At 36.7% G+C, this 144,179-nt stretch overlaps 1 long non-coding RNA gene and 1 pseudogene across 1 annotated transcript; one reads left to right on the forward strand and one right to left on the reverse strand.

Annotated features, from left to right (window-relative positions):
• Positions 1-47,514: 47,514 nt before the first annotated feature.
• LOC103103467 (heat shock cognate 71 kDa protein-like) lies at positions 47,515-48,173 on the reverse strand (annotated as a pseudogene).
• A 556-nt stretch (positions 48,174-48,729) lies between these two features.
• LOC103103818 (uncharacterized) lies at positions 48,730-103,608 on the forward strand. Its single transcript, XR_008913033.1, has 3 exons — positions 48,730-48,963; positions 96,849-102,501; positions 103,392-103,608. It is a non-coding gene; the product is annotated as an uncharacterized LOC103103818 (long non-coding RNA).
• Positions 103,609-144,179: the final 40,571 nt, after the last annotated feature.

Below are 144,179 nucleotides of genomic sequence, written 5' to 3' on the forward strand. Positions count from 1 at the left end.
ATGCAGCCAAAGCGGTAATCAGAGGCAAATTCATATCCCTGAAAGCTCATATTAACAAACAAGGGAGAGCAGAGATCAATCAATTGGAAATGCAATTGAAAAAACTCGAAAGCGATCAAATTAAAAACCCCCAGCAGAAAACCAAATTAGAAATCCTAAAAATTAAGGGAGAAATTAATAAAATCGAAAGTGATAGAACTATTGATTTAATAAATAAGACAAGAAGCTGGTACTTTGAAAAAACAAACAAAATAGACAAAGTACTGGTCAATCTAATTAAAAAAAGGAAGGAAGAAAAGCAAATTCACAGCATTAAAGATGAAAAGGGGGACAGCACCTCCAATGAGGAGGAAATTAAGGCAATCATTAGAAATTACTTTGCCCAATTATATGGCAATAAATACACCAATTTAGGAGAAATGGATGAATATATACAAAAATACAAACTGCCTAGACTAACAGAAGAGGAAATAGAATTCTTAAATAATCCCATATCAGAAATTGAAATCCATCAAGCCATCAAAGAACTTCCTAAGAAAAAATCCCCAGGGCCTGATGGATTCACCTGTGAATTCTATCAAACATTCAGAGAACAGTTAACCCCAATACTATACAAACTATTTGACATAATAAGCAAAGAGGGAGTTCTACCAAACTCCTTTTACGACACAAACATGGTACTGATTCCAAAACCAGGCAGGTCAAAAACAGAGAAAGAAAACTATAGACCAATCTCCCTAATGAATATAGATGCAAAAATTTTAAATAGGATACTAGCAAAAAGACTCCAGCAAGTGATCAGAAGGATCATTCACCATGATCAAGTAGGATTCATACCAGGGATGCAGGGCTGGTTCAACATTAGGAAAACCATCCACATAATTGACCACATCAACAAGCAAACTAGCAAGAACCACATGATTATCTCAATAGATGCAGAAAAAGCCTTTGATAAAATACAACACCCATTCCTATTAAAAACACTAGAAAGCATAGGAATAGAAGGGTCATTCCTAAAAATAATAAACAGTATATATCTAAAACCAACAGCTAATATCATCTGCAATGGGGATAAACTAGATGCATTCCCAATAAGATCAGGAGTGAAACAAGGATGCCCATTATCACCTCTACTATTTGACATTGTACTAGAAACACTAGCAGTAGCAATTAGAGAAGATAAAGAAATTGAAGGCATCAGAATAGGCAAGGAGGAGACCAAGTTATCACTCTTTGCGGATGACATGATGGTCTACTTAAAGAATCCTAGAGATTCAACCAAAAAGCTAATTGAAATAATCAACAACTTTAGCAAAGTTGCAGGATACAAAATAAACCCACATAAATCATCAGCTTTTCTATATATCTCCAACACAGCTCAGCAGCAAGAACTAGAAAGAGAAATCCCATTCAAAATCACCTTAGACAAAATAAAATACCTAGGAATCTATCTCCCAAGACAAACACAGGAACTATATGAACACAACTACAAAACACTCGCCACACAACTAAAACTAGACTTGAACAATTGGAAAAACATTAACTGCTCATAGATAGGACGAGCCAATATAATAAAAATGACCATCCTACCCAAACTTATTTATCTATTTAGTGCCATACCCATTGAACTACCAAAATACTTCTTCACTGATTTAGAAAAAACCATAACAAAGTTCATTTGGAAGAACAAAAGATCAAGGATATCCAGGGAAATAATGAAAAAAAACACATATGATGGGGGCCTTGCAGTCCCAGACCTCAAACTATATTACAAAGCAGCAGTCATCAAAACAATTTGGTACTGGCTAAGAAACAGAAAGGAAGATCAGTGGAATAGACTGGGGGAAAACGACCTCAGCAAGACAGTATACGATAAACCCAAAGATCCCAGCTTTTGGGACAAAAATCCACTATTCGATAAAAACTGCTGGGAAAATTGGAAGACAGTGTGGGAGAGACTAGGAATAGATCAACACCTCACACCCTACACCAAGATAAATTCAAAATGGGTGAGTGACTTAAACATAAAGAAGGAAACCATAAGTAAATTGGGTAAACACAGAATAGTATACATGTCAGACCTTTGGGAGGGGAAAGGCTTTAAAACCAAGCAAGATATAGAAAGAATCACAAAATGTAAAATAAATAATTTTGACTACATCAAACTAAAAAGCTTTTGTACAAACAAAACCAATATAACTAAAATCAGAAGGAAAACAACAAATTGGGAAAAAATCTTCATAGAAACCTCTGACAAAGGTTTAATTACTCATATTTATAATGAGCTAAATCAATTGTACAAAAAATCAAGCCATTCTCCAATTGATAAATGGGCAAGGGAAATGGATAGGCAGTTCTCAGATAAAGAAATCAAAACTATTAACAAGCACATGAAGAAGTGTTCTACATCTCTCATAATCAGAGAGATGCAAATCAAAACAACTCTGAGGTATCACCTCACACCTAGCAGATTGGCTTACATAACAGCAAAGGAAAGTAATGAATGCTGGAGGGGATGTGGCAAAGTAGGGACATTAATTCATTGCTGGTGGAGCTGTGAACTGATCCAACCATTCTGGAGGGCAATTTGGAACTATGCCCAAAGGGCGACAAAAGAATATCTACCCTTTGACCCAGCCATAGCACTGCTGGGTCTGTACCCCAAAGAGATAAGGGACACAAAGACTTGTACAAAAATATTCATAGCTGCGCTCTTTGTGGTGGCCCAAAACTGGAAAACGAGGGGATGCCCATCAATTGGGGAATGGCTGAACAAACTGTGGTATATGTTGGTGATGGAATACTATTGTGCTCAAAGGAATAATAAAGTGGAGAAGTTCCATGGAGACTGGAACAACCTCCAGGAAGTGATGCAGAGCGAGAGGAGCAGAACCAGGAGAACATTGTACACAGAGACTAATACACTGTGGTATAATCGAACGTAATGGACTTCTACATTAGGGGCGGTGTAATGTCCCTGAACAACTTTCAGGGATCCAGGAGAAAAAGAAACACCATTCATAAGCAAAGGATAAACTATGGGAGTGGAAACACCGAGAAAAAGCAACTGCCTGAATACAGAGGTTGAGGGGACATGACAGAGGATAGACTTTAAATGAACACTCTAATGCAAATACTAACAACAAAGCAATGGGTTCAAATCAAGAAAACATCTAATGCCCAGTGGACTTACGCGTCGGCTATGGGGGGTGGGGGGAGGAAAAGAAAATGATCTATGTCTTTAACGAATAATGCTTGGAAATGATCAAATAAAATATATTAAAAAAAAAAATTCTTACATTTCTACTTTGACCCAGACTAATAAAACAATTGCATTTATGAGAAAGTTGGGACTCTGTGTAATGAATTGGAAATAAATACTTATTTGCTTTCAAAAAATAAAAGATGTTTTTGATTCATTACTTGACCAGCCTACAGGTATAATTATACTTTTATTTTAAAGAACTCAGTATTTCTTAATATGTGAACAAGAAAACAACTTCCAGTGTATATTTGATCTCATTCCATCTGCCCAAGAACCATTAATTACTGTGAAGATAGAATTAACTCTCTCCTTGTCTATTTTTAGCTAATCAAGAACTTAAAAGTACCTCTACTTACCATTAAGTATGAGAGTTTATCACAAGGCAGCAAGACACTATAAAACAAAACCAAAAGAATGAAAAAATTGAGGAAAATATGAAGCATCTCATTCACAAAACAGAGGATTTAGAAAATCGTTCAAGGAGAGACAATTTAAGAATTATTGGCCTACCAGAAGACCATGACAAAAGAAAAAGCCTGGACATTATATTACAGTAAATTATTAAAGAAAACTGCCCCAAAATCCTTGAACAAGAGGGAAAAGTGGAGATTGATAGAATCCACAGATCACCTCCTGTATTAATCCCCAATTGACAACACCCAGGAATGTTATAGCCAAATTCAAGAACTATCAGACCAAAGAAAAGATATTACAAGCTGCCAAGAAGAAGTCATTCAGATACCAAGGAACCACAGTGAGGATAACTCAGGATCTGGCTGCATCAACACTGAAAAAAAGAAAGGCATGGAATAAGATATTCCGGAAAGCAAGGGAACTAGGTCTACAACCAAGAATCAACTACCCAGCCTAACTGACTATATTCTTACAGGGGAAAGTATGGTCATTCAACAAAATAGAAGAATTTCAAGAATTTGTAAAGAAAAGACCAGACCTGAACAGAAAATTTGATGTCCAAGCACAGAACTCAAGAGAATCATCAAAAGGTAATTAAAAAAGACGGGAAAAAAGAAAAACAAAAAAAATTTTTTTAAGAGACTCAATAAGTTAAAATGATATGTATCCCTATAAGAAAAGAGGTCATTGGTAACTCTTAAAAAACTGTTGTTATTAGCTGGGCAGCAAAAAGAAGTATACTTAGAGGGAACAGCAACAAACCATATAGGATGAAAGGACAAGACATATATAGGTATATATAGATATATGCATGCAAAAATACATATGCATGAGTATGCATATATATATGTATATATATATATATAAAACTAGAGCTTAAAAATAGATTAATATTAAAAGAAATGGGAAAAGAAACAAATGGGAGTAAATTTATATGTCATAAAGAAGCTCATGGTGGGAGGGGGGAGAACATCAATACACTGGAAGGGTAAAGAGGTCAGAGACAGGAAATACTCAACTTTTACATGCTTTGAAAGTGACTCAAAGAGGGAAAAACAATCCAATCCATTGGGGGCAGAGAATAGATTTGCACCCTATAGGGGAGTAGAAGGGTAACAAACAAATGGTCTGGTGGGGAGGGAAGCAGTACAAGAGAGGGAGGGAGTGGGGGGTTAATTTTAGAAAGACTACAGGGAAAATAAGGGGGGGATAAATAAGGAGGGGGGTAGAAAGGGAAGTAAAATAAGGGTGGGAACAAGGGGGACTGTTCAAAAGCAAACATTGGTGTAGAAGGAACTAGTGAAAGAAGAAAAGGCAGGTAAAGGAGCAGAAATCAAAATGTTGGGAAATACACAGCTAGTAATCATAACTCTGAATGTGAATGGAATGAACTCACCCATAAAACGCAAGCGAATAGCAGAGTGGATTAGAGTCCAAAACCCTACCATATGCTGTCTACAAGAAACACATATGAGAAAGGTAGATACAGATAGGGTGAAAGTAAGAGGGTGGAGCCAAATCTATTGGGGCATCAACTGACAAAAAGAAGGAAAAAATGCAAAGGAAGGAGGACTTGCAGTCCCAGATCTCAAACTATACTATAAAGCAGAGGTTATCAAAATAATTTGGTACTGGCTAAGAGACAGAAAGGAGGATCAGTGGAATAGACTTGGCATAAATGATCTCAGCAAGACAGTTTATGACAAACCCAAAGACCCCGGCTTTTGGGACAAAAATTCATTATTTGATAAAAACTGCTGGGAAAATTGGAAGACAGTGTGGGAGAGATTAGGTTTGGATCAACACCTCACACCCTACACCAAGATAAATTCAGAATGGGTGAATGACTTGAACATAAAGAAGGAAACTATAAGTAAATTAGGTGAACACAGAATAGTATACCTGTTAGACCTCTGGGAAGGGAAAGATTTTCAAACCAAGCAAGACTTAGAAAGAGTCATAAAATATAAAATAAATAATTTTGACTACATCAAATTAAAAAGTATTTGTATAAACAAAACCAATGTAACTAAAATCTGAAGGGCAGCAACAAATTGGGAAACAATCTTCATAAAAACCTCTGACAAAGGTTTAATTACTCAAATTTACAAAGAGCTAAATCAATTGTACAAAAAATCAAGCCATTCTCCAATTGATAAATGGGCAAGGGATATGAACAGGCAGTTCTCAGTCAAAGAAATCAAAACTATTAACAAGCACATGAAAACGTGTTCTACATCTCTTATAATCAGAGAGATGCAAATCAAAACAACTCTGAGGTATCACCTCACACTTAGCAGATTGGCTAACATAATAGCTATGGAAAGTAATGAATGCTGGAGGGGATGTGGCAAAGTAGGGACACTAATTCATTGCTGGTGGAGTTGTGAATTAATCCAACCATTCTGGAGGGCAATTTGGAACTATGCCCAAAGGGCGATAAAAGACTGTCTGCCCTACTGGGCTTGTACCCCAAAGAGATAATAAGGAAAAAGACTTGTACAAGAATATTCATAGCTGCACTCTTTGTGGTGGGCAAAAATTGGAAAATGAGGGGATGCCCTTCAATTGGGGAATGGCTGAACAAATTGTGGTATATGTTGGTGATGGAATACTATTGTGCTAAAAGGAATAATAAAGTGGAGGAATTCCATGGAGACTGGAACAACCTCCAGGAAGTGATGCAGAGCAAAAGGAGCAGAACCAGGAAAACATTGTACACAGAGACTGATACATTGTGGTACAATCGAAGGTAATAGACTTCTCCATTAGTGGCAATGCAGTGTCCCTGAACAATCTGCAGGGATCTAAAAAACACTATCCATAAGCAGAAGATAAACTGTGGAAGTAAAAATACCAATGAAAAGCAACTGCTTGACTACAGGGGTGGAGGGGATATGACTGAGGAGAGAAGCTAAATGAACACTCTAATGCAAATACCAACAACATGGAAATGGGTTTAAATCAAGAACATATGTGATACCCAGTGGAATTGTGCGTGGGCTATGGGAGAGGTGGTGGGAGGGAGGGGAGGGAAGAAAAGAAAATGATCTTTGTTTCCAATGAATAATGTTTGGAAATGACCAAATAAAAAAAAAAGTATGAGAGTTCACAAGCAACTCACTAGAGTAAGTGACAACTCCAAAGGTCACTTCCTCCCGCCATCCCCTGTCTTGGGCAGTGCTAGGCATTGGTTTCTGTGAAGAAGGAAGAGTGATAGGAAGTGACAAGAGGTGATGTGGGAAAAGGGGGTATAAAAAGAGACCAACATGATCTAGCATTCTTTCCTTTCCTGGCTTCCAGAAGATTGGTTCCAGAGATTGATTCCCCTCCTGGTATTTGGTAAGATGGTTCTGGAGATCCCTGCCTTGGTTTGGAGGAGACCTTTTTCCTGGATTCTGCGTTGACTTGTAGGGTTAGTGGAACTCTGACTGAAAATACCACCAGAACTTCAGGCTGAGGATTTCAGGGAAATCCATGTGGGGACAAGAGATGTAGGGAAACCCCTGCTGAGCCTCACTTCACAGGAGAAGGGATGGTAGGATTGTTAAAATCTGCCTTTTTAGCTACATTTTTCCACTTTGACTCTTTCCACATCTTTGTAAATAAAGCTTCTAAAAGTCATTTTGACAAGCTAAAATATTTTAAATTTGGCAACCACAATATTACTTTATAACTATCATATTTAACATAAAACCAAAATTTAAATTCTCACATAACCTTGCCATTTAAACAAGCACATTACAACAAGAATCTACCTTTAAAAATCTTCTTATATATTAGTTATGGGTAAATAAATAGTTTTCTTCTTTAGCAAAATGATGCATATTTTGTAACCATTTAGGAAACTGAACTCAACAAACAAGTTCACTGACCACATTAATATAATTATTATTATGGTTACTATTTTTATGTTATTATTATTAATGATAGCTAATATTTATATTCTGCTTGCTATGTGCCAGGCACTATGCTAAATGCTTTACAATTATCTCATTTGATCCTCACTAACCATAGGAGGTAGTTGCTATTATTATATACTCCCATTTTATATATAAGAAAACTGAGACAAACCCAGATTAGGTGACTTGCCCAGGGCCACACAGCTGGAAAGTATTTGAAATTGAATTTGAACTTGGGTTTTCCTGACTCCAGGTGCAGTGCCCTTGTACCACCTGGTTGTCCCAACACTAAAAAGGATTAAAAAAAAACCTAACAATGGATACCTGAATATCTTTATTTTTATTTTAGATGTTTTAAAATTACAATTTCTTAATTCTCTTTAAATCTAATAAAACTTTTTATTTGAATATTGAATTTGAATGAATTTTAATTTTGGGGATATTGCTTTCATAGATTACTTTATGGAAAGCAAGAAGGACAATTGTTTTAATTTTTAAAAATTGTAAGTGCTGCTACGAAAAACATGGAAACCATTGGAATAGTTCTGATTCTAACTACCATCTATTATAACAATCACAGAATCATGAAGTCTAAGCCTTGTGAGGGACCTCAGAGGTCAACTAGCCCAGCCTGATCAAGAAACCTTTCTACAGCAAGTCTGACAAGCGATGGTCTTTCCTTGGCTTGATCATGATGAATAGAGGGAAACTCACTGTTTCTGGATGTGGCCAATTCAACTTTAGGTTAGCTTTAGATTTTTGTTGTTTTTCAGTTATCTTACATTAATTCTAAAACTGCATTTCCAAAATGCTACCCTCTTGTTTCTGGTTCTGTTCTATGACAACCAGGAAAAGTCTAATCCTTCTTAATGGTAAGTAACAAAGTACAATTGCAAAACACTTTATATGCATTATCTCATAAAATTTTTTACAACCCTCTGAAGAACTATAGGGATCAATATTTTTATTTTGCAGTTGTGGAAACTGAGGTTCATAGAAGTTAAGTAACTTGCCTCTGGTCACATAGGTAGCAACTGTGAAAGGCAGCATTCTAACCCAAATCTATACTGACAAGAGGTCAAACACTCTTTCCAGCTTACCCTTTACTGTCTCATTTTCTTCTACAGTTTGAGAAGGTAATATAATGGATAGAGTCTTGGATTTGAAGTCAGACAGACTGGAAGTCAATTATGATTCAGGTATTTGCTAGCTCTGAGATCCTGAGTAAGTTATTTAACCTTTTTGAACCTTAGTTTCCTCATCTGTAAAATGAAAGGGTTAAACTCCATGTACTCTAAGACCCCTTCTAGCTATCTGTGATCCTGTGATTATTTTTTGATCCTTCTCTTTTCCCTAATATAGCATGTCTTCTCTGTATTGTCCTTGCCATTTGAGGCTGGTTTAACCTCATTTGGGTGGCATTACTGATGAAATGGTCCTTTTTGGACTATATCATCCTTTTAGGATACATCAGCTTATCCCCTATGACTTTATTTTGCCCACAAAGATAGTAGGAATCCAAGAATTGGAAGGGACCTCAGAGGTCATTTAGTACATCTCATACTGACCAATTACCCTTTCTATGACATCACCAACTAGTCATTCAATCCCTATTTGAAAACCTTTTATGAGGGGGTGTTTGCTTATCTTCATGCCATGTCCTTTTGTGTAGCTTTAATATTTAGGATTTTTTTTATGGAGAGGCAAAATCTGTTTGCAACTTCCAGTCATATCAACTCACTGTAACCAAGTAGATGACATCAACTTCTCTTTCATAAGACAGCCCTTCAGACAGTTGAAGGCAGCTATGATATATTTAGTAATTTGTCTCTTTTCCAGAAACATCTTCAGTTTTTCAACCAATCATGTGGTATGCTTTCTAACTCCCTCACAATCATGGTCATCCTCCTCCTTTGGATGGTTCACCAGCTTGTACGTGTTTCTTTCTAAAATGTGATGCTTGGAATGGAATATAATCCACCCCCCCCCCCTTCTCATCTGTGTAGTAGTTTAATGGGCTGGGCACAGCTTTACAAGAGACTGCTTTTTAAGATGGAATTGGCTGGAAACAACCTACAAACACAATGGTGAATCTGTATAATTAGAAGCTCAACATTTATTCTCTTCTCAACTAGTATAAAACTGAACTGAATTCTCCTCCATCTCCCAAGTTGTTTCCTTCTCTCTGATGGTCTCTTGAAGTGTTGCTGGATCTCATTATATTACTTGTCAATTTTCCCTAAAAGTTGCTTGTCTTTTTGTCGTAGAGGAAGTGATTATATATATATATATATGTATATATATATATATATAATTGCATATAATTCTTGACTACAATGTCTATTGATAGGCTGTTTGAGTAAATTATTAGTATACAGGAGAGGAAAACAAAAAGACATGAGGCATGGTGCTACTTTTGAAAATGGCCCCTAGCAAGCCAATCTTTAATATTATTATGTTCATAGTCACTGCACCTCATGCTTCTGTTATAATTAAATCCAAAAGGATTTAATTTAAAGGCTGCTCTTTAGTTCTATCATTGATGCTTCAACAATCCTAAAATTACATGCAGTTTATCTCTCTTGACTTGAAGTATATAACACCATTTTAGTAAATATGATACAAGAAAGCAATTTCCAAGTCATTTCTTAATAACTAAATGCATTTAATAATTTGAAAGTTTGAGATTATTTTGGATTTGTTTTCAAAATCTGTTATTTTAATTTTATTTTTTTAAACCTGTTTCCACTCTGAAAGTATACCACAGCCCTACCAGTCAGACCAGAGTGGGCTGACTACATGCAGACAGTTTTATTTCGGCAGTCGCTGCATCAAACATTCAGCAGCAAGGGAGTGTTCAAAGTTATCAATGTAACTCTGAAAGACATTTATATAATCCTGACGTGCAGGACTTAGGCTATCAAGACCCTTCTTCATCTTTGCCAGCAAAATAATTGCTACCACATTTAACTCTATGAACAGAATGCCATTTCACTGGTCCTGTGGTTAGCTGAAGAGAAACACTAAGACACATAAACCATGGTTTCTATGAGACATCTATGTGTGTCATTGAAATATGAGAGCTTGCCTTTACAATGGTATTCATTTAAAGAAGAGACTCTTTGGAATTGCTCTTGAATGTATTTTGGCAGTGCTATAACTTTTTTTTTTGGTTGGGGTGGGTAGTATTAGTTAGGAATCTGGCATTATTCAGTGGAAGCAGTTTGGGCTTTTGGTAGGTAGAGGTCTTATTGTCTAACCACATTTGAAACACTCTCCATTTAATGTTCCAATTGGGTGGATGGATTTCCAAGGGTAACATCTCCAACTTGTTGCAACTGATGACAATCTCCATATTCAGATCAAAGCTTAAGTGCTGGATCTGTTATCACCTGAAAGCATTATCATAGGGAATATTAAACTGTCAACAGCACATCTAAAGGAATTATTTCCCAAAGATCCTGTAAATTATAGAGGGATAGACGTCTAATCACCCATGAAAGATTTAGCATTTTTGAGTCTCATTCCCTATTCTAATAGCTTCAATCTGATCTAGATGGCCATCTTCCATTTAAAGTCACAATTAAAGCATTGATTCATCCCTTTACTTAAAATACAGTTGTATGTATTTTCTTCATTAGATGCCAATATAGCAGCCATTTCCACATTCAATTGGTTATTCATTTTGAGTTTCCAAAAGAGCCATAAAGTTCAGGAAATAAACAGACACCAGAGAGAGTTTTTCTGCTCCAACATACACATGTGTACTAACACCCACATCTGTGTGATCACATTTTTCTACTGGAAATTTGGAAAGCACACTAATAATAACCTAGCACTTACATAACACTGTCCATCTGCACATCTCTGTCTCCAGTGAGCATGAATGAATTCTTGTAATGTATACATAAAGGCAGACTATACAATTTATTCTCATTTCGATTGGTATGAGTAAGAAACTTGAAATGTGAATAAGATACTTGCTGGGATTGAGGCAGAAGGTTAGAGAGACTGAGGTTAGATTTTCAGATCCTTAATCTGTGGATCAGGATATTGGCTAGAATTACTTTTTTGGAGATAAGTAAGAGACAGAAGGACTAAAATTCAAGGAAAGGGGTAATTATGGTTGAATCAGGAATGTTGTGGCTGGGTAGGAGTGAGCAATTATCTTAAATAAGTCTATCTCAAAAAGAAATTCCTCTTTGGCTATCCAGAAAGGGAAAGAGAGAGGATCATCTTTAAATCTATGATATCTCTGAATGAATACTGGGAAACAAAATGCTTACAGTTCATGATAGAATTTGTTTTGTTTGAAGATGCATATTTATTATAAGGATTTTCTTTTTTTCTCTTTTTTTCCCCAAATGTTGTGGACCTACATGAAATTATAAAGAATGAAGTAAGCAGAACCAAGAGAACATTATATACAGCAATACAAATATTGTTTGAAGAATTATTGTATATGTCCATCTTAGAGAAAGCACTGATAAGTAGAAATAAGGAGACATGGTTTCATATATGCACATATCTTTTTTCTTAAATGATCTCTTCTCTAATTGGAGGAAAGGCGGGAAGGAGGGAGTAACTTGGGTATTTTAATGTAACAAATTAATTACTTAAAAATTAATAGTGTGAAAGACTTGATTGGGAGGGAAGGCTATAGATTTCACTTAATTAAAAAAAATAATGAAAGTCTCCTTTTGCAGCAGACCAAAACAAAAATTCTCACCTTTTTACTGCATCAATGATTGTGAAGAGAGGAAATCTGTCTCTCATTGTTTTATTAATATTACATATAACATCCACTTTTGCCAATACCACAACATTAATGTTATTGGAAAGAACAAGACTGTGGTTGGATTTGATCCATTGGGAAGATGTATAACACACGTATTTTGTTTTAATTTTGATATGATTTTTCACGTAAAAACATATATACATGCACAAAACATCACTATATCACCTAAAGCCAATTTGATGACCCAATTTTCAGAAAAATCAGTTTTTCTTGTTTGGTACCTGTGTCAAATACTATTCCAAGATTTTTTAAAAAATGAAGTCATGGTTGGACCAAGAGACAATTTATTAAAGAACTCCAAATGAGCAACTAAGGTTCAAATAGAGCTTTAAAGTAATCTTTTTACCATTTTGGCTTCTCAGAAAAATCAGCCCAATTACTAAAGAAGACATAAATTAGAGGAAAGAAAATCTGTTATAAGTCATGTGATTTACAAGATGGTTGCCTTGTTTTTGTTTTTGTTTTTTTTGGTTGGAGTTTTTCACTTAACAACTCAAAAAGTAATATATCAAATCTATACTTGTTAAAACTGAATCTTACGCATGAGTCAGAAACATTGTACATTGTAAAAGTTTCATGAAATAACATTAGATTTTAAATACTTAAAACTTCTGGCCAATGTGGGGATTTTCTCTATTAGACTGTATGCTTGCTTTGAAGGTGTTTATCACTCTTTTAAAAAAAATGTTCATTTGGGGATGCAGAGGGAGGGAGCAATAATAAATTGATTAAGATATAAATATATCAAATACTTAAAACTCTCATTTATTCTCCCTATCCCTTACTCTATTTCATTCAGTCAGCACAAGTAGTTTTGTGGGCTTATATTTTAGGATAAGGTTGACCCTTTTTGATACTCCCATAGTGACTCAGAACCCTCATACCTTATAGAGACCTAAAACATCAATGCTGTCCAGGCATGTGAAAGAAATTCTGGGGAGGATAGTGGTAGAAGGGGAAGATATAGAAGTGCAGAGTCAGTTAAAAAAAAAAACAAAGAAATTTCACCACCAAAGGACAGAAGACTTGAAAACTAGCTGAGATCAACCATCTCCTCATGGAGTTTACTCTGGGCAGAGAATCACCTGTGGGCCTTCACATGAGGAAACTGAGGTTGTGCCACAACAGTGGAAGAAGGACAAAAATCTAAGGGTGAGAAGGAAGCCAAAGACAAGGTAGTGAAACAAGAAAAAGATTGAAGGGCAAATGCAAAAGAAGCTGCTCTATACAAATGTAGAGCTGAAACAAGAAAACCAAGAGTGAAGTCCATAAACAATGACATATTTTAAAAGAATTTTAAAGGCTAAAACCCATTGAATAAGATTATATTGAAAAACACACCCAAAACTTCCAATGAAAAAGAAAATTCTGCAGATTGCTCAGGGAATTTGAATTCCTAAATCATTCAAAAGAGAAATATGATGATTAAGAGAATGGAATTTAGTTAAGTTAGAGCCCTCAGAGCAGAATTAACAAGCATAAGTTTAGAGTAGAAAACTTAGAGTACAAAAAGGAGACTATCTCCAAAATATTAAAGATTCTGGAGAGACAATGATGATACATTTAGAACTAAAAAATAAGGAAGACAAAGAAAATTTAGCCGATGAGATGAGAAGACAATTAAAAAAAACCACTTTAATTCTATAAAAGTCAAAAAGTGATTGACATTGAAGACACAATGAGCAGATTAAAAAAAAAACAAAAACAAAAACAAACAAACCCAAGCTTAAGAATCATAAGTTTGTCAGACAAAAAAAAAAAAACATTGATAAATTAAAAACACCACACTAGGAAATAATATAAGAAAACTGCCCAGAACTTTTAAATGCAGACACCAAAGTACTGATTGAATCTACAGATTGTTACCAGAGAAAAACCCCACTCTTGAAATTATAAGGCATGTAGTGGTTACATTTCAAAATTTCAATGCCAGACAACAAAATTTTTAAGAATCCTGGAGAAAGGCGATCAGCTTTGAAGGCATGCCAATTTGAATAATGGAGGATTTCTTTTCAATCATGAAAAACCAGAGAAAGGAATAGATATTCCATAAAGTGAAGGAACTTAATATTCAATCCAAAATAACATACTCTAAAAAAAATCCAATTATCATTGGAAACAATGAACCTTCATCCAAGGAAAGACATTTGAGGCAATCATGAAAAAAACAAAACAAAACACCAGAATGAACAGACACTTCAAATAAGATAAACTACAGTAAAAGTAATTAAAATTATAAAAAAAAACCCCAACAACTAAGTATTGAAGTCAGTTGGTTGTTGTTTCTAGGCTATCTTTGAAGGAAAAAAATAAATTGGATTGAGAGTTAAAAGAAAAAATCACTAATGAACAAAAATCATCTAAGGTGCTAATGATTTAAGGGAATCATAATGAAATAAGAGAAGGAAAGGAAAAATTACTAAATAATTCATGAACCAAAATCACACACTTTCCAGGAAATGAGACTTTATTTCTTGTTGGCTGATAGCATAATTTAAGCAGGGAGAGAGGAGGCAATCATCAGAGAGGACATGTAGATGTATTATTATGCAGCTGGTAGTTGGCAGAGAAGGGATAGTGGATTATTCAGTCTTTTAGCAAATGTTAGGTCTTGTGAGAGAATGGAATAAGATTAAAGGAGGGAAGGGTGTGAAATGGAGGGGATGAAAGGTAATTTTTACCCTATGAGAGGAAATGGAAAGTTGCTACTGAGCATTTTCATAGTGAGGGGAAGAGGTCATTTATCTTGTGAGAGATAGGAGTCTTATAATAGGCTTTGTCTAGAGAAATAGGCATTATACTTTTCCAAATAGGAGCTGTGTTTCCTTGAACTGAATTCTACATAAGGAGAGGAATGTATGGATCCCAAAGGCAGTCAGCACCTAAGATAGTAAGTAAAAACTGATCCAGAGTTAGATTATACTCCCTTTAAAATCAGTGAATGATTGTGGCAATGGCAAGGGGCAAGACTGCCTCATGACCCAGGATACAGTGATCTCCTCCAACCATCATTGCTTCCTTCATAAAGTGATATTTCTGCCTTTTCAAATAAACTCCCTCTAATATCTTTTGTTTTTCAACCAGTCAACAAGAATATATTAAGGACTTACTTTGCTGGCAATATAAACAAAAATAGAAATAAAGATGTCTCTGTCCTCAAGTAGCTTACATTTTAATAGGGGAAGATGACACATAAATGAAAATTCAAAGGGAGTGGTGAACAAAGACACCTGGTATGGGGGTATGGTGGGATATATGTCAGAGATAATCCTCAGAAAATCCTGGAGCAGAATGAGGCTTGGTTTAACTGGGTACTCTTCCCAACTCTTAGGCAAAGGTTTTGGGAGGAACCATCCAATCAAAGCAAGAGGACACAAGAACAGAGGATAAGTCTAGGATTTGGATTCCAGAGCTATAGGCAGACTTCAGGATGAAGAGCTGAGGCATGATAGAGGAGGTCCAGAGTGAAGCCTAGAGAGGAATGGATTTTTAAATCACCTACATTTCCTAATGTATCCCTTCCCTAGCTAATGCCCACAAAGCAATCTCTAAGAATGAAGAATACAAAAAAGGCGGAGGGGGAACAATTTATTCAAACTTATCACCCTATTGAAAAAATCTGCCATTATATACATTGTTCAATACCCATAGTGCCCTACCTCTAAAAAGACATGGTGGTAGATGATTTCTTCTATTTCTGGGGCCAGCTTGGTCATTACAATTTTGCATAATTCATTTTATTGTTTTGTTGTTATTTTTTGTTATGAGTTCCATTTAGAGTTTTGGATTTGTTGAGTTGATTGTTTTCTGGTTCTGCTTTTTAGATTCTATTTTATTTCTACATTTTTTCAGGTTTCTCTGTATTCATCACTTTCATAATTTCTTATAATTCAATAATGTTCTATTACATTTGTGTACTACAATTTGCTTATAGTCATTCCTTGTCAGATATCTTCTTTGTTTCCAGATATTTTCTACTACAAAAAGTGTGATGAATATTGGTGCCTATGGGTCCTTCCTTTGTTCCTTCGTTCCTTTGTTCCTTCGTTCGTTCGTTCGTTCATTTGTTCGTTCATTTGTTCGTTCGTTCGTTTGTTCATTTGTTCGTTCGTTCGTTCGTTCGTTCGTTCCTTCCTTCCTTCCTTCCTTCCTTCCTTCCTTCTTTCAAGTCATTTAACTTCCCTGAGTCTCAGTTTCCTTATCTGTAAAATGAAAGAGTTAGACTAGGTGGCTTCTGAGATCACTTCCAACTCTAGATCTATCATGACCCAATTAATGTATTAAGCAATCCCATAAAATGGAAGTGGACAATCTGAGAACAATCTCTAACCATTTGGTTTATCGAAAAAATGCCTTAAAAATAAAGAAATACACAGAAAATGAGGAGCTTGAACAAAATTTGTTTTTGTCACATGACTAATAAAAAGTAGTATGCTGGCTGGCCCACCCCACAGCAGTAGTGGATACAATTGAAATGTCATATTTGAAAAAAATTCATAATGCTAAGTAAAAATAGAAACAAAAGACAAATAATTATATTCAGCATATAGGCACCAAATGGCTTAGTGTCTAAATTCATAAAGGAAGAGTTTACTGAATTTTTTAGAAAATCATAAATACTAATATGATAATTACAGACTAAAATGGAAACATTATAACATCTTGAACAATTAGTAGTTCAAAAACCAAATCATTGTAAAAATGAACAATTATGTGAAACAAAATTAGTTTCACCAATTCATGGATCCTCTAATACTATATCAACATGCCTGTCTTTCCACAGACCTGCCGACATTGATAAGTTGCCTTTTGTTGTGTGAAGAATTAGGTAGGCAATGAGGTATTCCAAACACAGTACCTAATATGTGAATTTAGTGCAGGGGCTGGCAAACTATGACCCAAAGATCAAATCTAGGCACTTTAAAAAATATTTAAGAAAAAGCCTTATCAGGGAGGATACAAAAAAAGAGGAGGCAGGCCAGATTGGACTCTTTGGCCACCATTTGCCTGATCTAGGAAAAAAGAAGGGTTCTAGTTAGGGTGGGGGGACCTGTAGCTATCACAGGAAATGTAAGTTTGCAACCTTGGCATTATACTTGACTCTTTACTCTCCTTCACCACAGATATACAATTACTTGCCAGATCTTATTGTTTCTATTTCTACAAGGTCTCTCTCTCATCTTCTTTCCTTCCATCTTTGTTTGGGTCATCATCACTTTTCACCTGAACTATTAAAATAGTCTCTTAATTGGTTTCCCTGTCTCATGTCTCCTCTGTATCTAATCCATTCTCCATACAATTATCAAAGTGATTTTCCTAAAGTGCAGTTCTGCTCTTAGCACTTAATAAACTCTGTGGTTCCTTATTGCCTTTTGAATAGAATCTAAATTCATCTCTTTAGTTTTTAAAGCTCTTCAAGAATAGTCTTTTTCAATCTTCTACATTACCATCCTTGTTGCTCTTCACGTACAACACTCTACCTCTTATCTTTCTGCTTTTGTACTGGCTGTATTCTGTGCCTGGAACAAAATCCCATTCATCCTGAAGACCTTTTAGAATTCCTTGTTTCCTTCAAAACTATGCTGAAGTGATAGCTTCTTTCTGGAGTTTTTTTTTTCCCAAATATCTCCACCTATGAGTGTCCTCACAATCCAAAACTTACCTTGAATATATTTTGAATATCTATATATTGTTTATCCTCTTAGAACATAAACTCACTAAGGACAAGGACTACTTCATTTTTGTCTTTGTATCATAGTAAATTATATTTAAGTCATGTGGACACCATTTTGCATTTTGGTTGATAGGGAAATGTGGAAGAAAGAATAAGAAAGAATGCTGTCCTGGGAGTCTGTGAGGCCAGACCCTGACTTATTTTTGCCTCATTTATAAAACAGAGGCTTTGAATAAGATGCTATCTGAGATTCTTTCCAGCTTGCCTATTTAGGGATTTGGTGACCTTCATGAAGGTGGCACAGATAGAGTGCTGGACCTGAAGTCAACATGACCTCAGTTCAAATCTGACTTCAGAAACTAGGTGTGTGACCCTGGAAAAGTCACTTAACTATTTGCCTCAGTTTCCTCATCTGTAAAATGAGCTGGAGAAGGAAGTATGCAATCAATCCAGTATATATTTTTTGCCAAGAAAACCTCAAATGGGATCACAAAGAGTCAGAAATGACTGAACAACAATCACCATAATTAACTGCACATTTACTGTAAACATTAAAATGATATATTAATAGTAAAATATTATATTTTATGAGGTTTATTAAATGATCATTAGAAATCAAGGAAGAAAGAGGATACAAAATAAAAACCATGTGCCCATGGCTGGTTAGCCATTTTGAAAATCCCCACTCACCACCATCACTGCTGATTGCTTTTTCATGCCCCAAAAAAGAGGACATCAGAGGAGTTACTGCCAGTTAAATACCAATAAGGTGATCTCACCAACATGGAGACACAAGAAAGATTATAGAGAATTTTGGGAAAGACCAAGGACTTCTGGGGAATGAAGTCAAAGGTTCAAAATCTCTATTTATACATTATCTAATGTAGTTCCAAAGAGTAATTTCTTACCTTGTAGAATCTAGTCTTTGTCAACCAATTTATTTTTTTCTTTTAGAAAGCAAAATTTACATGAAGAAAAAGTTAATGAAATATTTGGATAGACTTAGAAGAGTACCTGGAAATTCATCTCAGCATCTTTTCTTAGTTGTTTCTTTATGCCTCCTTTTGTAAAAAAAAAAAAAAAACACTCCTCACTCCTTTAGTAACTATTTATAAAAATTATGCTATTTAACATAAAGCTGGTCAAGATTGCCACTGAAGATCTGGATATAAATGAATAATTTGCTATCCTCAGAAATGAAATTTATTGATTGGTGCATTTCAGAAGAATTATTGTGACAAGTGGTTCTCTTATTGAAAGACTCCTAATTGCATGGCAAAGGGATTAAACACTTAATTCTTTCTGTGAGTGAAAATTTAAAGTTCCCTGTGAAGTTTTTGCAGTGGTTTGCATTAGAATCTGTATTTGTGAATGTTTAAAGACATCAGTGTGAAATGAAACAACTTTGTCTGAAAAAAGTCAAAAGGGAAAGAAAAGAGGATCTTCAGAAAATCCCATTAGAAGAAAGGACATGGTGGAATTCGAAGTTTCTCTAAAGTGATAACTGAGCCTTGCTGATCTTTGAAAGGCATTTCATTATAAAACTAAACTTTAGAAGTTTCAGTTAAAAACCCATAGAATGAAATTCTTTCCCTAAAATATTTAGGTCCTAGATGAAGATGAACAAAACCTTATGTTAATTATGTCTCCCAAAAGAAACCATTCATTCATTCACTCAACAGATACTTACTGAGAAAGGAGGATTAGCACCAATGGGTAGAAGTTACAGAAAGGAAGATTCCAGGAACAAAAACTTTCTAACAATTTGAGCTGTTTAAAAGTGGAATGGGTTGCATTGGGGTTAATTGGTTCCCACCCACTGGAGGTGTTTAAGGGAAGCCACTGATCATTGAACGGAGATATTTTATGGGGGTTTCCTGTCTAGAAAAAAAATTGTATTAGTTGGCCTCTGGATCTCTTTTCAACTTTTGAGACTCTGTGATTAGATGAGAGATATTTAATCTATTTCTTTAATGAGGTAGCTAGATGGTGTAGTGGATAGAATGCTGGACTTGGAATCAAGAATATCTGAGTTCAAATTCAGTTTTGCACTCTTATTACCTGTGTGACTCTGGACAATCACTTTACCTCTGTCAACCTCAGTTTCCTCTTCTGGAAAAAAGGGATAATAATAGCACTTCTCACCCAGAGTTGTTATGAGGATCAGATGTGGTGTTTGTAAAAGTTTTGTAAAGTTTGTCTTGTAAATTTTAAAGCACTGTGGAAAGTTATTTTATTATTTATTTATATGTGTATAAATAAATATACATATATTTATTATGATGTTTATATACTGGTTATCATTTTGATGAGTGGGAATGTAGGTAGTAGAGAGCTGGAGCTTAATCTATTGTTTCTGAAACCCCAATTCCATTTCAAAATCTGCTGCTACATTCCCTTATTGATTGTAATTTTGAATGGATAGAGGGACATGGGAGAGCTTTCATGTAGAGGGAGGGACATGAGCAAAGAAATAGCAGTAGCAAAAAAAGCAAATCATATTTAGGGAGGGCAAAAAATCTTTTATCACACGGAGGTTCATGTAGGGAAGTTGTGAGGTTAAGATTAAAAAATCTAGGTGAGGAGCAATTAGGTGACTCAGATAACTCAGTTTCCAAGGTGAACTCTGCTGGCACCCTACTCATGGCTTTGTCTCCATTGCTGCTACTAAACTCTGTGTTTCACAACTCCTTTGGCATCATCCTTCTTTTCGCTCCACTTGCCTCTGCTAACTCCATTGCATCCTCATAGATCCTAACTTTCAGTTTGCTGTTTGATTCATTTTTACTATCATCATCTGAAGCTATTGTTTGCTAAAGTGGCTAAATCAACCCATTTTCAGTTCTTTTATTAGAAAGACTCTACCATAGCCATCATAGATTTTTTTCCCCTTCTTGACTCATTCTTCCTTGCCACCTCCATTGCCATCCAGCTGGGATGAATAAATTCCTTTTGATTTTTATTTTGCTGCCAGCAGCTAAACCTGGGCTTTCCATGTTGTCCTACAGCTTCAATAAGCCTCAAGGAAAACTTTCAACAAAAGAGAGAGGAGAGGCGGAGATGGAGGTCTTTGCCCTGTATTACTGATGTTGGTTCAAAAGACTTACTTCTTTAAATTTGGCATTTTTCCTCTGCCTTGTTCCCCCAGTTCTGGTGGTCGTTTCACCACCTCCTGCTTGGTCAAAACATTCTGCTGTCCTTTGTCATCATCCTCCTCTGCTAAAAGTCTACTGATGCATTAGCATCTTTGTACCCTTGGCAGTAGAATTAACAAAATATTTTAAGAGCTTCAAAATCACTACTTATAGTAAAAAAAATTACTTGTTCAGGGCCTGGATTCTGTAGTGAATTCAAAAAAGAAAACTACTCATTGGCAATAAATTCCTTTCCTATGTCTGATAACTTAAATCTTTAAGCACTTCATGGTGATATTTACTATACTATAAAGCCAAATATATGTGTCAGACTGCACAGATATCCAGGCTATTCCATCTCCAAATCCACTTTTATCTGCATTGCCCATATAATTCAGTCTCAACATGTGTGGAAAATATGTGAGATAGGCTACACTAGTGGTTGCTATGATAAACTGAAAGGGGGATATCTGAAAGTAAGGATCAGGGAAAAGAACACTCAAACCAACAGTTTGGTAATAATCAGAATACCTTCTATTGGTGAAAAACTTGGTAGTTTACAAAGTTCTTTCTCAAACATTATTCCATTTGATTCTTGCAAACAAAACAAAACCCTATGAGTTAGATACAACAGAAATTATTTCTCTCACTTTACCGGTGGCCATAATGACTTGCTTAAGATCACAGAACTAACAAGTGGCAGACAGGATCTAAATTTGGTTTTCATGGTGCCAATGTTATTTCTTCTTCCCCCACCCCCTTCCCTAGCTCCCCTTTCTTCTTTCTTTAATTCAAACTGGATCCACTGAACATTGACCACCACCAACAAAAACAACAAAAAAACAGCAGGGCTACAAATATCAAACCTAAAGATGTTCTTTCTAAGAAATGAGTATTCAGGGAGGACTAGCATCTTGGTGTGAGAGCTTGCTGAACCCTTTTCAGGGTTGCTCATCCACTTTTGGCATTTATCTATCACCCAACACTCACCTGTAGCTCCAAGACACTACTGTATACTCAACAGCAACGTGCCAGTAAACTGATGGAAGGTAACCCAGATTGAGGGTAATAAATAAACCTCAGATCTGTTGGGGAGTTAGAGGGACATCTGCCCTGAGCATGGGAATATGTGGCACTGAGGAATGGGCAGATGAGGACAATATGTTCCAATGGCCATGAAGGTGGTCGAAGCTGATGCTGTAGAGTGCTTAGAATTTCATCCACTGCATCCCAGTCCATTGTCAGTCATCCTGACTTCTTGCCATCGGTCTTCAATGACTCTGGAAGACAGAGGGAGAATGACGAATTTGTGTGACTGCCTCACTTAAATCCAATTCATGAGCAAGTCAAGACATCACTCATGATATCTTTGGTTCTCTTCAAAAACAACATCAGCTTTGGACCAATTGTGAGTGTTCCAAGATAGGAATACTAACAGTTTCAGGAGCCATAGATCTTAGCTGTAGAAACTAGATCAAAGTTAGGTTTAAACTATGATTGATATCATTGTTCTTCAGTCTTTTCAATCTAACTCTGCTAGGAATAAAAACATGAATTTGATTAAAAGCATTAATGGAGATTTGAGGAAGAACAAGTGATGATCCCCAAATGACAGTTAATTCTTATCCATTTTTGGTGGATATTGTTAGCATGGTGCCTCTGATGCTCTGGAAATTTACCCTATTTCAAAATAAAGAAACCATACTATCCATAAAAAAAATAATAAAAACATGAAGATGGGAAGTTATAGGTAAAAATCACTTAACTGGGTAGGCAATAAAATTAGGTTATAATTAGATGAAACTTGTGGTCAATATAACTCTTTTCTTTTAAGGAAGATATTTTGGTCTTTATTTAGGTTATTAGTGACAGTAAGGAAAGGGAATGAAAATATGTGTGCATCTTATCCCTATCTTAAGTGTCTTTTCATTTCCTATAATAAAGGTCATAGGTGAAGACAATCATTTTATGTGCTGTTGGTGGTAGACTAGATTTGGCATCAGGAGATGAATACAATTCTCTCTTGTTTTATGACCTTAAAAGTCATTCTGAGTCTGTATTCTCAAATATTGCCTCAGACAAATTCTATTTGGGAGGCACCAAATAGTCCAGCTCTGTGACCTTGGACAAATCACTTAAGCTTGATTTGCCTCAGTTTCCTCAATTAGAAAATGGGGATAATAATAGGACCTATCCTCAAGGATGCTCGTGAAGAACAAATAAGATAAAATATATAAAGAGTTAGCTATTATTATGATATCTAGAACCAACTGATTTATTTAAGGTGATAATAATTATTCTTCTCAACAGGAATGTTAGCAGAAAACTGATTCATGAATTGCCTCATTATTCTTCCCTGTCCTGGACATTGGCCAGTGTTTAGCTTTGAGCTATAAAACATACATTCAAGCAAACACAACCCTTCCCCCCCATCACCCCGATTATGAATTATCTGGGTCACTGCACTACCTTCTACTTCAATTTGGCTGTCCAGACCTGGCCTGAGAAGTAACTAACAGTATCAGATTGCATCGCCCTAAACAGTTAATTCATCTCACATGGTTGAGTAGTTTATTCCCAGGAAGTAGACAGCTGAGCAGGCTCAGCCCGGGGATCAGTCCCAATTGTTAGTAGGCGTGGGGAAACTGGTTATGATAGCTTCAGGTGTGAGCAGATCTAAGGTCTAACCCTTTGCACCTTTCCTGGTAAACAAAAAATGTTTGGAAAAATTTAAAAGCTACACAAGAAAAAAATCCATACTTACGAGACCTGAATTTCAATCCTCACACACCGTAATTATATTAGTTAAAGATGTAATTATGGACTCTGGAGGGACTCAAAGAAATTCTATTTGCTGGCTGTATCTCCATACTTCTGCCCTGGAAGCATGATGGATCCATCCCAAATTGTTAAAATGCTGCTGTCACAGCCGGGATTCTAAAAAATCGATCTTTTTGACTACCATTCGGCTTCCGTCTCCTTGTATAAACATCGATATTCAGAGATCCAGGCTTTCCTGGCAGTTGTTCAACTTTTACAATTGTTTTATTAAGGTGTCTATTGTTATTAAGCCCTCCTGCTTTTGATCATTTCTACCCACTTTCTACTTCAGGACTGGGGCTCTGCAACCAATTTACATGACTCCATATTAAATTTCATCTGCCATGTGTCAGCCAAATTACACAGCCAATCTGGAGTCCTTTGAATTCCTTTCGGTGAACTTCTCTCTCTTTTTGCTATTAGCCTTGTCTATGTTATCGAGGAATTTAGCACATTTTGGATTGGCCTCCGCCATCACAGGAGAGGTGGATTACAGATTGCAAAAATTCAGATAATGAAACCATGGGGACCTCTCTCTTTATAATTCCCATCCATGCCCATGGGGAATCTTGAGAGTCATTCCAGGGTTTTTGTTTTTGGTGATGCCCAGAACCAAGGGCAGCTGACAATGCAGTCACAAGACCGAGATTCAAATGCTATTTTGGATGCTAACTCCCTCTGTGACCTCAGACGAGTCACTTAACCTCTGTGGACACCAGATTTCTCATCTATAAAGTGAGATGTTTAGACTATAGGGCTGCTGCAAGTCCTTCTAGGTCTGATTCTGTGATTCCTCTATCCTTGACCTGGAGAGTGGGTGAAATATCCAGATTATTCAGGATTCCTTTGCATTATTTATTTATTATTATTTTCCCTTAAAATTAGGCAAACCAGATCTCTAGCCAATTCTGGATTGCCCCAGTCCCCAGGCTTCTGCCTTTTCTCGACTCCGACACTCAATCAAGCAAATACAGTTCTTGCCTTCTTGCCTCCTTGCCCCTTGCTTTAATCATCAGGGTTTTTGTAATCTGGCAACAGGTTTCCCCCCTGTCCCAGCACTTTTCCCACTTCTTTGCCTAGATAGTATCCTTTTAGTTTTACAAATAGGTTTGTGAATGCTTTCAGACCCTATTGCTTCCATCCTTCAGTTTCTCTACTACTGCCAACATCTGCTTCTGACCCAACATAAATCCTTGAACAGTCCCTTTCAAGGTGATCTTTGACCCACAGATTTTTTAAATAATCATTTCTAATAAGAGAAGTGTAGGAGACCCAAATGGTTTTAAGGGTTCACAGGGCTTGTCCTTTAATCTCCATCTGACGTGAGCCTACCAATTCATATATCCTAGCAGAGCTCCTTAAAAAACAAATAAAGAAGGTAACCAAAGAATCTCCTACTGAAAACCACCCTATATTGTTTCTACTCCAATTCCCCATTGTGGCAGGAGGTGACCCTGTGTTTTAAAGGCAAGGTCAGAAGAGCCCAAACTGTGTTGGGTTATTCCAAGTTGGAGTCCAAAGAAGGACTGCTCCCTGGGAATCAGCCTAGTTAGGTGCAGAAAGGATTCATGTCCAGAAGGATGTCTACTGGCTGGATGAGCCTATCGGCCAGGGCTATCCCTAAAGACCTTGTCCAGAATCCCAGAGGTCCAATGGTTTACATTGGTGCTGAAAGCACTCCTACCAGCAAAATCTCAGATGTTCTGAAATCCTGGAGACCCAAAGCACAGTAAGGACGTACACTGTGGAATTGTACAATCCTATTCCTACCCCTCCACGCCATTTACACACAGTTGATATCTCCATTTTATTGTCTTGTGGGCTAAGGTTAGTTGCCCTAGTATTTTAATAGGCTTATACTCCTTTAATTCCCAGTTTCTGGAAGAGGAAAGACAGTTCCATGCTTAAGTTATCTGGGTAAACAAGCCCAAATAGGCAGAGACAACAGAAGACTTTATTTGAAAAGGGGATTCTGCTATTCCAAACCATGACAGAATGGTATGGTGCCCTTGCAATCAATCTTGGGCACTTTTCTTGTTTGAGGCTTAGTCTTGGAGGGAGGGAATTTTAGCTGTTTGAGTCTTTGTTTCCCTGAACCTAAATATTCCTCCCCCAGCATTATGCAGAGCAGATGCCAGAGCCTTGCAAAGACTGAAAAGGATGAAAAGGAGTTTGGGGGATAGAACACTTCAGAGAGAAAACAAAGGACTTTCACAATGTGTCCTGGGTGATCTGCTAGTGTTCTGTAACTCAAAGCCTTTTGCTCCCCTGAACTCTTCCACCCTTCCCCACCTTCTCTTTCTGCTGTCCCAAATGAGAGCAAACAATGGAATTGTGGGAGTGCCAAAGCCTGCCAGAGTTTTTACATTTCCACAGGAGGCCTTGTCTCCAGATGGGGGAAGATGGTCAAGAAGAGGTCACCGTTTTGGATAATCTGTTTTGGACTGGGTAAGATGGGTTGATGGCTTTGTTGGGGGAGCGATTATCACAATAGGAGGCATTTGGAATAAAAAAAAAAAACAAATCTGAGAAAACTCATAAGATATACCCAACTACTTGTATATATCTTGTCATGGACTTCACTATTTATTTACATGTTCTTTTTCCCTATAAGACTGTGAGGTTTTTAATAGTAGGGACTTTTACCTTTCTCTCTCTATATGCAGTGCTTGACTGCCATATAGTAAACATTTAATAAATGTTTATTGACTAACTCATAAATCACAATCTTCAATCAATATGCACCTCTAGTGCATTTATTTTCCAAATTATTAATTATTAATTTATTATATTATTTTAATATTATTATATTAATATAAATTATTATTATTAATTTCCAAATAAGAACACCAGCATCCCTCTGCCATGCTGTCCTTCTCCTACTGTTCACCTCTGTCATAGTCTTGGTGCTCTGTCAGAGCACCTGCCTGTCAGAAGTAGGTAGAGGTGGGCAGTGGCATAGAAGACAGATGATCTGACTATAGGCAGTTTAGATTCTCTTGGTTCTCTGTTGGCCTGAGCCTATGGGACAATCTAAATGAGTGAAAAAGCAGGACTACTTAGACCCTTATTTTGTTTCTGCTTTTTCTACTAAGGAAAATTATTTTTGGTCTGGAAAGAAGAGAACAAAAGTGGTTATTAGGGAGTTAAAACTCAAGTTATGTGAAGAAATGGAAAGTCTAATGCTCCTCTCAAATAGCTGAAATCACCAGCCTTCAATAAATTATAGTGCTGAAAACAAAACAGAAGAATGTCATTTTTAGGTCAGTGACCTTTGAAAGATCAGGGACTTTTAGAGAGATACAATGGAAATGGAGAAAGGCAAATGTCTTGATTTTTAGAAAAGGGGAAACAGTTGGGATGGCAAACTATAGACCAGAGGACTTGGTGTTGGTTCCTGGGAGAATTTTAGATTATACCCTTTAGTGGAAAGTTCACAAATATCCCTTAATTTCTATTGTGCTAAAAGGAATAATGAACTGGAGGAATTCCGTGGGAACTGGAACAACCTCCAGGAAGTGATGCAGAGTGAAAGGATCAGAAGCAGAAGAACATTGTATACAGAGACTGATACACTGTGGTACAATCGAACGTAATGGACTTTGTTACTAGCAGCAATGCAATCATCCAGGACAATTCTGAGGGACTTGTGAGAAAAATTGTCTTAATTAATCAATAAAATAAAATTTTAAACAATATCCCTTAATTTCAAATACTGATTGATCCAAAGCTTAGCCCAAGTATCCCTACCAATAGTAGACCTATACCATAGATTCTTCCAGTTGCTATTGCCCTCCCCTTCTGGAAATTATTTTGTATCTCTAACCTATCTAATTCAATCCAGGCATGTGGATTGAATCAAAAGTAAACTAGGTGTAAATAAGTCCTTAATGAATTCTTTTTTTGTTTTAAACCTTTACCTTCTGCCCAAGAATCAATACTATGTATTGGTTCCAAGACAGAAGAGTGGTAAAGGTTAGGCTAGGGAGTTAAGGGATTTGCCCAGGGTCACACAGCTAGGAAGTGTCTTGATGTCAGATTTGAACCTAGGACCTCCCCCCCATTCTCCCTAAACTTTGCTCTCAATCCACTGAGCTACCCATACTCCCCTCCTTAATTAATTCTAAAGGATTGTTGTGGATTTGGATTGTTGGATAAAGGTACATGAATCCACTCAAGAGATATCTTGTGATTGGTTGGATAGACCAACATTGTATAGTTGTATAGAAACAGCTCATTTTGAGCTATTGTTTGAATGTGAAAGGATTCCAAATGTGAGAAACAGGATTCCAGACACCTAAGAGAGATAGAGAGAAGAGCTTTTAGAGAGAAGAGAGGGTGCTTTTCTTTCCCTTTTCTCCCTTCTCCCCCATTGACCACAGTACCAAGGGATCCAAAGAAAGTCTCTCTTGTTGGTCTCAGGAAGAATGAGCAAAACTAGCAGAATGTTAGTACATTAGATAAATTTTAAAATGGTTGAATAATCAGACCTAGTAAGTCTGTCATTCAGTCAATCAATGAGCATTCCTTAGAGCTTACTATGTGTCAGACTCTGTGCTAAACACTGAGCTACAAGGAAAGGCAAAATAACCCCTGCACACAAAGAACATTCAAATGTAGGCAGCATGTGGATAGAGCACCAGGTCTGGAGTTGGGAGGACTTGGATTCCAATGTGGTCTCAGATGCTTCCTCTCTGTATGACCTTGTCATTTAATCCTGATTGCCGAGCCATTGCCATTTGTCTTAGAACTGATACTAAGACAGAAAGTAAGGATTTAAAACACTTGAACATAATATGTAACGTATTGTAAGGGATAACATATACTTAAATATATATCTATATCTATGTAGAATTCAAATGATCTAGAAATGGAATGGGGTTATTTATTAAGGAAAGAGAAGGCTTGAGGTAGGAGGTAACAGGATAAGCTTTGAGCAGTTGCTAAACTTTTGTGTAAAAGAAGTTTTCATTCTCCCCCCTTAGAGATGAGATTCAGGGAAAACAAGTGGACACTTAAGAGGGGTAGATTTTAGCTTGATCTGAGGAAAAACTTACTTTTCTACTCAGCCATCTACAAATGGGTAAACACCCGTTTGATCATGGGGTTCTCTTCTCTGGAAGTCTCCTTTTAGGGGCCATTTCTTTGTGGTCGATGCAGATATGACTCCATATCAAATACCATTGGTGCACTCTCTCTCATTTTCTCTCTCTTCCCTCTCCCTTACTTCCTCTCTCTCTGTCTCTGTCTCAGCCTCTGCCTCTGTCTTTCTTTGTCTCTGTCTCTCTGTCTGTCTGTCTCTGTCCATCTGTCTCTCTCTCCTCCCCCCTCTCCCCAACATCTCTTGTGATCTGACTCTGTGATGTGGATACTCCCATAGAAGAAACTCCTTCTATCAATGCAGATAGGCAATTGCTATGCAAAGCTCTGTGACTCCCTGCAGCATAAATACAAATTCCCCTATTTGGTGTTGAGAGCCCTGTATAATGGGGCACTAGCCTCCCCCTCCAGATTTACTGCATTCTACTCTCTTTCATACATACTGTGTTGCAGACAAATCTCTCTGCTTATTGTTTTCCAAATAGGACCTTCCCTTTTCTATCTGCTTGACATTGCATATAGTTGCTCCCCAAATTCCTTGCAGTCAACCAACAAGCAACTATTAGATTCCTATGTTCAGGGAATTCAGATGCTTTATCCTATAAGAAACCTTTCTGCATTCCCTCTCAACTGCTAGTGCCACACTGCATCCTATTTTGTCTAGTTTGGATTGAATTTTCCAGGTACACATTGTTTGCTGCCCAAAAGTATGTAAGTTACTCTAGAGAAGAGATGTTGTTTTGTCATATTTCTAGCACCTACTACAGTGCCTGCTCCACAGCAGATGATTAAAACATGCTTGTAGAACTGAATTGTAATAAAACTTTTAGAGGCAGATAGTGGCATTGGACACGGAGAGTTTAAAAATATTTCTTTTGATTAAATTCATTGCACTCTGTTTTCAGAGGCAGAACCTGAACCCTGTTCTTCCTAACCTCTCTTTGTCTCTGTCTCTCAGTCTTTCTGTCTCTCCTTCCCCCCTCTTGTCTCTGCCTCTGCCTCTTAATATCATATTTTTGGTATCAGATCTATGATTTCAATAGTATGAGAAAGTCTTGATAAGGAAACTTTTTCTAAAAGAACAAACTGATATCTGTTCTAAAAAATAATTTTGGAGTCTATTTTATTACCTCAAAAGATAGCTTGCTATATTGGATAGAGAGCAAGCTATGGAAACAAGAACACCTGGGTTCAAGTCCCTATTATTTTTATATTGACTGTGTAATCCTGTGTAAATCCAATCTATCATTTCCAAAGAGATAGAAAATTTTCCAATACTGATTTAATAGTTGGACAGCTCTAATCACAAGAATATGCTTCTTAATATTAAGCCCAAATTTACCATATTCTAACTTTCAACCATTTGAATAGATAGATGATATCTACCTATCATCTCTTTCCATCTCTCATCCATTGATTTATCTATCTACTGTCTATCATCTATTATTATCTTTATTTCCAAATACCACTATCTCTATCATTATATTTCCATCTATCATTATCTATATTTCTATCTATCTTTTATCTGTCTGGCTATCCTTTATCTATTTCCATCTATCATTATCTATATTTCTATCCTTTATCTATCTATTTCTATCTATCATTATCTATATTTCTATCCTTTATCTATTTCCATCTATCATTATCTATATTTCTATCCTTTATCTATCTATTTCCATCTATCATTATCTATATTTCTATCCTTTATCTATCTATTTCCATCTATCATTATCTATATTTCTATCCTTTGTCTATCTATTTCTATCTATCATTATCTATATTTCTATCCTTTATCTATTTCCATCTATCATTATCTATATTTCTATCCTTTATCTATCTATTTCTATCTATCATTATCTATATTTCTATCCTTTATCTATTTCCATCTATCATTATCTATATTTCTATCCTTTATCTATCTATTTCCATCTATCATTATCTATATTTCTATCCTTTATCTATCTATTTCCATCTATCATTATCTATATTTCTATCCTTTATCTATCTATTTCTATCTATCATTATCTATATTTCTATCCTTTATCTATTTCCATCTATCATTATCTATATTTCTATCCTTTATCTATCTATTTCCATCTATCATTATCTATATTTCTATCTATCTTTTATCTGTCTGGCTATCCTTTGTCTATCCATTTCCATCTATCATTATCTATATTTCTATCCTTTATCTATCTATTTCCATCTATCATTATCTATATTTCTATCTATCTTTTATCTGTCTGGCTATCCTTTGTCTATTTCCATCTATCATTATCTATATTTCTATCCTTTATCTATCTATTTCCATCTATCATTATCTATATTTCTATCTATCTTTTATCTGTCTGGCTATCCTTTGTCTATTTCCATCTATCATTATCTATATTTCTATCCTTTATCTATCTATTTCTATCTATCATTATCTATACTTCTATCCTTTATCTATTTCCATCAATCATTATCTTTATCTGTCCATCTATCTCTACCTATCTAGTGATTAAATAGGGCAAGTCACTTAGTGTGTCAGGTCCCTGGAACATTCTCCAAGATGATACATTGAAGATAGGTGACAATTTAATTTAATAGAGGGAGACTCAGAATCTGGGAATTCCTCATACCAAGGGAATCCTAAGTCTAGTCCCTCTCCGCCTATGTACATACAGCTATAACTTCATTACTATTCACTTAAGCCTGCTGTGATTTGAATAGGAGGCTTTGTTTCAGAATCAATAAAGAACCACATTTTGTGTATTACCATCAGTTTGTCAGATATAAGCACCTTTTTTTTTATCATAGTCATACAGTGTAGATCCAAATAAAACACATTATCCAGCTTTGTTGACTTTTCATTCATGGCACTTGTATTAATAGAGCTCTTTATATTCTCCCTGAGAAGCTGATTTTTTCCCAGTCATTTATTTGAGCACTTCTAAATAAAAGGTTTTTCTAGAGACTGACAGGGGTGTTTGAGTTGGACAGTGGAACCAGAGCCCTTTACTCAGCTGGCTTCACACTTGTAAAACTGGTAGAAGGAAGATACCACCCCACTGCTTGGGGAGTTAACAGTTTTCAAACAGATAAAACAAATAGTATATTTAAAGTTCATGATGTCCAGATGACAGACTTCACATCAACCTTGTAAGAAGGTTCCAAAAACTTGATGTGCCATCAAAAAGGCTTATTTTTTTAAATCCACCTTTCCCCACACTTAGCAGCCCAGCAGTTGTTCATCTGAAGTGGGCTGTGTGATCAGATTGGAAATACCTTGGAAATACAGTTGATAGAACACTGGAGTGGAGTTGATAAGACACTAGAGTCAGGAAGGTCTGAGTTCAAATTCAACCTCAGACATTTAATCACTGTGTGACCCTGGGAAAGTAATTTAACCCCTGTTTGCCTCAGTTTCCTCTTCTCCAAAATGGGGATATAATAGCACCTTCCTCCAAGAGTTGTTGTGAGGATCACATGAGATAAAATCTGTGAAGTGCTAAGCACAGTACCTTTTCACACTGTTGTTCATTCTTTTTTTGCGATACAGTAGATCATAGCACAGTAGTACTATTCATGGGATTTTCTTGAGAAAGATTCTGGGATGGTATGCCATTTCCTGCTCCAGAGGATTAAGGCAAATAGAGGTTAAGTGACTTGCCCAGGCACAAATTAAGGGCTAAGTATTGGCTATTATTTTTTTTGTTGTTGTTACTATCAGAAGTGGGATATGATATAGAAAAAGGAACTGAGACAAAACTGAAAATATGTGGAGACTCCAGTACCTGAGCCATCATCTTACTTTTCAATTTTGATTTATGTTTTTTGTTTGTATACTTGACCTAGTTGTAATTTTTCCAGGATTTTGTTAGGAGACACCATTGTCTCAATATTTGTGGCTATTCCAAATATACACTTCCTTATCAACCACAAACAATCGTATTCAGGAATCCTTCCTTGGTTGAGGTTGTAGTACCTCACTAAGTGAGATAAATTCCCTTTGAATCTAGATGCTGCTATAGACTTTGTGGAACAACATTTAATAGCATTTTTATAAGAGAACATAGTTACATTTATTTTTCAATGCTGGAGCAGCAGAAGTATAAAAAGAAAGGGGAAAATTAAGAAACATACATTTGTTAAAACACCTACTATTTGCCAGGTATGTACTTTACAAATATCTCTTTAGATCAATATATTTGATTGATAATAACCTGCCTGCACCTGGAAGCTGGTGATGCCAACACAAAGTGAGAGAGAAATAGAATTTATAACTCAGACTAGAAAATAAATGATTTGGGTACTCTATTTTCTAAGAAATTCATTGTTGGTCCTTCCTTTTTTGAAGAGGACCAATGACATCACATGGTTATGTTTTGCCTTGTGTAAATTGGATTTAAGTGGGGCAGAGTTGCACAAATTTGTCAGCCTCAGTCTTTCTTCTAGAAACACCAAGCCCAGTGGCACGACAAAAGTCAGGATCACTGCTGATAGCCTGGGATTCGGTGAATGACCTTGGCATCTTCAGTGTCTGACCAAACTCTATAAGAACTCCATAGTGCCTGCTTCAGCCACTTTCATGACCATTGGAACAAACTGTTCTCTTCCAATTTTTGCAGGAGGAAGTCTTCCCATGCTTGGGGGAAATATCCCTCTAAGTCACCGAACCTCAACCTGGTTCAGTTTGCCCATGCAGACAGTTTTAATTGGCTGTGGCTTCTGAGTAGGCTACAACTTCTTAGAGTCACAAGTGAGAACTGGGTGAAAAATGACCATCAAAGGTAGATGAGCATACCTAAAAATTGCTTAGCAAAGCCTCACACTCAAGCCTTGTCTTCGCTGCATACCCCCTTCAATTTTTAAACATCCAAGGAAAATCCTGAAGGTTTGTCTGACACACATATTTCTTTCGGATTTTATTTTATTTTGTCTAAATGGAATTTGTGTTAAAGAGACCTTGTACTGGGAACCTGGTATTTAAGGAAGTGCTGACAAAGTACTGGGGACTGACCTGAAAAAAGATGTCAAGGTCTCAGAGAACGAGTCAATCAGCATGAATTTGCTAAGAGCCTGTAATATGACAGGACTGTGCCCAGCACTGTGTAAGCAAAGACAAAAATGAAGCATTATTGTTATATTTTATTTGTTTCTAATAAATACATTAAACTTTTCATCTCAACTAGTTTCCCTGTCCCTAACTCCCAAGTGTAACAGATTGCTAAATATCTAGTGAAATAGAGGGAAATAGCTAGAGAAAATTGGCAAGACGAAATGAAATGGTCAGATTTAATTATATAATTACATTTCACTTTCTGTCCTTGGCTCTTGTCTGTTTTTGACCAATAAATAAGTTAAGAGAATGCCTCAATCAAGATTTTCTTTGGGAACATCAAAGTTTGTCATTGTGTTTATGTTTCTCTAGAATCGGTAAAAGGTTCACGGCTTCCATGAAAACTCTTAAGCAAACAAGACAGAGAAATAAGGGGTAAGCATTATTTTTACCTAAAAAATGCAAAAGACTCATATGAGTCCCTAAAGAATGAAGACCACTTCTCTTCCTTCTCCAATGAGTCTCCATACTGCTGTCCCCCCCAGGATCTTATATACTCTTTCATATTTATAATATTCTCTTGGGATTGAAATCCTATATTTCTGCACAGAATCCTCACTCCACTCCTCCCCCAATGGCACAGCAAACACCTCACAAAGCTAGAGAGTCATATAGAATTAGAGGTCAAAAACTGGAAAGAATATCTATCTAGTTCATCTCTTTTATATTACAGATTAGGAAACTCAGACCAAGAAAGGTTAATTGATTTATCCAATGCTATAAACAGTAGTAAGTGACAGGAGTAGGATTTGAATAGAGGTCCTTTGATTGCAGAGTCAGTAGCCTCCATGGTGGCATGGTTAGCAATCTCCTTTTTTTGGGAAAGGCTGCATTCTTTGGTAACCTATTTTGATGTCTTTTAGTTAGTCATATCTGACTCTTCTTGATCCCATTTGAGGTTTTCTTGGCAAAGATACTGGAATGGTTTGCTATTTCCTTCTATAGCTCCTATTATAGATGAGGAGACTAAGGCAAATAGGGTTAAATGACTTGACCATGGTCACATAGCTAGTAAGTGTCTGAGTCTTGATTTGAACTCAGGTCCTCAACTCCATGGCTTGTGCTCTATCCACTGCACCACCTATCTGTCCTATGAGATGTTCTCTAAATTACAATGCTACCCTAAGGGTTGATGTTCTCCCATAAGGAGAAAACACTTTAGATTGTGAGTTCCTCAAGGTGAAAGAGTGTCTTTTTGCCCTACTTTGTATCTCAAGGGCTTGGCATGGCTCTTGGCACATGGCAAGTGTTTAATATTGATTGATTGAATGACTTCTTATGATCCAGAAAAAGTCCAGCCCTTTTCTCCCTGATCTGCATCATCCACATAATTAAAAAAGCCAGAGTGAGGCAAAGCACTCACTGTTTCACATCATGACTTTCTCTTGCTAGGTATTAGCTATTATTCTGGATGTGACCCAGATCTCAGAACCACAGAATCTCTGGGCTAAAAGGAAACAAAGACCTTGTTTCTTACATATATTGAGAGAGAACTGAATTAAATTTATCAGAATACAAAGCATTCCGCAATTGACATTTAAACCGTTGCATATAGGAACAAGAATTTTTTCAACAGCATATCTGGTAAGAGCTCAGTGGTGTTTGTTTATTTCCTAGAAAGGATATGTAAGAATCCTTAGACTAAAAATCTGCAGAGGAAGAATACTATGAATATCTCAGGGGCGGAATTCTAAAGATAACAAAGAGAAAAAGTTCCAGTGAGAAGGAAAATTGGCATAATCTATAGGGATGAGGATGGGTGCCAGTTTAGATTTTAAATAGACATATGGAAGATAAATATCAGGAGCAGGTAACAAAAGAACTTTAAAAAGATGGTACAATCTAAGAACAGAATTACTGAAGACAAGCTCATTGACGTATAGTCACCTAACCACTCCTGGCCTCAGTTTACTCAACTGTAAAATGAGGATATTTAATATAATGGTAATAAAAAGTGTGTGTGTGTGTGTATGTGCATGTGTGTGTATGTGTGTGTTATGAACTTTCCCAGAATTGTTTTGAGGTAATGAAATAATATTTGTAAACTTCTTAGCACAATGCCTGGCACATAAAAGATGCTTGTTGTTTGATGTTGTTCAGTCTTTCATTGAATGAAAGTTTTATCCATGTTAACCTTGTTAATGGGGTATTGACCCTGACAAAAAAGCTAATTTTGTCACCCAAGATGAATCTCCTATTTGCATTCAAATATAACAGCCCATTTGTATAATAGTTAGCCAGAATGGTTAGCCGAGAGAACTACTAAAAAGAAGACAAAAGACTGGAATTTGCTTTGAGCTTTTCTAGAGGAAAAGTGGAATTTTTCTGTGACCTCTCAATCTATTACAGTGGTTGTCAGTTGAATGTAACACCTATGCATGTACAAAATGCAAGATAGAGAGGAGACTGAAAGAATTGGAGGGTACAAGCTATTAGAAGAATTCATTGCTTGAAAAAAATTGCCAGGAAAACTGGAAAACAGTATATCAGACACTAGGCACAGACCAACACATCTTGCCATGTACCAACATAAAGTCAAAATGGGTACGCGATTTAGAAATAAAGAGTTATGCCATAAATAAATTATAGGAATATGGGATAGTTTACCTGTCAGACCTATGAAAAGGGAAGGATTTATAACCAAACAGGAGAGAGAGAGAACATTATGAGATATAAAATAAATAAAAATGATTACATTAAACTAAAAGTTTTTGCACAAATAAAACCAATGAATCTAAAATTAGAAGGGAAGCAAACTCAGAAAAAAAAATATAGCAAGTGTCTCTGATAAGGGCCTCATTTCTTATGTATATAGAGAAATGAGTCAAATTTATAAGAATACAAAGCATTCTCCAGTTGACAAGTTATCAAAGGATATGAGCAGGCAATTCTCAGACAAAGAAATAATAGTTATCTTTAGTCATAGGAAAAAATGGTCCAAGTCACAATTAGAAAACTGCAAATTAGTGCAACCCTGAGATACTACCACACACTTATAAGATTGACTAATATGCCTGAAAATGATGATGAGAAATGTTGAAGGGGATGTGGAAAAATTGGGACATTAATACTCTATTGGTGGAGTTATGAACTGATACAATCATTCTGGGGAGCAATTTGGAACCATGCCCAAAGGGACAGCTAACTGTGCATAGCCTTTTACTACTAGAGCTATATTCCAAAGAGCTCAAAGAAAGGGGGAAAGGATCTACTTACACACAAAAAAAATATTCATGGGAGCTTTTTTTTTTTGTGGTGAAAAAGAACTGGAATCTGAAGGGATGTCTATCAATTAGGGAATGACTGGACAGGTCGTGGTTTATGGTTGTAATGGAGTACTATTGTGCCATAAGAAATGACAAACAAAATCATCACAAAATCACCTGGAAAAGACTTATTGAAATGAGAGGCAAAATGAAATGAGCAGAGCTAGGAGAATGTTGTACACATTAACAGCAATAATATATACTGATCAACTGTGAATGACAATTATTATCAGCAATGCAAGAATCCAGGACAAGTCTAAGGGACTCATGATGAAAAAGGTTATCCTAAAACCAAAGAAGGAACTGATGGAGTCTTAATGCAGATTGAAACGTGCCATTCTTTATTTTATTTCCTCTATGAATTTTTCTTTAGTGTAAGCCATATGTGTCTCCTTTGCAACATGATGAACATGGAAATATATATTGTATGATAACACATGTACAACTTATATTACCTACTTGCCTTGAAGAGGGGAGAGGGTTCAGAGGGAGGGAGAGAACATGGATTACAAAATGTCAGAAAATGATTGTTGAGAATATATTGCCATGTAATCTGGAAAAAATAAAAATTAATTAAAAAAAGTCCTGGAGGGATACATTTGTAATCTAAGTCATCTTGGAGAGTGAAATGTTCTATAAGGGAACAGAAGAAATGCCTTAAGAGGAAAAGAAAGAATAAAATGGAAGTAAAGAGATAGAAAGGAATTTTTATTCATGTTAGGAGGATTGTGGGTGGAAAAATGTGACACAAATAAATGAAGAATAAAGATCAGTGAAATTTATGTTTATAATTGGTTAGAGACTCTTCCATTGGGAAATGGAGGTTGACCATCTTTGGGAGGAAGTAGCTCTTGAGCTCTGGGAAATGATGTGAGTCTAAAGCTGAGCTAAACCAATATGATAGATCAGAGGAAGAAAAGGAGAATGGTCCTGGTAAGTTAATCTTTGATGAGGATATATTAAAGTAGCAATTTTCTATTTTTTTACTTGACATCAGCAATAAAGAAGGAATCTGTTTTTCTAGGATGTAGATCTAAGATGAGATTGAGACCCAATCTCAAATGATCTAAACTGACAACTATTACAGCTCACTTCTGGTGATTCACATGAGGACACAGGACACTGGTCAAGGGATCAAGAAAAAAAATACCTGAGGGTGGAGGTAGGACATAGTTGATTTTTTTTTTATTCTTTCTGGTTGAAAGTAGTGAGCTTAGAAGAGAAATTCAGACATGGAAAGTGAATATCTGACTAAGAAGATAGTAGGATCATAGATATAGAGCTGGGGTAGCTAGATGGCACAGTGGATAGAGTGCTAGGCTTGGAGTTGGGAAGATTCATTTCCCTGAGTTAAAATCTGGCCTCAACTCCTTATTGGCAATGTGATACTGGGCAAGTTATTTAACTATATTTGCCTCAGTTTCCTCATTTGTAAGATGAACTGGAGAGGGAAATGGAAAAGTACTCCAGTATCTTTGCCAAGAAATCCTGAAATAGAGTCATGAAGAGTTAGACATAGCTGAGAAAACCATTCAATAACCACAAAGATAAAAAGCTGTGAGGAGTCTCAGAGGTCATGTGATGAGAAATGAAGAAAAAACTAAAATGCAAAGAGGTTTTGGTGACTGGTCACATATAGTTAAGCAACAAAGTAAAGATTTGAACCCCTGATCTTTAACTTCAAAACTATCACTCTTTGTACCACCCCAGGCTTCCTCTTCCCATGATGTCTAAGAATGAGTTTTGGATTTTCACATCCTATCTAGAAATATAGGAATAAAGGACTTTCCTGGCAAGTTGTTGTACTTAATAATAAACATTAAAAACATTTTCTTGGAGTCTTATGAATTTCATCAAGAGTTTTAAATTGTAGAAGGGAAATATGGATACAGGATGCAATGTGTAGCATGAGATTAACAATATTTTATGCAACTTTCGAAGAGCATTTCTTGAGAGCAAAACAATGGGGAATATAGGTGATAGAAAAGCAAAAGAAATCTGACTTGCTGGGTGTTCACAAAGGGTAGTTATAACAACCCAGGAACAATAAATAGTAGACTAAAAAAGAGGACCAGTAATTTATGTAAGAAATATAGTAGGAAAACTCATTTCCTCCAAGATCTCTATCTGTAACTCTATCTCTTTATCTCTCTATATCTTCCTTCCTTCCTTCCTTCCTTCCTTCCTTCCTTCCTTCCTTCCTTCCTTCCTTCCTTCCTTCCTTCCTTCCTTCCTTCCTTCCTTCCTTCCTTTCTTTCTTTCTTTCTTTCTTTCTTTCTTTCTTTCTTTCTTTCTTTCTTTCTTTCTTTCTTTCTTTCTGCCTGAGCATTATATTTGAACAGGATAAACTAGAGATTCTAAAACAAAACAATTTGATTCCATAGGAATCTTGGAGCCTTGGTGGAAATTATTTTTTAATTTATTATTATTTTAAAATTTATATATTTTTAATTATTTTATTTTTAATTTAGACATTTTATATAAATTTACATATAACAATAATATAATGTATATTTATTAATTATTATTATTGGAAGCCTAAATTCTGGAAAATCAGATACAATAACACTAAGAAGAAATAGTAAAACATAACTTCTTGAATTTTCTCATCAGCAGATATTCTGATAAAAAAGCAAGTGCCAAGCAAAAATTGATGTGGAATGAGGGTGGTGGTATCCTATCTGATTCTATAGTTTGAGAAGTGATTCAATGCCCAAAGCATACATATCCTATTAGCAAGTAGTCATGTTTATTTAAGAATGAAATTTTAAAAAGTTCTTTCAATGTATGTGTATTATTATTTTATATAGCTAAGCTGTTAGGACACTAATGCTTATTAAGTTGTTTGCACTCAACTACTTAATTAATAGAACTGCTAGGTATTTCTTTTGACTAAGAGTTACCATGAAAAAATTATTGAGACATTAAGGGCACCATGAACCAAAAAAATCTGGGAACCTCTGCACTAGATGATATCTGAGGTTTCTTCTCATCTTCATTCTGTGATTTCATGATTCATTTACAGACGACCCAGACAGAAGGAAGAATTAGGTGATGATCATGGGAGAAAAAACCAAACCAAACTGTCATGGAAGTGTTATATAAACTGATGGAGGATTTGATCTTTCTTGCCCATCTGTAAGCACTCTCATTCTGCCCACGTCAAAACAGCTGATAAATTTGTGACTTGCCTTAGGGATAATTTCATCCTTCAAAAAGGAGAAGAAATGGTGAGAAGAGCTCATATTTTGAAGGAATCCAAGAAAAAAGTACTGGTTACTTAAGAAAAAAAGTTCAGGAACTTTGGAGGCAAGAGACTGACTCTAAAGGAGTTCCTTCTAGAAAAGGAGAGAGAAAGCTGTGCATAGAATATAATATACTATATCTTTGAAGACAGCAGATTTCAAAGAATTTAGAAAAGAGACTAATAGAAACCCCTGGTCCAAAATATGTTAGCCTCAGAGATAGTGGAATCACTCAAGAATGAAATGAAAAACTCAAGTGGAAGTTGATAAGCTGGAGAAGATCCAAAGGATATGAACCAGAATGTTGAAGGATCTCAAATTTATGCCACATGGGGTCTAGTTGAAGTAACTCAAGGTGTTTAGCCTGGAGAAGATTTCAGAGAAAATGATAACTCTTGAAATATTTGAAACAGGGATTGCGATAGGGATTAAAGTCCTGCTTGACTGCAAATGGCAAAACTAGAAGCTATGGATGTAAGTTGTAAAGAACTTCCTATATTTTGGCTTAACATAAGGGAAACCTTCTTTACAGTTAGAGTTGCCCAAAAGTGGGATGAGGTATTTTAAGAATTAGTGGTTTTCTCATGGAAAGTCTTCAGTTAAAATGATGATTGGTCACTTATTAGACATCCTAGAGTGAGATCCTTTTCCTTCATGAGATTTCTTTTGCTTTCTATCCTCAAAGAAGAACAATGATGTTATGATATTGAGATAGTGATATTTTAACTTGCTATAATTGGATTAAAATTGTCTTTTGAAAATTTTATTTAATTAGTCAGTTTGGAATATTTTCCCTTGGTTATAAGAATCGTATTTTTTCCCTCCCTTCCCACTAAACCCTCTCATAGATGATGCACAATTCTACTGAATTTTACATGTGTCTTTGATCAAAACTTATTTCCATATTATTGATGTTTGCACTAGGGTGATCATTTAGAGTCTATATCCCCAATTAAATCCTGATCAACCCATGTGATCAAGCAGTTGTTTTTCTTCTGTTTCTGCTCCCACTGTTCTTCCTTTGGATGTGGATAGTGTTCTTTCTCATAAGTCCCTCAGAATTGTCCTGGATCATTCATTGCATTGCTACTACTAGAGAAATTTATTAAGTTCGATTGTATCACAGTGTATCAGTCTCTGTGTACAATGTACTTCTCTTTCTGCTCCTTTCACTCTGCATCACTTCCTGGAGGTTGTTCCAGTCTCCATGGAATTCCTCCACTTTATTATTCCTTTGAGCACAATAGTATTCCATCACCAACATATACCACAATTTGTTCAGCCATTCCCCAATTGAAGGGCATCCCCTCATTTTCCAATTTTTGGCCATCACAAAGAGTGCAGCTATGAGTATTCTTGTACATGTATTTTTCCTTATAATCTCTTTGGGGTACAAACCCAGCAGTACTATGGATCAAAGGGCAGACAGTCTTTTAGCGCCCTTTGGTCATTGTTCCAAATTGCCCTCCAGAAAGGTTGTATCAATTCACAACCCCACCAGCAATCCATTAATGTCCCAATTTGGCCACATCCCCTCCAGCATTCATTACTTTCCTTTGCTGTCATGTTAGTCAATCTGCTGGGTGTGAGGTGGTTTTGATGTGCATTTCTCTGATTATAAGAGATTGAGAACACCTTTTCATGTGCTTATTAATAGTTTTGATTTCTTTATCTGAAAATTTCCTATTCATGTCCCTTGCTCATTTATCATTTGGGGAATGGCTTGATTATTTTTGTATAATTGATTTAGCTCTTTGTAAATTTGAGTAATTAGACCTTTGTCAGAGGTTGTTGTTATGAAGATTATTTCCCAATTTGTTACTTCCCATCTTATTTTGGTTGTATTAGTTTTGTTTGTATGAAAAAATTTTAATTTAATGCAATCAAAATTATTTATTTTTCATTTTGTAATTTTTTCTAACTCTTGCTTGGTCTTAAAATCTTTCCTTTCCCAATGATCTTTGTAATATTTATTTGGGGAAAGAAATAGGGGATTGGAAAAATGGGAGATAATGGGAGGTTTGTAGCAGGGTATGGAGGAGTTGAGGAGAGATAGGGAATATCTGCTTGGTGAAGCAAAGGAGAGAGATGCCCCCTGCTGAGAAGAAGCAGTAGGGGTCCAGTAAGGACTGTTTGGCTTTGAATGTCTGATGTTCAGCTCCCTCTATGCACAGAAAAGATAGTCCACTTATCTGACTGTGAGTTCAAATAATATAAAGTTTAATAACCAGTTGGGATTGGAGAGATATCAGGAAGGAGGGGCAAGGGAGGTCCCTAAATAAGGTTGGAGTCTTCCTCAGCTTTTGGAGCTGAGGAACCACTAGCTGGTGGTTCGGGTTGAACCAAGAAGAGGCACGCCACTCCAGACTGGGCTGAACAAGCTCCTCCCTTCTCCAACACCAGGAAGGAAGCCCTGCCCGGCAGGAAGGAAGTGCTAGTCACAAGACTCAACTGCTACTCCCCGTTGCCCCCTCCCACACCAATTGTCAGTCCATATCTTTCCTTTCCTTTTCATATATGACATGTATACTATTCTGTGTTCACCTAATTTACTTATAGTTTCCTTATATTCAAGTCATTCACGCATTCTGAGTTTATAAGTGTCTTAGGTCAGATTTGAACCTAGGACCTCCCATCTCTAGGCCTGGCTCTCAATCCACTGAGCTACCCAGCTGTCCCCTGCCATGTATCATTTAGAAAGGATTTATAGGCCACTTAGGCATTTATAGGCAAGAATTTTAATCCTCTTTCCTAGGATTTAAATTTTAAAGCTTTTAATTTTTCTCCTTTTGTGGAATGAAAGATTCCTTGTGGTATTTCAAGTATTTGAGTGGAAGACTGAAATTTTGACCATCAATATGGTAGAAGAATTTTCCCCAAAATAACCCTAAAGCATGCATTTCCTAAACAATTGTGTATAAAAGTGAATCCATTATGCGAAAATAGATATTACTCAAAATCAGTCCCACTATTATAAAGAATATGAGAAATTCTGAGAAATTAGATATAAAAGTGATTGTGGTATTATTAATCTTTCCATTAACAATATTAATCTTCCAACATGTGAAAATCTGGGTTGCTTTGAATCCATTAAGGGCAATTTTTTATGGATTCCAGCAGAAACTGGGAAAATGATTCCTTATCCCTAACCAGGATCAGTCAGTGGACTGTATTTTTCTCTTACTGACTTTGGGAGGATTTGGAAGGGAAAGTATCCTGCAGTGCTGGACTGAAAGATTTGGACTGAATAATAATAATTACCATTAAGTAAGTCTTCCCATTATAGTGGTAGTAATTGGAATTTTCTCACTATGGGGCATCATCAGTAGCCTGCCTCTTTATAGTGGGTAGAGACTTGGTATAGAGTGCAATAATGATGGTAGTATACCATTTCTTTAGACCTAAGTTATCTAATTAAGAAAATGAGCATGTAGAGAATGGGCTAGATGACCTCTTAGTTTCTAACTCTTAGACTCCATGGTATATATTTTGTGGATTTCAATCTCACCATCTCTCCCTCTCTTAATATATTCACATATATTATAGGGGATCAGGAATGGGATTAAAGTTCATAGTGGAAGAGAAAGAGAAGGAAAAAAGGAGAAAAAGAAAGGAACAAGCATTAGTAAACATCTACTATGTGCCAGGTACTATGCTAAGCATTTTACAAATATGATCTCATTTGATTCTTACAATAATCCTAGGAGGTAATTACTATTATTATCCCCATTTTACAGATGAGAAAAATAAGGTTACAGAGAGAGGTTAAATGACTTGTCCAGGTTAATACAGCTAGTAGATCTGAATCCTGGTATCCCTGATTCTAGGTACAGCCAACACTCTATCCATTGTGCCACATAAGAACTAGTAAGGGAAATAAAAATGTTCAATTTTTTGTTCTAGATCAAATGGCTAAAAAAACTGCTTTTTCATATTAGCTAATTTCTTTCATTTTTCAACACATTTTTATTGAGTACCTACTATATAAAAAGCCCTGTGGTAGGTATATAAAGGGGCTAGAAAATTAATAAGGTGTGTTCCTTATTTAAGATAAAATACATCTACAAAAAATGGCAATGTAGAGCTGAGTATGATAAGGATCATCAGACTTTACTCACTCTAATGGGATTAGTCACATTCTATAATAGTAAAAAGCTGAAAATAGAATATCTATTGGCTGAAAAAAGTTGTGATAAGTAAATGGAATTGAATATTATTGTGTGTGGGACTATGAGGCATTCTGAGAAATGGAAAGAATTGTTTAAATGGATACAGAGGGAAATAATCAGAACCAAGAGAACAGTGTATGTGGTGACTAAAACAACATACATGAAAAGATCAGCAAATGAAGGCAGCTCTGAGTGAGTGAAAAACCAATCTAAGAGAACACAGAATGAATGAAACATACCCTCCTTTTATTGGAAAAGAGGTTGAGGACCCAATGTGGTACAGTCAAATGCCACCCTATTGTTAAATGTTTTTTGCTGAACTGTTTTTTTCTGGTTGTGTAGTAAATAGAGCACCAGACTTAGTGAGGAAGACTCCTGCTCAAATCCAATCTCAGCCACTTACTTACTAAGTGATCTTGGGCAAGGCACTTAACCTCAGTTTTGTCATTTGTAAAATGGGGATAATAAATAGAACAGAAAATCCAGGATTATTTAAGGATCAAATGAGATAATAATTGAAAAGTACTAAATATAGTTCCTGACAAAGAGTAGATACTATATTCATATTGACTATTATTAGCTATTATTCTTAGAAGGGACAGTTCAACATGAAGTAGAAGTGACTAGAATGTCTTCATATCTACCCCATCCTACTCCTTCCTTTTTAAAAATCAAAATTTATTATTTATTTAGCATTCTTTCTTTTTAAATTATGAGTTCTACATTCTCTCCCTCCCACTCCTCCTGTACCCACTAAGAAGGCAAGCAAAATGCTATCAATTATACATATGAAATCAGACAATATATTATTTCCCTATTAGCAATGTCACAAAAAAGCCCCCCAAAAATAGAGTGAGAAAATAATACTTCAGTTTGCAATAAGAATTCCTAAGTTCTCTGCAAGCAGTTTGCATTTTTTTTTCTTCATGAGTCCTTTGAAATTGTCTTGGATCACTTTCTTGTTCCGAGTAGTCAAGGCTTTCACAATTAATCATCATTAAAACACTGCTATGACTGTGCACAATGATCTCCCAGTTTTTTTCACTCCACTTTGCATTATTTCATACTTCATGTGTAAAAAGGAATTCGTTATTTCTTTTTTAATATAACAGGGTACCTGGATGTCCTCTTACCATAGAGATGTGTAGGGATTAACCAGCCCACAGTGACAGGAAGTAGAAACCATAGAGACAGGAAGGAGAAACCATTGAGATAAGAAATGAGGTAGGAGAGGGGATAAAAGAGGCAGGGTCTGTGTGAGTTGGTCTGTGTGGTCAATTGCTGACAGTTGGGGGGATCAGTTGCTGATAGGGCTGTGACCAGGTCATCTGCCATAGTATTAGTGCTCCTCTTTGCCTTGAAATTGCAGCCAGGCTCCCTGTTCCTTTATGACTGATCATAAGCTCTCCTCTTCCCATTGGAACTACAACCCAGAACTGCATATGTGCAATAGAGTTGTCAGTCAGTGTTAGCACCACCCAGTGCCAGCAAAGAGTCCCCTTTAATCTCTTTTGACAAGTTACCTGACCCCCTTTCTGTCTCTGTGTTGAGAGCTCTGGAAGATCCCACTGCTGCTTGTTGCTCTCCCAGCTTCCTACAAGGTCCACCACTGATGCTTTTGCAGGGCCAGTCTCACCCTGAGGTTAAAGACTTCTTTTGTTGACCTTCTCAATTGTCTTAGGCAGGAAAAATGTCTCACTTTGACCATTTTTTGGCTCTGCTAATACAAAATTTTATTTGAGGAATTATTTTAAAGTTATTTAGGGTGTGGAATGTTGAGAAAATTTAATTGGGTTGCTCTCTGTAATCTGCCATCTTGACTCCATCCTTTCCCTCACTCCTTTCCAGCAAGTATTGACTCTGATGTAGAAACAAAAGGTATTAATAAAACTCATTTTTGAAAAACATAATGAGTATAGGGAAGAGGAGATCATCATATTTACATAGGGGTGTGTGCATATGTATGCATGTGTTTATTTTTCCTCTAAAATGTAAATATTCTTTTTTACTAAAGTGCCTGATGGTCATGGATCTGATTTATTTAGTCAACTTACTATTTTGTGCGTGTGTGAGTTAAAAATGGAAATAGTGAACCATTTCAGTATCTTTGCCAAGAAATCCCCCAAATGGGGTCACAGAGAGCCAGGCGTGACTGAAATGACCAAAGAACAACAAATATGTCAAGAGAGTCTTCATGGAAAACAAGAAATTTAAACTGGTCTTTGAAAGATGGGCAATATTTTCTGGGTAGTGTAAGGAATTAAAATTTAGGGAAACGGAGGCAGGTAGAAATTAGTTTCTCTCTGCAAGGAGTATTATATTTTTAGAGGTTTATTGAAGATTAAAATATAAAGAAAATACAAGTAAGAGAGGCACGTGTCTAGGTCCAAAGAGCCTATTCATGACCACTCACATCTTGCCTGCTAGGTGGGAGCCACGTCTGCTTCCAAGCAGAAGTAGGAAAGAGCAGAGCCTTTTTACAACCAGGTTAAATACCCCATCTTGCTCTTGGCCCAGGTGAGGTTACAAGTCATTCTGGGGAAGTGGAGCAAGGACTTCTGGGGATTGAAGTCCTGGATTCAAGTCTCCATTTTTATATTACCCTGTTTGATCCTCTGGGAAGAAAGACTTCCCCCAAAAATCATAAAAACAGAATCAATTTAAAGATTACAATAATTTGAGGATAAGAGAAAAAAAACAAAGCCAAAAACGAGGGAATGGTGGTATTGTGTTTGATCAGAACTGTCATGACTCCACCAGCAGTTTCAATTCCAAGGGAAAGAGGAGTGACATCTAGCAGCAGCAAGTCCTGCACATTCTCAGATTTATCTCCAGACAAGATGGCAGCCTGGATCGCTGCACCATAGGCAGCAGCCTCATCAGGATTGATACTCATGTTGAGCTCCTTGCCATTGAAGAAGTCCTGCAGAAGCTTCTGGATTTCGGGGATTCGAGTGGAACCACCCACCAAGACGAGGTCATGAATCTGTGATTTGTCTAGCTTGGCATCTCTGAGGGCTTTTTCCACAGGATCCAGTGTGCCAAGGAAGAGGTCAGCATTCAGCTCTTCAAAACGGGCCCAGGTAATAAGGTATAGAAGTCGATACCTTCATAGAGGGAATTGATCTCAATACTGGCCTATGTACTGGAAGAGAGGGTTCTCTTTGCACGTTCACAAGCAGTGCACAGATGGCAGACAGCCCTCTTGTTCTCACTGATGTCCTTCTTGTGCTTTCGCTTCAACTCAGCAATGAAATGGTTGACCATGCAGTTGTCAAAGTCCTCACCCCCCCCCCCCCCCAACTAAACCTTGCATCCTTAGCTGGACTTGGTGTTTTTTTCAACACTTTCTTCAGGGGTGATTGTATTGTCATAAAATCCAAGATTTAAATTTTGCTCAAGATAGATCTTCAGAGAAGAAGCTTGCTAACTGACTGAATCCAGAGAATGAACTGTTTGCAGAAAGATATCTAAACCCTTTCACTACAGGAAGATCCAGAATGAACCTTGCGGTGCGGTTGATTGAACATTTTTTGAATGTACACTTTTATGCCAAAGGGGACTGCACCCTAATTGGCTTTTGTCAATGTGCCCAGCAAAACATTGGTTTGCTGTATTTCTCTCTCCTCTATTTCCCTTAATCTACAACTAATCTACAACTATTGTAGTTTTCCTCTTAGTGGGTAAATTTTTGTATACACTTGCAGTTAGAATTTTTCGGGGTGCAGGATGCTTATGTTTAGTGATCAATTGGGGAGACTAGTCCCCCAATCATCATCAGGGGGGATTGTGAATTTTAAAATCTCCATCTTGCTTGGCCTAGCACCCAGGATTGTGCACACCCACACTACACATACATGTGCTAGTCAATGACAAATCAGAAATAACTAACTGCCCACCTGGGCTGTCCTAAGCCAAGCTTGAGCCACCATTGGCACTTGTGAGGCACAGGAAGTGAGGTAGGGAACAGCCTCTGGAATTTGCTCACTTCCTGTGGACAGAGCTAGGTGCCAGTTGGTGCTAGGAACTGGAGCAGAGAGGAGGCCCACAGACAGCTTTCCTTCAGATCTGTCACGTGAGTCAAGGATTGATTCTCTTCTCTACCTTGGCCTTTGGGCCTAAACTCCCTCTGGCTCTGCCACAAGGTTGAGTTAACCTTTTCCCCTTTTCTCCTCTCTCCTTCTCTCCCTCTCTATTTTCTTATTCCTGTTGTGATCAAACCACCATAAACTCCATTCTGACTTGAGTGTTTCATTTTAGGAATTTCATAAGTAAATTCCTTGGTGACCATAAATTAATATTATAACAATCTTTAAAGGTGATTTTCACCATAACAGTAGAGGAGTGGAGGAGCTCTGACACTTATTTTAGGGCAATTCTAGTGATTCTTTGCTGGAAGATTAAACAAGTATCCAAGTATTACAATTCAGCTGAGTAGGGCATGTGTATATCTGGGGAGGTTTAGGGGGTGGGTTGGGTTTGGCTTTTGGATGATCTTAAAAACCAGAGACTTGTGTGCTTTCAAACTGTTCAAAGGTTCCGGTGGCTCTTCAAAGGAGGATGTAAATCTAACTCACTGTCTTTTCCTCCCCTTTGCAGGGTATGGATTCACTGGGAAATAGAGCCACACTTAATCAGTCACGGAGTACGTCCCAGAAAAAGAGAGAAAACATGTGGGGCCCCAGAGATAGACACAGCTCCCCATGGTCTCCCGTTCTGTTTCAGAGCAGAATTCTGAATAAGGAATCACTTTAGGAGAAAGATTATGCTTTGATTTATTTTTTCCCCAAAATGTAAACATTCTTTATACTGGAGTGGCTGATGGTCATGCATCTGACTTATTTAGTCAATTTACTATTTTGTGTGTGGTCTATTACAGTGTGTTTCAGTCAAATATATGTTAGATGCTTGGAAATCATCCATTGGGCATTGTGTGTGTGTGAGTGTGTGTGTGTATGTGTGTGTGTGTGTGTGTGTGTGTACATAGGATTCTTGACTAGAAACTCAACCATTCTACTCATAAACTGAAAGCACACATTTAATGGGAAGGCAGTTTTTTTGGCTCCTAATTTTGACGATTGTCAATCATGTTATAAGAATCCTGACATGGTTCAAATTAGTATTGAGGAAGCGCAAAGCCCTGCGTGACTAAATTATTAAGGACGCTCCATGGGGCCCAAATTCAAAACCCTAATTTCAAATTGGAAAACTTTATATGGTGCTTTTAGCAGGGCCAAGTCCCAAGTCACCAAACAAATTTGTGACAACGTGCCTGCCTGCCAGTGCTATTTTGGGAAAACAATTGCTGTGCTAAGAGCACAGCTTAGCTTTGAAATCATGCAGTGCTCTTGCCAGGAAATGGACGTCTAAGAAATGAAATGTTAAAATACTGAGATCAGAAATGAAAAAAAAAAGTCAGGAAAGCTGAGATGCTGAAGTGTATACACTCACTAGTTCTTATCCGTTAACAAGCTAATTAAAAAAGATGAAAATAATATTCCTTTCTTGTTAAATAATTTGGCCCATCAGGGCTCAGAATCATAATAAGGAATTTTGAGGATTAAGGGAAGAAGATACTTAAAACATTCTAGATAATATTTGGAAACTAGAATTTCAGCAAAAACCTTAACTTAATACCAATGGGGTAATACAATTTAGAAAGAGAAACTTAGAGAACATGTAGTCTAACCATCTTTTTTTTTTTTTTAATAGAGGAGGAACCTAAGTCCTATAGAGGAAAGGCAGTTGCCTTTTATTTAATTCACTTTAGTGAATTCACACTTAATTCACAGTAGTAACAGAACTGAATTTCAAATCCATGTTTCTAAATAACAAAGTTCCTTTCTTCTAAACCTCTGTCTGTCCTATGAAAAAAGGGAAAAAAAGTCATGTTAAGGACACAGATTGTGTGACCTAAGTAAGAGAAGGGAACTAAATTAAAATGAATTTTCAAAATCATTTAGCCTAAGCTTTAAGTCCCTTTTATTTCAATGAACAATTTTCATTGTCTCAAATTGTTCTCATTTACACATTTCCTAAATATTATACATTTATTGGCTTATGAACATCATTAGATTTTCTCAAGGAAGGCACACATCAGAAAAACAGAAATTGTTGGAATTAAGGAGTATTGGCAGGCAGGACTCTGTTCTGATGAAAGAAGGGTTTGACTTGGTGCTATTTCCTGTGTTTATTTCTCTCCCTTCTCTCTCTTCCCCTCCCCTGATCTTCCCTCCACTTTCTCCCTTTTTCTTGAATGAGAAGAAACTTAAGGAAGGTTAATTTTCTGTGATGATGACATTGTCAGTTCTGAGGATTTTTCTAAGAAGTGTGTCTACTTTTGACTGTATTTGGTTTCTTTCTTGAAGATCAGTAATCTCTTTGCGATCTCAGTGTTTACTGTTGAAAACAGAGATTCTAGACAGTTTCATTTATTTCTCCATTTGCCATGTTTCATTGAGTATCACTCAAAGGATTGCTTTGCTCCATGCTTGGAGAATTTTGTGTTTATAAGGGGAGAACAGTTCAGAATTCATAAGAAACAGCAAGATTTCAATACCTATTGAAACACCAAGTACACACTACTTTTACATTAAAAATAGCATTTTCATGCCTGTTATTTATAGGATTTTAAATATGTGAAAAATGCATATTCTCCATCCTGAGCACATAGTAGGACTCAAAAGTACTCATGGACTTGCATTAAGGAGTTAGTGGGTTATTATGAAAAGCATATTAGATTGGAATGCAGGAGATCTTGATTTTAACTCAAGTTTTAACTAGATCTGAAGCCTTGGATGAATTTCTTCACCTTTATGGGACTTCACTGTTTGTAAAGTCAAGGCATTGGACTGATATTTAAGGGTCTTCTCTCTCTAAAATTCTGAGTTGAAGGGGTGTCTGCCAACTGGGGAGTGACTGAACAAACTGTTGTATATGATAGTACTGGAATACAATGGGTTGCCATAAGAAGTGACAAACAAGAGGATCAGAAAAAATCTTTAAAGATATCTGAAGTGTTGTAGAGTGAAGTGACCAGTACCAGGAGAACACTGAACACAGTAACAAAATAGTGTATGATGATCAACTGTGAATAACAACTATTATCATTGAGGCAAGGATCCAGGAGAACTCCAAGAGACTCATGATGAAGAAAGGGTATCCACTGCCATGGAAGGAACAGATGGAGTCCAAATGGACATTGAAACCTGCCATTCTTTGTTTTGTCTCTTCCATGTATTTTTCTTTAGGGAATGTGTGTCTTCTTTTGTAACATGATAAGCATAGAAATATGTATGTATGATTATATATACATAAAACCCATATCTTAAAGTCTGCCTTCTTGGGGAGGGGGGGGGAAGGAGAAAGTGAACATGAATTTAAAAATATCAGAAAATGAATATTTTAGCAATTGTCTCAACAATGTAATCTGGAAAAATAACAATTATAATAAAATTATAATAAAAAATTTGATCAGTGCTAATTATGTATCTTCAGACATGGAAGCATCTCCTTTTTTTTTTAACATTTACCTTCCACCTTAGAATTAATACTTACTCTTGGTTCCAAGGTAGAAGAGAGATAAAGGCTAGGAAAGGGGGGGGGGTGTTAAGTGACTAGCCCAGAGCTAGGAAATGACTGAGGTCAGATTTGAATCTATGATCTCAGGCTCTTAATCCACTGAGCCACCTATCTGCCCCAAAGCATTTCCTTTTAAAAAAGAAAGACTTTGTAAAAAGCTCAGTGTGAAGATAAAGGTTTGGGTAAGATGGTGGTATAGTTAGGCTAGCCTTTGTTTTGATTTGACTCTCCATCAACTAGGGAATTGAGAAGTATTTATTATTATAATTTTTTTGGCTTAGTTTGGTTTTGGTTTTAGTTATTCCTTGAGGGGAGTTAGCATTGTTTGCTGTTAAATAATAGAATTGGCACTAATGTAGAATTTTATTTAAAAAATGAGCCAAGGCTCAACCTGGTTCAATTATGGTATTATGTCATTAAGCTCCACATATGTGCCTATATCTGGTCTATGTACACACACACACACACACACACACACACACATATATTGTAAAATTGAGATTTGAACTCTGGACTCCAATCCCCACAAGTCCTTGCTCCACTTCCCCAAAATGCTTTGTAATCTCACGGAATTCTGATGTGGGCGAGATCGAGAAGGTACTTAAGCTGATTGCAAAGGCTTTTGAGCTCTCTCTTTTTGGACTTCCGTTTTGGAGCAGACGTGGCTCTTTCCATAATGTAGGTGAGGTCTTGTCTAGGCCTCTGGCCTAGGCATGTTTTCCTTATTCTGTATTTTCTTTAATCCTTAATAAACCTCTAAAAAATATAATACTCCTTGCAGAGAGAAACTAATTTCTACCTGCCTCAATCTCCCCTAAAATTTTAATCTTTACAGTTGGCAACCACAAAGGGATTATTATTCCCTGTGCAATTAATGAGTTAATTACTGGGGTAATTCCCTCAATTGCCTCTTTTGAGAGGGGATACTGAGGAATGGAAGGAGGTGCACCCCCCTGAGGGGCATTCGCGCCTCGAGTATTTTTTGGACGAGCACCATTTTTTATATTTTGTTGTGGAGTTATTTCATTTGAGTTATCATTTTCCCAATATCCATTCCTATAGTCATCATTCCTAAAGTTGTGGTTTTCATTGTCATAATTATATTTATTTCTATAATTATCACTTCTGTAGTTGTTATTAAACTGAGTATTCCTTCCTATAATCTTGAGAAAAGCTCTACACTGTACCTTATTGTGGCCCTTCTTCCCACAGAAGTGGCAGGTAATGGATTGATAATTAGATTTCTGGAGAGGGGCAATTGTCGTTGGTTCATTATCATGCCCACTTTCTAATTTAGTTATCCTATCTATTACACATCTCATTTTTTTCTTCATTTCCTCCATGTCATCATTATTTTCTTCTTCCTTTTCTTTGTTTCCCTTTAAAACATATATAGTTGTTTTTCGCAATTCTTCAAGGTCCATCTCTGACCATTTTGGACATTGTGTTCTAAAATAATTCTTAATTGCTTTGCAAGAGTTATTGACAAAGATCCTTCTAACTTCTCTTAAGCTAGTTTCTTTAGTTAGGTCCCAATCCAGGTATCTGTCCCCAAACTCGATTATTCTATCCATGAATCTGGAGGGTGTTTCTTCCTCCTTTTGCTTAATTTTTTCAAGTTCCATCCACTTATCTGTATTGTCTGCACATTCCTTCATTGCCGTAAGGATGGCCTCTCTACAATGGTATAGTTGTAGATAATCCTCAGGATTGTTATAGTCCCATTCGGGATCCTGAGATGGCCAATGTGCTTCATTACGCCCCTGGGTTTTGTTGACATGAGCAATTATTTTATTTTTTTCACTTTCAGTTAAAAAAGCCCGTAGCAAGTTCTCAATGTCCTTGTAAGACGGATTATTCTGAAAAAATATGTCTCCCATCTTTTTTGTTACTAGAAAGGGATCTTGTTCATATGTGGGGATATTTCGTGTAAATTCATTTATTTCTTGGGGAGTAAATGGTATCCTATGTCTTAAAGTCACCACATCCCCATTCCTCCCTATTTCAGGTACTTCTCTTAGAGGAAATAGGCCTCTAGTTGAATTTTGTACCTGTGGGTCAGTTTGACAAGGACAGGTTTCTCTAGGAGGATGAGATCTCCTTTGTGTTGGAATTTGGTTTTCTGTAGGAGAGGGAACATGAGAAACTGGGATTTCAGGGCAAGGGTTGGAATATATATATATATATATATATATATATATATTGTTAGATTTAAAATGATTGAAGGCCTTAAACTGTAACAGTTAAAAGAGTGATGTTGTAAACTGTAGTGAGTTAAAATGGTGGAAGATATAAATTGTGATAGATATAAGAGAGGGTGAGTAAATTTGACCGCAGAAAATACGTTTCACTACAGTGTCTTGGTTTTTAAATCAAATATAAGGTGGTCGATATTCCCAATTATTCAAATACCCAAGTCAACTGGGTTTTATAGAGATTTTAATTAATATAAATGTGGAATTAAAGAAGAGAGAAAGAGAGAAAAAGGAAATAAGTATGAAGGGCCTTAAGCCAACATGGCCTAGACCTGAGTCTTAAGAGAGAGAGATCAGTCAGTCAGTCTTTTAACACTCACCACAAGGTCTGTCTAAGCAAGGATTCTAGTGACACCAGGCCAGCTCCATCTCAGCTGATTTCACCAGAGAGAGTTCCAGCCAGAGTCCGTTCCAAAGGGCCTCTCTCCAGAGCCTGCAGAGGGACAGAGTCCCCTCAGAGGAGCTCTAGCGAGACCTCCTTAGAGATTGTCCTCAAAGAGCTTCCCTTCTCCAGAGCCTTTCTCAAGAGATTCTTCCCAAGCGATCCTCATCAGAGATCCTCCAAAAGGATTTTTTTTTCAAGAGATTCTGCTTTTTCTTATATAGGGGTTTTTCTCCTATGTCATCTCCCCTAAGTCCTTACATCTACCAATCACTGTAGACGTTTTCCAAAGGACTGCCCATCTGAATTCCTGCTAAGTAGACTAATCTCCTCAGTAAATCTGAACCAGAAAAAATGCTGCTGTGTCGACTAATCTCCTCAGTAAGTCTGAACCAGTGAAAACACAGCTGAGTTAACTAATCTCATTAAGAGAAAACTTGTTCGACCCTTTTAGGTACCTAGCATTCCATTGTATCAATTCTAAAAACAGTCCTGGCTCAAAGAACTCCTTGCCCCACCATAAGCATGGATCCAAGTACTTTCTTTGTTTAGCAAGGAGTTTTCTCTCCTAAAGCAGTCTTAAGTACGGGTGGAGTAGAGGTCCTCCCATTTCTGATCCTGGCGAGTTCTCACATCAAAATGGGGAATGTTTCCCAGTAGGGAATTTGTTCCAATGGAGGATTCCTCAATGTGGAAATTTTTAACATTCACAAGTCTGAGAAATTTCAAGATTAACAATATACACACATACATGCATGCATATATGAAGGAGAGCCCAAAGCTTAGAAAGACAGGTTCACTGCATTTGGTATTAAAAGTGTAGGACTATAATTTAAACAATAACAACCTCGCTTTTCTTGTCACAGAAGCTAACTGAAGCTCTATCCAGAACTGAAGTCCAGTAGAACCCAATTTTCTCCCCTGTTCCCTACCCCTCAGTTCTCTTCTTAATAACTTTCTTCCCCTTTTCTCCTCCTGGATGGTCATTGCATCTGCATGCTCTGTGAGAAGCAATCCGGAATCTCTTCTCCACATTGACTCATAAGCAGCCAACCTTTTTTCCTTGGCTATGGATTGTTGTTGTGAAACAGCTGTCTGACATGACTTAAATGCTCCTGGGCCTTGCCATCAGCCCTGTAACTGGACCTTTAAGACCACTAAGTTTTTCTAAACCTGCAATGGGATTCTTAATTATAGCATGAACTCCTTGAGAGCAAGGACCATCTTTTTTTTTTCCTTTTTATATCACAGAACTTGACCCATTGCTGAGTACTTAGTGATTGACTAGTAAATGCTTTTTCTTTCATTCATTCATTAAATCACTCATTCACTGTATTCCACAAGTTCCTATCATGGATAAAATCACAGTTCTGGGGAAAAATATGTGTATATGTGTGGGTACAGTGCTTAACATATAGTAGGCACTTAATAAATGTTTATTGACTGAATGGAGAAACAGAGACAAATGGAGATAGAAGGATATGGAGAAAGAAAAAGAGAGCCAGACAGAGACAGAGAGAAAGAAAGATGTTCTAGCCATGATCCTGGCTGATGTCATCATGCTACAGGCAGTTCCTTAAGGTTACACGTGGGAAGAAAATAGATTGTAGCAGTGATAGAATGAATTTTCTAATTCAGAGTTCACTGCAATAATAAAATTATAGGTAAGATCAAAATTATACCCTATTTTATGTGTAGATTTATGTATATATGTGATATATATACATGTATATAGACACAGGTGTGCATATTTGTATTTGCATTGCACATGTATTGCATATATGTGTTTATGTGTATATATTTAGAGAGATAGACAGAGAGAGAGAGAGAGAGAGAGAGAGAGAGAGCACACCATATTGAAAGCATCAAATCGCCATCTAGATTCCTAGAGTGCATTCTCTTAGTAGAAGTGTTTATTTAGATTACAAGAGCTGAATCAGATTCAGTTTCTTGAAATGTACAGTTTTGGAACATTCAAGCAAATTCAACATTCAAGAAAAATAGATGACCACAAACTCTCTAGCTATTTTACAATAGAATGCTGACACACTTATACTATTTCTTCTTAGAAATGAGCTTAGTTTACCAATATTCACAGAAAATAAACAAGAACCACTGCAATCAAATGAGAAGGTAACCAATGGATCTTAATCCATGAATATGAAGTCTTTGCTTTTTTATGAAGCTCATAATACAATTATCTTATTAAAAAAACCTTTACTTTCATCCTATAATCAATCCTGTGTTTTGGTTCCAAGACAGAAAAGTGGTAATGGCTAAGGAATTGAAATTAAGTGATTTGCTTAGGAAGTCACATCTAGAAAGTGTCTGAAGCTAAATTTGAACCCAGGAGGACTTCCCATCCCCAAGCCTGGCTCTCAAACCACTGAGTACTTCACTTCCTCCTATAAAAATCTTTTAAGAAAAAAGAAAGATCCTTTAAAAATATTTACATATCTATTTGTATGTAAAGCTAACATCTCATCATTTCAGAATAACAAATTCAAAAGAGAAGAGCTAATTAAAAAAGTTTCTAAGCATTGCTTGTCTCTCTCATTGATATAGCCAGTTGAAAATTGGAGATGACTTTGAAATCTCCATTGAGACAGCTCTTTGCCTAATCATTCATTTGGTATGAGTTAGAGATGCTAAGAAGTCGTTAATTTAATTGATTTTTGCTAGTCTTTTTAATAGAAGACTTTGTTCGCCTTCTAAATAGAAATTCTACTGAGAACTTATGATGTGCTCAACTTAAAAAAAATGTACCATTTAAGTTCTTGTTTCCTTAGATTCAACTCTTTAACTCTGATTTATGTTGTTACCTCCCATCAAGCTGCATCAATTATATTAGCAAGTTTATTGTCTGCTATTCAAAACCCTGGCAACCACACAAGCCATATGCAGGTTGTCACAGATCAGCCCCCATGTCCTAGGACAATATCCAGGTTTTTCAGATGTAACAGATGAAGATTTATTCTTTTCATTAAGATGTCTAATTCTCAAAGTTATATTTGTTATGTAGTACAAAATGGATTAACTTGTAATACTGTGTATTTCTGTTATACAAGTGACTTTCCTCCATTGCTTAAAGAAGAATCAAATAACAAGAAGGAGCTTCCTCCCTCTCTCCTTTTCAGGCAAGATTATACCTAAATCACTCCAATAGGTCAGTCATGTTTTTGGAAAACTTGTGGATGAAAGAATGACTCTCCCTCCCTCTCTACCCCCCCCTCTCTTTCTCCCTCTCCCTCCCTCCATCTCTCTCTCATCCTTTCTCTCTCTCCTTCTCCCCATATCTCCTCCCTCATCTCTCTCCCTCATTTCTCTCCCTCTCTCTCTCTCTCTCTCTCTCTCTCTCTCTCTCTCTCTCTCTCTCTCTCTCTCTCTCTCTCTCTGTCTCTCTGTATATATATAATATATAATATTGTTGTTAATGTTACTTGTTATCTCTCTCAAAATGGATTAGCCATTTCTCTGGGACTCTATTTTCTTATGAGAGAAAGGGAAAGAATATAGTTTTTTTTTGAATATTTGGAATACTGTAATGTGAAAGAAAGATGAGGTTTATTCTGCCTGGCCCCAGAAAGCAGACCTCAAAACCTCAAAAAGATGGATTTAAGCTTGCTATAAGGAAAAAATTTCCGAACAATTATTGAAACATTCTTTCTTGGAAGAGAGTATGTTTCTTTCTCACTTGAAGAATACCTGGAAGGCCATGGGTTCTAGTTTTTACAGAGATTTTTGTTTTGGGAATTACTTGGGATAGACCACCTTTGTAAGGACTCTTCTAACTATGAGTGTTTGATTCTTTGAACTTAGTCTCTTCTCCATCTATAATTCAAACTCATGATTCCCCATCTCTGCTGGAGGACCTAGAACTGTGCTTCTCACAGAGTAGATGATTAATAAATGTTTATGAGAGGATAGAGGCTCTCATTTACTACTATTTAAGGCTCTGGTCCATCACCAGGTGTCCTGACTTTTGTCTTCCCTCTTAATTTTGATATCACTTAAAGAGAGAGTGAGACTGACAATTTTATATAATTCTGCCTTACTTAAAGCCAATTTATGCACAAGTCAAGACGTCACCCCATGATGTCATTGGTCCTCTTCAAAAATGAAGGACAAACAACAATATGCATAGCATACTTGGGGAGGAACTATATTAGTTTCCTTTTGGTTACTATCTTTTTTTGATCCTTAAACAATCCTAAGTGGTAGGTACTATTATCTTCCCCATTTTACAGATGAGTATAATGAGGCAACAAAGGTTAAGTGACTTGCACAGGGTCACACAGCTAGTAAGTGCATGAGACCAGATTTGAACCCATGTCTTTGGAACTCGAGGCCCACCATTCTAACCACTGCATGGTAAATCCAATGCCAATGAATCTAAATTAAGAGCTCATTGTTCATATTTCCTGATAAAATTGCCATGCTTCCATTTCCTTCAACCAGATTTTATGTGGCATGAATTCAAGGCCCTTTACCTTCCCACTTGCCCTTCTCTGGATGTTCTCCAATTTATTAGTGCCTTTTCTAAAATAGAGTGCTCAGAATTGAAACAGTGTTCTATTTAGGTCCTTAACTTGATATAATCTATGTAGGTATATACATATTGCAATGAATTACTTAACATTTAAATATTTAAAGTCAATTATAATATAGGCAAAGCTATAAATGACCAAGCTATGAAAATCAAGAACCTCTATATATTGCTGTTATACCTGGAGTTTATAACAAAATGATAAACAAAAAAAAAAGTTAAGGACCTAAATAGAATTTAAAAAAAATGAGAGATAATAGATCTCTGATGATTACTGAATATGAATGAATGAAAGGAAGGAAGAAAGAAAGAAGTCACCTTCTTTCGCTTAATTATCTATTGAATTTATTGTATACCTACACCAAAAATCTTTGTATATTGTGTGTGTGTGTGTGTGTGTGTATGTGTGTGTGTGTGTGTGTGTGTGCGCGTGTGTGTTCAAGACTCCTTTGGCTGGCTCAGATAAAAGTGGTGGCTACTTCCACCATGTTTGTACACTTAAATTTTTTTTTCATGAAATGTAAAATGTAATATTATTCCCTCCTCCTTCATTTCTTCCCCAATATATTTCCTTTCAATCTTACTTTTCCCCCCCTCTTTTAAAAACAATAAAATGGGAAAAAAATCACCCTGACCCTCTGATTGACTTATTTAATTCCTTCTATAACCTTTGAAGACTATAATGTCATAAAGGGACATTCCCCCCCTTCCCATGTTGGAATTTAATCACTTCACTATTGTTGATGCATTTGCAATAGTTCAATTCATTTACTTTTCTAGATTTGTCTTGATATTTGTGCTTATATTTCAAAGTTTCTACTTAGTTGTGGTCTTGTTTTTTTCATCAGCTGTGTTTAAAGGCCTCTATTCTATTAAAAAAAAATTTCCCTCCTATACAATTCTTACATGTTTATGAAGTCTTTTTCCCTTTAGAATTCAACCTTGTGTACCTTGTGTACAGCCTTCATTTTAGAAAAATTTCTTTTGCATTTTGGAGTATTTTACTTAAGAGTTCGTTTTCAGATTTGTAGTAGTGGATTGCAGGACTTATGTGACCCTGACTTTGGTAGTGGAACTCTCAATCTGCATGGAAGTTTTTTGATTTGTTGGTTGGTTTGTTTTTTAATGATGGAAGGTATGCTTTTGACCATAACATTCCTGAAAGTTTTTATTTTGAGGTTTCTTCTAGGAGTTGATTGGTAGATTCTTTGTATTTTTTTTTTACTTTGTCCTTTGATTTTAATAGGTTTAAGCCCTTTTCATTTATGATTTTTCCCCATTTTAAAGTGGCATAGGTATTTATTTTTATATATAACATATTTATGCTTTTTTTTGAAATATGGTATTCATTTTTTTCTTTTTGGCCATGGTCTTCTAGGAATCTGATCATTTGAAATTTATTTCCTTGAACTGTTGTGTTTTTCGTATTAGGTACATATTTTCTTCTATTTTTTCAATACTTGGTTTTCCCCCCTAATATTTCTTGCTAACTAACAGTCACTCCCTTTTTTTCTATTTAACTTTCAGGTTATATATTGTGGAGTGTGCTTTTTTGGTCTTCTATTTTAAGTTCTATTTTCTTTCCACTTATTTCCTTCAGGGCTCTTATTTTACCTGTAAGTTTATTTTTTAATTGCTGACTTCATTTCTTCAGACACTTTTCTAGTCCTTGTGGACAAGTCACTTTTTCCCCCCTATGAAGAATAGTTTTTACTTGTGGAGTTATTCTCTTCTTCTGGGTTTACATCTTGGCTATTTTTTGATCCATAATATGTCTTCATAGTTTTTAACATCTTTTCTTCTTCAGCTTCAATTCCTGATTTGGATCTCTGTGCCAGAGTCAGGCTCTATCTCCTCCTACTCTCTTATATGGGGTGGTCTGGCACTGTTTAGTTCTGACCTTAATTTCCTGAGCTCCTGCCACTGACATTGATCTCCTCTGGTATGTTTATACTCAGAATACTAGCAGATTTTAGTCCATATATCGAGTTTTGAATCTGCCACCATCTAACTCCTTTCCTCTCTACCCACCTACTTTCTTAAATATGGGAACTCATGAACTGAAACTTATTTTCTTGTTCTGTGATTTTTGTTAGGATTTTGTTAATTAGAAAACCTCTAAAATTCCCTCCAGATCTAGACTCTTCTATAGTCTTCAGAATTAAGGTAAAGCTTGAAACATTTAGTATTGTTTTGCTGAAGTGCTTTCTATTCATTTAAAGAATGGTATAGTTTTGTTCTATGTCCTTTAATACCTTTCAAAATGTGATCACGTGTCAGAAGGAGAATAACTCTTCTCCTACAACTCTGAGGGGAGAAAGAGCATGAAATTGTTTTGGACTTACCAATCATCCAATAGGGTAGAGGCTAAATAATTTGAACTAAATTCAATCATCAAACACACTTTCCTTTTAGCTCTGTTTAAATATTTGTTTCCAAAAGGATGACACTGGCTATTACACCATGGCCATGATTCTTGGGCTGTCCATTTTTGTTTTTCTAAAGTACCTGGCTTTCTATTTGGCCATCAAACTTGCTGAGTAGAAATGTGGAGCCGAGCTAATGCCTTCTCCTGCTGCTGATTTGTTCCTGAACCAACTAAGTCCACGAACTACAAACATCTTGCAGGCCAAAGCAAATATGCTGATCCCCCTGAACTCATTAAAAGGAGTTTGGTTTGAGTTTAAGAGCATCCAGGCTATTTCTCTTGAAAAACATGGCAGCCTGGACCCATGTGATATGCCATGGCTTTCTGGAAAGCCCACTTTCCCCCTTTAAAGAAAACAAAGAAATCACTTTCTTTTAGGAAGGCAAGAAAGAAACTCTTTGGTCCTAACTCCACAACACACTGGGGTGGAGATTTGAATGAGAGTGGATTCTCTGTGCCATGATTTTCAGGTTGGCCATCCCATCCAATACCTGGTAGGCGAAGCAGGTAAATCCATTAACCAGAGTCTGTTTGGAGCCAGAAGGGGGATGCTCACTGGGAACATCACTTCTAGCGGCTCTGTCTCCTGGGGTCAGGGTGCTTCTTGGAGAAGCCACGTCAGACGGAGTCAAGTTTAGTCATGAATGGCACCTCAGCTTTTCAAGTCCGCCTGGCAGGATTTTTATTTCTTCTTGTAAGTTTATCCTCTGATTTTTTTTAATGGTGTTTGCTGACATATAGACTCCATTAAGCTGCCAGAGTCTTAGGATAACAACAGGAAACTCTCCCCAGAAGAATTCCAGAAAGTAGTCATGGCTGAATAGTCCTGAGCCGATTAAAATTTTATGGATATTTAAAATGCAGTTATAAGAAAGCCCCCAAACATACCTCATCTTTATTATTTTTTTTTTAAAGGGGGGACAAGAAAAAAAAGTCTCTCCTCTCATTCCACAGTTCCTGTCAGGGCAAGTAGATTCTTCCTCGAACTTAGTGTTTATAGATGGCAAGGGGCAAGGTTTATTTGAACTGGTTTGTTTTGAGTTCATGAGGGTTTCTCCCCTGGACTGCAGAATGTATCCCACAAGTTTCCGTGTCACTCTGCCTGGCTGGGCCTTTTTGTAGCGGTGCCAAAGTTTATCACCACTCACTTCTGGATAGTGTTAATGCTGCAGTCACTTCCCGGCTGGAAAAAAAAAAAAGCAAGAAGCAGCAGTTCTAACATTGCCCAGACTGTTGCGTGATATAAGCAGAGTTGGGGATCATTACCTGAAATGACCAAAACAACCACAACCCCCTCAAAAAAGTAAGAGAAAGATGCTGACAGTGTTTGTAGAAAAATGATGATTTATGCTATACATACTCAAACCAAATAAACGGGAAGGAAAAATCACTGTTTCTGCAAAATGTCTAAAAGAGCCCATATATGGGACCCTGTGTAATGGCATTGGTGCATGAGTAGGTGTTAGGAACTCCCAGGTTTCATCTTTTGCAGTCTGCCTGTAGGTAGTGAGTGTATAAAAGGGACTGGAAAAGGCTGTTGAAGATGAAGGGAAGGAAAGCAACTGAAGGTACCAGAATTGCAGGGAGTTGGGAATTTGGAACTGATTAAAGTTCCTCAAAATGAGCAGTTTTAATTTCAAGGGGGAAACGTGTCTCCATGAAAGACTATATACATATATGTATATGTATATATATATGTGTATGTGAATAAATATATACACACACATACATATACAGATATAAATGTGGTTATAATTGCATCTATGTTTTATGCTTTTCTGTGGGACCTTGGGCAGATCACTTGACCCCAATGAACCTCAGTTTCATCACATTTTTTAATTAAAAAAATACCCTTTCTGTTTTAGAATCAATCCACTGAGTCACTTAGCTGCCCCTGTTTATCATTTATAAATTGAGGCAGGTGAGCTACATGATTCCTAAGGACTGATACATCTGTGAGTCTTTGAGTTTATAAACCTACTCATGCTTATATCATGAACAGTGGATCCCCTTCCACTAGAGAATAAATGCATTTTAGTAAAAATCATCTCTTTATCAGATTTTTTGTAAATCAATCCTGTTTTCGCCCAACTTTCCAAGAGAAAGTTTGATCGAATTGAACTCAACTTTTCCTATGCCAAAAAGTTATTTGAAACCCTCTTGATCTTGTTGACTTCTTTTTCCCTTGCAAGTTGGCATCTTTGTTTACAAATCCTTTCTCTCTAGCTATTTTCCCATTTACGTTTCCTTTTTTCTTTCATATCTACTTCCTTCCTTCATTTTCCTTCATTCAGTTGCTCCTGCTTTTCTGATTTCTCTTCTCCCTTCTCCTTGATTGATGCCGGAGGAGTTATGTATCTGAAAATTCTTCCTCTCTAATAACTCTCTTATTGCCCATGGCTTGGTGTTTTCTAGTAAATGTGCACCAGAAGATAATTGTGGTTTCTCAGTTACAGGCTCAATGTGAGGTGACAGTTTCATGGGCAGTCCATCTGTAATGGGAGGTGAGATTATCCATGCTTGTCTGCACTTTGCTTAGAGAGCTGTATAACAGAAGCCTGTCCTGACTGATTCAGTCTCCTCTCCCCCATGGAGTGGACCAGGCTAGATCTCTTTGCCTCTTTAGAAATTGACACCTCTTGTCTTTTGGAGTTTGTCAGATCACCCAGGGAAATGAGGAAATCTGGAGTCTTAAAATGCATCTATTTTTTATCTTGCAACAAGTTATTGCTTTAATGTTAGCAGAATTATTAGCTGTTTGCCTCACCAAGGAAAAGTATTTCTAAATTATTTTATTTTGCTTTCTGTATATTCTTTTCTTGCTTTCAAATTTTCCTTCAAGTAGAATTTCCTTCTTCAGTGAGATCTTTTGTAATATTTATCTTCTTGACCAATAGAAAGCTAGAAATAAAATAATTGAACACTTCTGATTTTTCAAATATTTTAGCTCCATCTCTAGGTGTAGATCAGACTTAGACTGATAGTTCAGAACTGCTCAATACATCCCTTAGTCTCCACCTGGAAAGAATTCTTCTTAAAGGAGGATTTTCATGAATTAGAAAAGTTAAAGATAGGGAAATAAGACCATTTACTTAAAGGAGTCTCTGTTAGTTGCATGTTAAATAATTTTGTCTCCACTTATCTCACCTATTCTTTGATTCCCAGGATTCTACTTTTTTTTTTTTTCTTGAGACTTCTCAAAATGTGTTGTGCATCTAATCATGGAAATGAGGAATGACATAAGAGCAGCAGATGGAACAGATATATATCAACATTAGACTCTTGGAATGAGGGGGAATGTCTATCTGAGTGTACTGATTGACTATTCTAAGACTGAGAAGCAGGAGGCAGATTTTGGGGAATCAGGAAGTCCAAAGTTCAAATCCTACTTTTGACACATGCTGACTCTATGATTGTAGGCAAATCACTTCTTCTTTCCTCGGGTACCCCAAAGAAATTCTCTCAGTATAACATACAGAGGAGTTGCTGATTGACATCTATGAATTCCCTATATTGAAGAAATCACAGGTTTCTAGACCTCACTCCATTCCCAACACACACACACACACACACACACACACACACACACACACACACAAATACTAAATCACTGAGGCCATAGCAGCGAATATCACTGACTCTCTTCTTCTCCCTCCTAGTCTTTGCTTATTTAAACAGAACAATTCTCCTAGGAGTTTCAGAATACCTTTGTAAATTTTATATATTGCCTTACTTAAATTTCATAATCTTTTGATTTCATAACATATTAATTTGAAAGGTTTAAGCAATATATAATTATTTGTACACCAAAGCCCCACTCTGCTGCAATAACCCAATGTGTTAATTGGACAAACCATTCATTAACAAGAGTCAAACATAATTGAAGTATAAAAACATTCTATCTTTTACCTCCTTCACTTAAAGTGATTCACTAGAAGCAATTGCCTATCTTTAGGGGCAGGTCACACATTGCCAACCCTCCCTTTATTGTAACTGAAGGCAAATAGTAAATTTAAGAGAGAGTCAGATAGTAGGATGGAGCATGGGGGGACGACTGATAAATCCTTTGAGCACTAAGCCCATTATGCCCTTGATCAGACCTCCTGTACTCTTGATGGAGCCTTACTGTCTCCAAGCATAGCTTTAACTTTAACCATAATTCAATAAGATTTAATGGTGCCACAGCTTCCCAGTACTTTAGAATGTGCTTTTGAATTATTGTGCCCACATTCCATTATGACTTCTGAATCTTACTTGTAGAATGAGAAGAAAAGCACGGCATTCTGCCTAACTATTGATAGACACATTGAAAAGTTTTACAAAGCACATATTGAGTAACTCAATTGAAAACATGCTCTAATAAACCATTTTCCTTTAATATTCTGTCCCCACTCGAGGGTTTGTTGGAATATGTGGTATGTCTTTCATTAGCTCCTTTGCCTTACAAAAGGTAAAGAGTCTGTTATACCCAGGAGAAAGATAGAAAAGGTAAATGGTGATTTTCTTGTTTGAAGATATTTTAATGAATCTATTTAGTCTATATTTAACTCAGTAGTTGGAAGATGTGTCGGTCTAGTACTGAGCACAGTAGGGTCAGCGGCAGATCATTCATCCATTTTCCATTTGAGTATAGGCCCTTTGCAAGAAGGAATTGTTTCATTTTTATGTTTGTATTCCTAGCTAGTATCCCTATTTCTGGTATATAGAAGGAGCTTAATTAATACTTTCTGACTAGTTAGTTAGTTGAGTCAGTCAACCAATCAGTCCTAGCTAGCTTTTGTGATAAAAAGAATAGGCTGGTAGGTAGATAGATAGATAGATAGATGATAGAAAGATGGGAATATTTGAGCTGAGATCAAAACTTGGCTTGATGTTTATACCTATTTGATACTAGGCAAGTCAAATAATATCTCCGCCTTACTGTTTCCTCATCTGCAAAATGGAAATAGGTAATAATCTTTTTCTCGAAAAATTGTTGCTAGAGAAATACTTGCCATCCTTAAAGCCTTATTTCAGGATGAGTTATCAAAAAGGGCAATAATAGTATAGTGGGAAGTACAATGAACTTAAAGCTGAAGAGATTCCAGTTTCAATTCTACCTTCTAGGCTTGCTAGCTATCTCTTTTACAATGAGACTTTACCCTTCTGATCTCTCTTCTCCCTCTCTTCAGAAAGGTTGAGCCACTCAATTTTCTCAGAGCCTCAGTTTCTTTATCTGTAAAATGTGGAAAATTTATAATCTGGAAAAAATATAATCCTCAAAAAATAAAATATGGAAAATTGTAGCAGCTAATTCAGTTGATCTGAGGATATAGTTAGATATCTGTAAATACATTGTGAAACTCAAAGACATTGTTGTTTGTCCTTCATTTTCAAGGAAGATCAATAACACCATGGGGTGATGTCTTGACTTACGAATGAATTGGATTTAAGAGAGGCAGAGTTACCCAAAGTTGTCAGCCTCAGTCTCTCTTCTAGTCATCGAACTCCAGTGGCAGGACTAAAGTTAGGATGACTGGTGATGGCCCAGTGGATGCAGTGGATGATCTGGGCATCTTCAATGTTTGACCATGCTCATGGTGCTCCCAGCACTACTTTTGTTGGCTGTTGGAACAAATTGTTCTCATCTTCCCATTCTTCCAATGGGAGTCTTCACATGCTAGGGGGTAGACATCCCCCCAATTCAGCTGTATGTGTGTCATCAGTTATTTCTAATAATGATGTCCCTGATCATGACAGTGGGGCATCAGGTTCAAATCTGTTTTGGGTACTTTGTCAAAGCTCTTTGATTAAGATGGAAGCAGAAATTAAGATTCTTTAAAAATAGAATTAAATGACATGTGATTTCACTATATACATTTAATGAGATCTAATGTACCATATAGTAGTAGAACTGAGGATAAGGTCCACTGGGCATAGGGGACTCACAGGTAAGAAAACTCCCTCTACAGGTGTAGGTTGGCAAATTCTCAGATACTTGTAGAGAGATGCCTGGAGCACTGAGATGTTAAGTGATTTTCCCAGGTTTATATAGCCAGTACTCCCAGGGAGTACTTGACTCTGGGTCTTCTTGGCTCTGAGGCCACCTATCTATTCACTTCATGGTGATTAGTTGCTGGCAAGGTCCAAGGTATGGCCTGAGAAATTTATCACTTTTAAGTCTGAATTAGGGCCAAAAAAAATATCCTGACGTTCCAGAATATAGATTTAGAAAGAACGCTAATAGCCATTTTGTCTACTCCATCCATAAGAGAAATTCCCATGAATACATAATGACAAGTAAAACAAACAACAACCTAGATCTTCAGGTGGTCAATTAAATCAACAAATGCCTCTTAGCTCTCTATGGTAGCAAATGGCAGAGACGATGGATGCTAGGGGAGCTGATACAGTCAAATGGTGGCACTTATGGCAGTGCTGGTTTGAGCTGTGCAATATTTATTTTTTCATGCAAACAAATATTTCAGTAAGTATTGAATTCTGTGAGTAAGTGCCCTTTAATGTGATTCTGGTTTATATGAAAGTGTTTTAAATAATAAATTGTTATATAAGTATTAACCATTATCATTATCATCTATATCATAGGGCAGACTACATACTAGGTTATCCGCTTCTGAATAGGATTTGGCATGACTTTTTGGCTGGTGAAATACTTGTACATATGTTGGGGAATCAGCATGCCACATCATTATGTGACAAGCTAGAGAGAGAACTGATGGATAATCTGTATGTTTTGCTGTTATCCTTGAGATGTCAAGAAAAAAAAACCAGGAAAAATTTTCAGTGTTTTTGGTGGAACTTCTGTGGAGGACTTATAGGAAGACAAAGAAAAAAGTCATATAGGATGGGCAGGCATGAACAGACATTGATCTGTATTATAGAAGGGAATATATACATTAATTAGGGTGTGGATTCTCTAAAGTATTTGCATGGAAATACACATACTCACACAAATCTTGCTGATGCTGCTAACACAATGTGTCTAAAATGGAACTCCTTGAATATTGTACACAGAAAGTAAAACATTGTGGAACAATCCAATGTAATGTTCTTTGCTACTAGTAGCAATGCAACAAGCCAGGACACTCCTGAAGGACTTATGGGAAAGAATGCTAACCCCACTGAGAAAGAACTATGGGAGTAGAAATGGAAAAAAAAACATATGACATAACTTGTCACATGTATCTGTGGGTATATAATTTGGGGGTTTAGGCTTTAGAAAATTGCTCTATAGCAAAAATGAATAATATGGAAAAAAGTATCAGGTAATAACATTTATACAACTCAGGGGAATTGCTTCTTGGCTCTGGGAGGGGAGAGTGAAGAGAGGAGGGAAAGAAAATGAATCATGGAAACATGATAAAATATTTAAAAATTAAAAAATTATTAATTAAAAATTATTAAAATAAAATGGAACTTCTTGCTTCCCTCCCCAAACGTTTTCCTTCTTTCAATTTCTGTTCATGCCACTATCATTCTCTCCCTGTCATAATTCAGATCTTCTTGAACTCTTCTCTCCCTCTCACCCACCACATCCATTCATTGACCAAGCCCTATTGATAACTGTCACATTTGTCCTCTTCTTTCCACTTAAATTACTCCTCCCTTAGCTCCCTAATCATTATCACTCTCTTGGACAAATATAAAAGGCTCCCCATGGAGGTGAAGGGGTGGTGGGTTCCCCCCACTCCCTCAAGGCTCTACATCCTTTACATAGCTGTCAGATTAGTTTTCTGAAAGTACTGGCCTGCCAGTGTCACTCAAAAACCTCCAGTGGCTCTTCATTGTCCATAAGATAAAATGCAAAGTCCTTCACATGACAGTCAAAGTTCTCCACAGTCTGGTTTCAACTAGCTGTGGCAGGTTTCATTTCCCCTGGTTTTCTTCATGTCCTCTATATCCAATCAATTAGTCAATCAGCATGCCCTTCTTATGTCATAGCCACTACATGGTCACAGCATCCTGTCTCTTGTTTTTTTCCTTCCCAGGTACATTTTCGCAGTTGTACTTATTGACTTCTGCTGCCTCATAATCTCCCTCCCATCACTCTGTGTTTCGTAGCACATTCTCCCAGCCAAGATTAGATTGTGCAGCAGCTACCACAGATGCATGTTTTACCTCCCATTCTCCACATCAATGAAAATGAAGAAGTTACCCTGTCTCCTCCTCTCCCCGTTGATCCCTGCCTCATAAAATTTCTTTTTTCCTTTGAGGTGCTTATCTGTCTCCAGGAAAGGCATGATGACTTTCCTGATCTCCTCAGATCTTAGTATCCTGACTACGTTGCATTGAGCTACCTTAATTACATGTATTTTTGTGTTGTTTTTTTCCTGTATATATTTGTAGATATTTCTACTTACCTCCCTCTGAGAGTGGGCATTGTTTCATTCTTGGCGTTTGGGGCCCCTGTGCTTGAACACAATGCTGGCACATAATGGGCACTAAAAATACTCGGAGGATTTGGTGAAGAGGGACACAGTAAACCAGAGTAAACCAGAGAGGCAGCAATTACTTCTACTGCCTAGGCCAATTTATCAAAAAGGTGAGAGGGAATGGTGAGGAGAATGACCACTACTCAGTAGGGCTGGATTAGGAGGAAGGAAGAGATCCCCCCAAAGGACTCCAGTGAGCTAGGATGAGGAGAGAAATAATAGAACAATACAAAGGGGAGAATCCCACTTCTATATCATTACACACTTCTGTTCACTTGCTAGGAATTAGGATCATCAAGGGTCATCAAATTAACAATCATCACATATTTATAAAGTGTCCATTCTGTGCCAAACACTAAGTATATAAAGACAGAAAGGAAACATTCCCTGCTTTCCAAAATCTGGACTTGCATGGCTAGGAGGGACCTTAAAGGCCAACTAGCTCAAATCCCTATTTTATAGGAAAGGAAACTGGGATCTGATGGGGGAAGTGACTTGTCCAAAGTCACAAAGGTAGCAAGAAGAAGAGGCAGTAAGATTGGGACCAAGGTCATCAGCCTGTGTAGGTAAAATGGAAAGCAATGAGGGGATGAGGCATGGGATTATATGCATTCTAGCTTCTCTCTCATCAAGATAAATAAATTTCAAGCAGTTTTTATTTCTTTATTTTAATTTTCTTTTATTCTACAAATAACACATGCCAAAATAAAAATATTTCTCGATAACTTATGTGTAAAGATATATACAGCATAACAGGAAAAGATGATTATATTTAAAACTTTTGATCTCTTGCATATTTTTAAAAAAATAAAAGCATATAGTGTTCTATGTAAGACCAGAAGTGAAACAAGGATACCCATTATCATCAATATTATTTAATATTATATTTGAAATGCTAACAATAGCAATAAGAAAAGAAAAAGAAATTGAAGGAATCAGAATGGGCAAAGAGATAATAAAACTATCTCTTTTTATAGACAATGTAATGATATACATAGAAAATCCTAGACATTCAATTAAAATACCACTTGAAACTATCAATAATTTTGACAGTGTGACATGATATAAAATGAACTCACATTAGTCATCAAATTGCTGTATATCAACAACAATATCCTGCAAGAAGAGATAGAAATAGATAACACATTTAAAATAACCATAGATAGAATTAAATACTTAGGCTTATATATACCAAAAAAACCCTCCAAAACTCAGAAACTTACATAAAAAGATTTTTTATACAAAAAAGACTTAAATATTGGAGAAATATTAATAGTTCCTGGGTGGACAGAGCCAACATAATTACAATTACAATCCTACCTAAACTAATCTATGTGAAGATTGGATTTAGCTATCTCCTGATTTGTAACAATGAAGATGCTTAGTCTAACAAAATCAGGGATGTCTTGGGGACTTTGCATTACTCCACCCTACTTTTTCTAACAAAATCGGAATGTCTGTAACCATGCTTGAGGATTGAGTGTTTAGGAGGATGGCCTTTGATAGAGAAATGACAAATCAGAAACAGCTGACAGACCCCTAGGCTGTCCTAAGTCAAGCTTAGGCTACCATTGGTCCTTTACATCTACTTATTCAACTCTATTCTAATCAAATTATCAAAAAATTATTGGACTAGAAAAAATAAAATTCATTTGGAAAAACAAAAGGTCACAACTATCAAAGGAAATAATGAAAAAAGGGTACAAGGAAGGAGGTTTAGCAGTAACAGATTTTGAGTCAAATTATAAAGTAGTAGTCATCAAAAATACCTGGTACTGGTTAAGAACTAGAAAAGTAGATCAGTGGAACAGAACAGAAATAGAGCAAACATCTTATAAAAGATTATAATAAACTTTTGCTTGATTAAAGTAAAGATTCAAGTTTTAGGGGTGAGAATTCACTGGTAAAATTTTTTGAGAAGATTGGAAATTAGTCTGTCAGAAACTAAATATAGACTGATATCTTACACCATTTATCAAGGTAAGATCAGAATGAATACATGACATAGACATGAAGGTAGATATTGTAAGCAATTTACAAGAAGAGGGAACATATTATACCAATCAGATTTATGGATTGGAGAAGAATTTGTCAATAAAGAGAGAGCATTGTGATTTACAAAATTCAAAATTTGAAATACATTAAATTAAAAATGTTTTGTATAAATAAAACTAATATAGCCAACATAGGCTGCCAAGAGGTGGGTAGCAGATATCATCATCAATCTTATAAATTTATGGTTGGTTATTGCATTGTTATCTTGATTCTGTTATTTCACCCTGCATCAATTCATGCAACTTTCCATCTTGTATGATGGAGGTAAAGAGCATTGTGGAATATAAAATGGATAATTTTGATTATATTAAATTAAAAATGTTTTACACAAACAAAACCAATGCAACCAAGATTAGAAGGAAAACAAAACCAAGAAAAAATTTTTATAGCAAGTGTCTGACAAAGACTTCATCTCTCAAATATATAGAGAACAGAGTCAAATTTATAAGAATACAATTAAATTCCCTTTTGATAAGTGGTCAAATGATATGAACAGCAAGTTTTCAGATGAAGAAATCAAAGCTATTTATTGCCATATTAATAAATGCTCCAAACCATTATTGATTAAAGAAATGCAAATTAAAGCAATTGAGGTACCTTCTCACACCTATCAGATTGGTTAATGTGAGAGAAAAGAACCTGCTTTATGTTGGGAGAGATGTTTAAGAATTGGGACGCCAATGTACCAATTTTGGAGTTGTGAACTGATCCAACCATTTTGGAAAGCAATTTGGAATTATGCTCAAAAGGATATGAAATTATATCTACCCTTTGAATAAAAATAGCACTACTAATTTTTTAAATAAATAAAGAGGAAAAGGATCTATTTGTACAAAAATATTAATACCAGCTCTGTTTTTTTGGTGGTAAAGTTTTGGAAATTGAGAGGGTGCCCATTCATTGAGTAATGGCTTGATTGTAATGGAATACTATTGTGTTATAAGAAATGATGAATGGGAGGATTTTAGAAAAATCTGGAAAGGCTTACATGAACTGATGCACAGGGAAATGAGCAGAATCAGGAGAAAATAGTATGTAGTAATAGCATTACTATATGGTGAAAAACTGTGAATGACTTGGCTATTCTCAGCAATGTAAGTTTTTGCTCATTTCAGTAGTGTCCAATGCTTCATTTGGTATCTTCTTGGTGAAGATACTACAAGTGATTTGCTCTTTTCTTCTCCAGCTCATTTTACAGATGGGGAAATGGAGGCAAACAGTTTAGTGACTTGCTCAGGGTCACATAGCTAGTAAGTATCTGGAGTCACATTTGAACTCAGGTCTTCTTGACTAGATTCTGCTAGACATCCATTTTGCCACCTAACTGCCTTTAGTGGAACTCTTCTTCCTTATTCCTAGAAGCTGTGCTTTTCTCTATGCATCCCAAGGCTTATTAGCTGGCTTAGCTTAATTAGGGGAAGGCTAGTTTAAATCAGCAAAAGGCCAGTAGGGCAGAATAATTGGAAAGAAATATCCTTTCCTTACTTTCAAGGGGAGGTAACATTTTGAATTAATTGCCAACGGAGCCTCTAACTCAGGTCTGGGCAGGCCTGCTTTAATGACAAGATAAGACTTCTTTGTAATTAGCAGCATGCATTTGCATGCAAAACAATGAGCAGAACAAGTTCTTTTAAGTTAGGTTAAACCTAGCCCCCAGCCATCTTGTTTGCAGTGCAGATTTCTTTAGCAAAACCATTATTCTAAGATACCAAGGCAAACTTCCAGAGAGCCCCAGCTAAATTGTCAGAAATTTTGAATGAATGGAATTTGAATTAATCTTGCTTTATTATACTTTGCCTTGGAGGCACCTATATACTTTTGGAGGAGAGACCTGTGTTCAAAAATAAACAAACGAATAAAAATGAAGTTAATTTAAAAAATACTTCCATTGAGTTCAAAAGCTCTGAATTAAAAAAAAAAAGTTAATAAAATGGCCTTACTGTGATTTAGTTTTGGAGATTTCTTTGCTTAACTCACTTTTCTTAAAAGGCTTTTTTTTATTAGTTAATCATTTTAAAACTTTCTATTCTTATGCTTTTGCAAAAATGGTCTTCAGGTTTAAAAATTAACTTGTTTCATTTTAGCACTCATCTCTTTACTTGACAGCTAGGCGTTTCCTAAACAGTTTTCAGTTTCCAGGTAGATGATACCATTTGCCAGTGGATTAATTTCTGGAGTCATTAATCATCATTAATCACAAAGTAAAGGAATCCCTTAAGACATTATGGGTAATAATAACTTCTCTTTGCTTGGTCAGCTCCCAAAGCAAATTCACATTTGTTCAGTTGTGTATAGCTTGTACACGCACATGTTTATATATACATACACACATATATATAGAGAGAAATATCTATATTTTTATATCTATGTCTATTTCTATCTCTCTATCCTCCTATCTAACTATCCATCTATCTTAAGTAAATGTCATAGTGGACCTGGAGTCAGGAAGATACATTTCTTGAGTTCAAATCTGACCTCAGACACATGCTTGCTGTGTGACCCAGGACAAGTTACTTTCAACCTGTTTGCCTCAGTTTCCTCATCTGTAAAATGAGATGGAGAAGGAAATGGCAGACTACTCTAGTATCTTTACCAAGAAAACCACAAATGGGGCCAAAATGAGTTGGAAATGACTGAAAATGACTGAATAACAACAATATGTAATATAATTAATATATAATATACATTATGAGATACATAATATATAATTTAATATATGTATATATAGTTTAACCATTATACATTTGCTGCAATGAAAAATCTAAGGGTCTCTTCTTATTCTTTGTTTCCTTTGCATTCTCTTGATCAAATACACTTGGAACTTAGAGGCTTGGAAACATTACTCTTCTATAGCAGTTTCCATTAGAGGAAGCACTGGAAGGGACTTTAGAGCTCACCTAGCCTAACCCCATTATTTTTTAGAGGTAAGTGACTTATTCAGAGTTACAGACATAAATGTCAAGAGTTGAGATTTGAGGTGGGAGGACAGAGGACTTGGAGTTTGAAAACTAAGGTTCAAATCTTTGCTCTTCCATCTATTAGCTTTGTCATGACACACCTGGGAAGCCAGGTCACTCACTAGACCAGTCAGACTCAGTTTTGGAAACTGAGATGGAAATATTTATACTCCACATTTTTCAGTGTTGTTAGGATCCAAGGAGCTGATAGAAGCAAAAATCTTTCTTAACTGTAAAGGACTCTATAACTATAATTTATGGTTATTTGGTATATCATTATTAGTGTCACCATTGCTAATTATTTTTTAATTGATTTTACAAACACAATTCTAGTAAATGAGTATATAATGTCCCAGTCTAAAAAGCTTATGTAAAATTTGGTTTCATTGAGATCCATAGTTTGCAATTAGAAATTGATGAATAGGAGCAGCTAGGGGGTAGAGTGGATAGAGGACCAAATCTTTAGAGCAGGAAGACATGAGTTCAAATCCTGTGCCTGGCACATATGGATTGACTTTGGCTTCTTGTTCAATCTCTTACTTGTTCCAGATAATTCTCTAAGACTTTAAATTGTATCATTCTACATCTTCATTCTCTTTACCTCTTCCTTATAATAATGAAATCACAAGCCTAGTCCCTATTCTCATGAACTTTGAGGTGCTTTCTAGATTGAATAATAATTGTAGAGCTAATATTTACATTGTTCTTGCTGCATGCCAGACACTGTGCTAAGCATTTGATCCTCACGATAACCCTGGGAAATTGACTCTATTATTATTATTATTATTATTATTCTCCTCATTTTACAAATGAAGAGACTGAGGCAAATGGAGATTAAGTGCATTGTCCGGGGTCTCACAGCTAGTAAGAATCTGAGGGCAAATTTGAAATCAGATCTTTCTGACTCCAGGCCAACAACAGGCACTCTCTCCATTGTGTGACTGAGAAGGTTTGTCATTCAGTCATCATTTATTAAACCTTCCTCTGTGCAGAACACTGGGCTAGGAGATGAAGGAAATGCAAAATTCAGATTGGAATTACTCCTCACTCTCATGGAGCAGAACAAATAGAGATAAGTGAAAGTTGACCTTGAGGGGGAAAAAAAAAAGAAAAATCTCTTTGAACCACATAAATGGATGTTCATTTTGTCTCATCTGTGAGTAGTTAATTAGCTCTGCTTGTTAGAGCATTGGCCTAATGAAGTGAAGATTATCATAGACTCTAGTTTTTTAACAGCCCAAAAGTTTTGCTCTGTCCCATGACTGGACTATCCCCTTAGTACTGGTTATTTGTCTTGTAGATATGTGGCTTCTATGAGAAGGGAAATCAGGCAAGGAACTATGAATGGTTTTGTGTCAATCTATGCTTTTAATGAAAAAATTGCTCCATGCATACCTGATGATGAGATGTCAGAGGTGTGTCTCTGGGCAAGAAATATGACCTTGCTGCCAATGTCAAGCTTTTACATGAAGACTCTCATCCATCCATCTTGTCTATCTGTCTAGAGGATCCTTGGTGTAGGATGGTCCACTGATGGGAATCCCATCTTAGTTACTAGTCATGGCACTAGGAAGTCACTGAACCTCTCTCTTCCCTCACCTGTAAAATGGTGTCAAACTTGATGATTTCTAAGTCTATGTGTATACATATAAATATGTCTGCTTACCTTTATAATATGAGAAGTGTGGTGCAATAGAGTAAAGGCTAGTCTTGAAGCTAGAAAGTTATTGAAGCTAGGAAGGTGGTTTAAAACTTGTCCCTGACACATATTGCTGGGTGACTCTGTGCAAGTTAGAAATGATTCAGTTCTCTAGGCAACTCTTTAAAGTTATAAATTGTAAAAAAATCTGCATAATAAAAGGAAATTTCCTATACTGATGAAATCATTGGTCTAGTCATCTATGTATCGAATCCCAAAAGGTCTTAATGTAGTTTAATTTATTATTAAATATTCTGTATATTTATATATCATATATGCATATATTTATAATTTATGTTTATTCTTCCATCTATCTATCTCTATGACCTACCACCAATAGATCACAACACACACACACACACATATATCAGAGATTATGTTACTCTTCTATTTGTATGTAATCTTTCTAAAAGGAAAAAAAATCTGTTATGTGAAATTACAAACATCAGTCCATTAATTACCCATCTTTCCTTATTGTATCTCCTCTTTTCCTGACAACAATATTTTCTGATTCTGTTCAGAATTCCTTTTTTCTAGTAGTCACAATGGACATATTTAGAATAACTTTATTTAAATGAAGCATAATAAGATCTCAGAATAAAAGCTATTCACTCCCTTCCCACTACTCTTCTGACAGAACACCTTTACTTGAACTGTGCCATTTAATAGATTAAACCATTCTGTCAAAATCTCCCTTTCTGTCTAGAATTCTTTTGTCTGTCTAGTTTGAAAATTCCTGCTTTCCCTAGATGAAGGAGAATCATTTGCAGCTGTGGATAACAGAATTCAAACTGCTCTGGGATTTGATTTGGTGGTTAAGTTACCAAGTATCAACACTTCATTTATTCTTTTGCTACTACAAGTGTATATGCCAAATTATAGCCACAGATAGTTTTTTAGGAATATTTGCCACCTCAAACCAAAAGACAACAGTGAATGTTTACTTTAATTCCTGCCTATGAAAGTTTAAAATGACAATATAATTTTTATTTGTGTTGTTCTCAACACTTAAGGTTGGTGGGATTTTCTTTTTAAAATTCTTACTTGGTTTCTCCTGTTCAGTTTATTGAATTTAACTTTTGGATCTCAGTCCATTTGGAATGACTTTTCCTCCTTCCCCACCACTCAAGCCGAACACAATTATGTTTGGGTTTCCACTCCTGTAGGGCAATGCTTGGTCTGAACTAACTGTTTTCATTTATTTTATTTTGAAATTATGGATACAATTCCAGTTATATTTGGTTTTGCAATCCAGCCCTCCCTCTGTTTCACAAAACCATAAAACCCTCACTGCCTAAAAAATGCTGTGCTGAGCAAAATGGATTCAATCGTCCTTGGAGAGCAGCAAAGGATGGAGCCAGTCTGTGGTATAAACATTTCCAGAGAGGGTGGCCTCTTCCCAGAAATGGTGGAAGGCAAAAGTTGGATGGGAGTTGAAGGATTTCTTTGGGGGTCTCTGATCTTTCCCTCCCTTCCTGGCTCCTCCCCAGTTTGAACCAAGAATACTGAAGATATGCCTCCACCAATCCCACTTTTTCCCCATTCTTTCAACTTTGCCCACCCTCATTCTATTCTCTGTCACATAAAACCAAGGATGTGGATTTGTGTTTTGAACATGTTAAACTTAGTGGTTAAACTTGACTTCCTGTCAGCAAAAGAATTGACTGAATTCTGAAAGTTGTATTACATGTAGCACACTTTTCCTGTCAGATTCCTGTCAGATTAGACATTTTGGAGGCAGTATTACATTGTGACTAGATCAGGGACATTATAGTAAGGAAGACATTGGTTCAAATCCTATCTTGGATACTTACTAGTTGGCCAATCCTTTCTGGGCCAAATGAGGGTATTAGATTCAATGATCACTCAAGTCCCTTCTTACTGTAAATCTTGGATATTGTGATTCATTTGCTTTGATTGCAATGTCTGATCCTCTAGGCTTAGTTGTAATTCTCCACAAGGATTGTTTTCAGAAGTTTATCTCTCACTTTTCACTTTTTTTATTCTGAGGAAAACTAAGTGAAAACTATATTCTGTTGAACAATTTTTTTCATTCACTTCCCTTTCTTGGTGTGATCCAGGAGTGAAGCTGAGGGCAGGGCACCCATTCATTTCTCCTGTTAGTGCCTGAAGTTGCTGCTGTCTGATGTGGGGCTGGGGGTTGGGGGTGGTGGAAGGAGGGAGGATTTTCTGAAAATCAGAACTCTTCCCCAGTTCTTGAAAAAAACTCCTTATCTCTTCCCATCCTCTTCCTCACACGCTCAGATGAAATTAAAGATACACATAGTAGTAAGGACTAGAACATTTCCAGCTGAATAGTAACTAGAAAAGATTGGCACAAAATTCATCCCCGATTCATTTCATATGTATGTGTGGGTGGGAAAGTGAAGAACCCAAGACTTGTTACTGGGGTTTTTAAGAACTCACCTGTTCTTCTGAGCAGGTGGGAAGTGCTATTTGGCAGATTTTTTCCTAAGTGTCCTTGATAACTTAGTTGTTTCTAGATTAGCTTGATTATTCTATTCTAGTTACAACTAGGATATCTAATAACTAAGTTGGCCTGAAGAGAAACATGTTCCTTCCATGTAGAGGTGTCTTAGAATAGAACAGGAGGTAAAGACAGCTATGAAGATGATCCAAAAGTCAGTCAATTGTGGGAGACTGACAATGATCTAATTCTGATGGAGAGAATTTGTGGTTCCCTGGTTTGACTTGGTATGATTAGAGCCTTCCAAATACAGCTCAGAATTGCTAAGTGTAGAGAAAACTATGTTAGGAATAAGGATGCATGGGCTCTAGTTTTGGCTTTTCCAATCATTGTATGGCCTTGGGTAAAAATCACTTTACTTATCTGGACCTTAGTTCCCTCACTTGTATAAAGAGAGGATTGAGAAAACTTTGCCTTCATTTCCTTCCCTTCTTTTCCTTCCTTTTCTCCTTCCCTCTCCCTTTCTCTTCCCTTTTCCTTTCCTCTCCCTTCCCTTTTCCTTTTCTCCTTCCTTCTCATCTTTGTGACTGGAGAGCCTTATCTTACCCAGTGGTTAGTCCTAGACCTGATCCCACAACTGACTAGTACAGAAACTTTAATGTACTCCATTTTTCCATCATGGGCCATTTGACCAATCGTAGGCAGCCTGGTAGTACCTTGGGTTAGATGCTCATCCTATTGGTGTGAGACCTAGTATGGATACCTAACTGGCTTAAACCCTCCAATAGCTTGGAACTTCTAAGTGCTAAGTGTCAGCTTCAGCCTTCTCAGTAACAAGGGTTCTATGGCACGTGCTACCATAACTGATAAAATTATTATTTCTAAAGTCCTTTAGAAATTCTAGATAGCGATGGTTCTATGACTTCCTCTGTTTCTCATTCACAACTTTTGTGTTCACTGCCACTGTAGTAAGTGAAGAGAGATGGCCAGCTTGGCGCTCCCCTTATATTTCCCTGTCTTAAATCTGGTAATGGGTACCATGTGTGTGAGCCTTTTAGTGACTTGCATAGCATACTCGATGCCTTATGGAAAAGCCATATTGTGTACTGGATGTAACATTAGACTTGAAGTCAGAAAGACCTGGATTTGAATCCCATGCTTGACACCTATTAACTATATGACTGTGAGTGAGCCAATAAATGTCTCTGAGCTTCTGTGTCTCTCTGTGTAAAATGGATATAATAATCTTGTGGTACCTTCCTTACAAGCTTGTGAAAGATTCAAATGAGATCATATTTGTAATATAATATTTTGTAATACTATTTTAATTGTAATAATGTAAAATAATATTTCAAATCTTTAAGTACTATAAAACTATTAGTATTAATAAGCATTTAGGAAATATTCATTAATATGGTTTTTATCTTATAAGAGTAAAGAGTTTGCAATGAAACAAGGCTTCTTAAATTAAGATCCATGAACATGGTTTTTAAAACTCAAAATATATATATAATATAACTATGAAAATAACTATTTCAATATAATTTATTTTTATAATCCTTCTTTTTTTATTTTATATACTTAAAAGCATTATTTTGAGGATACATAAGCATCACCAGACTGCTAAAGGGAGCAGGACAAAAAAGGTTAAGAATCCTTTCTCTTAGGGAGAAAGGAAATGAACAAGCATTATCAGACCTAGATGCCACTGAGACTAATATCTTGGTCAAGAGGGAATGAGAGTTCAAAGCTACACCAAACTTTCTTTTGCCCCTGGCGTGGGTTTGGTTTTAATCCAGAACAGGAGAGACAGAGCCAAATCTTGAACATTATTTGTTACATGAGTGTTTTATGAGGACGGGAATAGGAAAATGCCTTTTTACTCATGCCAGGATTTGTACTGGCATGTGCCACGATGAAAGGGGAATACCCTTCCATTTTTAGAAAATGTTTCTAATTTTTCCTGTGGCAAATAAGGACCCCTGAGTACTTTGAATTTAATGTTCATTCTTCTATTCATGTTACTTTCTATCATGAGTTTAAGTGGATCCCAGATGTAGAAAGGACAACTTTCTTTTGGAAGGCATTGAAATCATGCCACTCATTTTAATTTGTTCCCTAGTCACTTTCTTTAGTATTTTTGGTTCCTGTTTGATTTATTCCTATTCCCTGACAGAATGGAACTACCTTTGAAGACTTTGATGATTCATGTGAAAGACAATTCTCCCTACATTTTAGACACTTTCATGTTGTGGCATGAAGAATATTGGTCTACAAGTAAATACACTTACATTTTAGTCCAGACTGTACCCCTGATTCATCTTGTCACCTTGATTTAGTCACTTGTCTTTCTTTGCCTCAGTTTGCTAATCTGTAAAGTGAAGGGACTAGATGAGATAATCTCTAAATTCCCTTTTGGTTCTCACTCATGATCTAAACCTTTAGCTTAACTCCATGAAACAAGTTCAAAGGCAGTCCTAGGACACAAGTCATTCCCTCTGTACCCAGTCCTTCCTGGCAGACAAGGAACAGAGCTTTTCTTAGAAGATTTCAGCAATGTTTTTTCTCCTTCTGTCAAGAACTTGCTCCAAAGTGATCCCACTAGGGAAAAATCTTGAGATATCTTGCCTAATCTCTAACTCCATTTTGGGCCCATCACCTCTTTGAGTAGATATCTCAGATAAAAAAAGTTGCCCCAAACCTTAGTGAGAAAAGATAAGTGAATTTTTTCTTCAATGTCGACATTTCCCAAATGCACAGACTTTAAATAATGGTAATGAGGGTAGAGAAAGTCAGTAAGAAAATTTTGATGCTAGTGATATTTATCTTTTTAAATATTCAGTGTCAAATTTTGCATATAACCAAAAAGTAGAAGTTTAGAGATATGTAAAAATAAGCTTAGTTCAGTACTTTTCATAGTAGTGAGGAATTGGAAATGAGCAGATTCCCATTGATTGAAGACTGGCTAAACAAATTGTGGTAAGAGTGTGTGATGGAGCATTATGGAAATAAGAATACAGGAAGGTAATGGGAAGATTTATATGACACCAAACTGAAGAAGTAAGGAGGAGTAGGAAAACCACATACATAATGAGTACTGTGGCAATGAAAATACCAGCAACAACAACTTGTACCAGAATGTTGTGTAATGAGTAAGTTTGACTGGGAGGAGAGATATGGGGATGCATTTCCCTCCTTTCTTGAGGAAGACAGGGGAGAATGTGAAGAGGCAAAGAAGACTATGAACATAAAAAAATTGCATACCCTATTGGTCTCAAGGGATGTGTTGATAAGCTTTTTCTGTCCTTTTTCTGTATGGCTTTCTCTCTTTTGTTCTTCCTCTCTCCTACCTTGCTCCCTTCTATTCTTTCTGTTGTCCTTTCTTCTCTCTCTTCCTCTCTTCATTCCTTTTCTTCCATCCTTCCTCTTCTTCTATCCTTCTTTCATTTCCTTCCTTCTTCCCTTCTTTCCTGCCTTCCCTCCCTCTCTCTTTCTTTTTCTCCATTATAGTATAAGAGATGACTTTCTGGATGAGGGAGTGGGCAGGGATATATTTGGAAATAAGGGTGATGTGAAAATAAAAGTAATCAATACAAATTTTCAAGAAAGAAAACACCCAGTTTCCTCTCTTTTACTGTCAAATTTCAACACTCTAACATAGAATCATTTGGATTTTAGAGATGAGAGGGATTGAGAGAGATCACTGATCTGAATTCTTTTATTCAAGGAAAGTGAGGTGAAATAACACCCCAAATCTTACAAGTAATTGGTGGCATGCCACGGACTCTTCCTTTTACAACTGAAACTTTTTTTTTTGGTTCTAGCAATAGGTCTCAAGCCACAAAATGTTCAATGGTCAAATATTTTAAGGAAATATTGTCCTACACAAATGCAAAAGCCATGGTAAAGATGCTAAAATAGTTTCTTGTTCCAGTCCCAGCCCAAGTAGTGTAGTCTAATTGAATTCAGAAGCAAACATGGAATCAATCACTTTCATTATTTCAGTGAAATTAGACTACACTTTCTTCCAAATCCTTTAGCAGTTTAAGTTTATACAATATAGTTTACTTACTCCAAAAGTGATTGAGCAGGAAGGATTGGTGCTGGATTTCAAGTTGAGAGGACTGTATTCAAATCCTAGCCCTTCCACATTCTACTGGTGTGATCTTGCAGAAAGCATTGAAATTCTCTAGACTTTGGTTGCTCACCTGCCAAAAGTAAGCATTTGTATTCAATGAATTTCAGTTCTAAATCTAGGATCCTGGAACCTGAATAATGTGGTTCCAGTGTCTAAGGAACAATTGAGATGATCTGTTAGCTCTCACAGGTAGAATGTGATCCCTTGAGGAGAAAAACACCCAACTAAAGTGTGGTTATTACAGGCACAACAAAGCATAGATGAGGCACAAGTTTTCAAAAATGAGTATTGAGGTAGTAATGAACTCCTCCCCACACCACCACCATCTTTGGATATTGAGTAGAGCTCAAGAGAAGATGAATGGGTCCTATATGAATATCTAGAAGGTCCTCCACTCCCTATACTGAATGTACAACACATTCAGAAATGATGGCTAGAATTGTAAATCAGGTAGGGCCGGCCAGAGGAGGAATCCTTTAAGAGGCTTAGTGTAGGGGCTTTAAAGTTTGCAAAATATTTGTAGTATCTTTAAAAAAATTGTTTTTAGCCTTCACCTTCTGTCAATACCTACTAGTGGGTCATGGTTCCAAAGTAGAAGAATGGTAAGGGCTAGACATTGGGGGTTAGGTGATTTGCCTGGAGCCATACAGCTAGGAAGAGACTGAGGTAAGATTTGAACCCAGATGAGTGTTCCATTATGTCATGGTCTCTCTTGACACAATGGATGAAGAGCTGGTGTTGCAGTCTGTTCAAGTCTTGCCTCAGATACATACTGGCTCTAGGAGCAGTCACTTAAGCTCTCCATGTTCTAACTAATGCTTTAAGTTGCAGGGTAGGAGCTACTCTACATTGGGACGGGGAGCTTCCTTATCTGGTAGTTTCCAGTACCAGTGAAATCATGGGTGGAGAGGAATGGGAAAGGAAGGTTGGAGGCTCTCCTGAGATAGTTGTCTATCAGAGACTAGGGCACTGGTAAATTCAGTGAAGGAAGCTGAAAGGCTCCTTCCTGTTAATCCTGAGCATGTTTGAAAGTATCTCAATAATAATATATTAATTTAATATATAGCATAACACAAGTATATAAAATATAACAATATGATATATTAATGGCATATAATAATAATTAATTCTTAACTTTTGAATATCTTTGGAAGTAGTACTAGATTAGGAGAGAGCTAGCCCTTTTGTTCAGTTATACCCATGAACAAGTATGTAGTAGGAGGGAATTGTAGCTTTGCCTTTTTGTTTCTAGAGGTGGATGATCAATGTTAGCAACCCTTTCACTAGGCATGATCTCAGGATGAAGGAAGTTTTTCTTTGGAATTTCTTGTATGAAATATAACCATTAAAAACAAAACTGACTCATCCAAATTAATGTTGTACTTTAAAATCCTTCATAATGAAAAAATATTAAGTATTAAGAAAAATGAAGTTTCCTTATAAGGTTTAACCAGTGATCATGCCTGTGAAAATCACCCAAAGAAACTGAAAATTTTAGTCTTGAGAAGACTTAGTGCGAGGCTTCTTAACTTGGGGGTCTATGAACTTGAAAACATTTTTTTTTTATAATTTCATTTAAACATTTGGTTTTCTTTGTCTTTTGATGTGTTTTAGTTCATATGTTTAAAAACGTTATTCTGAGAAGGTGTCTTAGGCTTTATCAGAACACCAAAGGGGTTCAAAATAAGACCCCCGATGTAGAGAGATTGTGCTACTGCCTTCAAGTACTCAGAGTTGCCATGAGAAAAGGGGATGATGCCCCCTTCAGGTTGGCCCTAAGGGGGCAGGTCCTGGGAACAAAACGTAAGAGCTGAAGTTCAGATTTCAGCTTGATGTAACACTTGAAATTATCCCAAGTTGGAGTGAGTCCATTTCCCCCTCCATTCCTCCTTTCTGTCCAAGCCCCCAGGTTGGCAATCATTTGCTGTGCATGTTGTTTAGGGCATTGTTATTCAGGTATGTGCTTAACTAGCTGACCTTTGAGTTCCCTTTCCAACTCTGAGTTGCTGTGATTATGTGACTGTAGGCTTTAGATTTATTCCATTGGTGATTCCATTGTTCTTAGCATTACTGAGATTTCTCCTGGGTGATCCCCCTGCAATGCCTTCTGACCCCCTGGTACATTCTTTTAAATAACCTAGAGGCAATGACTCTCTTTCCTTTAATGCTAGATATTATTTTTGGAAACAGGCAAGTAGCTGTTTGAAGTCTGGTGACTAAAGTGGGAAGCTGAGGAATGCTGTATAGATACATGTTTTGCATCAAGATACATGTATTAGGGTCATGGAATAGTCTTATTTGCTGCATAGTTAACTGAAAATAATCTCCCCAAGGGAATTCTTAATATATTCTAAATGATAGCTGCATTTCATGGCATTAATGATCTAATAAACAAAACACTCTGATAGGTCTTGTAGATACAAAGAAAGAGAAGTCATTAGCCATGTATCTACATGTACACAGTAACTATAGTTGGATGCAAAAGAGAACATGGGAAGATAAATGGATTTGGGATTAGGAAAATCTGACTTAAGTACTAGCTATGGGACAATGGATAAGTCTCTTGACCTCTCAAGCTCAGCTTCTCTTTCTATAATCAGTCCTATAGTACCTTCTTCATAGAGTTGTAGTACAGCTCAAATGGGATCAATCAAAATATTAAAGCATTGGTTACATAGTTACTAAGAACCAGGCTCTTTGCTAATTATGAAGATTACAAATACAAGCAATCAAGACAGTTCTTTCCCTCAAAGAACTAATCATTGCAGGGGATGAAGGCAACCTGTAGAGGAGAATTAGAAAGGGGAACAAAGGGATGTACAGATGAACTTGAAGATGATGGTGAGTGTGTTCAGGCACACGGTATGGAGAAAGCTGGAAGGTGGTAGGGAGTCATGGTTTGGGACAAGATGAAGGGAGATGCTAATTAAAATGCTTTGCTTACTTTAAATTTTATTATTATTATCATCATTTTTGTTTTTTGTTCTTGTCATAGAAGTCCAAGTAAAGTGTCACGATAGATTGGAAGAGGAGATATTGTTTTCATCAAGGTATCAGATAAAGGAGAGGGTATGGATATGGAAGGCTTCATAGATGAGGTAGCATTTGAATTGAGTCTTGAAGAGAAGGACTTCAGTAAATGGAGGTAGAGGGAGCCTATTCTAGCCATATGGGAGAGTTGGAGCAAAAATATGATGGGAGCTGAAAGCTGAACAAGAATGAGAGATGGGGGAGGAACAATTTGATCAGAATTTAGAGTTAATGGTAACTATGGAACAAATCTAGAAAGGTAGGTTAGAACCAAATTATAGGGGATCTTGAATATCAGGATATATATATATATATATATATATATACATATATATATATATTCAATTTCCTTATCTACTCAATTTTAAGGTTATTGAACTAGCTGATTTCTAACTAGCCCTAAGTTCAGTGATCCTATTCTTCTGAGCACTACTTTCAAAATATCATTGAGAGAAAAATGTGGATGCTAAGTTGGATAGGGAGACCATTTAGGGGACTATTATAAGCACCTAAGTGAGAAGAGCTTAGGGACTGACCTTGAGTGGTTGCAATGGTTGGGCTGGATATATGAAATATTGTAGAGTTAGGGGTAAGTAGATTTTGGTATTGCTTGAATATGAGGAGATGGGGTAAGGGATGAGCTAGAGGGAAGAGTGAAAGATCACTTTGAGCCTGGTTATGTCTGGTTGATTGTGGGGATGATAGTATCATTGGCAGAAATAGATAAGTTAATATCTGGACTCGTTTTTTTTCTTTTTTTTTTTGAGAAATTCATTCAGTTTTGGACTTGGGTTTGAGGAAACAGATCTAACAAAGAGCTATAGTTATAATGCTCGAGTTGTGGAGAGAGGTTGAAGGAACTGCCATTTGGTCATTGAAGTCATAGGAGTGGCTGAGACTACAAAGAGTAAGAATGAATGTATACTTCCTCCTCTCACCCAACCAAAAAAACCCAATAACAACAAACAACTGCTTTGAAGGACAACTCTCATTTGAATCTAAGTCCTTGTCATATTTATTAAAAGCTAAGTCATTCATTTGTATTCAGATTTATTAACTTCTAAGGAAAATATTAGACTGTCAGTGCTGACATGAGATAACATTTTCATTTTATGTCAAAATCCATACTCTCATTTTGAGGCTATTAAATAGATTTTCTCCTAAAGAATAAGACAGTTACTAATGTATAAAACAATAGGTCTTTATCATTCAAGTTTTAACTTAATATCAAGGAAGACCCAAGGTCTAAAATAAAACACTTAGGGTCAAGAGTATAAAAGAATAAGCAAAGAAAGAAGAGGAATTTAGGGGAAAATAACCGAACAGTCACTGGAAAGGATCAGTATCACAAGTCCCAGACCCATGATGGAAGGGTTTATCACTGGGACTCCAGGTGGGCTGGTTTTTGGTTCTTTGCAAGAAGACCAATGGAGAGTTACTGGTCCTCTTCAGAAGCTGCCTCTGGTTCTGGCAAGCTCCTTTCCTTTCTTATCCAATTTTGAGATGCTCGAATCCCACATTCTATAGGAGACCTCTCTTGGTCTTCCTAGTTTATCATCCTATATCTTTTCAGATTACCAACATATACTCTACATCTCTCTCCTATTTGCCTATACATGTTATTTCCCTTGTTAGACTACACAGTCCTTAAGAGCAGGGTGTATGGGGTTGTTATTATTGCTATTATTACTACTACTGCTTTTCTTTGAATCCCCAGTGTTACCACTTTGCTGGCACACTTAATCAGTGCTTCTTGGCCATTTGACTGGCTATGTCTCTTCCATACCATAAATAGCTCCTCTAGGAATGTTTGCACTGAGACAATCTAATAGGTTCTTCATCTCTGAAGTCACATTCAGGGATAAGCTAGGATGGGACAGAGAAGAAATAAGAAAACAGGCATAGAATATGGCTGTCTGCAGAAATCACATGAAGGACCATGTCCAGAGCAGAGGTACTGCTGTAAGTGACTATTTATTTCATTGATGCCTCAAAAATTGGAGGATTTTTTAATTTTTATTTTTACTATCACAGTCTGTTATGAATAAAAATTCATTGAAGCTCTTCTCTATTTCCTCTACTTCTCATACCCTTCACCCCAAACTTAGAGTGAGTCAGGAGGAGGCTTCCTATCTAGCAAGGTGAACAGAAGCTAAATGTCCCCAGGGTGCAGTGAACTTAAGTAATCACCCTGAGGCTCTTTAAGGAAACTATTGGACAGTGACCCTGGGAGACCATATCAGAGTAGGTAAATAAGGGTACTGGGGATGTTCCTCCCTTCCCCCCATGTTTGTTTGGAATTAGTTACACACAATACTTTTTCTTTCTTCATTATATTTATTTTTAAAATAAAATTTTGTTGATACCTTTGGCTTTAAAGCACCTAAATTCCCCCCTGTATCCCTCCCCTTCCTCTTCTCCAAGAGCATCCCATTTAACAATTTTTTAGAATGGAGAAATAAAAAAGAGAAAAAAACAAAACCTGATCAATTTATCAAAAATATATATTATATGTAGTGTTCCACCCATATGAAACTCAACTCCAAAATTTATTTTCAATATTGAATTCATCCAAAATAGTAAAAATAGAAAAGTTCCCCTAAATTTCAAGGACCATAGACTTAGGGACTTCAGAAATTGTCTAGTGCAACCCCTTCATTTTATGGAGAGGGAAACTAAGGCAAAATAACATGTTCAAAGTCTTGCAGATAGTAAGCATGATACACAGGCAGAGTATATCAGTGTTTTAGCTTGAAATGAGCAAAGGACTCAGAGGCAGATGGAATGTGGTGTTCCCCTCTATCAACCACAGGATCTAAATTAATATTTAAGACTGTTATGATGTGAAATAAAACTAGGACACAACAAAAAACTTTTAAGATGTACAAATGACTCTTTCAGATCTTCAAAATATGGACTTGAAACCAAACAAAACATTTGCTCCATAAACCTGCCAGAGGTTAGAGGAAGTATGGAGGCAGAGACGCAGCCAATACTTTGGATCTTTTCTTCAGGAACTTCGGACAGATTTGAGACAGATGGATGAAAATCAGTCTTAATGAAGTTCCTTTGGCTCAGGGAAGCTATGTCAGAGGTATCGTTGTGGCGTCTGTATGGTCTCTGCTACAGCCAAAGGCAACTGAACCACCAATTACCAAAAATACCCAGTCTAGTCTTTATATCATAATCAAATATGGTTTCTAAATAAGAAGGATTGGCGGAACTAAGAAGCCAGTGTGATTAGAAAAGCTTGCTAAATATATTTAATTCTACTAGGTGGCTGGAGATATCATAATGGAGCCCATAAAATTCATTACTGAAATTATCTATTACTGTATCTTGCTGCTTGGTGCCCTCTCTTCAGTGTAGCTGAGCTGATTGCATTGCCGTAATTAAAATTCCATTACAGACCATATTTTTCTGAGGGTTTTATAACTTGCTGAAGGCTGAAGCCTGTCAGCCAGTGTTTCCCTATGGGGATTGATTTCATTAATACTTTACGGTAAGCGGGCTTTAATTAATGTTAAATGAAAATGAGGTTCCAAAGGCATTACATAGAACATTCACATGGACGTCAACATAATTTGCAATGATTAATATTTTTTAAATGGCCATCCAAAGAGGCTATTTCTGTTCAACTTTTTTCATAAGACATCGACTGAGATTTTTATTTAATTTATAACATAGTGGAAAGTGCTAGATTTAGTGTCAAAAAGTCTAGGGTCCAGTCTGAGTATGTCCTCTGACTAGCTGTGTAACCTTTGGCAATCAAAACTTATTGAAATATTGGTTATCTGACTGCCCATTTTTGACATTTTATGATATCATTCCTGTGGAATTAGCTGTTGTTCACTTGTTTTCTTACTCATAATCCTATTTAGGGTTTTCTTGGCAAAGATACTGGAGTGGTTTGAAATTTCCACCTCTGACTCATTTTACATATGAGGAAACTGAGGCACAGAGGGTTAAGTGACTTGTCCAGGAATTCCCAGCTAGTAAGAAACTGAGGCCAGATTTGAACTCACAAAGATGAGTCTCCCTGAATTCAGGTATGGAGCTCTATCCACTGAGCTACATAGTTGCCCATTCCTTTGGAAATAAATGCCCTTATAATATTGTTTCATCCAATGTTCTGTTTTTGTTTTTTTGCAAAACCAGTTAGCAATATTAGATGAAGAATGCCAATATTTTGAAGTACAATATTCATTTGATTTGCCTCCATGCATAACCAATGAATAACCAATGGACATATGACCATAAAATATATTCCCTCTCAAACTCTCTCCTCTTCCAAACTTTTTTGTTTCTATTGAGGAGTAGCATCATTCTTTCAATGCCCCAGGTTCACCATGTTGTAGTCACCTTTGACTCTTCCATCTCTTTTCCCTCTATATCCAATGAGTTGCCAAGTCAAAACTATCCTTCTTTCATGAGAAGATCCTATATTGGTCCTCTTCTCTCCACTCAAATAAGCACAACTCTATTTCAAGCCCTCATTAATTCTCATATTGGTTATTTTAGTAAACCCTTTAACCACCCCCCCCAAAAAACCCCCTAAAAACTCTTGATTCTGTCTTAGAATCAGCACTAAATATCAGCTCCAAGGCAGGACTAGGCAATTTAGGTTAAATGACCTGCCCAGTCACCCATCTAGGAAGTATCTGACCCCAGATTTGACTGTAGACTTGGTTCTCTATCTACTAAGCCATCTACCTGTCCCTTATTGCCATATCTTCTTTATGGACCTGCTTACCATCATTTTCTCCCCACACCTACCCATCCTCTCTACATACCTGCCAAAGCAATTTTCCTAAAGCACAACTCTGACCACGTTACTCCCTCAGCCATGAAGCTCAGCTAGTTTCCTCTCACCTAAATCTTCTTGGCATTTAGAGCCATTGGCAATGTGGGACCAAGCTATCTTTCCAGGCTTAGAGTACATCTTCACCTTTACACATTCTACATTCCAGTCAAACTTCTTGATTTCTCAGACTCTACTTGCCACTAGGTAAGCTATCTCCTATACCTGGAAGGCAAATGCTCCTTACCTCAGATATCTTTCTTCAAAGCTCAACTCAACTACCGCTTCCTCGATAAATTCTTTCCTGATGCCTCCCTTCCAGTCATTGGTGCCTTTCCCCCAATCCCCAGTTTGGAAACTACTTCATGTTTACCTTACATATATTTTATGCTTTTTTATATTCAGGTTATGACTTGTTATACCTTGAAGGTAGAAGATGTTTCAACCCTTCCCTCCTTCCTGTGGTTGGTATCTTTGCTATTTCAAGAAAAATGAGGGAAGATCCCCAACAGGTTGGGTGGAGAACTTATGCAAGGATATGGGCAAGAATTATATATAGGATAATAAGATACACATGAGTTTCCATTTATAAGTGTGAATGCTGATATAATTGAAATCATAGATTTCACAACTATTCAAATGGCTATTTGAGTTTTAGCACTGATTTAGAAATGTAATTTCTGGTATTCCTTCATTTGTTCATTCAGGAAATATTTATTAAGCATTTTATTTCTATCTATCTATATTATATATATGCATATGTACATATTTTGCATATATTTTCTATGTACCTTCTACTTGCTATGTATAAGACATCGTGATGAGCTTTGTGAAGATTAAAAACAAATCCCTAAGACAGCCTCCAGCTTCTTATAATTGGCAGTCTAGAAGGAGAAAGAAATTGTGCTCAAATTAAAATAAGACAATGAAGAAAATGAGAAGTCTTTCAGGGAAGTACAAATTATTGTGAAAATTCAGAGGAGGAAGAGGTAATCATGGCTGGGGAATTGGGGGAAGATTTCATGGTCAAGGTGTCATTTTTGTTTAGGCTTTGAAGGATAGATAAGATATCAACAAACAGGTAAAGGTGGCTACTGTGTTGGGAATACTGTAAGGATGAGGATTTGTATTGAAAAAGGCACAGAAAAGGAAAATCAGGGATATATTTATTGGATGGCGAATAGTTTGATATCTCTAAAACATTGCTCTGATGTGGGAAGTAGTATAAGATAAAGACCATTGTTTTTTGATGACAATATGTGTAATTGGGAATCATTTACCCTAAAAACTACATTTCCCAGAAGTTCACTGACTTCCTGTCGTTACATGCTGACATAGACAGGGGGATATATTGGGTGGGGTTCCTGGTTTCCGGCTCTTTGCTTCCTGTCAGAGATTGTGGTGGAGAATGGAGTTTTTGAACAGGTTGATTAGCCATGGGCATGTGGTTTTTATTGTTACCTTTTATTCTTTTATTTCTAGGGATTATTAATAAATCTCTTAAAATATAGTATTTTTATTATTTGAGATTAATTTTAATTTTTACAAATGACAATAATTGTCCACCAGCATCTATCAAGTGCTGGGCCAAATCCAGAGGCAAGATGCAGTACCACTCATGTTTTCTACCTTAAAAAAAAAAAAAACCCAGGGATGTTCTATGGAGAGGTCTCACTATACAATTGAGACTTAGATGTTTCAGTCTTACAATAGACTGAATAGAACCTCCCCACTCACATCCTATCTTAGAGTACACAGGCTATACTTCAGAGCAGAGAGAAATGTCTATATAAACTGTCTGCTTAATTGGGTGCCTTTTATAATGAGTGCTGTTGGAAACGGGCCTCGATATCAGAAATTTCATTTTGTCCTAGGTCAGGGTAAGACTTCTGTTCCCATCCTCATCTCTCACCAAGTCTTTTAAAAGAAAAACACAGAGACAAATATACATATTATAACTGCACAAATTATTCATCCATACTTATGCACATATAAATTCCTATAGGCATGCATGCCTACATATATGTAGATTGTGTGCATAACCTCCACTCTCTCCCCACCCTGGGGAAAAAAAGGGTGATTATCCTCACTGGTTCATTGTGTTCTCCATCTCCCCTCATGTTGATATTATCACTTCGGCTTCCCAAGTCTGGCTGGGAGACTCAGAATTAAACACAGACGGTCTGGTGCCAAAACAAAATTGTGAAAAGATTTGAAGCCCCCGTTCTTTAAACTCACAGGCTATCAAACTGGGAACAAGACAGCCTTTGTTTTATTTCCTGGATTTAATGGGGGTAGAACAGTCTGGAGCCACACTGGTTCTGATAGAAGTGCTGACTTGGAGCCAGAGAATTTAAAATTGCTGAAACCCAAATCAGAATGCCGATATAAAGACGTAAAATGAAGGAAGCATATGTGAGAGCAAAGAAAGGAATTATTGCTTCGAATCAGAAACAGGGAGAAAGTGACAATCCAATCTTGGGGAAATGCGGGACCAGAGACTGAGGAGTGGAAATAGTGGCAAGATGCTTCAATTTAGGGTAACCTCCCCATCACCCCAAAAGCCAGCCAGGGTGGAAGTCTTTTCCCCAGGCTTTAGCCCAAATGTCAAAGGTCCCATATTCTGGATGGGACTATGTGGCTGAAAAAAAAAGGAGAAATAAAATATTAGAAGCCCCTAGAAGAGACTTTAGAGGTAACTTAGTTAATCTCATTTTACAGACAAGGAAATCAAGGCTCAGACTGATTAAAAGTTAACCAATGTCATATAACTAATAAATAGCAAAGCCAAGAAGGGCTAGAATATGGATTGCTGGAATCCCAGGCTAGGACTTACTTCTCTTTCCTCATACCTCCCTTTGCTTTGTTGCAACTAATAAGATGGAGGAACTGGTTTTTCTTCAAGTCTTTACATGTTTCCTAATTTTCTCATTACTTACCTCCTCATAAACATGTTTTCTTTTTTCCATTAGCAACTGTATTTTGAGTACTACTTCTATACTTAAAAAAATTTAAATAATGGTGTGAGGCATGGTGATATCTACCTTGTCATTTTCTTTTTTGATCCTGTGTTTTTTTTCTTTGCTTTTCATCTTTTTTTTTTTAATGATGTGAATAACAATAGTTGCCAAAGTCAGTGAAGGACCACAACAAATGAACCTCCAGGTCAGAGCTCGCTTTGAAGTCTAAGAAGTCTATGGAGAGGATAGACCAGAGCCTCCAGGAGGATGGGGGAGCAGGCAAGGGCTGAGTCACCAGGATGCAGTTAGGTCTGGATGGAGCCTGCAAACTGTGACAGGGAAGACCTGGCAAATGCCCTTTCATAGACTGAGACAATCAGAGATAGCTGGATCCACAGCGACTGCTGCTCTGTTTCCAAACAGGAAGAGAACCTGGCTCTTGCCACTCATGGTAGGAAAGTCAGTGATTTCATTCACTGACACCATCAGCTGTTGGTGATTTCATTACGATCAAGCCTGCCCTTGAGGGAACAATGGAACATTTCTCAAACCTGAATTTTTCATCTTTTTACATGGATGACAATTCATTTTTCTGAAATCTTCCTTTGACACATATACCATATACATATACATTTGTGTGTATAAATAGTACATAAACATACATTCATGAACATCTAAATATATTTCTAGCTCTTCTCCTTTGATTGCATCAAGATGGGAAACCCTGAGATTTTATGGAGAGGCAATAGGGTCAAATGGAATAAAAACAACTTCAGACTAGTTTTCAGAAGACTTGGATGCTTGCTCTAGCCTCAGTTTCTTCATCTGTAAAATGTGGGTAATGATAACTCCTACCTTACAGGGTCATTGTAAGGATTAGCTGAGATATTATATAGACAGTGCTGTGCAAACCTTAAAGTGTCCTATACATGCTAGCTGCTGTTATTATTTTTATTGACTGTATGACTTAGACCAAAATGGCTTTTCTCTAAACTTTGGTTTCCTGATGTGAAAAACGAAGAATTTAGAATAAAGATCCCTTCCAGCAATCAAATTCTTTGAGATGAGAAGTTATTCACCTCTGACTCGATTTGAAATTACCTTTTATCCAAAAATATCAAACAAACCAAACACCAAAGAACCCCATCATTGGGATCCTCCCCCCCCCACTCTTTTTGCTAGGGGTGTGAAGAGGTAGGAGAGGTGGTAGATCAAAACTTAGAGCAAACTTCCCATGGAACAAAAGTTGAAAATACTGTCTCTAGATTCAGAGATAGGAAGGTTAGGGGAAACAGATTGCCTAGGGAAAAAAAGAGTTAGTAAACACAATCTTCTAAACAAGCCATATGGATGTTTAATTGTGGAAAAACAAAGACAAGAATGGACAATTTCAACCAGGGGCTTTATCTCTTTTTATCTATCTATCTATCTATCTATCTATCTATCTATCTATCTATCTATCTATCTATCTATCTATCTATTTGTTTATTTTTTTAAACCCTTACCTTCCATCTTGGAATCAATACTGTGTATTGGTTCCAAGGCAGAAGAGTGGTAAGGGCTAGGCAATGGGGGTTAAGTGATTTGTCCAGGGTCACACAACTGGGAATTGCCTGAGGTCTGATTTGAACCCAGGACCTCCCATCTCTGGGCTTGGCTCTCAAGCCACTGAGCTACACAACTGTCTGGGGCTTTATCCCTTATAGAAATATTCTTTATCCAATGAATGATATGGGCCACTTTTTGTTTTCTTATGAATTTTTAATGAAAATAAAAAGTTTTTTTAAGCACTTGAAAAAGCAATGATCATTTAGTTGCTTGGATTGGTTTGGTGAGAATGAAGCTAATGTAGCTATCTATGCAATGCCAGCATTTTTTCTACTGAATTTTAGCATGTGGCATTTCATAATAGTCACAAATGCCTTCACACCCTCCTTATAAAATTCCACATTTTTCCAAAATTGCTCTTATACAAATAATTTTCTTTTGACAAGGTCAAATTTGGAGGTATTCAAATAGGACATGAATTTAAAGGGACTGTATAAATAATACCAAGATTCCTGGAACCTTGACACAACTTGGCTAGTGGCAGGAAATGTGACACTTATACCCCAAACTAAAGGGCCACCCATCTAGGGGGCCAGCTCTAAAGAAGTCTGTTTAAATAATAATAATGATGATGATGATGATGATGATGATGATGATGATGATGATGATGATGTAAATGATTATTATTATTTCCCTTCACAATTTTTTTTTTGCTTTTAGTTCAAGTTGCAATGATCCTTTCTGCCCAGGAATGCCAGTCATGTAAACTCTCTGTCTGTGCTCATTCTCATGTCACAGTGTGCCATCTCACACATGTTGGGAGAATTGTTCGACACGCCTGGAAGAATAGAGAAAAATACCCTCGAAGGCCAAGCTCACATTTTATGGCGTAAAAGATCTTGACCTAAGCATATGTCTGTTTTTCCTCAGTCTCTGTGTTGGCTGACAGCAGGCAAGCCCAGACAGCAGGCCAGCAAGAACAAAAACATGAAAAACATGGTAAAAACAGTCCTACTGTGTTTGAGCAAGCATTTGAACCAATAAAATATTAATTAATAAGACAACAGTTGAATTGAGGTGCAGAGAGAAGGGTTTCTGCTCCCAGACTCAGTTGGGCAGTAAAATATATTACATGTTTGTCTCAAAAGCATATAGCCTTTGGCTACAAATCTTTATAGGGACAAGAAAAGGCATGACTGAAAGGCTGGGAGAGGCCAGGTGCCCCAGGGGCTCTCGAAGTCAGAAACAACTATGAAAAGGTGGGGAAATGGAGTTTGAAGGTTGAACATAGCTGGAAGGAATCCAATAATTCAAAGCCATCAGCATGGAAGATAATTAAATGCTGACAGGTATCTACCAAACATGTATGCACGTGTGTGTGTAGCTTAGATTAAGTCTCTGATTATGAAGAAAATGTGTAAACAAGATTATAGATGTAGAGGAGGGGTAAGGAAGACTGGTCCAGTACACAAAAGGAAAGGGCTGGGAGAAAACATTTCCTTCAACCTGATGACCTGTAGAAAAGGCAGCATTTGAGATGGGAGTGCTTCTGGAACAAATGGAACTCTTCTGGTGCTCTGAGGAAGAGGAAATCATAATTATAATGAAATTAAGAAAAGGGAGATTTAGTTTGAATAAATGTAGGACCATAAGACCTAAAAGTTACAAGGATCCTTAGAGACTACTGTAAAGATTAAAATTAATATTCAATAATTAAGTATTTTATAAAGTTTTATTAATAATTAAAGTAAAAGAGCTACCTAAACCCAGCCCAGTCGTGAGAGAAAAGAGAGTGAGTGGGAAGAGCTACAGAAATTATAAACAATTAGGTGAGGACTTAACCATGCACAAAGGGAAAAGCATTCTGAGTAATATAGTTTTAGGAGTTCAAGATTTTCTGACTATATATTATCTAGTCCAACCTTTTCATTTCATCGATGAGGAAATGGAGATTAAAGGGAGGATGAGCTCTTTGAGGTAACACAGATTATAGATTTGAACCTTGATCTTTTCATATCAAACCTGTGTTCTTCTAATAAAACATTCAATAGCTCTTAATCAGAACTGGATAAAAATGACATTATGGAAACCTTTCTGGGAGTATGGTGGCTCGCAAGACTCACTCATTGAAGCTGGAGCTTTTTAGAATCGCAGTATACTTATATTGATGTACCCTTAGAAATGCTATCCTACTAGACACTATCCTATGACTAACTCTCTTCCAAAATGAAGTGGAAAATTGCCAGGAATGAGCATTTGATCTATTATTTCCCAAAGAAGTCAATAAAAATTGAAGAATCAATACACACATTGATCCATCACCCATTGATAGGATGGGACCAGCCAGCATTGCATGATACTAGAGACCACCTGCTTCAACATCATGGCTGGTGACAATAGAGTCTATAGTGAATTAGGATTATTTGGGGGAACACTAAGGGCAAATGAGGAAATTTCCACAGATGATAGCCAGTAAAGGATCTGAAGTTCATGAGTTCATGTTATACAGGTTGAATGAATGAACATGTTTAGCTGAAGAAGAAATGACTGGGAGTACTGAATGGCAAAGAGGAGGAAAAACATGATAGCTATTTCCAAGGATGTGAAAGGCTATCAGGTGGAAGAGGGATTCACCTTGTTTTTTTTGAGTCCAGTGAGCAGAACTTGCAAAGAGGCAAATTTAGCCTTGTTATGGGGGGGGCGGGGGAGAAGGGTTGGAGAGGGGAGACTTTCTAACAAATAGTTATCCTGAAGTAGAAAGCACTTCCTCAGGAAATAGTGGGTTTACCCTTGTGAAAGTCATATGGGAGTAAGTAATGAGGCTTCTTTTTCTAGTATAAGTTGGACCAGTTGGGGAAATCATTTCCAACTTTGAAATTGAATGATTCTATGAATGCACCATTATATTTCCATATTTATATGATCCTTTGAGCCACTCATTTTCCATTGCCTGTTTCCTCCTATTTGGAAGCAACGGGCTTGAAGTGACTGACTATTTAGATGAATTAATCACATGGACTTGGACAAAGATCTCAGAGGAGAGAGAAACCCATAGTTAGGTAGTGCATACTCTAAATTTATTTCAAGGAGCTTGCTATTGTGGAAGGGAAAGCAGAACCCAAATCTCCCAGGGTATGGCAATAGAGTTTACTTACTTCATTGAACGCTCCATGGAGTTATTGAGTTTGGCTATGCAGTCAGTAATCAGAGCAGAAGAAGAAAGTCAAAATGAAAGCTAAAAATGACAGAATGTCTTGTCTTTCAGGTTAAGCACTCGATATGCCATGCTTCATCGAAGTCAATCCAATGACCATTCCTGTACAGTCAAGGTCACAGAAGTGATAACCAGAAAAGCATTCCTATTCTTAATTAACTATATCAGTTCTTGATGCCTATTTAGGGAAATAAGACCTGTTGCTGTGCTGAAGAATGATACACCACCATTCCCTTTCCAAATATGTTGTCCTTTCTGTCCCACCTCAACTTAATTGACTCTTACCTTCCTTTCAATTCTGGTGCCAAGAATACAAATTCCACAGGCACCGGGTATGATGTTATCTGATTGTCCCTCTCAAAGGCTGACATACACCAAGGCCATACTGAGAGAAATGAAAGGAAATGCAATCTTGACATTAGGCTACCCCTCTACTTTTCCATGGTGCCCCATAGGCAGGAGTCGTACTACTTTACCATCCCTTTATCTGTTTCCCTTTCTGAAATTTGCAAAAGGTAATTAGCCAGACCCAAACTATTTAACCTTTCATATTTCAGAACTTATTGTGCTGGAAGCTTCCAATACTCCTGGCATTTTCAACTCAGATGCCAAGTGGATTAAAAAAAAAAGAAAAAAAAAACAACTCGTGCTAGTCAGGTTCTCAGTTTAGGACTGAGGCAACATTATTTTATTGGAAATTTTGAATAAATAACGAACCTGATGGGGGGAGAAAGATGGAAGAGGGGAGTTTCTTCTCGGTTATAATATTATATAAGCTTGAATGACATTACATCATTGGTCTTAATTCATCCTTCCCTTACAAGGGCAATATTGTGCTTTTTGCTAGCTGTCAGAGATAGTACAAATGGCTAGGGATCAACAATAATTGTGAATAGAGTCTAGGAGGCTCACAGTTCTGACTTGTTTCAGGGGCTCAGCTTTTGGAAGACAGCCTAAAAAAATAGCAATTTACAGAAAAAAAAGTAGGTCCTGAGGCATTTGGTCAGGGCAGACATTAGTTCCATTTAGGGCTTAAACCAGCCCACAGTTAATTGTAGGTCTGTTGCATTAGCTTGTAGGAGTAGTAAAAGCATGTAATTTGATCTAATCTGATGGGCACATGAACTGGGTACTTGGTGCCAAGTGAGACCATGAAACAAAAGGACAAATGTGTTTCTAGAAAAAAAAAGTAGTTTCAACTACAGCGCACATGAAACTCAGGAGAATTCTCCTGAGTCTTTGTCATTTTGAAGATGTTCAGCACAAGTAAATAAAACAGAAAAAATACTCAACAACGAGGGCAGAGTGGGTTATATTTATTTTGTGGTTGAGTGCCAGGGTTGAAAAGCTTTGACTCTGGAATGAGGGAGCGTGGTGGTCACTAGCTTTTTGTTTTATCTGTAGAAGGATCCTTTGTTTAAAAGCCCAGGTGTATCTGGAGGACATGGTGAGCTTAGCAGCCACTGATGGTTCCCAGGTGAGGGACTAGCAATGCAGTCCACCAGGTTGACAATCTCCATGTGATCGTCAGCTCCTTTTCCTCTCTTAATCCCATATATCCAAAAATAGTCAAATGTTATGATTCCTTTATCTATAATATCTCCCCTATATGTCCTTTTCTATTCACTCAAGAGAATCATTTTTCTAGTTCAGGTCCTCATGGCTTCTTGCCTGAATTATTGCAATAGCCTTCCAATTGGTCTCTCTGCCTCAAGTCTCTCCCTAATCTAGTCCAATGCCAAAGTGGTTTTCCTAAAGTAGAGGTCTGACACTGTCTCTTCCACCAAATCCAATTAAGAAGATTTGTGGCTGTAAGGGTGATAAACCCTGGGTTTTCAATGGACGCTCTATCATTTCAAGACTCACAAGTCCCCTACATCTCCTAGGCAGCTACTAAAGTGAGGGAACACAGTGTTAGGCTGTACCTACAAGACCCCCCCCCCCCAAATCAAAACTGGTCAGTTAACTCAATTGATGAATTAATGAACTAAACAAAATAATCAGTTCACTCAATGGATCACAAAACTGCTTTTTTGACTGTGTTCTTTTAAATGATCTGAATCTTTGAAACTAAATTAAATTTAGCATTAAAACTAAAACTAGGTCTTTCATGAGAACTATTTTAAATTGTTTTAATTTTGTTGAAACTGGGAAAATATAGAAAGAAGGTGAAATTTTGAGTAAATTATGTTGGCACAAGTTTGTGAAACCAGGGGCAAAAAATACAAAGCAATTTAAGGAATTATGGGTGTTTGGATATAATTTAGAAGACTGTTGTTAATAAAGTTAAAAGTAAAACACAAAAGAAAGGAAGTATATTTGTCTAATTATTAATCCTCTATTTAGAGAAACAATGAGGTTATTGTACTTATACTATAAATGCTTACATATAAAATAGTGATTGGAGAACAGGAATTGATCTTTGTGGGTCCTATCATAGTGGATGTCTACTTTAACTTTTTAACTTGTAATTTCATTTTTTTAACAAGCCTGATTGTGATGGCACCATCATTTATAACATAACTGGTAATTTCATCACTGTTTCCAGTTATGCATGTAATGCTCTATGTTAAGGAAAAGCAGGTAAGGAAACCAGAAGAGTTATAATTTTGTCTTTAGAAATATTTAAAATTTCTATAATAGAGAATAAAAATGTGATAATATTGGAAGTATAGAGGAAGCTAAATGGTGCAGTGGAGAGAATGCTGGGCCTGGAGTCAGGAATTTTTGAAATCAAATTTAGCTTGAGATATTAGCTATGTGTCCCTGGGCAAATCATATAATTTATATCTGCCTCAGTTAATCTCATCTGTAAAGTGGGGATATTAATAACACCTAGTAGGGCTACTATGAGGATACAATCAGATATTTGAAAAGTATTTTGCAAACTTCAAAGTGCTAGGTAATTCCAGTTATTATTATTGATGTTACTATTAATAGAATTTTTATAATTGTTATTATTTGGATGAATCTATGATACTAATCCTTTCATTTTATAGAATCACAGAATTTTATTGTTATAAGTTGATGTTGATATTAATTCCAAATGTTGCTTGTCTCCAATGCAGAAATCCTTTCTGTAACATTCTAATGTTAGTTGTCATTTTAATCAAGTCTACAAACATTTATGAAGTACCTACTGTGTCCTAAACTCTAAAGGTGAGAAAGTATGGATAAATTATGGTCCTTACCTTCCTGGACTTTATGTTCTAAAAGGAGGAAAAGGTACAGATAACTATGATATATAATTACATATAGCATAATTAAAGAGGTCTGTGGAGAAGCTCATGAATATTGGTTAAAATAGTGTATGTCATGAAAGGAGATGGCATGCCATACATCTTAAATCCATATGTGTAGCAGTTGCAGGAAGGAAGAATTTTTGTTCTGATGAAGAAAATACTCAAGAATGAGATGATATATCTGTCTTCAAGTATATGAAAAACTTCACATAGAAGAATTTGGATGGTTCTTTTTGCTCCCAGAGGATAGAACTAAGAATTGTGAAAGTTGCAAGAAACAAGTGTTAGCTCAATGTAAGGGAAAACCTTCTATTAATTAGAGCCCTTTCCCAATGAGTAAAAGTCTACTTTAGGAGGGAGTGCTTTCCCACTCAATGGAGGTCTTCAAGTAAAGGTTGTATTATCATTTGTTAGTATGTTGTATTGGGAATTCTGTTTCAGGTACTGACTGGACAAAATGGTAGCTCAGATCCTTGAAATTTCTGTGATTCCACCATAATTCAAGCTGTAAGAAGTTCATTATGTTCACATTTTTGATAGCTCCAATTGTCAGAAAGTGAATTTTTTAGATAGATTTAACCTCTAAAGCTCAGTAGTTTGTACTCAGTTTCAGAGGCAATATTGTGTGTGTAATATGGAGGGCATTAAAATGGGAATCTGGAGACCGAGAGTCTTTTTCCCCCTTATATATTTTATTTAAAAAATAAATTTTACTTGTATATCATGTTTATACTTATCAATTAAATGTATATGTATGTAATCTTTATATTTATATTTCCTACTGTATTTCTCTTCATCAACTTCCAGATAGCCATCCTTGAAAATAAAATATGAAGAAAGGAAGAAAGGAAAAAAGTTCTACAAAACGAGACAACATATCAAAAGCATCTAACATTATATGCAGTATCCCACATCTATCATCCTGTTTCTTACATAAAGGGAGGGGATGTGTGACTCTGGTGCCCCATTTTGCAAAGGGAGGGTAGAGAATAAAGAATTTGATTTTATCTAAAATTTTCCACAATTAGCATAACTTTGGTCATTAGTTAACCTCTCTAGACTTCTTTTTTTTTTCACCCAGATAATCTTCAAGATTCCTGAAAATTCTAAATCTGGCTCCTCTGACCTATACAAATATTGTGGTTGAATTAGATGACCTTGAAGTTCCTTTCCTAGTTCTAGCATTCCATGATTCTATCTTCTATAACAACCAAGATATAGATTTGGAACAGAAAGATACTTTAGAGGTCATCTAGTCTAACTTTTTTATATTCCAGATGAGGAAACTGAGGCCTGGAGGTAATGAGTAGAATCTTGATTTGAACATAGATATTCTGATTTGAAAAATAATGCTCTTTCTGCTGCACCACACTATATTTATTTCCCCATTTATTTATTTTAATTTTTATTAATTTATTTGTTACATTAAAATTTCCAGGTATTTCACTCTGCCACTCCCTTCACCATAGAAAATATCATCTGGAAAAAATATGTATATATAAACTATATCTTTTATGCTTCTATTTATAAATTAGCCCCTAAATATAGGACTTTGTGTTTATTTTTATCAAATTTTATTTGTGATTAAGTTTTTTGTTTCTATCCTGACAAGGCATTTTTTTTAGATCTGGATTTTCTTTTTCCAATGGATCAATTCTCAAGTTTGTTTCATTTGAAAAATCTGATGATCCTATTTTCTATGTCTTTATCTATGCCATGAACAAAAATATTAAACAGGACACAGCTCTGTGGTATACCACTAAGAGCCTTCCTTCTGGTTGATATAAATCTTAACTTTATTTGGGTTATTTTGTTCAACCAACTACAAATCTACCTACTATGCTGTCCACATTTCTCCATCAGGGATATCATGAGAGACACACAAAAAAATGCCCACTGAAATTTACATAAACCATATCTATGGCATTCCTCTAATCTGCCAGTCAACTAATCTAATTAGAAAGTAAAAAATCGAAAAGTTAGCTTAAAAAATGCTGACTCAATGAACACCACTTCTTTTTCTCAGTCATCACAAGTTGTCTCTTTCATAATCTACATCAGAATTTTGCTTCAGGCTGATGCCAGCATCTATACTTTCTAGTTTCTAAATCTAGCTTCTTTATCTCTCTCTTTTTTTTTAATTGGGACAGCATGTGGTCATATCCAGTCTTCTGGCCCTGATACTATTTTCTAGTAATGCTCACAATAATTGCTTATCCCCATATGCAGATTCTTTAAGTACTTGGGATATGTAGATACATAGAATATACTTGGGGCAGGGAGGAAGGTAGCCCAGTGGAAAGAGCTCTTAGGCATAGAGTCAGCAAGACTCAAGTTCTAATATGGCCTCAGATACCTACTAGCTGTTTGATCCTGGGCAAGCCACTTAGTGCTATTTGCATCATTTCCTCGTCTGCAAAATGATGTGGAAGAGGAAATGGCGAACTACTCCAGTATCTTTGCCAAGAATGGGATCATGGAGAGTTGGATGTGACTGAAATGACTGAATGTTAACAACAAGAAATATTTAATATAAAAATTTTTGAGACTTAAAATAACTAGCTTTTCTTTACTCATGCATCACAGCCTCCATCTTCCTCTTAACCATATTTGTTTCATATTTTCCACTTTAAAAATATTCTTTTGGATAGAGAATATGAAAGCCAAATAGGAGTGGAATAAGAACTCTTTCCCTCTGATCAGCTCAACTCATTTTAGTTTATCAAAGATTGGTCAAATTTTTGTCAAAAGCAGTTCTATTGTGTGAGGTCAATGAGAAGTGTGGGGTGAAATACAAAACTGAGGTAAGACACATCTTGTGCCTTGGCACTAAGAGAATGGTGAGGGGTACATCAATAAAAAATTTGGTAAATACATTAGGGATTTACTATTTGAGGGCCAAAAGGGAAAGCAGGTTATTGGTTGCGGCAGATGGATACATAGGGCAAATTTGGAAATACTTCATGAAGGAGGTGACATTTTCATGGGGCTTTAAAGTGTGGTTGGTGGGGAGGCTACTGGTGGCACAGTGGACTAAGAGATCTAGAGACAGGAGTTCCTGTGTTTAAAAGTGACCTCAGACATTTTCTAGATGTGTAACCTTAGGTAAGGCACTTAACCCCCATGGTCTAGCTCCAACAGCCTTATTGCTTTTACTCAATATTAAGACAGAAGGTAAGAGTTTAAAAAGTTTTTTTTTTTTTAAATTTGGTTAGGGATTCCATTGACAGAAAAGGGAAGGCAAGATATTTTAGGCAAAGGGAACAATAGAAGGACAAAGTTTGGAAAGCTCAGAGAAAATTTAGGAGACAGCAAGTAGAGCGCTATCAGAATATTTATAGCTGAAAGTTGCAGAGTCTTCATTTAAACTTAGCCCATAGGTTCATAAATTTAGAGCTAGAAGGTCCCTTAGGAGTTATCCTAGACCCTTCATTAAATGAAGTGACTTGTCCAAAGTCATACTTGTAAGTATCTGAGCTGAGATTTGAACCCAGAATTTCCTGACTACAAGTCTAACATTATATTCACCACACCATGTTGCTTTTTCATAACCTCCAGCTCTCTTGATTCCATATTCAGTGTTCTTTTCCTGCTATTTTAGGACATAAAATGACTAGCGTTACAATGCTGGAAAGCATGGTGGTGCCATATTGTGGAGAGATGTGAGGTTGTTTTTTTTTGCCTTGAATTCAAGCAAAGGAATTAGAATTTTGCTCAGGAACTGGGATATTACTGGAATTCTATAAATGGTGGGAAGTATTAAAAAGAATTACAAATAAAGATGCTTATTTTGGCAGTATTATGAAGGATGGACTGGATGAGAGAGTCACTGGAGATAACTCTATTAGTAGATTATGATAACTCATATCTATTATATGACTCTATGATCTATAACTCTTATGACTTTTAACTCTATTATCAGACCCCAGATGGGTAGTGTTGTGGACTTGGGCTAACAGAGGAAAGAAGATAGATATGAAAAGTAGATCCTAGAAGACTTGATAACTAATTAGTAATGAGAGGTAAGGGATAAGGAAGGTCTCTCTCAAGATCTCAAGGATAATGTCAAAGTAGACTGGGTAAATGGTTGGGCACAGGCATCATCAAGTCAGAGAAGGTTTGAGGAAAAAGACAATAGGTTTGATTTTGGAGGTGTCAGTGGGGCATTCAGGTGATGTCATATAAGCAGTTAGTGAAGTTTTAGGAAGTTTGAGGCTAGAAATAGACATTTGGAGTTCATCTTCATATGGGTAGTAGTTTAAGCTGTAGAGACAGTATATATAGAGAGAAGAGCTCCAAAGGCTGCATCACAGAGATTGCCCAAGATTTTGTAACTTTCTCTTCAGATGTTCAATGGCAATGGAAGGACAGGCCTTTTGTTTGTTTGAAAGGCCTCCAATTCATCAGAGTTTTGAGGGTGTGTGTCTATCCCAGGCATGTGAAGACTTTTTCCAATGGAAGGGGTGGATGAGAACAATTTATTCCAATGGTCATGAAGGCTGCTGAAGCAGGTACTGTGGAGCTCTTAGGCTTGTTAGACATTGATGAAGCCAAGCTCATCCACTGCATCTCAAGCCATTGTTAGTTGTCTTGACTTTTGTCTTGTCACTGGACTAGGATGACTCTGGAAGAGAGAAAAGTCAGCAACTTTTTCTCATTAAATCCAATTTATGCATGAATCAAAAAATATCACCCTAATGTCATTTTGGTCCACTTCCAGTATGAAGGACAACAACCAACCAGCTCTGAAATGGGAGTCCAATTGTATGCAGGTTTTACCTAGTAATGAAACATCAGGAGTGGTGGAAAGTCCTAGCATCATCAGAGGATCATAGCATTAAAGTTGGAGGGAATCTAGTCAACTCAAGTAAGTCACTTTACAGTTTAGGAAATTGGGGCTTAGACAGATTAAGCACTATAGTTAGGGTTCTAAGCTGACTCCTCTGATTTTACCTCCAATGTTTTTTGCATTTTATCTTGAAACCTTGGGCTGGGGAACAAGGGTTTGTGAAGAAGTTGCGAAAGTGAACATTGAAACACTTTGGGTTCAAAGTTGAAGATGCTAAAATTATTAAGAATTATTAAGAAATGACCAAAAAATAAGTAGATGATAACCACTGGAATGAGGAGAGAGCAGTATAAAAGGTTTACATGAATTTAGAAAGAGGAAAGCTTATTTGAATATTTGTTGTTTTAGAGAGAAGAGAAGGCTGGCTGGTGGTCAAACTCACTCCCCCTCTCAATCAGAAAAGAGATTAGGAAAGAAAAATGCCCCTATTTCAGTGCATTGTATTTGGGGCCAATTTAGGTAGGGTGAGATGTACCCTGCTCCTTGGTTTGGATCAGGACTAGAAACACGTTGCTGCATACTGTGATCTTCTCTGCTCTATCAGGAAGGCAGATATTGCATGTGACTGAATGAGTCATGCCCAGTCACAATAGTCAATAGACTTATTAATGCCCAGAAGTGATAGCCCCAAATCAGTATAGAATTCTCTCTTTCTTCTTTGGGGAAAATTCATCAAATAATTAATATAAAACTTGAAATAAATTAACAGAGCTCTTCCCCCCTAAATTAAAGATTTCTCTCTCCTAATCACTGGTATCTCTGTCTTAAACTAGAAAGGAAACTTGTAGCCTATTTCTTTCCATGTAGCTGAAACAATCAGAACTCTTTACCACCCGGTTGCAACCCTCTGAAAGCAACCAGAATATGTGCTCAAGGAAATGCTCACATCAGGGTCAACAATTGATGCATTATGTGAAAACAAAACAAGATCAGAATAATAAGACCATTAGAATATAACAAAAAAAACCCAACCCAAATCATAATGAACTTTAAAATAACCTTTATTTTGTGGGGGAATGGGGAATTTAGGAGAAAAATTCTGTGGTTTCCTCTCTGTTCTAACAGAGGGACAGATGTCTGTTAGCAAACACACAGTGGTCCTTTTCACTAAGGAGGACACTGAGGCTGACTTCTGTAAATTTCTGTCTTTAGTTCACTGTCCTCAGGGCTCCAGCAATCAAATGACTTTTCAGTTACCCCTTCTCCCACCACTCTGTCCCCTGACCCCAATTCACAAGGCTAAGAAGAAAGGCTGCCCACCACTACATACATACAGACAATATTAAATAACTCTATCTTCTAAGTTTCTCATTAGATTTTAAACTCCTTGAGGGCAGAGACTGTCTTTTGCCTGGCACATAAGTGCTAGAGATGCCTCTGTTTCCCTTGTCTCAGCACTCTATTTGCTTAAACTTTTTTTCCTGGAGATGCATAATTTTATATTGTCAAAATGGTGCAATAGTTCATTGAGACCTCATTGACCAGGATGTTTGGCTATCACTCAAATACTTCTCCAGCCTATTGAGAATTAATCTAAACCTTGCCAAATGCCAATTGCAAAAGGATGGAGATCTAGAAATGGAATGGTTTATAACATTAGGGAACAAAGGGAAAAGTGGTCTTCTCTGAATGTTTCGAAATCTGCATTCCTAAAATCATGAGCAGCTGGGTGGTGCACTGGCTAAAGCACTGGGTTTGGAATCAGGAAATGTTATCTTCCTGAGTTCAAATCTAGCCTCAGACACTTGCTAACTTAACAAGGCACTTGACCTTGTTTGCCTCAGTTTCTTAATTTGTAAAGTGAGCTGGAGGAGGGAATGGTAAAACAGTCCAGTATCTCTGTCAAAAAAATGAATGGGGTTATGAAGAGTCAGACACTACTGAAATAACTGAACAACAACATTCCAAAAGTCTAGGATCATAGCAAAGTCCTAAATGATGGGATTACTTTCTTCTATGGTTCTTCTTCCTGTTTGTTGATCTGAAGTAATCCAGGGTGGGTAGCTCTATTTGTTATTTCTTCTTTCTTTAAAAAAATTAAAATTTTCTTTTCTAGATTACATGTTGATACAGCTTAATACTTGTTTTCTGACAATTTACAATCCATGTTCTTTTATTCCCTTATATCCCTTCCATCTCCCCATTATTATATGGCTTTTACATGTATTTTCATACAATACATCTTTCCACGTTTAACATGTGATGAAAGAAGACATATTTCTCTTACATTGGAGAAAAATTCATAAAAGAAATAAAGTGAAGAATGGCATGCTTCAATCTGTATTCAGATGCTGTCAGTTCCTTATATGGCAGTGGATGGCCTTTTTTTGTCATGAGTTCCTTGGAGTTATCCTGGATTCTTGCATTGCTGACAATCATTAAGTCACTTGCACTTGATCATCATATATTATTACCTTGTATATAGTTAACAGTAATGTATGATTACTGTTAACTATATACAATGTTTTCCTGGTTCTCTTCACTTCACTTTGCATCTTTTCATATGTTTTTTTAAGGTTTTTTGTGATAGTTTTATTCATTTCTTATGGCACAATAGCAGTATTCCATTATAATCATCTGCCACAACTTGTTCAGTCATTCCCCCAACTGATGAACATCTCTTCAGTTTCCAGTTCTTTGCCACTACAAAAAGAGCTGCTACAAATATTTCTTGCACAAGTAGGTCTTTTCCCCCTATCTTTGATCTATTTAGGATACAGTACTGGTATTGCCTGGTAAAAGGGTATGTATGGTTTTATCGTCTTTTGGATATGATTCCAAACTGTTCTTCCCTCATGAGGAATGTGCCTCTCTCCCTCTTCCCTACTCTATGAATAATCTAGTCAAACAGTATGGCATTAAGTATGGCAGTTTACATTCAAATAGTTCTAGCTTTTCAATGAAAATAATTTACCATTTTAAATGTAAAGGCATAGTTCTATAATTTATTAACTATGATCATTTTAGTGTGAGATAATGAGAATATTTGAATTTTTTAAAAAATTCAGCCTTCATTGATGATGCCCCTTCCTGAGCACTCCTCCTGACTGCTTTGTCATGGTGTCATTCATCACATCTCCCCATTATTATATTCTTTAACTGGGTTCTGGAGTTGCCTCACAAGCCCCTGGCTGACTTTATGAAAGGGTCGGAAGCGTGGGCCATGATAAACAAGCTCTATGTGAAGAGAAAGGGAATACATCTCCTCCTGAAAACTCTCTTAGACCTCAGGTCTGCTTTTCTTCCAGTTAAAAACCTTTCTTACTTCAAAGGAAGACAGCAATATTTCACCAAACCCCAACCATGCCAAGAAGAAGCCTTATAGTATGGTACATCATAATACTCTGTTAGTGGGTTTTCTAGTGTGGAAAGTGACAAAAGAACTAACCCTTGGTCATTGTTAGTGACTAAGGCTCCTTGTTAGTGACAAGCTCCTTGAGGAAGGGACTGTCTTAACTTAATGAATTTTTATTGATTGGTTGATTGATTAATATAGAGAAGGTAGAGTTTAGTGGTAGGTGACTAAATTCTAGGTTTAGTTGTAGGATTTATCTTTTAAAAATATTGAGAAGCTGAACATGGAAATGTAGAAGGAAGCAATCAGGATAGTGAAGGCACTAGATATCAAGCTATGGGAGAACTGGTTCCTTCTTTTAGGGGTGAGAAGCCAGGACCACTAAGAACAAGGATTAAGGGAATGAAGTAGGAATATTTGCTGCTAGAAAATATCTAGAGCCTCATCTGGAAGTTTATTCCCATATCTTTCCATCCATTCAAGATGAACATCGCCAAAAAACCAACTAGTTTGTTGATTATATGCCAGCACTCCAGGGGCTTTTGCTTAATCCCATTTGGCTTGCCCATCACTTGGATCCATTTATACTGCACTGGGCCATGAAATAAGTCTTAAGGATGTTTTTTTTTGAAGTTGGTGAAAAATGTATTTCTTTAATTTTTAATATAAAACAAAGTGCTACACTTGGGTCAGTCTCTCCCTTACTGGTAAATGACTTCCTTACGTACAGGAGAGACTTGCATCTGGGTGAAAAAATCAAAATGCCATTTAAATAAACCCAGTGATCCAAAGGGTTGCTGAGAATATGCTAAAATGTTGCTTGAGTATTGGACTATCCAAAAGACACAATTCTATTCATAATGTAGTATTCCATCTTCAACTCATTCCTACCTCTAATTCTCACAAGGTTACGAACCTCCTGTTAGCCCACTTTATTGAAATTATGGGACCTCTTTAATTTTCTGAGTTATAACTTTAAAGGTAATGGATAGTTAGTTTTGTTTTTATTGTTCAATTACCTCAGTCATGTCTGACTCTTCATAACCCCATCTGAGGCTTTCTTGGCAAAGATACTATAGTGTTTTTGTCATTTCCTTCTCCAGATTATTTTACAGATGAGAAAACGGAGGCAAACAGGATTAAGTGACTTGCCGAGGGTCACCCTGACAGCATTTGTCTGAGCCTAGATTTGAACTCATGAAAATGAGTCTTCTTGATGCCAGGTTCTTCACTCCATCCACTAAACTACCTTCCCATTCAAATAGTTGTTTATAGAATAAGTCTATTGAGCCCAGGGTTGTAAATGCAGAGCTATAGCTTTCTCTCTCTTATTCCTGAGAGATAAGAAGAATGCCCTGCTGATGATTGAGACATCAATTAACCCCTTTACATTTTCCAAACCATATGTCCATGAGGTTCATCTCTGTTGATTATTCAGAATATAAAATTTGCCCATATGGTGGAGAGATTGCTAATATCAAGGAGCAATTAAAAAACTAGTGGGGTAGCAACTGATTCTCCTCTTTATTAAATTCCTCTTGCAGTAGTCTAGAGGCAATGCTGTTCTAGTGAATGTTTAACAATAGGCCCTTTTGGAGAAAAAATGTAAGCTCAACACCCTTTTAAGCTTATCTGTATTGACATTTTCTCCATTGCTTTTTTAAGTCAAAATCATGAACAAAAAATAAAGCCTTGATTGTACCTTTGATGATTTCTGAGATGCAAATGCTGAATTTTCACACTGAAAACTTAATAATCATCACTTACAAACTGAGAAAAGCTTGATTTACTATATCCCTGTTGGAGACATCTGGAACCCTGAACTCAATTTTACTGAATAGATCTGGGACTTTTACTTATGGATATCTGAATGTAGTTGAGATGGTTCCTGCATGGGGAAAATGCATAGGTCCACATCCATTCAAAATTAGGGTTATGTTATCATACCTTAGCTTCTCAAACACAAACATGTGAGTTGTCCCTTGCACCATTTATTATCTGCCACAGTCTGCCTTAGAAATGAAAGGACTGTTTTCCTACTTCACTAGACCTTCCCAGAAAGTTCTACTTTCATGTTCAGGTGTCATTTTCCAGTGGAGGGATGTTCCATATTTCTTATCAGTTTATAGGCAAGGTAGTAACCCTGATAACCCTGATAACCCAGACTCAATCAGGATCCTTCCCCAAATCCTAAATTATCTTGATTGGAGAAGACATACATAGCAAGAGAGTTCCTCTCTCCTTTCCTACCACATCCCACCTTCCTATGTGATTTCTTCTGAACTGTTCTCTTTTCCGGGAATTCCTGACTTGTTCCCAGCTGGGTTTGTTTCTTCTACCCAAACTGGTTCCTCCTACAAGGGTTTTACCTGCAGTGCCAAGGCAGGTGGTTAGTTTCACCACACCTGAGACAAGGAATGTGCCAGGCCTCATTCTCCTGCAAACTGGGTGACTGAGGTCTCTGGCCAGCTCCCAGCTGTGTCAGGTCCAAGTAATCTCATTCTTTTCTTTCCTGACTCCTGAACTCACCAACAAAGCTGTAATCTTTCAAATTTTTCTCCAGGCTGTGGCTTAGCTGGACCCTCCTATCTATTTGGCTCTGCTAAATCTGGCATCCCATGTTTACTATTAAATGTTTCTGAAGATTATGCTTTAATTTCTCTCTGGAAACCTCAATCAGGAATGATGCCCAAACCTATCAATCTAAGGAATGTATCACCTGGTTTCTTTAACCCCCAGCCTTCATGTTTCAATCCCTTCTTGCTTTGTAAGCAATCACCAAGACCACAGCTTTGAATCATGAGTAATTCTCCAGCAAAGGACCCGTCCTCTCCTTTGGTTGTCCTGCCCAATTTTGTCCACATTTCTTAGATTCTCAATGACAAAATCTACTTGTATCTCATCAATGACAAAAGAGCAGAGCTGAGCCTTAGAGGACCCAAGATGTCATAGTCTTCATCCTCTATTTTAAGAAGGGCAGGGAAACCAGAGCAAGTCCTTAGGGAAAGTCAGCAGCTGTATTTGTCAGAACTCTTCTTGGATATGGTCTTCGTCCACCTTAGATGCAGCATGGCATTTGGTCTCAGACACAGGTATATACAGCTGAGGGACCACAGACCATGCCTGGTTAGTTTCCACAACCGATTAATAGCCAGGACTACAGAGAGCAAACATTGAAGAAGACAGGAAGGAACACCAAGTTTCCCCCATCACTTCCCTAACACTCCCAGTGTTATACTATGACCCTCACAATAGATTGGATAGCTAGACAATTGTATTCAGCACTTATGAATGTGCAGACCTTGCTGCTTTATTTTCTCTTTGACCAAAGTGTGGTCAGAAACTTTGGAGCTCAGCTCTGGTGAATGGCTTCCAACCATTCTCAGCCTTTGGCTAACTCCCTTTATTGACATAGATAAAAAACACTACAGGTCTCAGCAGATGGCTTCATGAGTTACTGTAGCCAAAAACATTCATCACTTGATGACCCACCTTCTGGTGCCAAACCTTTCTAAATCCTGAAAGACAGGTCCTTGGACAACAGCTGCCAACTGAGCTCATACCTCAATCAACCAACCAATCAACAAATATTTATTGAGGGCTTACCGAATGTGATCATTGGGAATACAAAGGCAAAAATGAAGTAGTCCCTCCTCTTAAAGAGCTTAATTCTGAGTAGCAAAGTTAGCCTATACACATATATGTATTTATTAAATATGTACAAAATCAAAACAAGGTATTAGGGGATGGGGACAAGTAATAGAGTGTTGGGAGATCAGGAAAAGCCTCATGTAGAAGGTGGCAACTATACCGAGTGGAAAAAAGGAATTCTAAGGGGTGGTGAGGAGAGAATGCTTTCCAAGTATGGTGGATCGTAAGAACCAACACAGGAAGACAGGGAATGGGATGTTGTATGTGGGGAACAGCAAAAAGATCTGTGTAGCTGGTCCATATTGTTTAAGAAAAGGAATAATGCCTAGTGAGGTTGGAAAAATTATAGGAGTCCATATTGTGTACGACTTTAAATATACCTCCCCTCCCAATAAAGGATTTATACTGATCCTAGCATCAGTAGAGCACCATTGGAGTATCTCAAGTAAAGGAGTGACATAGCCAGAACAATGCTATACAAAATCATTTTGGAAGCTATTGCATAGAAAGAATGAATTTGATTGGGGGGGAGCAAGGAATGAGACTTGAGACAGGGAGACCAATTAGGAGCAAATACATTAGTCTAGGTGAGAGCTGACAAGAGTCTAAAATAGAGTCATGACTTTGTGAGTGAAGAGAAGAAGACATATTTTTGAAGTAGAAATAATAAGATATGGCCATTTTTTGTAATGTGAAGGAGAGTGAGAAGTCATGAATAACACTGAGGTTGTAAATCTATGTAGCTAAAAAGACAGTTACAAATAAAACTAGATCTAAACAATTGGAAAAAACATTGATTGCTCATGGGTAGGATGAGCTAAAATAATAAAAATGACAATCTTACCCAAATTAATTTACTTATTTAGTGCCATACCCATTGAACTATCAAAAAACTTTTTTACGGTATTAGAAAAAACCATAACAAAGTTCATTTGGAAGAACAAAAGATCAAGGATATTCAGGGAAGTCATGAAAAAAAAATGCGAAGGAGGTCTTGTAGTCCCAGATCTCAAACTATACTATAAAGCAGTGGTCATCAAAACAATTTGGTACTGGCTAAGAAACAGAAAGGAGGATCAGTGGAATAGACTTGAGGTAGGTGACCTCAGCAAGACAGTCTATGATAAGCCCAAAGATCCCAGCTTTTGGGACCAAAATCCACTATTTGATAAAAACTTCTGGGAAAATTGGAAGACAGTATGGGAGAGATTAGGTTTGGTTCAACATCTTACACCCTACACCAAGACAAACTCAGAATGGGTGAATGACTTGAACATAAAGAAGGAAATTATAAGTAAATTAGGTGAACACAGAGTAGTATACATGTCAGATCTTTGGGAAAGAAAGACTTTAAAACCAAGAAAGAGCTAGGAAAAAATCACAAAATGCAAAATAAATAATTTTAGATTACATCAAATTAAAAAGCTTTTGTACAAACAAAACCAATGCAACCAAAATTAGAAGGGAAGCAACAAATTGGGAAACAATCTTCATAACAAAAACCTCTGACAAAGGTCTAATTACTCAAATTTATAAAGAGCTAAATCAATTGTACAAAAAAAATCAAGCCACTCTCCAATTGATAAATGGGCAAGGGACATGAATAGGCAATTTTCAGTTAAAGAAATCAAAACTATTTTTTAAATTTTAAACATTATTTTATTTGGTCATTTCCAAACATTATTCACTGGAAACAAAGATCATTTTCTTTTCCTCCCCACCCCCCCTCCCACCAACTTTCCCTCTCCCATAGCTGATGCACGATTCCACTGGTTATCACATGTGCTTTGACTCGAACCCATTTCCCTGTTGTTGGTATTTGCATTAAGAAATCAAAACTATTAATAAGCACATAGAAAAGTGTTCTAAATCTCTTATAATCAGAGAGATGAAAATCAAAACAACTCTGAGGTATCACCTCATACCTAGCAGATTGGCTAACATGACAGCAATGGAAAGCTGGAGGAGATGTGGCAAAGTTGGGACATTAATGCATTGCTGGTGGAGTTGTGAATTGTTCCAACCATTCTGGGGGTCAATTTGGAATTATGCCCAAAGGGTGCTAAAAGACTGTCTGCCCCTTAATCCAGTCATAGCACTGCTGGGTTTGTACCCCAAAGAGATAATAAGGAAAAATACATGTATAAGAATATTCATAGCTGTGCTCTTTGTGGTGGCCAAAAATTGGAAAATGAGGGGCTGCCCTTCAATTGGGGAATGGCTGAACAAATTGTGGTATATGTTGGTGACAGAATACTATTGTGCTCAAAGGAATAATAAAGTGGAAGAATTCCATGGGAACTGGAACAACCTCCAGGAAGTGATGTAGAGTGAAAGGAGAAGAACCAGGAGAACATTATACACAAAGACTGATACACTGTGGTACAATCAAATGTAATGGATTTCTCCATTAGTGGCAATGCAGTGATCCTGAACAACTCAGAGGGATTGATGAGAAAGAACACTATCCACATTCAGAGGAAAAACTGTGGGAGTAGAAACAACGAAGAAAAACAACTGCTTGAATACATGGGTCGAGGGGATATGATTGGGAATGGAGACTCTAAATGAATATCCTAATGCAAACACCAACAACATGGAAATAGGTTCTGATCAAGGACAAATGTAATACCCAGTGGAATTGCGTGTCAGTTATGGGAAGGGTGGGTGGATGGGAGGGAGGGAAATAATATGATTCTTGTAACCAAGGAATAATGCTCTAAATTGACTAAATAAATTAATTTAAAAAATAAGAAGAGAGTGACACTGAAGCCTTCCTAACTTGTTAGGAGCTACCAGGACTTGGTCTTGGCTGGCCTCAGCCTTCAACAAAATGCAGTCTTATCTTTAGATCATGGTGGAGATCTGGAGAAGAGAACTTGTCACATGGCTACTGAATCTTGAAATTTGGGGTGGCACAGTGTCTTAGTGTCTAGTATAAACATTTAACAAATGATTGTTGCTGAATTGTTTTGAAACCATAATCTTATTGCAAGTTCAGTGCTTTCTTTCTATGTAATACAACCTTTTGCTTGTGATAAAAGAGATATGTTAACAAAGATTTATCAAGGGGATACAAGAATGGCAGAAACATGGCTCTTGTCTGCATGGTACTCATATTATAATGAAGCAAACAATACACAAAAACTTGTACCCATCTAGTTTTATGTCTACTGTGGAAAAGGGGAAATTAATTTCAGAGGGAAAGTAATTTCAGTGTGGAGGGGTATGGGTAATGAGACAATTGTTAAAGGCTTCTGAGAGAATATGGGGTTTTGGCTGAGTCTTGAAAGAAGCCAAGAGGTGAAAATAAAGAGGTAAAACAGACAAGGACAATTCGTGGAGTCTGAGATGGAGTAGCCTATGTGAAGAGCAGCAAGAAGGTGAGCATTTTTGGATCATAGAGTTTGTGAAAGGGAGAAAAGTTTAAGAAGAATAGAAAGGTAGCAATGTACCAGGTTGTGAAAGGCTTAAATGCTAACTAGTATTTCAAATTTGATCCTCAAGGCAATAGAGTGTCAGTGGAGTTTGTTGAGCAAGGAGTGACATGGTCAGACATGTGCCTTACAAAATCACTGACAGATGCATAATGAATGAATTAGAGGAGGGAGTCAATGTGATTTTTGACTTATCTTCAGTTTTCCTTGATTCAGTTTGATATGCCAGGTGAGAATGCATTGAAGGATTTTGGAATGTTTAGCTAAGACTAGAGAAAATTTCATGGGGAAAGAGATAGCTCTCCTCAAATATTTAAAGTCTGTTATTTGAAAGGATTAGACTTGTTCTGCTTAAACTTGACAAGGTAAACCAGGAACTCCCTGTAGATAGAAGCATCAAGTTTAAGTTTGATGTAAGGGAGAAAAGGTCCTAAAAATGAATAATATGAAAGTGGAATGAGCTGCTTCAGGAAGTACTGGGCACCCCTTAATGTAGGACTTAAAGCAAAGGCTGATTTGTTCCTTTTCAGATGTTGTAAATTCATTTTCTGAGATGGGTTGGATTAGGTGGCTACTTGGTAGTCCTTTTTAACTCTGACATCCTGTGGATGGATGAGGTGGGACCTGAGCCCAGTCTGGAAGTAAGATAAGGATTCTGAGAAGTGATCATGAAGAGGGAGTGCATTCCTAGGACTGGAGAGACTGTGCAAATTCATGGAGGCAGGAGATGGAATGTTAAAGTTTGGGTGAACAACTAGTGGTCCAGTTTGGCTGAGTATAAGGTGATGAAGGCAAAATAAAGCAGAATAAGGTTGGCAAGGTAGGTTTGTTCAAAGTCTTAAATGCAGGCTGAAATGATTCTATTTTTAGTCTGGGATCACAGATCCAGAGCAAGAAGGGACCAACCTAATCATTTTATGGATGAGGAAAATGGGGCCAGCCTGACCATTTTCTCCCAGCTAGTGTCAGCTTTTCTGTCCTTCTATTTTAATGATCCTGCTTGCACACTAAATTGCATGACGCCTTGGCCTTCCTCCTGAACACAATCTTTCTTCCCCATCTTGATACAGCCACCCACCCTTTCTGTAGCCCCTGTGTTCCAGAAAAACATTCCTGTGGCACCAGTTCTCTAGTTGGGTAATATTTCAAATCTCTTCTGAAAAATATTTCTTCTTTCCCTTGCTTCTTGTCCAAATTGATCTCTCTTACTGCCATTATTTTGAAAGAGTGCAATTTTAAAGTTGTGATTTAAATATCACAAAGGAGCTTGGCCAGTCACTGATACTCACAGCATTCTTCTTGAATTTTGTTTGTCCCAGAAGGGATTGTGCACATTTTACCCATGCCCTTTTTCTTTTGTCTCTTTGGTGCTATATTATACCCATTTTTGAGGTTTCCAGCAGCAAACCTCATAGCTGAGGTTACATGCAAACTTCTGTCATGGCTTCTTGATTCCCTCACTCCTATCTTTGCTTTAAAATAAAAGGCTGTTTAGGGCTTGAATTTTCCATGCATGGTCCCTGCCTAGTGGAAATGTATGGCTTGGAAAGTCTGAATGCGCCATTTTTCAGCCAGGAGTGGAAAAGCCACTTTTCCACACTTAAAAAGGCAGTTTGAAATGTGTCTTTGACACATTGATAATGCAAAGTCTCTTTTTCTTGTCATTATGAAAGAAGAATCTCTCATGTGACAGGGTAGAGGAGGGTGATCATGTAAGCAATTAAATTTTTATAATCTCATAGCATCATGAATTTGGAACTAGACAGAAGTGACCTTAAAATGATCTTGTCCAATATCTACATCCCATAGATGAGAAGTTAAATGATTTGTGTAAGGTCACCAGTTTAGTAAAATTTGAACTCAGATCCTTTTATTCTATACTCCAACTTTCTTTCCTCTATACATTTCTACCTCAGAAATTAATGTTCTTTTCCCTTTAACTTGAATTATTTTGATATTTTGAACCATGTAGAATACTCAATGCATTCATTCATTAATTCATTCATGCATCCATTTATTCATTCAAACATACATACTACAAGCAATTATTAAATACCAGCTGTGTGCAATGTACTATGATAAATCCTAGCGATACAAATAAAAAGCACATTAATACATAGAAGCAGCTAGCATAATGTAGGCTTGGAGTCAGGAAAAGCTGAGTTCAAATTCAGCCTCTGGCACTGAACTGATTCTATGACTATGAGTCTAACAACTATATTCCTCAGGCAACTTCTTCCTACTAATTCATAGATTTATTACAATATACAACATGGGGGAATGAGTTCCCAGTTTAGTCCTACATTGTCAAAATCATAGAACTTTCCATGCATTTGAAAATTTGTAAGAAAGACTAGGCTATTTATATAGTGATGTAAGTAACACAAGCTGTAGCATCATAGATTTTGGAGATCCTCATGCAATTTCCTCTTTTTCTAGGTCAGGAAACTGAGGTCCAGGGAAGGCTAGACATACCAATAGTCACACAGGAAATTTCAGCTGGGTTTCAACCCAGGTCTCTATTTCCAAATCCAGAGTTTTAGAAGGGTGAGAGACATTAATGGAGGTGTGATAGTATAGTACCAGAGGTTGACAAGAATTAGATAATTTTTTTTTTTTGTGGGGAGAACAGGGAAGATGATGAACTATTGAAGCTATACTTTCTTATTGAATTGAATTTAAATATGTTCTAAAAGGTGGTAAAATAACCATAATCAGAAAAATTAAATCCATTCTACTTTTGTGTCCTTCCTCTACTCTCTTCATTCCCAAGTAACTTTTAGGGATGGCCTTCTCCATCAGAAAAATCTGTCTCGATATATATCCTCAGGGCTTCTAATGAGATTCCTTCTTTCCTGCTGGCACAATTGTGACCTTACACTTAGATGAATAGAATAATGCTGACCCTTTTCGACCCCTTGAGGTGAGCCTAGCAATCCACTAAGGGGTTCTACTGTTCCTCCAATTTGCTCTGTGTATGAGGCTTGAAATACATTCGCCTAATTACAGACATGGGAAGAAAATCTGATTTGCATCAAGAGACCCTATGAAACTGCACATGTAATAAACATACAATGTGAGTTTAATGCCACACTGAGGCTCGGTTTTTCATTTTCAAGCTTTTCAGCATTAATATCATTCTCTTTGGAGTGTTAATCTGGACACAAAACTCTCAAAGACACATTTCCTTAAGAGTGCCCAGTTGTATTTAGGGATAGCTTGTTATGGGTTTTTTTCCCCATTTCCTGCTTTCATAGACAGATGTGCAACCTGTGTAATTACATCCCTCCATTTCATTCATGACAGAATTGAAGGTTTAGTTTTCACTAAGCCTTATCCTTCTGGCAAATGAAGCTCAGTTCTTTGACTTGGCATTCCTGTTCCTTACTTGGATAATCATACCTTGTGTTATGGTTGGAAATTAGAGAGTAGGATAGTTGATTTATATTCTATGAGTTACATATTCCAGTGCCAGCCCAGAAAATCTGACCATGGCAGAAATCTAGTATTTCTACATGGCTTCTCCAGACCATCACAGTCATCCAACACATGGATGGAAGAACACAGCAGCACACATCCTAATTATGGTTACAAGGATAGCTTCACATTTCAAGGAAAAATCTGCATTCCAAACCTGCTCCCTATTTCTTTTTCAACTAAAAGACCAGAAAATTTAAATCAAGAGTCTTAGCTTGGGTGGTGTCTAGAACGGGGGGAGACATCTTCAAAATTAGTAAGAAAAATCAAATGCAGGCTTTGCAGCTTCCACATATGAAGAAATCCTGTTGTGTTATGTCTTGTAACTGACACAATTTGACACTCTTATTCTTTCCATCTCTAGGTTTTAAATAATTGCTTCTTACAGAAAGCCTGTATTTTATGTCCTTCGTGGTTACCAGCAAGCGTTGGCTTTTGAAAGAATCAGAGGAACATATCCTTATGGGAAATTGATGCTTTGGGGAGAACAAATAAGAGGTTTCGTGATCTCTGAAATACGAGGGACCAAATCTGGTCAAAGAACCACATTGCCAATCTCCGATTCATATTCTGTATTCTATCCCTCAATTGAGTTTTCTCAATTCAGTCCTCTGGCAGAGGACTGAAAACAGAAGATGCAGGAGACATCCAGGACTAAGATAAGAGCTTTCTCCCAGATGGCTCCAAGAACAAAAATTTCCCCTTGTCCATTCCAGCCCTCAGCCCCGCTGGAATGCAGCTCTGCTCCAGACCACTATCTAAGATGTCAGCACCAGGTGCACGGGTTACAAAGGATATGGGCCATAGCATGGTTGGGAACAAGAACAAAATAAAGCCTTTCAGACCAGTGGTTTGTTTTTATTATTATTATTTTGAATTTTATTTCTTAGGGTGGGAGGGGGGAGTGTCTTAAAAGAAAGACTTCAAACACTGGGGGCTTTCAAACTAGCCACCTTAAACAGTGCTGTCACCTCCCCATGGAGACTGCACCAAGGGAGAGTTTGCTCAAACATGTGCAGATGTCTGATAACTGCAGCCCCTTCACCTCCCAGTGCAACAAATAGTTGGCAAGACCCTACAGGTCCCTGCCGATCTTCCTTTTATTTGTCAGGGTTTAATAAAAAGTGTTCACCTCAGGTTAATGTTTTCTTTTTCTTTTTCTTTCTTTGGAATTACTTCTTAAGCATTCATCACCCTTGGAAAAGGAAGCTGTAAGTGCTTTGACAAACAGATTAGAAAGTCATCCAAAGTCACGGAAATCTCTCCTGTTCCCTTCTCTTGCTGAATGGCAAGCCGTATGGTTTTCTATAGCCAGAGTCCACAGGAGTCTTAGCCTCTCCATAGTCTCTTAGATCAGAGACCTGTGAGTAGGGTCATTCTACCTTATTCATTACTACATTATTCAGACTGCTCCTTCTTTTATCTTGCAATGGACTTTCCCTCAATTTGAAGCCAAATGATCTCGGGGTCTATTTTTTCTCTCTAAGGTCATGTTCAGCTCTAATAACTAGTGATTTTGTGATTTTATGCACCCCCCATTCACTTAACCCTTTCATGCACCCTCTTTGGTTTTACACATCGAATTGGGAGTTGTATTATTTAACCCTTTAGAATTTTTCTGAGGAGAAAAGAGAAAAGTAATTGTTAAACATGTTGGTAAGAATATGATAATAACTCACTTATATAAAGCACTAAGGTTTACAAAGTACTTTATAAATATTAATTTATCTTCATGATAAACCTGGGAGGCATGAGCTATTTTTAGCCCATTTTACAAATAAGGAAACTGAGTTAAAAAGACATGAAGTGACTTGTTCAGAATCACACATGTAACAAGAGTCTGAGTTGAACTCAAAGTTTTCCTTATACTAGATATAGTACTAAGTTCACTACTCTGCCTATCTATTAATGATATTTAGGGGCAGGAAAGCCTTCCAGGTGTCCCTCAAAACATTCAAATGTATGTAACATTACTGATGTACAAGGCCAGCTCAGCTCATAATTCTTGACATCGTCATGAATTTATTGTATGCTTTCTATACCTAGAACTGTGTGACTTCAGACCAGTAAAATGATAACTCACAGAGTTGTTAGAAGAGCAGATGAGATAATAGATATAAAGCACTTTAGAAACCACAAAGCATTATATAATGCAATTATAAGCCAAATGAATAATACTGAGCATAAACACAATGGAAGTTGAAAAAAGGATGATATTCTTCCAGGGTAGGGAAAGAACTGATGTGAAATGCATGATCACTGACCACAAGGGTGGAAGGAATTCAATTCACAAAACACTGGTACTAAGAATATTGACCTCTGGAGAATATGGGCAAGTGTTGCTGAGGATGGATGAGAATGGACCAATTGTCATCTGCATCATTGGAGGAAATGCCTGAATCAAGAAGACATATCACAATATGGGCAATGACTTGACACCAGAGTATTTCATTTTGTATGATATTCCCTGCTTTGTCACTCTCCCTCTGCCAAAGGACACCATTCTACTCAGATTCAAAAGTAGCATATATCAAGCCCAAAGCAAGCTCCATAAATGGGAGCCAAGTCAAATGGCACAAAGAGTGCTCTAAATTTTACTTAAATCCATTTGGAGTTAAAGGAAGGCAACAGAGGACACATAATAAGATTACTGGGAGTGGGACCACTTGGGGGTAAGGAGAGAGATGAGAAGAAAAAAACAACAAGTATTTTCTGACTATTTGCTTTTGAAATAAATTATTCTTGCTAGGTTTTGTTTGTTTGTATCCTTCTGTGTTGTAATTGCTATTAGGTCCCTCTAAATTTTGATACTATGGAGCAAATCCCAGAATTTTGGTTACATTGTCTTCCTCATCACAGTGAAGTTGTTTTTTTCTTTTCTTTTTTTTTTTTAACCCTTATCTTCTGTCTTGGAATCAATACTGTACATTGGTTCCAAGGCAGAAGAGTGGTAAGGGCTAGGCAATGGGGGTAAAGTGACTTGCCTAGGGTCACACAGCTAGGAAGTGTTTGAGGCTACATTTGAACCCAGGACCTCCTATATCTAGGCTTGGTTCTCAATCCACCGAGCCACCCAGTTGCTTCCCACCACAGTGAAACATTGAAAATGTATGCCTTGTATTACAGGACTGAACAGATTTGGAAATGTAAGTAGCTTTAGCACATGTTCCAGAGAGGGTTCATTAGAAATACTGGGGAGGATAGGTGGCCCATAAACCCACACTGTAGAATATTCCCAATTTATCTTTGACACTACCAAATGTATCTGTGTTGTTGGCCAGTATGGGATAACAGCAAGAGTAGTAGATATGGAGACACAGGACCTGGGATTGAGGTGCCAGGTATACTAGATAAAACCTGTTTGATCTTAGACAAGTTACCCTTTATCTCCTAAGCCTTAGTTTCCTCAATTGTAAAATTAGGTCAGACTATTTTATTGCTAAGTTTTCTGCAAACTCCAAATTCTATGATCAGCTATTTTCTTTCTATAGTCTCTCCTCCTCTAATCAATATCCCTTTCATCTATAGCACCCCATGCAAATTCCCATGGGACCCTACCTAGGATGTCGTTTTAGGACAATATCCTATAATCTAAATTGACACATCCCTCTTGCTTCATCCCCCAAATAACAATTTATATCTATTTAGTGTTTTAAGCTTTATAAAATAATTTCAAACCCTTTATTCCTTTAGTATCCTCATCCAAGCCAACTCTTATTGAAGGTGATTTTGTCAACTGATTTACATGATATTAATAACTAATAACTATAATAACTATAAAATAACTAATAAACACCTGTGTCTCCTATACTCCAGGAACTGTGCTAGACACTAGTGATACAAGGCAAAACCAAGGAACTCTTTTCCTGTTTATAGCTTTACGAAGGGAGATATGTGTGTGTATAGGTGCCTATGTGATATAATGAGGTTGAAAAGGTGGAGACTAGTTTGCAAAGCAATATCCCTTGCAAAACTAAGGCATTTTTATTTGACCTTATACAGAAAGGGGAAACCATCAGTTCATTGTGTAAAGGAAGTATATGGTTAGACCTAGACTTTATGAAAATCATTTTGGAAACTAAATGTTGCTGATGGATTGGAATGGGGAGAGATCTGAAGAAGGAAAGTCAATTGGGGGGATCTTGAAGTAACCCAAGGGAGAGATGAGGAGGACCTGAATTAGGATAGGTTGTGTGGGCAGCAAGGTGAGAAAGGTTATGGGAATAGAAAGGGCAAGCTTTGGCAAGTTATTGGATACTTTGGGTAAGAGAGAGAGTGAGGAGTTAAGGCTAAGACTAAGGTTTCAAACTTGGAAGAAGTGTTGAGTTCCAAATCACAGAACCTGGAAAATGTTGGTATCCTCCATAAAAATATGAAAGTTTGGAACAGAGGTAGTTTGGGGAGGAAATATGATGAAGTCTGTTTTAGACAATGAGTTTAAGAGTCTATGAGTTAGAGAGTGACCTGTGTAGAGATTATAATTAGAATTTTAAAAACTTAACAACCCTTTCCAGAGGTTTTTGTATTTTGAAAGAGGATACCAGGAAGAAATATGCTAATGTAAAAGAATGAACTCTATAGTAACATTTCAGACATTGTTACAGGAAAATGGGGGAGATATTTGGTAGTAGAGAAAGAACTTTTTCATGGTTTTCAACTTTACTCACTTATTCATTAACTCAATGAAACGGACTGACAGACACGCATGTGTATGTGAACCCCAGAGTAGTTTCCTTATCTTTTTCAAATGACTAAGGCTTGAATTGAGGGAGTATAAAGAGAATGGGTAGTATTAGGGAGAGGCAAAAGGAAATCTCTCTTGCTTGTGTAGCCACTGGAGAAGAAGCAATAGAAGCTGTGGAGCCTTTTTGAGTCCCCTAAATATTTTGGATGACAAACCGTGGCAAATGTGGATCATTTCAATGGCTCAGTTCTGCACTTAGTGGCATCCCCAAAGAAAAAAGAACACCCAAGGAGATGCCAATGGTATCCACAACTTGTAGTGGTGAAGGGCTTGAGAGAATGTATTATGTCTCTGTAAAAAACCACAACCAGAAAAATGGAAAACGAAACTGTTGTTGATAAAAGCAATGGAGTCAAAAGTAGTATCATATAGGGGAGTTACTCTGCCTTGTCATACTGATAAAATCTCAATCATCTACAGTGCTCAAAGGATGTAACAATCTGACTCATTGAACTTTAAGGTGAATTATAATCTAGACATGATTTTGTTTGTACAGAATAAAAGGGAAAAGTATTTGTTAAAAATGCTTACTGTGCACCAAGCACCTTGGGAATACAAACAAAAAAGTCAAACAATCCTTATAATAAAGAAACTCACATTATAAATGAATAAAACAGCATTTAAAGGAAGTTTTAGTTTCATGTCAGTTGAATAGGACAGATAGTACTTAAATTCTGGCAGGCAAAGAAAGCCCTTGCAATGATCCCTATTAAGGAAAATGGCTCTTGACCAATGACATCTAGACAGAGAAAAAGTGGGTCTAAGAGTTGGGGTGGAGTAGAATTGCAGGCTTCCTTTGCAGAAGTGGGGGCGTGGTAAGAGGATAAGCAATATCTGACTGAAAGTAGATATTTGGCAATTGGCACAATTGGCAAAAGGGGCTGGACTTATTGAAAGGGAATATTTCATGGAGACTCATGGTGGTTCTGGTCTCTATTGCTGGCTTTTCATTGGATTGCTGAGATAAATGGAGAAGAAGGTTCAGGAAGCCCCATTTGATTGTTGCTAGTGGTGCTTTCCTTCCTTATTGTTCAAGATCCGCCTAAAATGTATTAGTTCACTTTTTTGCCTTACCAAATGCAGCATCATGGACACAATCTAGGCAGTTGGCATTAGCTGGGAGAAAGCTTCTAAAGATTTTGAGCAAGGGAAGGATCTGGAAGGCTTCTGCCAGATATCCTATCAATGTGGAATTCTTTCTCTATTCCTTTTTAGCTACAATCCAGCCTGAGGAAATCACCTGGGAGATGTGAGCTGTCAAAGCTCCATCACACCAACATTTTAATTAGAACCTTGAGGGTGATTTATTCTACAAGCTCCTGTCTGCTTGGTATTCCTCCTCCCCTATGGCTAACAAATTCAGCATTCTTGTTTCCCTAATCCCTGTCATTTATAGTCATCTCCTTCCTAGGTAAAAATTTCTTTCCCTTGATCCCTTTTCTTGTACTCTCATTCCTATTCACCTTAATCCAACCCCACCTCCTCATTCTCTATCCCCCTTTGCCCACCCCTTCTCTCTGGATCCTTTGCTTTCTCTTTTATTCATTGTCACTTAATACTCTCATTCCACTTTCTGGCAATGAATGAAACCTGGGTTTCCACATTCTTTGCCACCTGTCCCATGATGGCTTCTTCATTTAAGCCTTCTGATTCCAAATGCCAAGATGAAAATCATTGTACTTCTTGGACCCCATTGTTATTTATAGATACTTGCTTTACAATGATCACTCACCAAACACTTCAACTTTGAAATTTATTCCATCATTCTGCCCAGACTTAATTCAATACGTCTCTTTACTAATAAAGGCTTTAGTATATGTGACACCTTTGTTAGACTCTGGGAACACAAAACCAAAGGGAAAAAAGGGACATAAAGAAATATAAATCAATTTGAAGGGGAATGAAAGTGATCACAGAAGACTTCATGGAAGAAGTGACTGAGCTAAGTCTTAAAGAAATAATAATGCTGAAAAATGAATTGAAGGATGTAGCTTATTCTGGGTTGGTGTAAATGTGCAGAGGCAGTAGATGGGGTACTGAGTTTGAGGAAGATCTAGTAGTTCATTTTGGATGGACTATGGAATACATGAAAGGAGTTAACATGAAGTGAGACTGGGAAAATAGGTTGGAACTAGATAGTGTATGGCTTTAAAGGCCAGACTGAGGTGCCTGCATTTAGACTTGAAAGCAATAGGAAATTCATGAGAGCCAAAGAAAGAAGGCTCTTAAAGTTGATGATGTTCAATAAAACTCTCTTGCTGCTTGGTCAACTTGCTTGTTTTATGCTTCCCAAAGATGATAACAGAAACATCATGGTAGCTGGATGGAAAATGGAATGGGGAGACTGGGAGAAGAGATATCAGTTTCAATAATCCAGGTAATCCTCATCACTGTCTCCAACCTCCAGCACACTCTCCTTCATTCTTCATTGTCTCCCACCCTTGATTTAGTTTTCTCTGCTCTCTAGCCTTTGTGACTATTTTTCTGTTGATTGCTGTCTCAAGTTCCTCCACTCCTCCCATTGGCTCATTCCTCCTAATTTTCCTTCACCTTCTTCATAACTTCTCTGTTTTCCCATGCATTACTCATGCTCTGATTTCATTGCCTTTCTCTTATAGTCTTGACCCTATAGTTAAACCTTTAATAGTGCACTCTCCCAGGGCAGCAAGGTGGCTCGGTGGATAGAAAGCCAGTCCTAGAGATGGAAGGTCTTAGGTCCAGATCTGGCCTTAAACTTCCTTGCTATGTGAACCTGGGTAATTCACTTAACCCAAATTGCCTAGCTTTACAGCTCTTCTGCCTCAGAACCAGTACTAAGTACTAATTCTAAGATGGGATTTAAGTATTAAAAAAATAATGCACGGTCCCTTACGCTTTCATATGTCCTTAGGTTAGCTGCTTTGCAAATGCCCATCTCTAGGTCACCACTATATTTTTAGAAAGTATTCTCATTTTGAAGATACGGAGAAAAAGGATGATATACTAAACTGAGAATCTTAATTATATACATGGTTTATTAAAAGAAAACACCAAACATGTTAGTGTGTATCTCCTATCTCATTAGGTTCTCTTCTAGATATTTTAAATAATTAAATGCTGACAATTTTCTTCTTTTTTGAATTGATTTAATTTTAATTTCAATTCCTCCCTAAAATATTCTCCTCCAAATAAAAGCCCTCTATTATAATAAAAGAAGGTATAGTCATGAAAAACGAATGTACATATTGGTCCCATCTGAAAATGTGTATCTCATTTTGTAGCTTTTAGTTAGTTACTCCTCTAATAGAAAGTGGGAAGCATGCTTCATATGGAAAGTAGTTTGTATGATACAGACCTTAGTTACTATTGCTGTCATTAATAGTCTTTTTAGGGGCATTCTTCGTCACTTCATTAGTAAGTTCTTAAGTATTTCAAAATTGTTTTCCATAACAATATTGTAGAAATCACCATCAATGGATATTTTTCTCTGCATCTACTCACTTTGCAACTCAGAATGGTTTTATTAAGCCCTTTGTCTAGTTGATAAAGGTATTTCTTTACCTGCCTTCTGCTTTGTGTGTGTGTGTGTGTGTGTGTGACCTCTTAGCTTTAGATTTGTATCCTTTTGGAGATTGTTATGGCATATAGTGTGAGATGTTTTGTTGAAATCTAATTTCTACTAGACTGGTTTCCAGTTTTTCCAGCACTTTTAGCTGAAAGTTGAATCCTTATCTAAGAAGGTGGTGTCTGGGTTCATTGAACACCATATTATGTTTAATTCTAGTTCTTAGGTATCTAATCTATTCCATTGACCAACTTTCTTTTTAAAAAATATCAGTGCCAAATAATTTTGATGATTATTGTTGTGTAGTTTGATATCTGATAATACAAGACCCTTTTCCTTTCCATTTTTTCATTATCTCCTTGATTTTTAACCTTTTCTTCTTCCAGATGAATTTATTTTTATGATTTTTTCTAATTCTATAAATTAATTATTTGATAGCTTGTTATGGCAGAATACCTATAAATTCCTTTAGTTAGTATTATCATTTTTATTATGTTAATCTAATCCAAGCATGAGCAATAGCTTTCTATCTATGTCTGTAAAGAGTGTTTTGCATTTATAGTCAAATAAATTCCTGTGTGTTTCTCCCCTCTGGGAAGAAAGGAAGTCATAGTAGAATTTTAACATAAGATCTCTAAGCAAAATAACATTTATTAATAAGGGCATTCTACCTGTCAATTAAAATTTTCTCAGAAGGAAACAAGCATTTTATAGCACCTATCATGTGCCAGGTACTGTGTTAAATGCTTTACAACTGTGACCTTAATTGGGGCAGGTGGGTGACTTAGTAGATAGATATCTAGACCTAGGGGTGGGAGGTCCTGGATTCAAATCAGACTTCACATACGACCTAGCTGTGTGACCCTGAGCAAGTCACTTAACTCCAAATTGCCTAGCCCTTATTGCTCTTCTATCTTGGAACCAATACTCTGAATCAATTCTAAGACAGAAGGTAAGCATGAGGCTTTTTTTTTAAACCAAAAAAGCCCCTCAGATATTATCTCTTTTGGTACTGACAACCACACTTGGAGGTAAATACTATTATTATACTCGTTTTATTGTTGAATAAAATAGTCAAGACAGAGGTGAAATGACTTGCCCTGAGTCACAGAGCTAAAAGTGTTTGAAACTAGATTTGAACTTAGGTCTTCCTGACTTTAGAACTATCACTCTATCCACACTGTACTACCTAGCTACCTCTGTAAGATATTTATCTAGCAATTATTTTTAATGCATTTCATTTTCTTTTTCTACCTACTGAGTTTTGTGGGCAATATTATAAGATAGCTGATTTTTTTGGTGTCTCTATTTTATGTCCTGATATATTACTTGTTATTAATTGTTCCAATACATTTTAAATTTAATCTTTCAGATTCTCTGAGTTTACCATTATAACATAGGCAAAAAACAAAAAAACAAAAAACATGTTTTCTCCCTGTCTTTGCTTATTCTAGCAATTTATTTTTTATCATTGATAGAACTAAATCAAATAATAGAAGTGGTAATGGACATTTCAACTTTACCTATACTTATTTTCAAAGATCTATACTGCTTCTCTGTGGTTTGTCTTTCACAAGAGTTTTATAGATCTCTATTTTTGCCAATTTTGCAAATAATTTACATAATATTGGAATTGGTAGGATTTTTTTAACGTTTAACAGAATTCACTTGATAAACCGACCTAATTTTGTGTTTTTTCCCCTTCAGAAAGTTCTTTTATAGCTTATTCAATTTATTTTTCTTAAATTCGATTATTTAAAATATACATTTATTGTTCTATTAATTTGAGTATTTTTATAATTTTTATAAATATCCACTTCATTTAACTCATTAGGTTTTTTGATATATAATTGGGCAAAATAGTTTTAAATGATTTCCTTTATTTCCTCTTCAATAATTGTGAATTTTGTTTTTTAAAGTTCACATTTTTTTCTTCTTTTTTAAAAAAACCTTACTCCCTGTTTTAGAATCACCATAATTTATTTGTTCTAAGGCAGAAGAGCAGTAAGGACTAGGCAATGAGGATTAAATGATTTGCCCAAAATCATACAGCTAGAAAGTGTCTGAGGTCATATTTGAACCCAGGACCTCTCATCTCTGGGCCTGTCTCTCAATCAGCAGAGATACCTAGATCCTCCCTTTTTCTTCTTAAAAAAATCTAATTAGCTAAAAGGTGAAATGTTTGATAGGTTTACTAAAATTAGTTTTATTTATCAATTCTATAGATTTTTAAAGTTGTTTAATCTCTTTAATTTTCTATATTTGAGTTTTTACATTTTTTTATGTTTTCAAAAAATTGTATGCCCAAATTGTTTATCTGTTCATATCTTGATTTTAAGTAAAAATATTTGGAGATGTAAATACTCCCCATCTCACCCCAGTACTATTTTGACTGAGTTCCAAAAGAGTTGGTGTGTTGTCTCATTTTCTTTGATGATATCTATTATTTTGGTCATCTGTTTATGTTAATTTAGCATAAATATATACCCCACTTTCTTTAAAAAAAAAACATTTTAAATCCTTTTTGGTCTCACCCCCTACCCTTTGATTGGGTTAAGAACAAGACCTGGGGCTTACCTGTATAAGGAGGACACCTCATGCCACTCTAGAGTCCTGGACGACACTTGCCTCTTGTTCCACATGGCTCCTGGCATCTGGAAGCTTTGCCTCTGATCCAGAGTGAGGTCAAGTCTGTTCAACCAGGGAGACTCAGAAAAAGGGACTTCATAGGATATAAGTTATGGATCAGAGAAGGTTACCCTCTCTAGGAAGCAGCCAGAGTGAATGGGGACATGCCATGAACGTCAGCTCAGGTTAGCTAGGCAATCAGCCATGCTATTATGTGTCTTTTCTGTCTCTATCTCACTTTCACCATTTAATAAATAATTATAAATTAATATACAGTCTACAGGGAATTTTAATCATGACATGTCTTTTAATCCATGTATCATTTTGGATTAAATTATTTCAATTCAGTTTGAGTTCTTTCTTCCAGTGCTCTATATCGATTATAAAATATATGTGTGATATATTTGATTTTTTTCTTTGCATTTACTTAAGAGGTTGTTATGCCCTGGCATATGGTCAAGTTTTGTGAATTTGGTAAAATTCACTGGGCCCACAAACAGGAAGATCAAAAACTAAAGCCAAAAAAAAGAAACTGTAGATCATTTTGCTGAGGAAGAATTCCGAAAAAACTGCTTTCCTGAACAATATGTAGTGTGCTATTAACCATAACAGATGAATCTCCTTTCACAAAAATATTTATGTTGACTTTTTGATAAAATATCTTAAATTTATTTTGTATGTTGTCAAATTTGGTAAAATTCAAAAAATAAAAATATTTTGTGAGCAAAAAAAAGAGTACTATGTATAGCTGTGAAATAGGAATATACATTTCAATTACAATTCCGTAATCCTTAGATATATAGCATGTCTAATTTTCCTAAAATTCTGTTCAGGGTCTCTCATTTTTTTTCTTGTTTATTTAAAAAAAATTAAATCTTCTAGGGCCAAAGAGTACATGCTGAAGTCTCTAACTATTTTAATTCTTTTGGTCTACTTCTTCCAGCAATTCAGTTAACTTTTTCTGTGAGTGCTTATATGATATGCCCTTTGATGAATAGATATTAAGTATTGATACGATAGCTTTAAATATAATATAGCTTTCATGACATTTCAAATTATTACCATATAATCCCAACTCTGCATGGTGACATCTCAATTCTCTTATTCATCTGTCTCCTTTTTTAAAAATAACTCTTACTTTCTGTCTTAGAATCAATACTGTGTATGGGTTCTAAGGCAGAAGAGGGATAAGGGTCAGGTGAAGAAATAAGTGTCAGACTGAAGATATAAAGTCAGTCTGGGAGGTTGGCAGTGAGGTATTTGCTGATTAAGCCTTAGTTACTCTCTTGGCCAGGCCCATACACACAACTAATTTGGAGAGCAAAATAAGTATAAAAGATAAAAACAAGGAGTCCCTGTTAAACTAAGGTTTCCCAACTTTCCCACTCCCTCTAATTGGACCTCACGTCCCAGCCTTCTGTTCTTCCAAAAATTACTCTCTCCTTTCCAGATAACTTATAAAAAAACCAAATAAAATGCTAATCTGACTAATCAACAACTAAAGGGAATTTATCACTGATTTGTCTACACCTTGCTTCCAGACAGAAAGGTCCTAAAAATATCTGGACCTACCAGTTACTTGGCAATGAGGAAAATCTCAAATTTCCAGCAAAGCAAAGGTTTGTTTTTCCTCCCTGCCTTCTTCTTGAAGGTTTCTGAAGACAGGATTTGAGGATGCTTCAAATCTCTCTCTCAGACCAAAGATGGCCTGGGAAAGGAGTTCAAGCTAAATCATAAGGCCAGCTTAAGATTTTGCTGCCACAAGGATATTCCTGGGAATCAGCTTTCCTTCTCTCTTTTTGAATTCTTCTCAGGGGAATTAAAGCAGGTTTGCAGTCTGTTCAGCTTAAAGAAACACATAGCCAGAGCAACCAGGAAAACAGTCCAGTCACAACTAGTGCCACAACCAAGCTGTCTTTTCCAGTCAGCCAGTGTTCCTAACTGTCACACACAGAATTGGGTCCTCATGCTTTATGTTCCAATCCTTGCTTGCACCCTCCAAGAGTTTGCAAACCTTTTGCAAATCTATTTATTTACTAATCTTAATTACCTTACTTCTAAATCTACTACTACACAGGGAATGGAGGTTAAGTGACTTGCCCAGGGTCACACAGCTAGGAAGTATCTGTGGTCAGGTTTGAACCCAGGACCTCTTGGCTCTGGGCCTGGCTCTCAATCCACTGAGCACCCAGCTGCCCCCGTTATTCATCTCCTATTGCCTCCGTATAGCAATCCCTACAGTGGTCATTTCAAATGAAAAGTAGTAGTTTCATCTCTCTCCTCACTTTGATAAATAGCCTCACCCCACTTTTACCTAAAATATTCTCACTCATAAGATTCTCATTTCTTTTGCATGCATATTTTCTTGTGCTCTTGATTTTATTCTTTACAGTCTCCTGCATTTTCTTTTAATTCTTTTGATTTTTATTAATAATTCTTTTAATTCTTGCTCCTCTCTCTCCCACCCTCTTTCTCTCCTTACCTTCTTCCCTCTCTCCCTTCCTTTCCTCTCCTCTCTCTCCCTCTTCCTCTTTCACTCTCTCTCTGTCTCTGTCTCTCTTTCTGTCTCTATCTCTGTCTCTTTGTCTCTCTCTGTCTCTCTCTCTCTCCCTCCTCCCTCTCTTTCTCTCTATCTCTCTTTCTGTCTCTCTGTCTCTGTCTCCCTGCCTCTCTCTCTCTCTCTCTCTCTCTCTCTCTCTCTCTCTCTCTCTCTCTCTCTCTCTCTCTCTCTGTCTCTCTCTCTCTCTCCCTCTCCTACTCCCTCTTTCTGTCCTGGCTTCTTCCTCTCTACTTGCAAAATATAACAGGAACTCCCTATTCTTAAAAACAAACAAACAAACTAACTAACTAACAAAAAAATACTTGCCCAACTAAGGAAACGTTCTTACCTCCTCAAACTATAATCTGTTCCTTCCATTTTTTCTTCAATGTTTAATTTTTGAAAAAAGCAAGCTATGGTCATTGCCTCCTCTTCCTCAATACCCACTCAATTCTCAAACCTTGAAATCTAGTCTTTCATGGCCACCACGGGGAAAATGTTCTCTCTGAGGATCCAATGAATCTTAATTTGCCGGATATAATAGATCTTTTTCTGGGATAATCTTCCTTTTCCTTTCTGCATCTTTTCATAATCCTTACTGTCTTTTCCTTTTTTCTTTATGTTTTTATTTAGTCAATTAAGAACATTATTCCTTGGTTACAAGAATCATATTATTTCCCTCCCTCCCATCTACCCACCCTTCGCATAGCTGACACGCAATTCCACTGGGTATTACATGTGTCCTTGATCAGAACCTATTTTCATGTTGGTGGTGTTTGCACTAGGATGTTCATTTAGAGTCTACATCCCCAGTCATATCCCCTTCGACCCATGTAGTCAAGCAATTGTTTTTCTTCTATGTTTCTATTCCCACAATTTTTCCTCTGAATGTGGATAATGTTTTTCTCGTTTTCCAAGTTATTCAGGATCACTGTATTGCCACTAATGGAGAAGTCCATTACCTTCGATTGCACCACAGTGTCTTAGTCTCTGTGTACAAGGTTCTCCTGATTCTGCTCCTCTCACTCTACATCACTTCCTGGAGGTTATTCCAGTTCCCATAGAATTTCTCCACTTTTTCTTCCTTTGAGCACAATAGAATTCCATCACCAACATATACCACAATGTGTTCAGCCATTCCCCAATTGAAAGGCAGCCCCTCATTTTCCAAATTTTTGCCACCAGAAAGAGCACAGCTATGAATATTCTTGTACATGTCTTTTTCCTTATTATCTCTTTGGGGTACAACCCAGCAGTGCTATGACTGGATCAAAGGGCAGACAGTCTTTTATCACCCTTTGGGCATAGTTCCAAATTGCCCTCCAGAATGGTAAGATCAATTCACAACTCCACCAGCAAGGCATTAATGTCCCTACTTTGCCACATCCCCTCCAGCATTCACTGCTTTCCTCTGCTGTCATGTTAGCCAATCTGCTAGGTGTGAGGTGATACCTCAGAGTTGTTTTGATTTGCATCTCTCTGATTATAAGAGATTTAGAACACTTTTATATGTGCTTATTAATAGTTTTGATTTCTTTAACTGAAAATTGCCTATTCATGTCCCTTGCCCATTTATCATTTGGAGAATGGCTTGATTTTTTTATACAATTGATTTAGCTCTTTATAAATTTGAGTAATTAGACCTTTGTCAGAGGTTTTTGTTATGAAGATTGTTTCTCAATTTGTTGCTTCCCTTCTAATTTTGGTTGCATTGGTTTTGTTTGTACAAAAACTTTTTAATTTAATGTAGTCAAAATTATTTATTTTACATTTTGTGATTTTTCCTAGCTCTTGCTTGGTCTTAAAGTCTTTCTCCTCCCAAAGATCTGACATGCATACTATTCTATTCTATGTTCACCTAATTTACTCATAGTTTCCTTCTTTTTATTCAAGTCATTCACCCATTTTGTATTTATCTTGGTGTAGGGTGTGAGATGTTGATTCAAACCGAATCTCTCCCATACTGTCTTCCAAGTTGTTGATTATTTTGACTAGCTTTTTAGTTGATTCTCTAGGATTCTTTAAGTAGACCATCATATCATCTGCAAAGAGTGATAACTTGGTCTCCTCCTTGCCTATTTTGATGCCTTCAATTTCTTTTTCTTCTCTAATTGCTACTGCTAGTGTTTCTAGTACAATGTTAAATAATAGAGGTGATAATGGGCATCCTTGTTTCACTCCTGATCTTATAGGGAAGGCTTCTAGTTTATCCCCATTACAGATGATGTTGGCTGATGGTTTTAGATATATACTGTTTATTATTTTTAGGAAAGGCCCTTCTGTTCGTATAATTTCTATATATAATTTCAATAGGAATGAGTGTTGTATTTTGTGAAAGGCTTTTTCTGTATCTACTGAGATAATCATGTGATTTTTTGTTGGTTTGCTTATTAATATGGTCAATTATGTGGATGGTTTTCCTAATATTGAACCATTCTTGCATTCCTGGTATAAATCCTACCTGGTCATAATGAATAACCCTCATGATCACTTGCTATAGTCTTTTTGCTAGTATCCCATTTAAGATTTTTGAATCTATGTTCTTTAAGGAGGTTGGTATATAGTTTTCTTTCTCTGTTTTTGACCTCCCTGGCTTTGGAATCAGTACCACATTTGTGTCATAAAAGCAATTTGATAGAACTCCTTCTTTGCTTATTCTATTAAATAGTTTGTATAATATTTGGATTAGTTGTTCTTTTAATGTTTGATAGAATTCATTTGTGAATCCATCTAGTCCTAAGGATATTTTCTTAGGGAGTTCTTTGATGGCTTGTTCAATTTTTTTTTCTGATATGGGGTTGTTTAGGTATTCTATTTCTTCCTCTGTTAGTCTCGGCAATTTGTATTTATGTGAATATTCATCCATATCACCTAGATTGTCATATTTATTGTCTTATAATTGGTCATAATAATTTTTAATGATTGCCTAAATTTCCTCATCAGTAGAGGTGAGGTCTTCCTTTTCATCTTGGATACTGTCAATTTGTTGAGTACTGATATTTCCTCATTGTCTATACTGCCATCTGTATTTGGAACCCTGAGCCCGGCACAACTTTGCCTACAAGGTATTATCTCCAGACTAGCACCCTTGCCTGCCCAGAGATTCCAGTCACTGCTGGAGGCTCAGTACTGTGGGTGGGGGAGCAGTCCTGGGACCTTCCTTTTTCCTTCCCCTTAAACCCAAGTGTTCTCAAATTCAGACTTTTTGGGGGGTGTACCTTTTAAGTTGAGTCCATCAGGAGGGTTCCTTAGCTCTGTCCTGTTGTTAGATTTGGTTTTCAGTGACCTAGGAGCATTTGATTTTTAATTGGCGAGGAAGTATTTTTCAGAGGTCTGAACTTTTGCTGCCTCTATGTTGCCATATTTACTCCCGGCCTTTTCCTTTTTAAAATTGTCTCTTCTATTGGATTTCATGATATTACTCTTCTGGCTTTTCTCCTACCTTCCAGACTAGTCCACAACCATCATGGTCATCTTCCTCTTCTTACACCTTAGGTGTGGGTGCCTTCCAACATTCTTTCTATCTTTTTCTACAACAGGACTTCCTAATGTGGGGTCTGTGAGTTTAAGATTTTTTTATAATTGTATTTCATTATTTTCATATTCACATATATGTAACTATAGTAATTCCATCTTTTTATCTTATATAGTTTACTTATACATCTAAAACATAATTTTGAGAAGAGGACCATAGGATTCCCCAGGTTGTCAAAGAAGTTCATGAAACAAAATGGTGAAGAACCCCTGTTCTTAACATCCTGCCTTAGTGATAGCACCTACTGTTATAGATTACATCTATGAAGACAATTTCCAATCCACATATTTAACTCCAATCTCTCCCCTAAGCTCTAGCCCTACTTTTTCTAATTTATTGCCAGGCATCTTTACCAATATGTCCCTTTAGACACCTTAAACTCAACACACCTCTAAATTGAATTCATCATCTTGCCCTTAATATTGTTTCTACTAACAATCTCCTTGTTGCTGTTGATAACACCTCCATCCTTCTAATCACCTAGACCCAAGACTTTAAGGTCATTTTGGATTCTACTTTTCCTCTCCCTACGTCCCTTCCTAAATTTACACACTATATTGTTGAAAAAATTCTTTAAATTATACTTCTTCAGTATTTTTCAGTCCTCATTAAATAAAATGCCATCTCCCAAAGAACAACATGACTCTCCATTTCCTATAGACATTCAGTGACTTCCTGTTTCCTACAGAATAAAATGGGCATGTAGGTGGTACAGTGGAAAGAGTTCCAGGTCTGGGGTCAGGAAGTCTCATCTTCCTGAATTCAAATCTGGACTCACACACTTACTAGCTATGTGACCCTAGGCAAGCCACTTAACCCTTTTTGCCCCAAGTTCCTTATCTGTAAAATGAACTGGAGAAGAAAATGGCAATCTAGCCCAGTAACTTTGCCAAGAAAATCCCAAAATGGGGTCACAAAGAATCAGACACTACTGAAAGATGACTAAATAACAATACGAAACAATAAAATATAGCCTTCTTGGTCAGTCAACTAATAGCCTCTACAATTTGACTACAACTTCTTTTTCTAGATTATTCATATTCTTTCCCTTCATATACGAAAGGCAGGGTGGCATAACCAATAAAGATCTGGTCTTGATGCCAGGAAGACATATTCATGTCAAGCCTCTGGCATATATTGGCTATGTGGGCCTTGGTAAATAACTTCTTAGTGTCCTAGGCAATTCTCTAAGTCTAAAGATAAAAGTGAAGGTGCCCACCTGCATTGGTAGAGGGTGTTTCCTGTGCCAAAGAAATCTCTGATTCCATCTCTATACTTGACATGTATTCTGTGCTCCAGTCAAACAAGATTTTTGCCTCTTTTATGACTTTTTCTCCTTCCATTTCACCACTGAGCACTTCTGCAAGACACCACATCAAGGATATGTATAATTGAAAAAAAGAAATAGCTAGGTTATGAAGGGAGAATCATGGATGTCAGGTGGCTGTTGTAGCAGCTGTATTGATAAAATACAAATAAAATAAAATACAAATTGGTAAAATATAAGCCAAAGAAGAATAAGGGAGCATAAATAAAATCCTGCATTTTGAACAATTTTCCTTTGGCGGGAAAATGGATTAGAATTTCAGAGTGAGAAAGAATACATAAATTGTGATCTGAACCAGTGGAAGGAGATTATAGGCATCCTGAACTACTTTTCAAAATTTATTAGACTAATAGGACCATAGATACAAAGCTAGAAGAACTATCCGAGCCATCTAGTCCATTGTTTTACAGATGAAGAAACTGAGGTTGAAGGAGGTCACATGGGTGGTAAGTAGCAGAACTGGAATTTGAAGTTGAATTTTTGGTCTCTAGAATGAATGCTCTTTTTCTGCATTTGGCAAAACTTTGACAATATAACCAAAAACATGTTTTAAAAAAATGGCAACCTCAGCCATATTTTTATTCTAGTAGTTTCATGATCTCATTATGCCTGGAATTCATTTGGGATTCATATACTTATCTAAAATGTTCAACTGAGTTAACTAATAGATATTAATTTATATTATTTAAACTGTTCTCATTCATATTCAAATTTAACAGTGGTTTTAGTATGATGTACCATTTCCAGAGGTCTTGATTTTCAACTGGATATCTGTTAATGATCTTTTAAAACTGATTTCTGCTGAGTTAATATACTCTTCTGCCCTTTTGGGTTCCTTCTACACAATGAAAAGTAAAGATTTGGCAATTGGAGAAATTTAGAACATTAGGCTTTTGATATGATCTAGTCTAGCCCTTTCAAGGAAACTGAGTTTAAGAGAATGAAAGTAACTTATTCAAGGTTGCACAGTAATTTAGTGGCAGAGAAAGAAGAACTTGAAGACACACATATCTCTTGAATTACAACACAGTCTTTCTCTCCTAACACCACTTTCACCATTGCGTGCTGTGTAGACTGTCAGATAGTGGGTGGCCTATCTTTTTTATTTTTTTTGGCATCTCCAGCTACATGTGAATAGAAAACAGCTTTTCCCCCCTCTGCAGCATTTTAAACTTTAACCTTAACTATGAACCAGAATGCAATCATCCACATATTATCCTTGCCAATTCATAATCTATGATACCATCCACTGTTCCAGAAAAGTAGCTGTTTTTCTTTTCCTATCTTATAAACTACTTGAGCAATAAAGCAAGGCATTATTCCCAACCCACCTCCCTGCCCCTTCCTCCCCACACCCATATATTGTATGGTAGTAATTTATTTTTGTTAACTCATAGAATTTTGGGTTTGAAAGAGATCTTGGAGATCATCCATTCTAAATCTTTTATTTTATAGACGAGGAAACTGAAGCTTAGGGAGCAAAGTTTCTTGCCCTAATTTGTGACAAACCTGGGTTTAAAACCTAGGAGTGTTGACTTTAACTCAATTTGCCATGTGAAAATAATTAGTATTGTGGACAACTGAATTGTCTAGTTTAGGGATGAAGCTGAGTGCTTAGAATCATTCTCTGTATAATTTTTTTTCTTTGTCAATAGTTTGGACAAAGAAATAAGTATGATCAGCAAGTCTCTGTATGACACAAAGCTTGGAAGGATAGATAATGTGACAGATGACAGAATCAGGATTCACAAAGAACTGCCAACATGGAATGACTGGCAAAATTTTGAATCATAGAAACTTATATAGTTTATCTAACAATGGGGGTTCTCAACATTGGGTCTATGACAATAATTAACCAGATCTAGTTTGACCAAAATACAGCAGCACTCTATTAATTATATTCAATCCAATATTTGCTTTATCCAATATATCTTGTTTATATGTAAATGTTTATATATTATCTTATATATTTTCATCCTCCTTTAGAATGTAAGCTTCTGGAGGGTCATTTATCCTTTTGACTTTTTTTATATCTGCAATGCATAGCTTAATGTCTGGTTCATAGTAAGTACTTAATAAATATTTGTTGACTATCTACTTAGTAGGAGCTCAATAAATGTTTATTAGCTATACGACTCACTGTGAATATAGTACTTCTACTAATCTGACCCAAGGTTGCCTTAGCTCTTATTAAGTCAGTACAACATGCAGGTGAGTATTGACTATGCATCTCATTGGAACCCTCACATCTTTTTTACCTGAACTGCTGCTATCATCATTCTGTAGCTGATTTTCTTTTTCATTCAATAGGATTTTTCATTTGTACCCACTGAATATTTTTCTTTACTAGATTTAATCCATTTCATTAGCCTGTCTGCATCTTTTGGGATCCAGATTTTTTTTTGACTTTTTGCAGAAGGGAGGATTTTATTTTTTACTCAAAGATATTTTATTTTTCCAATTAGATGGAATAGCAATTTTCAACATATGTTATCTGAAATTATAAGATCCAAATTGTCTCCCTCCATCCCTTATCTCCTCCCTCTTGGAGATGGTAAGCAATTTGATCTGGATTATACATGTATTATCATGCATAACGCAGTTCCATATTGGTTATCATTGTAAAAGAATACTCATAAAAACCAAAATCCCTCAAAACCATAAATGTGCAAGATAATATGCTTTGATCTGAATCTGATGCCAACAGTTCTTTCTTTGGAGGTGATAGTATTTTTTGTCATAAGTCCTTCAGAATTGTCCCAGATCATTGTACTGCTGAGAGTAGTGAAGTCTTTCATAGTTGATCATTGTATAGTTTTGCTTTTACTAAGTACGTTGTTCTCTCAGTTCTGATTATTTTGCTCTACATGACTTCATGTAGATCTTCCCAGATCTTTCTGATATCCCCCTAATTATCATTTTTTTTAGATTTGTTCTTTTTTTCCTTTAAATAATATTTTACTTGATCATTTCCAAGCATTATTCATTAGAGACAAAGATAATTTTCTTTTCTTCCCCTCCCCCCCCCCATAGCCGACGCGTGATTCCACTGGGTATCACATGTGTTCTTGATTCGAAGCCATTGCCATGTTGTTACTATTTGCATTAGAGTATTTGTTCAGAGTCTCTCCTCTGACCTGTCCCCTCAACCACTGTAGTCAGGCAGTTGCTTTTCCTCGGTGTTTCTACTCCCACAGTTTGTCCTCTGCTTATGGATAGTGTTTTTCTCCTAGATCCCTGCAGATTGTTCAGGGACATTACACTGCCACTAATGGAGAAGTCCATTACGTTCGATTATACCACAGTGTATTGGTCTCTGTGTACAATGTTCTCCTGGTTCTGCTCCTCTCGCTCTCCATCACTTCCTGGAGGTTGTTCCAGTCTCCATGGAATTCCTCCACTTTATTGTTCCTTTGAGCACAATAGTATTCCATCACCAACATATACCACAATTTGTTCAGCCATTCCCCAATTGATGGGCATCCCCTAGTTTTCCAATTTTTGGCCACCACAAAGAGTGCAGCTATGAATATTCTTGTACAAGTCTTTTCCCCCATTATCTCTTTGGGGTACAAACCCAGCAGTGCTATGGCTGGATCAAAGGGCAGACAGTCTTTTATCACCCTTTGGGCATAGTTCCAAATTGCCCTCCAGAATGGTTGGATCAGTTCACAACTCCACCAGCAATGCATTAATGTCCCTACTTTGCCACATCCCCTCCAGCATTCACTGCTTTCCTCTGCTGTCATGTTAGCCAATCTGCTAGGTGTGAGGTGATACCTCAGAGTTGTTTTGATTTGCATCTCTCTGATTATAAGAGATTTAGAATACTTCTTCATGTGCTTATTAGTAGTTTTGATTACTTTATCTGAAAACTGCCTATCCATTTCCCTTGCCCATTTTTCAATTGGAGAATGGCTTGATTTTTTTGTACAATTGATTTAGCTCTTTATAAATTTGAGTAATTAAACCTTTGTCAGAGGTTTTTTTTTTTTTTTTAAACCCTTACCTTCCGTCTTGGAGTCAATACTGTGTATTGGCTCCAAGGCAGAAGAGTGGTAAGGGCTAGGCAATGGGGGTCAAGTGACTTGCCCAGGGTCACATAGCTGGGAAGTGGCTGAGGGCAGATTTGAACCTAGCACCTCCCGTCTCTAGGACTGGCTCTCAATCCACTGAGCTACCCAGCTGCCCCCTGTCAGAGGTTTTATGAAGATTTTTTCCCAATTTGTTGTTTCCCTTCTGATTTTAGTTACATTGGTTTTGTTTGTACAAAAGCTTTTTAATTTGATATAGTCGAAATTATTTATTTTACATTTTGTGATTCTTTCTATGTCTTTCTTGGTTTTAAAGTCTTTCCCCTCCCAAAGGTCTGACATGTATACTATTCTGTGTTCACCCAATTTACTTATGCTTTCCTTCTTTATGTTTAAGTCATTCACCCATTTTGAATTTATCTTGGTGTAGGGTGTGAGGTGTTGATCAATTCCTAATCTCTCCCACACTGTCTTCCAATTTTCCCAGCAGTTTTTATCGAATAGTGGATTTTTGTCCCCAAAGCTGGGATCTTTG

Source organism: Monodelphis domestica, chromosome 1, assembly GCF_027887165.1.
Source record: "Monodelphis domestica isolate mMonDom1 chromosome 1, mMonDom1.pri, whole genome shotgun sequence".
In the NCBI taxonomy this organism is placed as follows: domain Eukaryota; kingdom Metazoa; phylum Chordata; class Mammalia; order Didelphimorphia; family Didelphidae; genus Monodelphis; species Monodelphis domestica.